At 41.3% G+C, this 128752-nt stretch overlaps 6 protein-coding genes, 3 long non-coding RNA genes and 2 other non-coding genes across 13 annotated transcripts; 7 read left to right on the top strand and 4 right to left on the bottom strand.

Moving 5' to 3' along the window:
* The first annotated feature begins 26607 nt into the window (after positions 1 to 26607).
* On the top strand, positions 26608 to 59141 carry LOC143522590 (uncharacterized). Its single transcript, XR_013133065.1, has 4 exons — positions 26608 to 26789; positions 45261 to 45380; positions 57568 to 58209; positions 58986 to 59141. It is a non-coding gene; the product is annotated as an uncharacterized LOC143522590 (long non-coding RNA).
* Positions 59142 to 63425: 4284 nt separating this feature from the next.
* On the top strand, positions 63426 to 66818 carry LOC143522589 (uncharacterized). 2 transcript variants are annotated; one of them, XM_077016302.1, is made up of 4 exons: positions 63426 to 63531; positions 64886 to 64948; positions 65113 to 66545; positions 66808 to 66818. In XM_077016302.1, the coding sequence occupies exons 1-3, from the start codon at positions 63498 to 63500 to the stop codon at positions 66510 to 66512; spliced, it is 1497 nt and encodes a 498-aa protein (XP_076872417.1). In that variant the 5' UTR covers positions 63426 to 63497; the 3' UTR covers positions 66513 to 66545; positions 66808 to 66818. The 2 variants fall into 2 exon arrangements, with proteins under 2 accessions (XP_076872417.1, XP_076872416.1); XM_077016301.1 differs by lacking the exon at positions 66808 to 66818 and having other exon boundaries at positions 65113 to 66666.
* Positions 66819 to 75515: 8697 nt separating this feature from the next.
* On the top strand, positions 75516 to 77828 carry LOC143523517 (uncharacterized). 2 transcript variants are annotated; one of them, XM_077018011.1, is made up of 3 exons: positions 75516 to 76614; positions 76731 to 76860; positions 77372 to 77828. In XM_077018011.1, the coding sequence occupies exons 1-3, from the start codon at positions 76394 to 76396 to the stop codon at positions 77396 to 77398; spliced, it is 378 nt and encodes a 125-aa protein (XP_076874126.1). In that variant the 5' UTR covers positions 75516 to 76393; the 3' UTR covers positions 77399 to 77828. The 2 variants fall into 2 exon arrangements, with proteins under 2 accessions (XP_076874126.1, XP_076874125.1); XM_077018010.1 differs by having other exon boundaries at positions 75517 to 76614; positions 76987 to 77814.
* A 485-nt stretch (positions 77829 to 78313) lies between these two features.
* Positions 78314 to 81442, bottom strand: LOC143522588 (uncharacterized). The gene is made up of 5 exons (XR_013133064.1): positions 81288 to 81442; positions 80998 to 81156; positions 80075 to 80270; positions 79922 to 79998; positions 78314 to 78930 (listed from the first exon to the last, which is right to left on the bottom strand). It is a non-coding gene; the product is annotated as an uncharacterized LOC143522588 (long non-coding RNA).
* A 2905-nt stretch (positions 81443 to 84347) lies between these two features.
* Positions 84348 to 88937, top strand: LOC143522586 (uncharacterized). The gene is made up of 3 exons (XR_013133063.1): positions 84348 to 84461; positions 88360 to 88389; positions 88612 to 88937. It is a non-coding gene; the product is annotated as an uncharacterized LOC143522586 (long non-coding RNA).
* On the top strand, positions 88430 to 88520 carry LOC143523709 (small nucleolar RNA SNORD88). Its single transcript, XR_013133454.1, has one exon. It is a non-coding gene; the product is annotated as a small nucleolar RNA SNORD88 (small nucleolar RNA).
* Positions 88938 to 89536: 599 nt separating the features above from the next.
* LOC143522585 (TOG array regulator of axonemal microtubules protein 2-like) lies at positions 89537 to 117406 on the bottom strand. Its single transcript, XM_077016300.1, has 3 exons — positions 117241 to 117406; positions 116657 to 116862; positions 89537 to 89961 (listed from the first exon to the last, which is right to left on the bottom strand). The coding sequence occupies exons 2-3, from the start codon at positions 116853 to 116855 to the stop codon at positions 89702 to 89704; spliced, it is 459 nt and encodes a 152-aa protein (XP_076872415.1). The 5' UTR covers positions 116856 to 116862; positions 117241 to 117406; the 3' UTR covers positions 89537 to 89701.
* LOC143523604 (TOG array regulator of axonemal microtubules protein 1-like) lies at positions 94734 to 97877 on the bottom strand. Its single transcript, XM_077018162.1, has 6 exons — positions 97460 to 97877; positions 97158 to 97263; positions 96615 to 96850; positions 95642 to 95767; positions 95378 to 95504; positions 94734 to 94745 (listed from the first exon to the last, which is right to left on the bottom strand). Exons 2-6 carry the CDS (start codon positions 97239 to 97241, stop codon positions 94734 to 94736), a joined length of 585 nt encoding a protein of 194 aa, XP_076874277.1. The 5' UTR covers positions 97242 to 97263; positions 97460 to 97877.
* Positions 106097 to 107828, top strand: LOC143522584 (uncharacterized). The gene is made up of 3 exons (XM_077016299.1): positions 106097 to 106271; positions 106348 to 106424; positions 106636 to 107828. Exons 1-3 carry the CDS (start codon positions 106203 to 106205, stop codon positions 107279 to 107281), a joined length of 792 nt encoding a protein of 263 aa, XP_076872414.1. The 5' UTR covers positions 106097 to 106202; the 3' UTR covers positions 107282 to 107828.
* Positions 114412 to 114502, top strand: LOC143523708 (small nucleolar RNA SNORD88). Its single transcript, XR_013133453.1, has one exon. It is a non-coding gene; the product is annotated as a small nucleolar RNA SNORD88 (small nucleolar RNA).
* A 385-nt stretch (positions 117407 to 117791) lies between the features above and the next one.
* LOC143522603 (TOG array regulator of axonemal microtubules protein 1-like) lies at positions 117792 to 123218 on the bottom strand. Its single transcript, XM_077016315.1, has 4 exons — positions 122987 to 123218; positions 122013 to 122138; positions 121749 to 121875; positions 117792 to 117884 (listed from the first exon to the last, which is right to left on the bottom strand). Exons 1-4 carry the CDS (start codon positions 123190 to 123192, stop codon positions 117849 to 117851), a joined length of 495 nt encoding a protein of 164 aa, XP_076872430.1. The 5' UTR covers positions 123193 to 123218; the 3' UTR covers positions 117792 to 117848.
* Positions 123219 to 128752: the final 5534 nt, after the last annotated feature.

The following is a 128752-nucleotide window of genomic DNA, read 5'->3' as shown; positions in this document are numbered from 1 at the left end:
AGGGCTGGTGCGGATGCAGTTCCCCCAGTCGTTGCTAGGGGCACCAGACTCAGTCCCAGACTAAGTCTCAAACCGGCGTAACCATACACAGCCAGGTCCCTGCTTTCTCTGTGGTTGCTTATCATTTAATGGTCTCGCCACCTCTCTCTGTTATGCTTTCTCTTTACTTATTCGAGTATCTATCTCCTGCGTCGCTTCCTGACCCATCTCAAGTTTTCCCAATCCTGTATTTCTTCCTATCCGTTTTGCCTTTATTTTTGGGAAGGGTTTTATTTTGCTGCGGCGTTTTTTGCCAGTTACTTCTGCTGGCGTCCTTGGTTTCATTTTTGCGTTGCATTTATCCGCGCTGTTTTTTAGTTACTGTTGTTATTTTGTTTCTTCCTTCCGTCTCACTACGGTTGAGTGTTATTTTTCACGCGTTGTATTTTCCGCGTTGTTTTTTTGTTTCTATTTACTCCGTGCCCTCACGGTTTTGGTTTCTATTCTTTTGCGCGTCGAGTCTTCCGCGTTGTTTTGTTTGTTTGTTCTGGGTCGCTGTGCGCGTTTCCCTCTCGCTAATACATTTGACAAGTGTCAAACGTCTTGCTCTTGCGAGCCGGCACTTGGGTCCACCCTTCTCTATATTATTTCTCACCCTTCTCTATATTAATGTTCCCATGCTCACCGCGTACACACGCCTTGCACACGAGCTACATTGTGTCCAGTTCGGTCTTCCCCGGCATTCGGTAAAAACCAAAATGAACACATATTTTTTCCTTAAATGAAGACCGGACAGGTTGAATATCTCTTTCCTCCATCTGTTTTGAAACTTTTCCGCACATGAGTGTGTCCCAGAATCTGCTGCGTAAAGTCTCGTGTAATTTTGTAATTACGTAATGCGAGACTTCACCACGACTTAGAATCGATTTTGGGACAAATTTTTGATATATGAATCGATTTTTTGGCACACCTCTATTTAGAAGCGTGTTTGGTTTCTGAGCTCTCTGTGCACTCCAGCTATCGTGGATTTGTTCAGTTCCATCGTCAGTATTTGATTAACTTTAATGAAGGAATGACTAGAAAAGCTAAGGATTTGTTGGCAACTATCAATACTGGCATTCCCTCAGGAGAGCATATGATGGTTAAACTAACACTGACACATCAGTGTCATTATTATTTGTATTTATTTTTCATTATATGAACAATATTTAGCATTCTGATCAAAAAACATGATCAGATGCCTAAGATGTTTTGCACAGTAATGTTTTTTTATGTCAGTGATGATTTCCACATACAAGATTTCTGAATTTGTATTAGTGTGTTGATATTCTAACAAATACAAATAAAATGACAAATAATTACAGATCAATGTGTTTTACATAAGTGACAGAAGTATAAAAAAGAATGACCTTTTTACTGACTGGTCACTGGCAACAGGATCTTGACTGGGCCTAGGACTGTATTCTGGACTAGATTGTAAACCAATCAGCAAATACATAGCATTAACAGACATCCATAATAAGTCATTATAATCTAAAGAACTACTGTTCTTGCAATATAGGTTAAACACAAAAAGAGGAAGCTAATTAATTTTTTAATACACGTTCAAACTACTAAAATGTACAATATTTAAAAAAATCACAGTTCTTTGGGTATTTAAAATCCAATGCATGTCATTTTAAATAAACCATGCTAACTAATAGAGGTGTATTCAACTAAGGATTTTCATAGTCGAATCTGATTCGTCAGATTTTCCCTTTAGTCGACTACTAGTCGAATCAGGGGTTTTTTGAAGAGCACCTTAAATGGTATCTCGTTCTCATTCAGGACTTTTTTCCACTTCAAAGTAAAAACCTAAAACACTCAGATAAATGAATAAACATGCAGGGTTGCCAACTCTCACGCATTGAGCGTGAGACACACGCATTTGACCGTTTTCACACGCTGTCACGCCACTTACGATATCTCATGACGAAAAAAATATCCAGTTTATTTACCTCTGATCCACATCTAGGATTCAATGAGTTACTGGTTTGCTCTGGCGCCAACCACCGGCAATCGATAGATCGCGATATATCACTTAATACCCCCGCTCAACAATTTACACCTCCTCCAGGTTTAAATCTCACTCCAAGCGAACGTCAAAAGTTGGCAACACTGAAACATGGTGTAACGTAGCATAAGCTGCGGAGCGAGGGGACGGACACAAACGCTGAGAAGAGCGAGATTTATTAAAGGATATTCCATCATCGTCGTCAGAAAACCAGTCCGGGTCCATAACGGGAGGGCAGTCAGAGAAACAGGCATAGACGGGCATAATGAACACGAGGAGAAACAACCAGGTAGGGAGACACAGAGAACAAGAAATAAACGGGCGAAACACAGAAAAACGAAAGCACGGGATCAGGTACACAAACTAACAGCATGAACCAACATCCAAACATCCAAAACAACCGACACTCAGGGACTATATATACAGGACTTTAAACAGGGAACAGGTGAGGGCAATGACACGGGGGTGTGGTAACAAACGAGGAATCACGGAGACAAACGAGCGGGGCGGGATAAACAGGCACGGAACACCGACACAAGGGAATCCGGAGTGACAGCTAAGGGAGGGGCCGTGGCCATACGTGACACATGGTAGGTTGGCTTTTTTCAGCTTTTATTTATTTTTTTATGAAACCTTAGAGAACATTAACCGTCGGTGTGCATATCTAACTGGTACTGTGCAAAATGTCAATTTTGTCAATGTCAAAATATGCCTGCCTGAAAATATTTTAAAAAACTGCCACACAACAGCAAACAAATTATAAGGAAAGGTTCAAGTAACGGGGTCTAAAAAGCAAACAACAAAAAATGTTTATAGTCCTACTTACCGAGACGCACCGCAACGAGACGACACACCGAAACTACAAACGACTAACTGTTTTTTTCGCGTTTTAAATGGTATGCCATGTTGGTTGTTGTCGTGCGAAATGAAAGACGTTGATGACATAACTTGCACTTTACTTTGTTTGATTCATCTTTTTTTTATTAGCCGTTATAATCTGTAGCGTGTTCAGCTCCGCTCATTTGGATTGTGCAACTGCAGGGTGTGATTTATTAATGTGTAGTATGGAAGATGCCTATTGTTAATGCGCACACATAATTTAAAAATATTTATTAACAGAAATTTGGATGATTTTATTTGACAAAAGGCCTTATATAATGAAAACAAAGACATTTAATGTAACAACTAATGCTTAGCAGCGTGCTTGGGCACCACCATGCAGTTAGAATGGTACATTCGACTATGACATTCATAGTCAACTAGGCACTGTTGCCAACTCCTCAGTAAGGAAAGTTGCTATTGGTTGTCCTAAAAGTCGCTAGAAGTCGCTAAATGACGTCATCACCTAATTTGCATGATACATGTTTTTGAAGCTGTAAAGGAATAACGTTGGGAGAGATAAAAAATGAGTAAAAACACCCTAAATATGTTAGAACTACAAATGAACAACATCTGTTGCCTTTGAAATAGGCAGTCACTTCTCAAAAGAACTACATGACTTTAATGCTTTGTATAAATATTTTTTACGTAAATTACATAAATAGTTTTTTTGCTGTGTTGTTAAATGTTAGTATATGAGTAGCAGTTAGCAGGAACTAGTTGGCATTGAAATCAACCTTACAATACAGGCAGTATGTATGCCCATGTATTATCTCCAACACATTGCTTCAGCCAGCCTTTAAATTCAGGATTTGATTCTCACTTTTTCCTGTATTTTTGAGAATAGAGTTTAGAGCAGGGGTCACCAACGTGGGACGTCACGAGTCGCCCGCGGGCTTGTTTTAAAAATAGCTCACTATAGTGCCATGCACCAAAGCGCTGCATCATTTATGTTTTTGCTACTATTATAGCAGGGGTCTCCAACACGTCGCTCGCGAGCTACCAGTAGCTCGCCACCCCTTTCCGAGTAGCTCGCCAAAGGGCCAATGAATTACATATAAATTTGTAATCCTAATTGGTCCCATCGAGAAATCTACTTAAATTGATGTCCAATCAAAATTCACAGTTGTCCCTCCCCTTCTAACACTAAATGATTATTCGCCAATTATACAACAGTTAGTTCACAATCCGACTGGTTGAGAAGTGTTCTAACCCTGTAGATATGTGTGATAACAGCACGGTATTCTCATTCTCTGTATCACTCCGCGGACGCGTTGTCAAGTAACGGCATGTACATATATTCACGATAACACACTCCCTCTCGTGTTCTATCGCTCAATTAACTGTCAATCAAAAAGTTAGGCTGCCGTCAATATTGAATAAACCAGGGGTTACCCATGTCATGAATCACCCGCGGGCTTGTTTTAAAAATAGCTCACTATAGTGCAATGCACCAAAGCGCTGCATCGTTTATGTTTTTGCTACTATTATAGATTGTCCGCGGTTGCTAGCGGTCTTCCCGCTTAGCAATTGACACTCGCACACGCAACTTTCATTCGCCGTCACCCCCCCGGTAGCCCTCCACAATAACTGGTATCCAAGAAGTAGCTCCCAGTTCCAAAAAGGTTGGAGACCCCTGGTTTAGAGTGAGACATGATGAGCAGGTTAGCTAGATGTTAAGCTTTCACAGAGACGCACTGTGGACGAGTCGAGTGACCGGCTACGTGGTGAATGAGGTGAAGAATGACTGAGACTGTGTGAGTTAAATTCAGTGATTTCTTTTCGTGTCTCACATATTTACATCCCCCGTCGGCGGCAGCTTTGGGCATGCACAGTTCATTTGCAGTGTGCATGTGGAGCGGTGAGGGTCTGCTCTGAGTGTGAGACTGCACTGAGTGTTGTGGGGCTCACGGCAGCACCCGCCGGGGCTCACGGCCCAGAGGACAGTAACTGAAGAGCGTGTTTGTTCAGAGTCGCCAAAAGTCTCCAATAACACCACAAAAAGTCACTAGAGGGTCTGAAAAGTCGCTAAGTTGGCAACACTGCAACTAGGGGGTATAGTCGACTATAGTCGAATCAGTGACTATTGCAGGTCACCCCTACTAACTAATTTATACTGCAATAATAATAAATGCTTATATTAAAAGAATTAGATATCACCTCTGTTTTTACATTGCCCGGCAATGTTCTGACTATCTGCACTTTCTGTTGATATAGTCATAAATACATTTGGTCATGTAACTTTAATAGTCTACAATTTCTCTACATGTACTTGTTAGTTATGGCATAATTTAATATTATTTTATTTAAATAATATTACTCTTATCTCCTCTTCATCAGAGCACTCTTTGGAATTTCTTTTGTCTTCTTCAGATGAGGTCTGACTACAATCCCTCACATGAAGAATAGGGGTGTTTAAAAAATCGATTTTTTAATTCAAATCGATCTTCATTTGAATGATTCGATATCGATTTATTAAACCCGAGATTGATCTTTAGAATTGGCCAATTTTCCCTGCATATGCGTACCGTTTTAACGTCTAGCATTTTATCTCGCATGACGTGCTTGAATTCCACCTTGTTTAGGTGTATGAACCCTGCAAACATGACTTTGTTCATTGCGCTGAAACACGGCGCGCGCGAAGTTTCAAAATTCGAGAGGTGCATGAGCTCGTGAAGCGACATATCTTAATAAAGATATGTCTTAACTTTATATCTTAATAAAGTTTGAGTGTTCCTTGTATCATTACAACATTTCACATTCAAACCACACTTTTTATTGTAACTGAAATTTCCCTACAAGAATCGATATTGAATCGGATCGAATCGAAGCGAAAATCAAATTGAATCGGGACCTTGTGAATCGGAATCGAATCGAACTGGGAAATCAGTAGTGATACCCACCCCTAATGAAGAATAAGAATGTATGGGCATCATCTTATTACATGTCTTACACTTCTCCTTGGGCATGAGTGCAAATTCCTTTGCGTCATTAGGTAGTGGGGTGACATCTAACTCTTCCTGTAAAGGCACTATTTATAAAGTTGTATTTCCTCCTCCTGTAGTACTTCTTATAGTAGACCCAGTGTAACCTTCAGAATCTGGAGGAATTACTATTAATCGTCTCCTACCATTTCCACCTGTAAACAAACAAACAAAGACCAACAGAGTACTGGTGAAATGCGTTCTAACCCTACCTTGGGTATCAAACCCAGGAGCACACAGTACCTGTGGATCTGTAAAGCAACCATCCTCCAGAAAGACTGTCCATTTTGGGGAACTGTTTCTTTACTAAAATTGAGAACTATAGAAATAAAACAGAACACACAGTTAATAATAATAATAATAATAATAATAATAATAATAACTTGCAAGCAGAAATTAAGTGCTTCAACTCTGAATGTGTCCTATCCTCAGACATTGTGAATGTCTGTTTGCCAAGCCCAGCTTGCATATACTGCAGCTCTTCAGCTGGTGATGGTGTCAAATCTGTCTGCTTTGGATGTAGGATTAAGGTTTCCAGACTTTGCTACTTTAATGGTCTGAGAAATCCGCCGTTTGATCCCAGTTGACCGCTGAAAGATTCCAGGGAAAGCCCTTAAATTAAGACATTTCAGATTCAAGAATAACAAAAGATCTCCAGCATTTTTTACCCATTTCAGAAATGGCCAGGATCTCCACAGGACCACCAGTGTGTAGGTATTATTTGAGCAGTGGATCACTTACAACTCAGTAGTGACAGTGACATCGTAGTGACATGTTAGTATGCAGAGTTTTTAAACATTTAATCTGCTGTGCTGAGATTTGTCCACTAAATATATTACACCAAAAATATCCATACAGCAGTGTCCTGTGGTCAGATAGTGACCACTGATGAAGTATTAGAGGAAGACTAACACAAATCTGCAGCAACCGTTAGCTACCATCAATAATTAGATGGTTAGCTACCATCAATAATTATATATGTAATAAATATACATGTACATGATGGACCAGCAAGCTAGGCGAGGTAATACAATGACAATGACTCGGGACAGTGAGTGTACATAGATTTTTGAACTTTCAGCAGCACTGTTTTATAATTCTGTAGCAGCACAACACACACTAAAATTCCATGTCAGTGTCACTGCTGTGCACTGTTAATAATCCACCACTTAAATCATATTTGATCACTGTAATTATTAAGTACAAAGTGCTCTTCTATGATAAGTAAAGCAGATACAATGGAAAATGTGTTTATACACAAGTGTAGCTAATTAAGTGGATTTTCGGTAATATAAACATCTAGTGCTCTGATCTTATATGTACACTGCTCCTTAAAAGAATAAGGTGCATACCTGCCCATGTCCTGGTTTACTGTGGGGGCTGCTGTCCTATGCTGCTGTGGTTGAAGGTGGTGCCCATCTTATCCCTGAGCCAGGGTTTGGGTAATATAAGTCCTTGTGCTGCTGCAATAACATCCCACATAGCAAAAGAACGACGAATCAACGTTGATTCACCGTTGTCTTGCTCAACGTAGAAATGTTGAATCAACGTTGAAATGTGACGTTGATTCCAACGCTAAAGTGCACATACGGTTCTACGTTGAAAACCGGTTGACACTGGATGGTTGATCAACTTTGGTTCAACCATTATGAAATTATCATAAACCCCATGTGGCATGCAATCTTTAAGCACTATAGGACCAGTATAAATCATAAACTGACGTAGTTCTGTTGCCTTCCAACGATCAATTTTCGTTAATTCCCTTGGTTTACGAGAGAATTCAGAGGTGGATTAACAGTTTATTAGATATTAATGCCACGGTTTGAGAAGGAAGCCTGGTAGCCAAGTTCTTGCCCCTTAACCAAAAAAACAGCAGCTTTCTCATAACTCCAAGACAACACAGGTGCATATAATCAATTGGAAACTGGGAGACCATTTTTACAATGCCTGTCAAAGGGCTGAGTTTCTGCTCCAAATGGTGTTCTTCATCAACCATAGCACAAAAATCCATGTCTGGCTTTAGTTTCAGGGAATGTCATTTTGTTGTGCCATTCACCTACTTGCACACATTTGTCACAGCCAGAATAACCATTATGCTTAACAAATGCTCTGGCTGGTGCATCACACACAAATGCGGACACCAACACCTGTAGCTGCTTGCCATTATAAACAATGCCATGGTCAGAATCAGAATAGCTTCTGTTTACCTTTTTTTTAATTCACTTACAGTCTAAAAGTTCAAAGCCTGGTGAAAAAACTATCCGTCAGTATTCAAAGTACCTGCAGAAACAAAAGAAAGTGGAGTTTGTAAATGTCAAATTAGTACATTAGCAGTTCTTTTAACACACCTAACTGCCATGTTTTGAGTTTATACCAGTCTGACACTGAGCTATCCAAAGCAATTGTTGATATAAAGGCATTCTATAAAAATAAAAGCTGATTATAAGTATTTTTATTTTCATAAAATCACATTTCATGCACCTGATAAATACCTAATACATACTATAGGGGAAATAAAAAGGGGGCAGGATGCAAATTAATTTTAGAGAAGGATGGGCTAATAGCGGGATTGACAGTTGGAGTTACGCTGCCTACGTATTCCAGTTCTGAGCTAGTTTAGGTCAAGTGCAGCAAATCCGAGAGCAAGATTGTGAGGTTTGGCGAGGGTAAGCTTTTACCGTGTTTATTTATTAACAACTATACCATATGCTATACCAGGTAATATGATTGAGCTATACGAATTACAACAAAATTCATTTGTAGAGTGTGTATTGTCAAATAAGGAGCCAATTAGCTAACTGGGTAGCAAGCATTGATCATAAACATGACTAGTTACTGAGCTAGCTGTGAGTATTTTTTATAGGTGTCTTTACGAACCTGAAATTAGACTTTACTGAGGTTGTGAGATTAAACTAACCTTTATTTTCCCTTTCAGGCTAAGTCTAACCCTATGCTTCATGTATTTTTGGATTTCAAGGTATGTCCTAACTGAGTTATCTAGTTAGCTAATGAGCTAACCATATAATTAACCGAGAGACCTGTTGTCGTTATAGCTACTTGTTGTGGTTTTCATCTTAATCCCTTCATAGTTTGTTTACATTACAGTATTGAATCAACAGCTTATCATAATTTATATATTTTGACTAGTCATAAAGTATTAATCAAATCTCTAATATTAATTATTATATGTTTTGCTTTCATTATATTAAGGATTAAGTTGCTTGTTAGTAAGAATGACTGTGTACGTGCTTGTGTGCCACTTCCAATACTCCATGCGTTTGCAGTAGGCTAAAATGGGATGTGTGAGAGGAGGCTCACTGTGACCTTATGTGGTAAGGCCAGGTAGTAAGACCTCGCTTCCAGAATAGAGACAGCTGTAGGTTGAACTATGGAATGTGCAGTTCCTATGTTTAGGAAGGAAAGCATATATAATGGTGAAGAGAGCAGACAGCTTCAGAGCTGCACATGGGGTGACATGATTAGGTAATGTGAGCTCTCCAGAGATCTCTGTATTAATTAATTAATAGGCCTATGTGTATTTTTTAATAAAAGGCTAAAGACAAGACTGGTAATGTTTTCTTTTGCAATCAACGAACACGCTGCGCTAAGGTAAGGAAAGGTTAAGCGCGACATTTTGGTGAGCCCCGACGTGATTGCAAAATAATTTGGAACTTTTTTCTTTTCATCTAATGACTGACAGTTTGACCGTGCCGGCACAACAATAGTGGTAAAGCAGAACCTGTTAAAACAAATCTGCAAAATTTGAATTGCAACTAAATTGTGGTGAACTGACAGTACTTGGATGATTCTAAATTAAATCCAGTCTTGTCTGAAAAGGTAAAAGTATAAGTATACTATGGAAAATGGGTTTGAGTCCCATAAAGGTGATTTTAGGGTTCGAGTCCCTACCGGCAAAATGAAAGCTAACAAGTTTTTGTGTAATAATGAAAACTAACAAGTTTTTATTTAAGGTTTATTCCGTGGTGTGGCGGCCGATCCGTTCTTTTGACGAGAGGAACGAGACCTACGCAAGTTCGAGTCTTGCTAGCTAGGTATTGATATTAACCTTTGGATCTTGAGGAGTCCATAAATTAATATTATTTCGATAAAGCAAAAAGCCGGATAATGCACCTGAATTGATTGAGGATGGTAAAACCTCACGGTGTCAGAACGGAACTCTCGTTCTATATTTAGAACTTCTGGGTGAGTATCTGTTTTTATCAACGTATGTAACTGGTGAGGAAAATGCAAGTTTTATAAATGGTTTTAAGTAGAATATAATGTTAGTTTTAAGGGTATGGAGTACCTTAGTGGAACAGATGAGTGTGACTAGTAAAGTGATTCATACTATTGAAGAATATCATAAGCAGTGTGATATTTGAAGGGCTGGCTGTTATGTGACAGTATGGGTGACCAACACAGAATCGTGTGTCCTCAGATGTAATTAATTGATCAAAATAAAACATTAGAGTCTCGTATGTAATATGTGACTCCTCCCTCATTTGTATTTAATTTATTCAGGTTTCCCCTTTGGTTTGGTCCTGCATATATTTAGTATCAGCTGTACCTTGTGTCTTTGGCGATTACGTTGAGTATTCATTTGCATAGTAAGTAAGGCGTGCTGTGGGTCATGTTGTATAATTAAGTCTATTGCATCTGTTTCTGTTCCATGCATTGTTTGCATATTGTATATAAGTTCTCCTTGTGTCTGGTCGGTAAAGCTTAGTGATCGTGCGTGGATATTTTCTCGTCCTGAGATTACTTGTGTTTTACTTCTGAGTTAAATTTCTCAATTTCGCACCCTCCCCTAGTCTCAGACTATACTTTGTGGGTTCATATATTGTCATTGTTTGAGTGTTGAATATGTTTCAGGCCAACCCATAGTCTAAAACTATACTTTAGGGATCATAAAACAAGTCCGGTTGTTAATAAGTTCGTGTGTCGTTTATTGTGTTGAATAAGTTGGGTTCGCTATGCTGACGGTCTTTGTTATACTTTAAATGATTGCTGGGTTTGTCCTGTTAATGACAGTTGTTTCTCTGTATCCCATATATATATTGGCTATAAGTCATCGGATAAATTTCTTCCTTCGTTGTTTAACAAATAGCATAGTATGTGCTTTGTCTGAGGTGTTCTAGTTTTGATTGTAAGTGGGTGTATTTAATTTCCTCATAATTTCTTATATCTTAACGCTAGGTTAGGTCATTTAGTATTGAATTCAGTATTGTTTGTACACAGTATGGGTTTTGTCCCTCCTCTGTATTTAGTAACTAAGTAATCAATCTTAGTTGAACGTCTAGAGAAATGCCTCAGCGCGCGCACCTGTTGCGTAGGGACAGTGTGCCTAGACAAGCAGACAAGCGAGCAAAAAGTAAAATTTAATTCGTGTATTTGCCTCCGCCTCTTAACCGAGAATTGTTACATCATCGCAAAATAGACCAACTGGCTAAAGTGCACACGTTTAACTCGCAAAATTATCAAACGCGGAGAAGATTTAGCTCTGAGACGCATGTACAAATACTGTTTGCTGGGGGTTGTTCATAATCAACTAGAAGGAGTGGGGTCTACACAGCAGATATTCAGGAAGATACACCACAGCCACCGTATGACTTAAACTCGGTAATGCCCACTAACTAAGTTATCCAGGAATTAATGTAAAAACAGGAATCGTACAAATAGATAAAATCGACGACGTGGAGTTTAAAACGCGCGAGTTACCCTTGACACTGAATATTAGTATTTAAGGCTAAAAAAGGGAACGCAAGCCGTGGGGTGAAGTGTAAACTGCGTTTTAAAAGAGACTTGGATGGAGTAGTTATAAATAGCACACACACACCGGAGTAAGTAAAGCGAGTGTGTGAGGTGGAAATGTCAGTGAAACGGTGAGGTATTTGGATAGCTAAAACTGGACAAGCTGACAGCAGCTAGAGAGCTTGGTTCTGGCAGACTTGTGGTGTTAAGTATTATAATAATAAAGATAAATACTTGAAATCGTTTACACTGAGGGCCTTAAAAAGATAATCTAGGAGAGTAGCTTTTTGAATTATAATCAATGTTTCTATGTTTTTCTAATTTTGGAATAGGTCTGTATGTTGTCAGTTTAATATGAGAAACCGGATGCCAGTTAAAGTGACTAGGAAATGTTTAATAATAATAATAATAATAATACTCTGTATTGGTATAGCACCTTTCAAACATACATGCAACTCAAAGTGTTTTATAGAATAGACAAAAAAGAAAAATGTTAAAAGAAATCAAACATAATAAAAGAATGTAATAGAGTAACAAATTATAAGATAATATTGCAATAAAGAAAGTAAGATGGCAATTAGAATAAAGTTGGAGTTTCTTAATTAAAAGCAGATCTAAACAGGAAGGTGTTGAGACTCTTCTTGAAGTTGGGCAGAGATAAAATGTCTCTGAGCAAGCTGTTGCAATCTAAAAGATCTCAGAGCACAGGGGATCCGCCCCAGAGACCTCAATATGTCCCCTAAGTGTATTATTTTATGCAGTAGTGTTAACAGTATGGGTTTAACCTAAATTTTAGAAGAAGGGGTTTTGGGAAGGGGCAAGGAAGGTCACAGTGATCCTGGCAACTTCGTTGTGGCAGGTGGGGTGGATGCTTTCTCTTTGTGTTAAGGAGAGTCATTGGGCGAAAGAGAGTCCCCACAGAACCGTAGGATGAGGGCCAGAGGTCAGAGGTCCAGCACCAAACCCTTCTGCAGTACCAGGGCAATGGCGGGGCCCTGATGAGAACTTGGACAGCAAAGCTACGGCAAACCCTATGTTGTCCCTCACTGGCGGTACTCAAAGACTATCATTTCTGGCTGGAGAATATCAAAGTCTGCACAGAACTGTTCAAATGACTGTACAATGTGGCCAGCAGGCCACTAAACACAGGTTCCTGAGATCAAAGACTGCACCTGTTAACCTGTGGAAGAGACATTACAAATGCACTGTTTACAGACAGCAAACACCTGATGCACCTGATGTCCACAGACTGGCCTCCACGGTTGCTACAGGGGTTTCCTGAAGCCTCACTCATGAGCCGCGAGGGGCGTCCACTCCCAGTTCATTTCTTGGTAGCCAGATCACTTTGATTGAACCTTTGTCCTGCCACCCGACCCAGTTTGTTATATTGTTGTATGACATAGGAGGGGATCCAATTCATGGGAGGAATTTGAAGAACAGCTACAGGATCAGGTAACCTAGGTTACTGGGGCCTGAGGGGCGGCAACCCTGCAAAGCTGAGACATGCGCAGCAGTGCTGGTAGATAATGGGAAATTCAGCCACTCCACAAATCTAATTATCTTCACACCATGGTCACATGGGTAAGGAGTAGGTGAGCATGATAAGGAAACCAGTACAACAAGGCATCGGGTAACAACTAACTTTCTGAATGTGAGCTAATTTAAATCTTGTAATAACTAGTGTATTAAAATAACTTAATTTGACTAGTATTTTCTATCACAAAGAAAGACTTATTTTATTTTAAATTTAATGTATTAAAGTTTAATTTAACTTATTAAACTAAAACAGAACTTGGCACAGGCAGTGGACTTAGCAAATTACTGATTAAAACTTATTACTCTTTTTAGAAGTTTCTGAAATACATTCCTGAATGATATTTCAGTAAAGGGGGAGATACACCTGTTAGACAACACCATGCACACAGCATAGGTTGTACGTACAGAGTGACAAGATAACAAAAGGGGGTAAGCTTAGAGACAGAGGCAAATAGGAGCACATTAGATGGTTTGCAAGGCAGACCACAGGACTAAGAGCTATGTAAAGTACAGGAGAATTGACCCCAGAGAAAAAATTTAAGAAATAGAGTACTTAAATAAAATTTTATTATTAAAATAAAATAGCATTGCTGAGTAAATATGGTAAGAAATAAGGAAGTCTGGAAAGGACAAAATGGGAAACGAATTTTATAGAATCAATTGATCAAACCAGTGTTAACTGAGGCACACAGGGTAGCACGTGGGTAGAAATAAATGAAGAAAAATTTTGGTTAACTGATGGCACCTATACTGACGTAATAGCAGTCTGGACAGAGTAATGTGATATTTGAGACATGCATAACAGCTGTCATGCTTTAAGCAAAGGTCTAAGCAGGCTCCCTGGACCAAAGGAGCTAAGATAGGATGTGATCATTCTTTGTTAATCACTCAGTGGGGAAATTTGCATTGTTACAGCAGCAGAGAATTGTGTAAGGAAATACACATATCTAAGACTATGTACAAATGCAATGAATATAGGAGATGAAGTTCAGATTGACTACATGGGTATAGAAATACCAATACGGGGATTAAAGTATTTGTTAGTGACTGAGGATAAATTCTCAGGTTGGGTAGAAGCATTTCCACCAGGGCAGATGACTCGAGGTCAGTCTGCAGAATGTTGATAAAAATTACTGGATACTGCACCATTGTTTACTAAATTAAGTATGCTCAGATAATGGGATGCACTTCACTAGCTGGGAGCTAAAATTTGTGGAACAAAATTTGGGTTTGAGACACAAATGTGGGTTGGTTTATCATTCTCAATCTCAGGCTAAAATGGAGATTATAAATGGTAAGTATAATGGTAAAGGTAAAGGAAAAGGTATGTGCACAAAGGTATTTATATGGTTGGCCAGAAGATCTTCAGTGAATTTTGTTGCAGGATTCACTTCGTTTGAGCTCATGACAGTGAGAAGTTTTCGGGGGTCCCCCAATGCGCTTGCGAAACCTGACAGGTACACTCGGGGTCGTACAAGGAAGGTTACAGTGAACTAAAAAAGTAATTTGTGAAGCTTATTCTGTCCAGGTACCAGGAGAGGAGTTAGAACCAACGGACCTGCCGGTAACCAAATGGGTCCTGCTTAAGGTCATCAAAAGAAAGTGGTCAGAGCCCAGGTGGACCAGTTCATTCAAGGTCACTAAAGAGAACATCACACTCTGTCCGATTGAAGGGCAAAGGAGAAACGTGGTACCACCTCAGCCGGTGCTGAGCATCAGAACCAGCGCGCCGAGATACGGAGCTCTCAAACGACAGGTCAAAATAACACCTGAGAGCGGAGGTACATCCAGGTAGTCCACCCTGACCTCCTTCGCGGGATAAGAAGATAATCTTGCCTCCAACAGGGCGGAAGAATAGATGATGCTGCAGTAAAAGTTTTGTGATGTATTTGGATGTTTAGTAATATTGTCTAATGTTGTTTTACAGGCCTTGTGTAACATTGTTTTTTGTCTATATGTTTTTATATTATCATTGAAAGTAGTAGCATTGTGATTGTTAGTATTTAACAACATGTTAAAGGACCTTACAGGGGACTGCCCCCTGTGCATATGGATCCATGGTGGGTCAAGGCCAATATTGTTGTAATAGTAGCTGCATAAATGAGATCCCTTGGAGAGTTTCACATAAAGCTTTAGGAGTTGATAATCATACTACTGGCCGGCTGGGACGGCCATTTAGCAATAATAAAGTTCAAAGGTAAGCATTATTTTTCAGCGAGACGCACATCGTACCAAGAACCTAGTTATTCTGTCAATAGAATTGGGATGTTTTCATCTGGAGTACTGGCACATCTCTAGTACAGGTCATGTACCGTATATCTAGTAATAGGAGTGGGCCAATCGGGTTAAGACCCTTTAGGCCTAATTAGGATAAACATAGTATGGTTTAGACCTGCCCCAACACTGGGACCATCACTGGAAAATACGTCAGAAATTAAGATATAAGGCATTCGTGGATCAGATTATACTAAATGGACACGACAGCAGATAATTGAATGATGGTCATATTATGTCTGTGTTAACTTATGTGAGAATGTTTTTGACTTATGATTACAGGTAAATGTTGTATTCCAATGTAGAAGAAGCTTAGTGGGAAGCTTAATCAGCAGTAAGATTGAGAAGCAGGAACCACAAAGGTGTTTGGGTATGATGTCAGAGCTGTAGGAGAAGATGAAAAGGTAGTTTTGGATTAACTTAAAGTTTGATCTATTTAGAGATCAAAAAGGGGGAATTGTTGTGGTTTTCATCTTAATCCCTTCATAGTTTGTTTACATTACAGTATTGAATCAACAGCTTATCATAATTTATATATTTTGACTAGTCATAAAGTATTAATCAAATCTCTAATATTAATTATTATATGTTTTGCTTTCATTATATTAAGGATTAAGTTGCTTGTTAGTAAGAATGACTGTGTACGTGCTTGTGTGCCACTTCCAATACTCCATGCGTTTGCAGTAGGCTAAAATGGGATGTGTGAGAGGAGGCTCACTGTGGCCTTATGTGGTAAGGCCAGGTAGTAAGACCTCGCTTCCAGAATAGAGACAGCTGTAGGTTGAACTATGGAATGTGCAGTTCCTATGTTTAGAAAGGAAAGCATATATAATGGTGAAGAGAGCAGACAGCTTCAGAGCTGCACATGGGGTGACATGATTAGGTAATGTGAGCTCTCCAGAGATCTCTGTATTAATTAATTAATAGGCCTATGTGTATTTTTTAATAAAAGGCTAAAGACAAGACTGGTAATGTTTTCTTTTGCAATCAACGAACACGCTGCGCTAAGGTAAGGAAAGGTTAAGCGCGACATACTGTAGCTAGTTAACTAGCTACCATTAATTTTCGTATAGCTTTGTCGTGTGTGCTTTTATATATTTATGTATAACGTTTCTCTGTGGTAAACTGCTAAAACCCATTGGTTAGCGCTTCTCGTTTCTACAGCCCATTGGTTAGGCTGAAGCAGAGCCGTTCTAGCTGCCGTTCTGCACTACACTAGCTAGCTAACTGGCTCTGTTTCTACAGCACAGCTGCTTGTATCTAATTAGCTAGAATTAGCTAGTTAGCTATCTTAGTTGAATTATTCAAAATATTTAACTGAGTTTTGGTTAAGATATTCGTCGTGAATTATTCATTCATTATCCAAACCGCTTAATCCCACTAGTCGGGGTCATGGGGGGGCTGGAGCCAATCCCAGCATCTCCGGGCGAAGGCAGGGTACACCATGGGCAGGTCGCCAGTCCACCGCATGGCCAACACACACGCACGCACTCACACCTACGGGCAATTTAGAGTGATCAATCAACCTAACACGCATGTCTTCGGACCGTGGGAGGAAACCGGAGTACCCGGAGAAAACCCGCACAGGGAGAACATGAAAACTCCACACAGAGCAGCCCAGACCAAGAATCGAACCCAGACAGCCTTGCTGTGAGGCGACAGCGCTAACCACCACACCACCATGCCGCCTAGTGTCGTGAATTAATCGTAGAAATTAAGTTGATAGCTTCCATAGCAATAACTAGCTAACATTATCGTTTGACGTTGGTTGTAACTTTTAGCTTGCAGATTAATTAACATGTCAACTCAAATTATTATTCTTATTATATTATATTATATTTTCTTATACACTTAAATTAACGTTTTCAAATTAATTTGTTTGTAGACATACTGTTCAACCCACCTTGAAATTAGAAGTAATAAACCAAAAAGAATAATGATTATTTTATATAACGCTGATTTACTGCACGAGAAGAGGCTGCTCGTGCGTTCTTTCCCACTCCTTCCCCAGATCCACTGACTGGGCAAACAGACATCACACCTTTTAACTGCTTTTACCACTCACTATTAAGTGATAGTAAAGATGAGGAGCAGGACTGCAGCAAGTGTGTATGTGGCTGGGCTAAAGTTGCCTAAGTAACAGCTCATTTGCAATCTTTGGCCGAGCTGCCCTTCTGAAGGGGAAAAATTACTTGTATCGACACTTGTTTTTTCTTTTTCAGTCCTTATTGACGATGTTTGCAGTTCCTGATCTGCTGCGTGCACATCCTATAACCACTGTGGATACTTTTTTTTTTTTTTTTTTTATTTTATTTAACCTTTATTTAACCAGAAAAACCTCATTGAGATTAAAAGTCTCTTTTTCAAGAGTGTCCTGGCCAAGACAGGCAGCAGTACATTCACAATTTACAATAAAAACAAACAATCATACATAAAGACAATAAGTTTTCAATACATCAGAACATAGAATCAAGACAATAAGTCAAATCAATTAATCAGTCAAAACATTTGCAACTAGAAGCATCCGCCTCCAAGTTGCTCAACATCCTCTTAAAAGAGCCCAAAGAAACCAGATCTTTAAGTTTCAAGTCTTTTTGTAGCTCATTCCAAGTAAATGGAGCTGCAAACCTAAATGCCTTTTTTCCCAGTTCAGTTCTAACTTTAGGAACAGACAATAAAAAAAGATTCTGGGAGCGTAGATTGTAAGAATCAATAGCTTTGACTGATATAGGTCAGAAGGTAGGATGGGAGTAGACCTAAAATAGACTTATAAACTAAAATAGACCAATGATATTTTCTACGAGCATACAACGAAGACCATCCAACACGCGCATACAGCATACAATGATGTGTAAGAGATTTAAAATTGGTGATGAATCTCAGAGCTCCGTGATAGACAGTATCCAGAGACTAAGCTTTGAGAAGAGGCGTGCATATACAAAACATCACCGTAATCTAATACAGATATAAATGTAGCAGAAACCAGTCTCTTTCTAGATTCAAAAGAGAGACATGATTTTATTCGAAAGAAAAAACCTAACTTCAGTTTTAATTTTTTAACAAGTTGCTGAATCTGAGCAGTAAAAGAAAGAGAACTATCAATTAAAATGCCTAGATATTTATACGTAGGAACAAGTTCTATCTGAGTTCCTTGAGCAGTAATAATTGAAGGCAGGTTTGAAAGTTTGGAAATTTGAAGTTTGAATTAGAAAACATCATAACTTTTGTTTTATCAGCATTTAAAACCAGCTTTAAATCATAAAAATTTTGTTGTATGTTAAAATCAAGTTGTAACTGACTGAGAGCTTGGATAGGTGTGGATGCAGAAGTATACATAACTGTGTCATCAGCATAAAAATGAAATTTTGCATTACAAATATTGTAATTAATGTTATTAATATAAAGTATGAACAAAAGCGGCCCCAGGACTGACCCTTGTGGAACACCCTTTTGCACAGTGAGTAAGCTGGAAGTGCAGCCATCTACTTGTACACACTGTGTTCTGCCTATTAGGTAATTTTTAAACCAGCCAACTGCATGGTCTGACAATCCTGCTTTAGATAATCTGTGTGCAAGGATGGAATGGTCTACAGTATCAAAAGCTTTAGACAAGTCAATAAAAAGGGCCGCACAATGCTGTTTGTTATCAATAGTATCTATAAAATCATTAAAAACATTAAGTGCTGCTGTAATTGTGCTGTGTTTTTTCCTAAAACCAGATTGAAAATCAGACAAAATACTATTCTCATTTAAAAAATCCTTTAGCTGATCACTAATAAGAGACTCAAGAACTTTAGCCAGAACAGACAACTTGGAAATAGGTCTGTAATTATTTAAGATCGTGGGGTCACCTCCTTTAAGCAAAGGAGTAACCTGGGCAGATTTCCAAATAGGTGGTATGGTATTAGAGACTAAGGACAAGTTAAATATATGAGTCAAAGGTGGGGCAATAAAATCAGTTGCTAATTTTAAAAAGTAAGGCTCAAGTTTGTCCGGGCCTGCAGCTTTTGTTAAGTCTAAGAGACTGAGGGTTTTGTGAACCTCAGTAACTTTAATAAGATTAAAAGTAAAAGAATCATTTAAACGAGTCTGGTTATCAGACTTAGCAGGAAAGGAGTTATATGAAGAGTTAGATTTTGTGAGGTTAAGAGACTCAAATAAGAATCCTGAAGCAACAAAATGCTCATTAAAACAAGCAAGCATTTTGGCCTTATCCGAGATTTTTTGAGAGTCTTTAATAATGCATGGAGGCAACTCAGAACCTTTACTATTTTCTGTAATAGATTTGATGATTTTCCAGAATTTTAAAGGGTTATTTAAATTTTAAGTAGTTTGTGAAAGAAAATAATTAGCTTTAGCTTTCCTGATCTTGACAGTACATGTATTACGTAATTGCCTAAAAACTAACCAGTCAGAGTTTTGATCTGTTTTTCTGGCTTTCGTCCAGGCCAGTTAATTGATGGAGAAGATCTGAAAGGTCTGGAGTGAACCATGCATTGTTTCTACCTTTGACTCTATACCTCCGAAATGGAGCATGTTTATTGATAATGTTAATGAAACCATAAAAAAAATTCCCAAGCAATATCAATATCTGCAATGAGATTAATTTTTTCCCAGTCACCACCTGTGTGGACATTACTCCATAATCTACAGGGATGTTTGACTTCTCTTTTGATGTTTTTTGGTTTAGATGGTCCCATATCTAAAATGCTGTTTGTGGAAAATGTGCTCTGTGTAGCTTTGCTTAGCTGTAAATGAAATGTTAACTGTATCTTCTTCTTTTTAACTTATTGTTTATTGGGGATCAAGTAGTATTCATAATTTTACAGCCAGGGCTTAAAGTTTATGAATGAATGAATGAATGAATGTTCGATTTATATAGCGCCTTTCCAGATTCCCAAGGCGCTTTACAATATAAATTATATAAATGATTATGATTATGATTATAAATGATTAAACACTTTCCAAAAAAATTTTCTTTAAAAAACATGCATACACATATCTCAAAGCATTATCAGCATTGCTCCTTCTGTAGTCTCAGGCTGTATGTGTTAGAGCAGAGAGGGTAGTAGGGAGACTGTACCTACACTCAATGACTCATCAGAAACTCCTGTTTGTGCTATAAAATCATTTACCCTCTCTTGATTTTATTTCTTTTTTATTATTTATAATAAAATAAATTATAATGTGATGTTGGGCAAAGTGAACATTTTCAAACATTAAATAAATTTTTGTTATTTGCTTATGAACTTAGGAATCATGTGTGTAAAATTAACTGGTTCTTAAAATTATAAATCACTTACAATATATTTAGCAGTAATTACTAGCTAACATTATTTTAATTTGATGAAAATTAATTTATGAAACCCCAATGCCCTTTTAAAATAGTTTAAACTATTTGACCCTAGGGAGAATTTGTCATTGCTGTTCTCTATGACTCAAGCACACACTAATCACTGGCGTGCGACACTGCGTTTATACTTGGCAATCGATCGCGATATAATACTTAATTTGTGTCCATTTACACCTCTCCTCCGCTAACAATTTACACTCACCACACCCCCCCCCCCCCCCCTCAACAATTTAAAATTGAAAAATTGGCCAACTATATTCTGTGTGCAAAACAAATCCATGATTGGTCCAGAAAAAGGCTTTTCACAGCAGTGAGGGTAGTTATAAGGACTGCAAAGATCTGCGTTTGCGAATCAAAACTTGTTTGAATTGCTTGAAAAGACTCTACACTTTCTTGAAAGTGTAGAATTTCTCTCTACACATCAAGCGATCACTTCAGCAATAGCGTTCCTGGAAAATACCGTAACTGTACTGAGACATGGTGCAGGTCAAAGAAATGGTTGATATCCACAACCTCCCACACACACATATTTTTTCAGTAGCATAACTAACCAAATGCAACGTTGATTCAACATCTTTTTTTCAACGTTAACAATCATTTAGGAATTCAACCTTTTAGAACGTTGATTATAGTTGGATTTAGGTTGTCAACCATAAATGACGAAAACGATGTCATTTCAACGTTGATTCAACATTCATTTGCTATCTGGGATTATTTGCACTCTCTCTTTGGGGGAAAAAAATCAGAACACCGCCTCAAAAAGTATAAATGTTAAAAGTTAAAGTACTTTAGTTGTTATTAAAGAGGATACTCAACTAACTAATCAACTAACGCTAACCATACGGTTGGCAACTTTTAGGGTACCCACGGGTCCTTAAAAAGTCTTAAATTTAGTTTTTCATATTCAAGGCCTAAAAATGTCTTAAAATGTCTGGAATTTTATGAGGGGAGGCATTAAATTATTTCAGTTGTTCTGGCGACCATTCAGAAAATAACCGCTCCAGGGTCCTAGTGCTACATTCCTAGCGTTGGAGTATATGGCCTCAACAACGTCAACAATTTTAGTTCGCCAACCCCCCCGGTCAACAATTCTCGTTCGACCCCCCCACACCCCCCCCAGTCAATGATGTGGAACACACCTGCGTCCCCAGTAATAGTATTATTATTTTTATTTTAGGGGGGGGGGGGGGGGGGGGGGGGTCAGATGGACACATTAATTACGATATGTTATTAGCGGGGGTGGTGTCAAATTATTATATGTTTATACGTTTCCCTTCTGCTGCGCCTAAAGCGATCGATCACCAGTGGTTGGCGCCAGAGCGAACTAGTAACTCATTGAATCATAGATGTAGATCGGAGATAAATAAACAAGATTTTTTTCAGCGTGAGAAATCGTATGTATGACGTGTGAAGACAGTCAAATGCGTGTGTCTCATGCCCATTGCATGATAGTTGGCAACCCTGTAACCAATATCTATGTGGTTATTCCATAGATGGTTTATGCATAGACGGTTAATATTTAGCACACTTCACCAGCGTGAGGTTTTTAAAATGTTAGTGAACTGGATGGAGAGGAAATACTGATTTGTGGAAGAAATACAGTTGTGATCAAATTTATTCAACCCCCACTGAAATAAAGTGTTTTGGCCAGTTTGACATTGATTTTGATCATTTCAGTCATCTTATTTACAATTATATCAAAGAGGCACTTATAAATTAGACAAACATAACATAATATTTATGATGGAATAACCACAAATGTCTTTACTGTGCTCACATCATTATCAGTTTTATTCAACCCCCTAGTGACATTATTTTTTAGTACTTAGTACAACATCCTTTTCCAGTTATGACAGCTTTCAAGCGTGAAGCATAGCTTGACACAAGTGTCTTGCAGCGACCTATGGGTATCTTAGCCCATTCTTCATGGGCAAAAGCCTCCAGTTCAGTCACATTCTTAGGCTTGCGCACTGCAACTGCCTTCTTTAGGTCCCACCAGAGGTTCTCAATTGGATTTAAGTCTGGTGATTGCGATGGCCACTCTAGAATGTTCCAGCCTTTCATGTTCAACCATGCTCTAGTGGACTTGGATGTGTGCTTCGGATCATTGTCCTGTTGGAAGGTCCAACGTCTCCCAAGCCGCAGGTTTGTGACTGACTCCATCACATTTTCCTCCAAGATCTCCTGGTACTGAAGGGAATTCATGGTACCCTGCACACGTTGAAGCTTTCCTGTACCATTAGAAGCAAAACAGCCCCAAAGCATAATTGACCCCCCGCCATGCTTCACAGTAGGCAAGGTGTTCTTTTGTTCATAAGCCTGGTTCTTCCTTCTCCAAACATAGCACTGGTCCATTGTCCCAAACTGTTCTAATTTAGTTTCATGTGACCACAGTACACTGTCCCAAAACCTTTGTGGCTTGTCCACATGACTTTTGGCATACTGCAGTCGACTTGTCGACAGCTCAAATAAATACATTTTTAATAACACTAAACCCCGAATTGGATCGAATCGATTAAATCTGATTAAATCGAAATAAATCGATTCTTAATCTTCAGAATCGGAATCGGATTGATTCTTGGAATTTGAATCGATACCCAGCCCTACTTCAGGTAGCGCACAGCAGTCGCGGTCAGGATCTTCTTTCTGCCACGACCAGGTAACGTTTCCACTGTGCCCTTTAACTTGAACTTGCGAATGATACTTCCGATAGTGTCTCTTGGAATATTTAACAACTTCGCAATCTTTTTATATCCATTGCCATTCTTGTGAAGAGCAATAACCTCTTCTCTTGTCTTCTGGGACCATTCTCTTGCCTTCACCATGCTTGGAAACACACCAGTAGATGTCTAGAAGGAGCTGAGTATCACAGTCCTTTTAAATCTGCCTAATTGGTGCTTATCATGCTTGATTGCTGCTCGTTGACATCCACAGATGTTTTCAATACCTGATGGAAAACACTGGAATGAACCTCTGTTCTTAGGAGTGGTAGTCATAAAGGGGTTGAATAATTGTGTCAATGAAGAAATCACAAAAAGGCCATTTAATACTTTATGACAAAAAAAATTGATGCTATCTTAGTTGCATTTAGTTCTTTAACAAGTCCTTGTAAGATTTCATTATGAACACAATTACAAATGTGCACTGAATTCCATAAAACCCTTCGCAGCATTGGGGGTTGAATAAATTTGATCACAACTGTATGAGTATTTGCAATATCTACAGACCATTTAGCAATAATTATAACCTTTGTATAAACTTTAATGGTAAAACTCAGTATACCTGCTGCTGTGAAACAGAACCCCGCATTCCGCCATGTTTGAAAACGCTGGGAAGATGGTGGGGTGGGTGTGGCTTGGTCCCAGAGGTGTTACTGGCAAAATCCAAAAAAACAAAAACAATAGAACCAAAAACTGTCAAAATACAAACGAAAATAAGTTTCAAGTAACCAATTATATTTTTAAAATATACTTTTGATATATTTTTTCTGTCACAACATATACTTTCTGCTGTTGATGCTAAGAATTTTGCCTGCAGATTAACTTCTTCTGCTTCTGTGGAACCATTGACACAAAAATCACTCCATATGGACGCATGAGACAGCTGTGTTATAAAGAGGCCCAGTCCAAGACTCTAGCCAATACATCTGTTTTGAGGCCGAAATATGATCCTTATGATCCTTACGAGGTTCCCAGGTACGATTTTTCGTGGTTACTACACATCTCCCATTTACTGTATAAAGCCTCGTTTGGACCTTAATGGTTCTGCTTCGTAAACGGAACTTGGTGTTTGGTGTGCGCGGTGTCAGGATTAGTTAAACGCAGCTATGGATAAAGGTATTTGCCAAAAGGTTAGCTTTAGTATAGGATAACTGCGTATAGTACGTTATTTACGTACAGTATGTACATACATGGACGTAATTTTGATTTCAAAAGTGGGGGGGACATGGATTCGTCGCTATTTAAATATTTGGTTTTAACCGTAAAAACTGGGGGGGACCAAAGCCGGCTTTTGAAAAAGTGGGGGGGACATGTCCCCCCCGTCCCCCCCCCCAAAATTATGTCCGTGTGTACATATGTTCCGATTTACGTCGTAACCCGGGGACTGCCTGTATTTCAGACATCGGAAGAGCTTCAGAGGTAGATACAAGATAAATTCAGTATTTTATCTTTATTCTGATTAAGTTAAATTTTTTATCAGAAATATAAGAGTGTTTTTTTTGAGCCGGTACAGGTGGTCAGACAATTTGGTTCATCCTGGCCGCCTTACGGCGTAAGGTGTAATACATGAACAAAAATTTATTAACATTTATATATAAAAACTAACTTGTAATTCTTTTAAACTTTATTTGCATAATTTCTTTTAGTTGTCTGGTATCCTATAATTTACTAACAGCAATGAATAAATAATTAATCATGCCTGTTTTTAACATATTGTGTCTAATCTAAATCTTTAGGTTACAGCATTTTCTCAGAATATTAATAGAAATTAGTTTTTTATTTCACTATAATGATTACCTGACTTATTTATTATTAATTAATTTAAAGATTAATTATTAAATATTCTAAATATGGTACACTAACCCCCCCCCCACCCCGCTCAGAAAAAGTTCAGGCTCAGGAGTTTTTCCCACTATCACCCCTGGGAGCAAAAGATGCTAGTTGCTGCATCGTCTCGGCTGGACGGCGAACAGCTGCCTGTATGGCCTTGGGTCGCTGCTTTGCTTTGTCCAGGGGACACAGCCTTGCAGGAAGTCTAGGCTGAAGAACAAGGGGACTGTTGTGCATTTTCAGAGTCTCAAGGTAGGACACAGAGCCCTGAGGAGTATGATGCTTCCCAACGATTCCAGTAGGAATATAAGAGCATTTTTCTGTCTCTCTATGTGTCGTCCCAATGTATGGTGATCTTACTGGCACGGGAGCTGCGCGCACGGGAGCTGCAGCCTGGGACAATCTGGAGTTTCTGAACTGTATGGGAATACCGTTGGTGATCTTGGGCCTGCACAGATTATCCACCTTGTCCTTGATCTGGCTTCCCAGGCAAGTTGAGGCAGGAGGCTCTCCAGTCACAGCACTGTCTGAAACCTTGTGGTTCCACAACACGTCTACTCTTGCTCTCTGTCCTGGGTGTTGTTTGGCACAAAGAGGTGGGTGAGGTGTCCGGAGATCCATAGAGTTCTTAAGTTGTGGAAATTTAGTGTGAGCATGGAGCTTTGGATGTATTAAAGGTTTCTTTTCACCGTGTTGATTCTTTTGAATCTCTGGAAGAACACAATCATTGATTTTTCGACCAGGAAATCTGGTCACAATCGATTCCTTTTCATAACTTCCTGAAACTGTTTTAAAATATTTTAACAGAAAAATGTTTCATCTCAAAGGAGAAAGTGCGAGCAAAAAATAGCCGGCGCGACTACGAACATGACAGTAGACAGTCGTTTTAAATATTGCCACTTTTTGATTATTATTTGAATATACATAGTACATATAGAAGCAAAATTACGCTGTCATGTCCAGAGAATATAATGTGGTTGTGACGACAGTCGTAGGCAGTAATTGTTTGAACAGTTTCTAAAACATCTTTAAATACAAACAATTTTCTGATTTTTGTCATCAATTCCTAGAAATTAATGCTGATGCACAATTAACTGGCTTGGAGGTGGGACAATCATAGTAGCTGATATGAATATTTCTGTTCATAAATTATAGTGAATAAAATGAGTCACGACTCAAATGAAAGTTTTTTGTTTTTATTGATGGCTAAATAATTATAATTATAAATAATGATGAGGTTGTTTTTTATTTGGGAAAAAACAATTGCCAGCTAAAATTTGACTAAGTAACTTGGCCTGTAAGCAGGGATCTAAAACAAGTCATTCAATGCGCCCTTATAGTAGGCCGATGGCTCTTATCGATCGAAAGTCTATTAACGTTTATCTTTTTCAGATCAAGAAAAGCCATGGAGCAAAGAGGATATGGGCAAGGTCTGTGAATCTCCACCAGCTGCAGTACATTTACATTTACAGTACATTTAAGTCCAGAGCGATTTACAAAATACTTTGCATCTAATCACAGAATTCATCCTAGATAATAGTACAGATAGGCCAGAATTCAAGATACTCTTGAGTCAGACTACTACTAAACTACAGAAAATAATGTCTTTACCTAGTTTAGATTCAAACAGGCTCATTTTGTCCACAAATACGGACTTGTGCTAACGGGCCACCCAAAGGAGGAGGGTTCCCTTTTGAGTCTTGGTCCTCCCAAGGTTTCTTCCTAATCCCCACCATCATGGGGAGTTTTTCCTTGCCACTGTCGACTTTGGCTTGCTCATTAGGCATCTGGACCTATACGATTGTAAAGCTGCTTTGTGACAATATGTGTTGTAAAAAGTGCTATATAAATAAATTTTACTTTGACTTTGACATTTAAACAGTAGTTAAACTTTTAAAAAGAAGCACAAATATCCATAGTCAGACATACAATTTAGGAACAACAAGTGTTATCTGCTGAGTTAGTGCTCTGTTAAGAACTTAACAAAAAGGTGAGTCTTCAGTCTATGCTTTAAGACAGCAATAGACTGCAGACTGCTAATGGAAGATCGTTCCACCATCTTGGAGCCAGGACAGAGAATAATCTGGAGCTTTGTCTTCTGTGAAACTTTAAGCGTGGAGCTTCGAGTCGAGCCAAGCTTGAGATTCTGAGTGCTCGCTGTACGGATTAGCTTTTGACCATGGACATCATGTAGAAGGGACTAGTCCATTTTTGGCTTTGTAAGCAAACATCAAGGTTTTATATCTGATGCGTGCCGCTACTGGAAACCAGTGAAGAGAGCGTAGCAGAGGAGTCACATATGAGAACTTTGGGAGATTGAAGACCAAGCGTTACACAAAGATGTTGTCAGATGGGGACAGTGCAGCATTTAGGGAGGTGGTGGCACTGAATCCATACCCTGGGCATTGTAAAACTGGAGTGTATCAGTCATGCCCACAAGCGAATGGGTACAGCATTAAGGAAATTGATTGCTCAGTATCACTGCATGTCAAGTGACAGTCTGCTACAAAGAATGCAACATGGAGGCACTCAAAATACCATTGAGTTATATGGGCACGGTGTCCAAAAACGGTCTTTGTAGGCAAAGGGTTGAAGCAGCAGCAAATATGGCCCTCTCCACCTTTAATGAAAGTTCCTCTGCCATGCTGACTGTTATGGAGAGATTGTGGCTGCAGTGTACAATTATAATGGTCAATGTAATGAAAGCTGATATGCTCAGAATTTCAAAAGCAGAGGCTGTTACATCTGTCAGTGCAAAACGTAGGCGCAAGACTGAGCACAGTTAAAAGCAGGAAAGGGGTGATGTTAGGACTAGCTCCAGAGTCGTCCTGCCTGCCGCCACAGGAGGGAACTCACGAGCCAGTTCTTGCCATGGCAAACGCAATCAGTGGTGATTACTTGCAGCTGTCTTTCTCCCTACTTTAAGAAGACACCAGTCTCACTATTGGGTTGTTTTGTCACGCTTGCGCCTTGCACAAGCAGTCAGTCTTCTCTTGTAGGTAACGTTTGGCTTGGTGTGGTGTCTCGTCACCACGTTTCCTCTTTCGCTATCATTTGAGTGTCTTTCACTCCTGCGCCGCTCCGGCCCATCTCAAGTTTTCTCCTCCTGTTATTTTCCTATCCATTCCTGTTACTCAGCGTTGTGGTTGGAGACCCAGCGACTTCCCCTGGCATCCTTGGTTTGTTTGTTACTTTTTCCCCATGTTGAGTATTCCGCAATCTTTTTTTCCCCTGTTTTTTCTGTGCCTCGTTTCATGGTGGTTTATTGGTTCTGTGCTTTTGGCGGAAGTCTTAGTTATTTTCTTTTGTTTGGGTTCAATAGTTATAAAACCTCACAGTGAATTCGGCTAGTGTAAATTGTTAGCGGAGGGGAGGTGTAAATGGACACAAATTAAGTATTATATCGTGATCGATCGCCAAGTATAAACGCATCCGCAGAGCGTTGAGGAGCGATTTCGATTGGAAGATCGTGCTCCATTTTTTATTATTATTTTTTTTGCTGATGCTGGTCCAGCGTGTCGCGTGCCAGTGATTATGCCTCAGCGTGCCAACGGTTGCCGACCCCTGCTCTAGAATTAACTGTAGCTGAATCTAATGGTCTGTTTGAGGTTTTTCAGTCCAGCTTTAGGAGAAATCATAGCACTGAACCTGCATTAGTGAGGGTGGTAAATGATCTTATAGCAGCTGACCAGGGGTTTGTAAATTTACTTATACTATTAGACCTTAGCTGCATTTGATAGTCAAAGGTAAATCCTTGCCTTAAAAGAGCTAGAGTTGATGCTATGATCAGAACTAGTGATGGGAAGATGATACCTCAAGGAGTGTATCGACACACTACACAAACTGTGTTGACACTGTAGTGTTGGTCACTTAATAGTGACCCCTGCAGTAGTTATAATATCATTACAAGTAAACAAAATGAAAAGTTGAAAAAGCATCCTGAAAACACATCAACTCGTGAAATATTTATCAACATTCGTTTACTTAAAATATGATCTCATCATTTTTATAATTTCATTTGCTCAATTTGTTGTGTCCAGAAGAGTCCAAAATTTGCTTAAAACCTTGTGTAAATGTTAAACCAACTCTGCAAAATATAGCAAATTTGTCTAATAAAATTCAGCTAAAATGTGCAACTTATGTAAGGATTTTCATTAATGAAAAAGAAAAATAATATAAAACACATAAAATGACAAGAAATTCATTCATTTATGTATTTTTATTGAGGAACAAAAGTTTTTGAAGTGTGTTGGCTCCAAGTGTCACGGTACGGCGGCCCCCTACTGGTCGCCCCATCTACAGCAGCAGCTTGTCCTGTGGGTGTGGCGTTGTGTTCGTCCCTCAGGTGGGCGGAGCCCGCGATCCGTCTCACCTGAGGGTCGTTTGTTCGTCTATATATGTCTTGTCTTTGTACCAGTTGACTGCTGGTTATTATATCCTTAATTCGGATCAATTCATGGGTTTTGGTTTGCGCACTTTACATATTAAACCATCCTATTTCCCTGAGACTTGGCATGATCACTTCCATTTATTTTCGCTCACCCTACCTGTCACAGAATAACCAGCCTCCCTTTGGAAGCCGCCAGTCTCCTTTGCTTTCTCCTTCGTTCGTGGTCATGTCTCGTGGTAAGTGTTTGTCTGCGTGGTGTTTTGTGTGAAGAGCTTCGCCGTGCTTATGTGTTTTGTTTATGTGTGTAGCACGGCGAGGACCAGGGCAGTCTGCCCTGGGAAAGCTCTTCCTGTACATTGTTTGTCTGTCTGAAGAGTTTCGCCGTGCATTAGCGTCTTCCCCGGGAAACTCTTCATGTTGTGTGAGTGTAAAGTGTGTACGTGTGAACGGGCGTCTGGATCAGTGTGCGTGCTCGTGGTGTTGAATGTTCACTGTTTTGTGTAAAGCGTGGAAGCCGCTCCTCACTGTCGCCTCGCTCCCCGTTGTGTTGTGTTTCATGTGGGGAGAGACTGCGAACATGAGCGGCGCGTCGCTGTTATGTGTTTAAACCAAGCGCGCATGTGTGGGTCTCGTCCGTTCGTCGTCTGTACACCGTTTTTGTCTAGTCTTTGCGTGTGTGTTGTTCTTGCGTGCCCGTGATTATGTTGAATTCCACACATGCTCCTCCCCCTTGAGTGTGTGTTGGGGGTGGACCAGTGATGGTCCCGTGCCACGGGGAGTGGCACGGAGGGCGTCGCTCCTGAGGGAGGCCCTGACCAGGAACGTGGGGGGTTCTCCTGAGCAGGTGGAGGTCCCCTGCTAAGATGGAGACCCCTCCCCCATTGTAAGGGGGATCAGGGCAGTGCGCGTCTATGTTTTGTGTTGGTGTGTGTGGGTGTGTGTGCATTTTGTGTTTTATGTGCAGGTACTTCTCCCTGGCGGTGGATCGTGGCAGTCCTGGACTTTGTGGGGGTCTCCAGCCGGCAGGACCCCCCTTATGTTGTGGGGTGACCGGAGCCCGGTCGGAAAGAGCCCCTCCCTAGAGGGCTGGGGCCCCCGGATGTTTGGGGACGATAGGGCTCTGGTCCGAAGAGCTCCTGCTGAAGATGGAGATCCTCCCTCCTGCTCGGGGTGACCAGGAGGCCCTTGGGGGCTGTTCCCCAGCCCGCGATAAGGGTGCTCTGGGCCTCGGTCTCTGGCGCTCCTGGGTTTGGTGGAGGAGTCCACCTCGTAAAGTCAGGCCCCGGCTGGGGCTGACTCCCCAGAAGGCAGGGGCCAGCTCCGGGAGGAGGTAGGTCCAGGAGGTGACTTAGCCACGCCCCAGGGAGGTAACCTGCACACATACACCCCGGACGGACACGGAGCCATGGCCCGCCGGCCTCGCACCTGTGGGGCTATGCGGCTTAAGGCCGGTTAGGGCGTGAGGGCCCTGTGACCGACCGGGGCGTGGTTTTGTCTTGTTGACGGCCCAGTCGGTCCAGGGTCCCGCCCAGGTAGGCGAGCTAACCTGTGTTTGTGTTTTGTGTTTCAGCTCCGGGACTACAGGGGGTGTGTCCCTTGTCCCTGCCTGCCTCTTTGTTTTGTGTGCTGCTGCTGTAGGCCGCACAGCCGGTGGAGGGGAGTGCGGCTTGGAGGGGGGATCTGTCACGGTACAGCGGCCCCCTACTGGTCGCCCCCGTCTACAGCAGCAGCTTGTCCTGTGGGTGTGGCGTTGTGTTCGTCCCTCAGGTGGGCGGAGCCCGCGATCCGTCTCACCTGAGGGTCGTTTGTTCGTCTATATATGTCTTGTCTTTGTACCAGTTGACTGCTGGTTATTATATCCTTAATTCGGATCAGTTCACGGGTTTTGGTTTGCGCACTTTACATATTAAACCATCCTATTTCCCTGAGACTTGGCGTGATCGCTTCCATTTATTTTCGCTCACCCTACCCGTCACACCAAGGCGATTTCTCCTCTTAGATACAAGTTCTCCTGCCTTAGAAAAAACTCTTTCACAGGGTACAGACGAAGATGGTGTGCATAAATATCTAAGTGCGATGGAGAGGGGCTGACAGTCTTTGATGATCTTGTTGATCACAGCCTCATCCACAGCTTGCTTGTTAGGAACTGTAAGGAAATATATTTTTTGCCTTATTAAAGTACTGACAAGTTTACAAACAATATTACATAGTTACACAAAGCATTTTGTGTGTAATAAACAATTTTAAATTAAAACATTTAAATTTTATTTGAGAATTTTAACACTCCTGGGGTACTCTCACCAGTATGTGCTGATTCTTCATTGCCATGCCGAGCTCTATAATGCCTCAGCATTGATGAAGTGCTCTTGTTGTAAGAAAGCTCCGTGGAGCAGAGTCGACACTTCACCTACAATAAAATAAAACGTTAATTTATCTGAATACAATTAAAACCCCTTACCAGAAAAGAGTACAAACATATTTAATAAAAAAATAATGTCCAAAGGAGAAACAATACCTTATTTGGCGTCAAGATCAAAATGATTCCAGACAGTGGAAAGTTTCCTGGTTCGATCCTGGTCCTGCACCATTAAGACATTTATAAACCAGTAATATTACCTTAAAGTCTATCCTGTAACATACGGGTATCCAGTGTAAGGATTTAAGGATGGGAGTGATGTGCTCCCTTCTTTTACTCCTAGTGAGAACTCTGGCAGCTGCGATTTGAATCAGCTGAAGCTGTTTACTTGTTTTTTTTTTTGGGAGTCCAGTTAGGAGCCCATTACAATAATCAATCCTACTAGAAACAAAGGCGTGGATGAGTTTCTCCAGGTCTGCTTTAGCCAGAAAATCTCTGATTTGAGGTTTTTGAGGTGATAGAAAGCTGATTTGGTGACGGGTTTGACATGGCTGCTAAAGGTGAGGTCAGAGTCCATTAGTACACCAAGGTTACGTACTAGTTCTTTAGATTTTAGGGCTCTTGAATCTAGATAGGCAGCTAGTCTGTGTCTTTGCTGTTCCCAAATAAATAATAATAATAGATTTTATTTGTAATGCACTTTTCATTTTATAAAATCTCAAAGTGCCACAACAAGGGCAAACCTCAAACACAAAAAATAAAACATCAGTCATGAACTATTATGTATATAAAAATAATAAAATATAAAATATCAAAATGTCAAGAGCTATATGCCTTTTTAAAAAGATAAGTCTTAAAAAGAGCTTTAAAAGTGTCCTGGCTCTGCGCAGACCTAAGTTGGACTGGGAGACAGTTCCAGAGTCGCGGTGCTGCTGAGCAAAAGGCTCGGTCCCCCATAGTTCGAAGCTTAGTGGGGGGCACCTGGAGGAGCATGCTGCCTGATGATCTGAGGGTACGGATTGATGTTTGGGGGGTGAGAATTTCTTGTAGGTATGATGGGGCTTGACCAGTAATACATTTGTATGTAAGCAGAAGGATTTTGTAGTTTATCCGGGATGAGACAGGAAGCCAGTGCAGTGATTTTAGAATGGGAGAGAGAGAGAAAGAGAGAAGGAGAGATGGAGAAGGGAGAGGACCCAGGCGCTGTTTTGTTCGCCGCTTCTCCACCTCCGATTTGATCTAGTGATTTAATTTCAGTGATCAATTTTAAGTAATTAATAATCTTTGAGTTTTAGTACTACTAAAGTATGTAGCTTTTAAGTAATATTTTTAATTAGTTTGTTTTAAGTTACACGATCTGCCAGTTTTGCACATCGCCTGCTAGCCTGGCTTTTGCTCCTGCTGCCTGGTGAATCAGCATTTCGGATTTCATATGTTTGACTCAGAGTTTGGTGCTGGATATTGTTGGTTATTGCTTCTACACGTCTGTCAACTTGACCGAGGAGAAAGAACGCTGGCTGGTTAGCTACGCTTAGTAGCGGACTAACTCCAAACGGCGCCCGGCAAAATGCTTAAGTACTCAGTCTCTCAGCTGCTGAATTTAAACTGGCGGATTCCACCACCTTGTCTCTCACTTATAAGACAGCTTGGACTTCAGCGTCGACCACGGTATATTCACAGAAGTTTATTCGTAAAAAGTTTGTTTACCTTCATCATGGTGTAGCTACAATACTCTCCATCTGGTCTCCCGCTCCACATTCGGACTCGCAAAGATGTCATTAGGACACTGACGCACCTGGATTATCTGACAGCCTTCCGCCCCGTTTTATCTTTATTTAACTGCAGAAAGTTGTTTCATCCATTTATTTGTGCTCAAGGCATTTACACAGTGAGTCTAGAGGACTAGTCATTTGGGCAGAGAGCCATGTAGATCTGAGTGTCATCTGCATAGCTGTGGTAAGATATCCCATAAGACAACTGGACAACTGCTGCTGCTGCTGCTGGACCCTGGACAACTGCTGCTACTACTGCTGGACCCTGGACAACTGCTGCTACTACTGCTGGACCTTGGACAACTGCTGCTACTACTGCTGGACCCTGGACAACTGCTGCTGCAACTGGACCCTGGACAACAGCTGCTGCTGCTACTGGACCCTGGACAACAGCTGCTGCTGCTGCTGGACCCTGGACAACAGCTGCTGCTACTACTGGACCCTGGACAACAGCTGCTGCTGCTGCTGGACCCTGGACAACTGCTGCTGCTGCTGCTGGACCCTGGAAAACTGCTGCTATTACTGCTGGACCCTGGACAACTGCTGCTACTACTGCTGGACCCTGGACAACAGCTGCTGCTGCTGCTGGACCCTGGACAACAGCTGCTGCTGCTGCTGGACCCTGGACAACTGCTGCTGCTGCTGGACCCTGGACAACTGCTGCTGCTACTGGACCCTGGACAACAGCTGCTGCTGCTGCTGGACCCTGGACAACAGCTGCTGCTGCTGCTGGACCCTGGACAACAGCTGCTGCTGCTGGACCCTGGACAACAGCTGCTGCTGCTGCTGCTGGACCCTGGACAACTGCTGCTGCTGCTGCTGGACCCTGGACAACTGCTGCTGCTGCTGGACCCTGGACAACTGCTGCTGCTGCTGCTGGACCCTGGACAACTGCTGCTGCTGCTGCTGGACCCTGGACAACTGCTGCTGCTGCTGCTGGACCCTGGACAACTGCTGCTGCTGCTGCTGGACCCTGGACAACTGCTGCTACTGCTGGACCCTGGACAACTGCTGCTACTACTGGACCCTGGACAACTGCTGCTGCTACTGGACCCTGGACAACTGCTGCTACTACTGGACCCTGGACAACTGCTGCTGCTACTGGACCCTGGACAACTGCTGCTGCTACTGGACCCTGGACAACTGCTGCTACTACTGGACCCTGGACAACTGCTGCTGCTGCTGGACCCTGGACAACTGCTGCTCCAATATTAATCTATCTGATATTTAAGGAAAATCTAATCACATTTATATGGAAGTGATATATTATGCAATATTAGGCCAATATCTGCATTATCTGTGCTTGCTCCCCAGCACATTATTTTAGTGTAGATCTCAGGCATTGACTGTATATAAAATGGACGGTACGTCACCGTTGACTCCCATTGTGAGTTTTTGAAGCCACCTAGATGGCCACACGGACGCTGCCATCTTGAAAATTGGAGCCAGAGCATGCGCATTAGAACCGGTAGGCAGGACAGTATCTCCGCCAGGGACCGTATCTCCGCCCCAACATTCGTTAGGATACGCCCACCAGTATAGAAACTTTTGACGTTTTACAAAATAAACAAACGTAAAAGGTTTTAATACTACTGTCGAGATTTTTGCTGTCGAGAGCTTTGATGTTGAGCGCGCTCACATTTGAGCGTCTGGTATTAGATGTCAACCAACGCAGCTATTAACTGTCAATCACCTTATCGCCACACCCCTTTAAATAACACTTAATAACTTCTATAAAATCTGTTTATCATAGAGAAAAACACTGGGAGAGATACTAACTGTGATGGAAATTTGGTGATTTCCATTTAGATCAGGCTTTCTTACTATACGTTAAACACATTAGAAATAAGGTTTTTACATATGTGTGTTAATCATGCCACTGAAGCCATTCTGGTGGCTTCAGTAGGCCTCAGAGATGTGTTTGTGTGCCTGTCTGGGACATTTAATCTGATGTTCCTCTGATGTTCCTAAACTGACCTCGCTGGAGACGCATAATCTCAGCTTGGAAAGGACTACGGCGACACTCAGTCTGCCATGCCATCACGAGGATGCTGAGCAGGGAGGGGGCACGCATCATATGCATCTGTCAAATCAGAGTTAATCACTCCTTACTTTGTCCAATCATATTTAGTTAATAACCGCGTGTTCACCTCGTGGACACCGTGTGTATTGATGATCAAGGGTATAAAGGATGAGAGTTCGGAATGGGGAATTAGCTCTCTCTGTGACAGACACTTGGGTGTTTGTAACGGAGATCTCAAGGGTTTAATCTATGTCTATGTTTTAATAAATCATTGTACTTATAATCTAACCCAACTGCTTCTGACTTATTTTGTACTCACCATTGAAGGGTTTCAGAATTTCTAACACATTTTGGCACCCCAGATGGGACTCCACGACTGAGGACGGCACACCTGAGGTGGAGACTAAGCCTGAAGGCCTTACTTGAGTCAGTCAACGACAAATTCCGTTGAGCGGGACTCGCAGGTGTGTGTGCCTCCTCGGCGTCGGAGTTTTCCCAGGAACAGACGAACATTTAAGTTAACTAAACCCTGGTGAGTACAAAGTGTTGATATAAACTTATTGCAGAGGTTGGGACTTCTCTCCTGGTGCGTGTATACACGGTTATGGTTATCGGGCGGGGTAACTGAATGATTAAGTGTTTCACCCTCGGCTAGGAGTCGAGGAGCAGAGTATCAGGGAGAGTGAGAGTCAGGCTCTGCGTGAGTGTGTGCGTTGTGTGAGGGAGTGTTGTTATTTTTTTTCTCCCCAGAAGCAGCAAAATGGGCGGATGTGGTAGTAGTCATACTGACAGGGAGGTCAGTGAGATACTGCACGCACATCCTAGAATAAGGTACATGAAAGAACGCTATGGGTCCGAAAGTTTAAAACAATTTCACATGTGGGTTACTAAATGTGATTTCCCAGAGGAAGGGAGTTTTAACATGAACCGAATTGCAGCATTAAAACGAAGTCTGATAAAAGAACAATATGATGGGTTCAAGGTAAACTGGGAAGCTTTTGACTTGTGGGAGAGGGAGGCGAAACGGCGGGATTATAGATTGCAAACACAAACTAAATATGAAGTTCAACGGGAACTTAAGAATCTCCAGTCTGTTAAGTGTGTTGCAGATCCAGACCTGGACGGATGTCCCAGGCGACCCCCAACCGCCCTGACGGCCCCACCCAACCCCACCGACGTCGAGCCCCAGGAACCAGTCAGACGAAACAAGCCTCCTCCAGCACGTCCAATCAGCCCAGTGGCTATGCACACAAGATCGCGAGACGGGCAAGACACAACTGCCGGACCAAGCCAAGGACGGATGGTCCATGTCAGCGAGTCGCCCCTGTCTCCTCCTCCGGAAACAACCAAGGATCAGGTGATGTGCCCAATGGTAGAGGTGGCTGGTCAGGATGGGCCTATGCTTGTTATGAGAACATGGACTGTTGCAGATTTACAGGAAGTGATGAAGCAGTTCAAGCTCCCTGGTGACATTGGGGGGCGTAAGTTTGCACATGAACTGGACATGTTTTGCCGTGAGTTCAGGCCGACGTCACATGAGCTGCGACGACTCCTGGGCCTGAAACTGGGAGTAGAGGTTACAAAGATCCAGATGGACTGGTCAGTCAAGAACATTCAGTTGGTCAACAGTGAGTGGTCACATGAAGGTAACGAACCGTATCGGACAATGTTACATGAACTATGTGCAGCAATACGGGATGCCTTTCCCCTTGTTATGGATTTAACCAAAATAGCTAATTGTAAACAAAATGACTCAGAGACTGTGCAGGAGTACCTGTATCGACTCACCCAGGTGCATGATGCTCACTGCGGCATGGACTACCCCGACAGGATGGACAACGGGCCAATCACACCCTATGAAGCTCATTTGCGGAATGCTTTCATTAATGGACTGAAGCCGGAGATTTCCGAGAAGCTCAAGGACACTTGCATCACGTGGGAGACAGCCAAGATGGAGGTGATTGTGCAACATGCTATCCACGCGGAAAAGCGATGGAAGACGGTGAGTGCCTGGAAGCAAGACAAAGAACCGCGGCAAACACAACTTTCCATGGTTCGAGTGGTGAGGGGCGATGAAAAAGGTAACTATGCAGGAGGCAAAAGCTGGAAGGGGCAGAAGAGGACTAAAAAGGTGAAGAACCGCAGGAGAGATGATGACGACAACGCTTGTTACATCTGTGGAGAAGACGGACACTGGTCAAAGGAGTGTCCACAAAGACAGGATAAGCGGGAAAAGCAAGGTCGGCAAAGTCATGGTGGGGACTGATGGTCGGAGGGGTCCACTGGTGATGTTCCGGAAGGGTCAGGTAAGACACAAATTTTTCCCACGCTTTGCAATGAAGAAATGCTTCCGCTAACTCATACTGATGCTATTTGTAGTGATATCATTGATAGTGATAAAATGCCTTGCAATGAAGAAATGCTTATGCCTTTAAATGTTAATGAGATAAGTAATGTGCTTCAGTCTGATACTGAGTTGTTACAAATTGATGTTGATGACAGTGATAAAATAACTGATTCTGCTACTGGATTTATGCAAAATAATTGTGAACTGTCATGTGGGGGGACATATGCTGTTTATGAGACAAATGCTGCTGCTGATTTGCCTACGATAAATGTTATGGTGGGGGGCACCGAGATGACATTTTTGGTAGATTCTGGCGCTGGCCATTCTGTTATTAAAGCTTCTGAGTTTAGCAGGCAGCCACGCATGAGTGGCAGGTATCTCCAGTCGGTTGGTGCGTCAGGTGTTATGACAGCTGAACAGTTTTCTGCACCCCTCTCCTGCACATTGCAGGAGACAGGGACTAAATTTAGGTTTAGTTTCCTGATATCTAAGGTGTGTCCGATAAATCTGCTTGGTAGAGATTTAATGTGTCAGCTAGGTATTCAGATAAAAAGCAGGCCGGACGGCCTGATAGTTGAATTACCTGATTCGGTGCAAGCTGTACAGCTTGCTTTAGGGCCGCTCTGTTATGGTTACGAGTGGCAGCTGAGCACCTGTCCTACTGGGGATATTAAGTCAGAACTGATAACATTTGCGCAGAATGCTATTAACCCCACGGGCACTGTGTTTATGGACCCGTGTAATTTGCATTGCACAGCTCACACACATGAGGGAGGACCAGATGTGGCTTATGAGAAAAAATGGTTCAGAAAGCGTGAGCAGGGTGAAATGCTGGTGTTAAAACGGATGTTTTGGGGTCAACACATAGGCGCAGTGGAGGTTGATTTGAGCAGAGCAGAGCAGGCTATGTTTCAAATGGTAAACAGTGTGGCACATGTTTCTTTGGCCAAACCCACTGATTGGCAGTGGGAGGATGTGGGGGTGTGGCTTGAGCGAGTGTTATGTGCGCATGACTGGGAGAGTGGGTGTGATGGTGTGCGGTACAGTCCGTCAATGGACGTTTTTTCAAAATCACTGAATTGGGTTGTCCGAGTGAGCAGGGGAGTGCAGCTGCATCTGGGCGAGCTGCCAACATTCCATTGTCCAAAGATAGAGGGTGTGTGTGTGGGACTAGAGCAGGTCCCTCAATCTCTGTGGTCTCAGGGCAAGTGTGACGTAGGCTTGATCAGGGGATGTGAGCCTGTGAGAATCACACCTAAATCGGATTTTAGGCCTTGTAAACCACAGTACCCCTTGAAGCGGGAAGCGGTCAAGGGGATACGACCAGTCTTTGAGGCATTGTTGAAGGCGGGGGTAATTGTTCCATGTGCTAATTCACCAGTGAGATCTCCAATTTTCCCTGTGAAAAAATCTAGGGGGCCTGGTGAACCGGAGGAGTGGAGATTTGTACAAGATCTCCAGGCGGTAAATTTAGCTGTGGTAGCGAGAGCCCCGCTGGTACCGAACCCCTATACAATTCTGTCACAAGTCCCACCTGACAGTAAGTGGTTTTCAGTTGTTGATTTGGCTAATGCCTTCTTTTCTGTACCAGTACATGCAGACTCACAATTTTGGTTTGCTTTTGAGTTCGATGGTCGGCCATACACTTTCACTCGCCTGTGCCAGGGCTACTGTGAGTCGCCAACGATTTACAATGAAGCGCTGCGGCACAGCCTGGAGTCATTAGAACTGTCTCCAGGTACGGTTTTACTCCAATACGTGGATGACTGTGCCCTCTGTTGTCCAACAGAGGAACAGTGCACACGTGACACCATTAAGCTACTACAACACCTCGCAGCCGAAGGGCATCGAGTTAACAGGTCCAAATTACAGTTTGTACAATCAGAGATCAAATTCCTGGGTCACCTGATATCTAGCACTGGTAAGAGGTTGGAGAGCAGCAGGACTGCTGCTATTCAGAATATTCCAAAACCCAGGACCAAGAAACAGCTAATGTCATTTTTGGGGATGTGTTCTTACTGCAGAACATTTATTCGGGATTACGCGTGTCTCGAGGCCCCATTGAGTGCCATAGCTCATGGGCAGGGCCTACAGGCTCACGGTGCACTTAGCTGGACACCGGCTGCTGAACAGGCCTTCAATGCATTAAAACAAGCGCTGCAATCACCCCCAACATTGGGCTTGCCTAACTCTGAACTTCCATTTGTCCAAACAGCAGATGAGAAGCAGGGGTGTATGACCTCGGTGCTGCTGCAGCCGCACGGGGGGAAACTGCGTCCAGTAGCCTACTACTCCGCGAAATTGGACCCTGTAGCGGCAGGGCTTCCCCTCTGCCTCAGGGCAGTGGCAGCTGCTGAGAAAGCAGTGAACGCCTCGCGTGACATCGTAGGTTACAATAATCTTACGTTGCTGGTTCCACACAGCGTGGCACAGTTATTGTTGGAACACAAAACAGCACACATGACAGCAGCTCGTTGGCTGAGGTATCACACCATTTTGTTGGGAATGCCAAATGTTACTGTGAAACGGTGTACAACTCTTAACCCTGCGACTCTTTTACCGACAGAGGAGGACGGTGAACCACACTGTTGTGTGTCCGCAGTGGCTGAAATTTGTTCTCCAAGGCCGGACCTGAGGGAGGTCCCGTTAGACAATCCAGACTTGGAGCTATTTGTGGACGGATCGGCATCACGTGACAAAGCAACAGGGAAAAATTGTGTGGGTTATGCAGTGGTTTCACAACACAACACTGTCAAGTCTGGACCACTGCCAGAGCACTATTCAGCACAGGCAGCTGAACTGGTGGCTCTGACTGAGGCATGTAAAGTGGCCCAAGGTAGGACAGTGACGATTCACACTGACAGCAGGTATGCCTTTGGAGTAGTGCACGACTTCGGGGCTATCTGGAAACACAGGGGGTTTCTCACTTCCTCGGGGAAGTTGGTCACACATCATAAACTGATTGCCGAACTTCTTGATGCCATCCTCCTCCCGAAGCAAATAGCTGTGTGTAAATGCGATGCGCATACAAGCAATACTGATCCTGTTTCTTTGGGTAATGAACGGGCAGATTTGGCTGCAAAGCAAGCAGCTGGGCAGTCATTTAAGCAGGATTTGGATACCATGTACACTCTGTGTGCTGATAACACCGTTGTTTCCACAACAGCTGAGATAAGCGAGCTCCAGAAGACAGCAACCGCCTCGGAGCTGTCTGCGTGGCAGCGGGCGGGTGCGGTGAAGCGGGGGGGCCTTTGGGTTGGGCCCAACGACAAACCATGTCTTCCTAGGAGCATGTTTCCTGTGTATGCACAATTGACACACGGTAAAGATCATGTGTCAAAAGGAGGGATGTATGATAGCATTGCACAACACTGGTTTACAAAGGGTTTTACAAATTATTCCCAGAAGTACTGTGAGAGATGTATGATATGTGCTAATAACAACATAGGGAGGGGGGTGAAGGCGCTTCAGAGCGCTCACCCAGCATCTGATCTCCCTTTCCAGCACTTACAGATGGACTTTATTGAATTAAGCCCAGCTGAGGGGAAGAAGTATTGTCTGGTAATAGTGGACATGTTCTCCAAGTGGGTTGAAGCCTTCCCCACGTCAAAACAGGATGCGTCAGCTGTGGCAAAGGCACTCCTCACGGAGATTATCCCCAGGTGGGGAATCCCCGAGAGGATAGGTAGTGACAACGGCACCCCTTTTGTAAATAAAGCTCTAACACAAGTAAGCGAACATCTGGGTTTTGATTTGAAACAACACTGCGCCTATCACCCGGCGAGTGGTGGGGCAGTAGAAAGAGAGAATGGAACGTTAAAAAATAAACTGGTAAAATGTTGTGCTGACACTGGTCTGTCGTGGGTAAAAGCATTGCCTTTGGTGTTATTCTACATGAGGACGAGGACGAGGGGGAGAACGGGCCTGAGTCCGTTTGAGATCTTATTTGGCAGGCCGCCAAATACAGGCATCGGGAGAGGACAACCCTCTGCACTCACCACAAGCGAGTGCAATGATGTCATGTTGAATTATTGTACAAACCTGTCCTCTGTCTTGTCACAAGTTCACAGGGCAGTGAAAGAGGCGTTGCCTAAGCCACGGGAAGGTCTACAACACAACCTGAAACCCGGAGACTGGGTGGTTGTGAAAGACTTTAGGAGGAAGAACTGGAGGGCACAGAGGTGGAGAGGCCCATTCCAGATCCTCCTGACGACCCCAACAGCAGTGAAGGTGGCTGAGAGGGCAACGTGGATTCACGCCAGCCATTGCAAGAAGGTTCCAGTACCTGAGCAGACGAAGAGCAGCCCTGAAGCATCCCAGCTTCTGTGGGGTGAAAGGAGGGTGTTCGGGCGCCTCAGTCGAGTGGGTGGAAGTGCAGTAAGGGCGTGACCCGCACTCCAAGCACAACGGCTGTCAAGAAGGGTCAACGATCACCCACCATGAACCCTGTGCTCTTGCTCATCCGGTGATGGAGCTCAATGGCGATGGTTGTTGATGGTTTTCTGTGTGCCTTGTTTTCTGTCACTTCTGAGGAGTTGTGTCTTGCAGGCTGCAGACACGACGCTAAACCCAAGGACCTCACGATGAGGACGGATCAAGGCCACCAATCTACTACCTGATGTTGATTCATTTAATGATGATTATGTTTAGTTTAATTACTTCGTTGAACAATGTTGTATTCTGTTTGTAATCAAATGTAATTTGATTTGACCACGCATGTACTTCCTGTAAGTGACACTACGATCGAAAGCCTATACTGGAATGATCTGTAGTTGATGTAATTTGTCCATAAAGGACAAAAAGGAGGGAAATGTGATGGAAATTTGGTGATTTCCATTTAGATCAGGCTTTCTTACTATACGTTAAACACATTAGAAATAAGGTTTTTACATATGTGTGTTAATCATGCCACTGAAGCCATTCTGGTGGCTTCAGTAGGCCTCAGAGATGTGTTTATGTGTGCCTGTCTGGGACATTTAATCTGATGTTCCTCTGATGTTCCTAAACTGACCTCGCTGGAGACGCATAATCTCAGCTTGGAAAGGACTACGGCGACACTCAGTCTGCCATGCCATCACGAGGATGCTGAGCAGGGAGGGGGCACGCATCATATGCATCTGTCAAATCAGAGTTAATCACTCCTTACTTTGTCCAATCATATTTAGTTAATAACCGCGTGTTCACCTCGTGGACACCGTGTGTATTGATGATCAAGGGTATAAAGGATGAGAGTTCGGAATGGGGAATTAGCTCTCTCTGTGACAGACACTTGGGTGTTTGTAACGGAGATCTCAAGGGTTTAATCTATGTCTATGTTTTAATAAATCATTGTACTTATAATCTAACCCAACTGCTTCTGACTTATTTTGTACTCACCATTGAAGGGTTTCAGAATTTCTAACACATAACGCAGTGGGGTATTATAGAATTGACAACATATAATTGCTCAAAAAACTTATTTTACGTGTAATAAAAATTCAAAGTTTCTCGTCTGGCCCGTTCACTTACATGGGAATGGGCGGGGTTAAAAGTTGTACTGCAGCCAGCCACTAGAGGGCAGCTGACTAAAGGAGGCTTCACTTTTCACTCGCGTCGTCCAGTCCACTTATATATACAGTCAATGATCTCAGGATATACATCATCAGAATATTCTTACCTTGGATTACCAGGTCAAATAGGGACTGCATTCTTTTTAAACAGGCAGACGATGTCTCTGTAAATTGACACCTGAGGGACAGAGTCTCTAACACCCAGGAGCCAATCTTACTGCCAGGCTCTGATAAAAATGTTACTGCTCTTATTCCCAGAGCCTCTAATTTCTCAAGCTAAAACAATCACCTCCAGAAGGTAAATAATTTGCACTAAAATGCTAATTTATAAATTTCCATATTATTTCAAATCTGTAGAATGAAAATCAATCACATACCAGTAGTGAAGCTTCATCTTTTATGTGTGATGCTGTGTGATATCTTTTATGGGCCTGAACCCATTCTGTACGTTTCTGGTCAAATTTCTTTAGTCTTAATTTAGATGGTTGTTTTGCTGTACATGATGCTGTACAAACCTTGCAGGCAATATTAATTACATTGTGGCAAGACAGACACATCTTGAAGGTGGTTCCACATCCTGGCATTTCTAAAGACACACAGACAGACAATTAGTTCATTAGTTCAATTAGTTCATGCAAATAAAACAATTTCGAAAGATTCATTTTTAGTACCCATGCAAATTGTGACAATTTGTGCAACTGTACCTTAACCCAGTTAATAATAATAATAATAATCTTTATTTCTATAGCACTTTTCATACATACATGCAACTCAAAGTGCTTTACAGAATAAATAAAAAGAAACATTAAAAGGAAGCAAAGATAAGACAAAAAGAAAATGTTAAAATAAATTAAAGATAAAAAGGAAACAAACATAATAAAGTAATGACAAATTATAAAATAATAATAATGTAATAAAATAAATATTAAAATGACATAAAATGTAACTAAATAAAATAATGTAAAAAAGTTAAGTAAATAAGATAATAATAATTGGGAAAACTATTAAAATAATTAGAACAGAGTTAGCTACTCACACTCACACAGAGCGCGGCCTTCACTCTCATTGGTTTTCTGCAAACTGTGTGCTGTGATTTGTCCACAGTGGACTCGTTTGCACCCAGGAAAAACCACATGAAAAGCAGGAGGATAAACTAGGGAAACTCTCTTCCAGAACAAAGTAAACACCAATTAAACTTTGTAGTTGCTACATGTCTACCTGTATACGTACCTGCCATAATGATGTAGTTCTTTTAACCCATTAGTAGTAAATGAGAGAAGAGAAGGATAGGGAGAGAAAGGACAGCACATCAGCTCACTGGTGAGGAAAGAGATAGAGAGATGCTGAGAAACTGAGAAAGACAGGCTGAGAGAGATAGAGAGATATGAGAGAGACTCGTATCAACAATCTATGATGCATTTGTACTTTGTCATATGAAAAAACAGATGTGCTTGTTGTTTGCAGTAACGTGAGCCCATGGAGGGTGGACCAGGGGAAGGCAGCAGTATCCCCCTAAATCCAACTCCATGCCAGGTCCAAGTGAGGATACACATGTGAGGATGTACATCCACACTTCAAGACGGGGTACACATCTACTCAGATCAGTTCAGGTCTACTCTTGCCTGTTCCTGTCGTCCAATCGTAGGAGACATTTAATTAAGAATGGCTTCTGCCTTTCATATTTGGGAACATAGGTACCATGGTCCGTGAGGACTCTAACAGATACACATTCCACAAGTTTATATCTTCTTTTTCTTCTTTCGGCAATTCTCGTTTAGGGGTCGCCAAAGCGGATCAAACTCCTTCATCTGGCCCTGTCCTGAGTGTCCTCCACTGACACACCAGCCACTCTCATATCCTCTACCACTGCATCCATAAACCTCCTCTTAGGTCTACCAATATACCTCTCCTCCCTCCTCTGTACATGTCCAAAGCATCTCAATCTCGCTTCTCTAACTTTATCCCCAAAACATGCCACATGTGCTGATCCTCTAATAAACTCGTTTCTGATCCTATCCTTCCTCGTCACTCCAAATGAGAATCTCAACATCTTCATCTGAGACACCTCCATCTTCCTCACCTGTCTCTTTGTCAGTGCCACTGTCTCCAGTCCAGGGGTCACCAACCTTTTTGAAGTTGGGAGCTACTTCTTGGATACCAATTATTGCGGAGGGCTGTTGAGCGGGGGGGGTTCATGTGCGCGTGTCAATTGCTAAGCGGGAAGACCGCTAGCAACCGCAGACAATCGCTAATAGCAGCAAAAACATAAACGATGCAGCGCTTTGGTGCATGGCAATATAGTGAGCTGTTTTTAAAACAAGCCCACGGGCGACTCATAACGTCCTCGCGGGCGACATGGTGCCCGCGGGCACCACGTTGGTGACCCCTGCTGCAGTCCATACAACATAGCAGGTCTCACTACTGTCCTATAGATCTTTCCTTTCATTCTAGCCGACACCCTTCTATCACAGATCACTTTATGCCATCCACACCACCCTGCCTGCACTCTCTTCTTTACCTCTCTTTCACTTCCTCCATTACTCTGTACCCTCGACCCTAAGTAGGTAAACTCGTCAACCTTCACCAAATCAACTCCTTGTAACTGGACCTGTCCACCATCTGCCCTCTCATTCACACACATGTACTCTGTTTTACTCCTGCTCACTTTCATTCCCCTGCTCTCCAAAGCATATCTCCATCTTTCCAAGCTCACCTCCACCTGCTCCCTACTCTCACTACAGATCACAATGTCATCAGCAAAAATCATAGTCCAAGGGGACTCCTGCCTAACCTTGTCTGTCAGTCTGTCCATGACAATTGCAAACAGGAAGGGACTCAGGGCTGATCCCTGATGTAGTCCTACCCCAACTTTAAACCCATCTGTCATTCCTACCGCACATCTCACTGCTGTCACACTGTTCTCATACATATCCTGCACTACCCTCACTTACTTTTCAGCTACTCCTGACTTCCTCATACAATACCACAGCTCCTGTCTCGGTACTCTATCATAAGCTTTCTCTAAGTCAACAAACACACAAACCTCCTCTAAGCCTAGCTTCCACTACTCTTTCCCAGATTTTCAGGCTGTGACTGATCAACTTTATTTGCCTGTAATTACAACAGCTCTGAACGTCAGCCTTATTCTTGAAATTCGGCACCATTATGCCGTCTCCACTCCTCAGGCATCTTCTGACCTTCCAAGATTCTGTTAAATAACCCAGTCAAAAATTCCACTGCTGTCTCTCCCAAACATTTCCATGCCTCCACTGGAATATCATCCGGTCTTTCTGCCTTACCACACTTCATTTTTCGAATTGCAGCCCTTACTTCCTCCTTGCTGTAAGGAATGCCGTCTGATATGTCCCTCCCAGCTACACCTGCTACTAATTACCACGCCCCCTTTTCAGTCACATATATACACCTTCCCACCACTTCCTCGTCGCGAAGTATTGCCGTTCCCATGCGAGGAGGGTCTGTGCGCAGATCTCATTGCTGAGACCTACCTCTCCTGTGGTACCTACATGAGGCACCAGAGAGGAGGTGGTACTGTTTCCATTATCGCCATCTAGTGGTGTGGGGAGGTATTGAGATTGAAAGTCAGTGTTATTTATGCACGAGTATTCCGGTGCTTGTGTTGTTGTTGTTTTAAACCAGCTATCAACATCTCATCGAACAGAGCTGCATTTTAACACTAGAAGTCCCTGAAATTTCAACCACCCCCCTGAAGTCCCAAAAGAGGGTCCAAAGAACCTTAGTCCAAACTGACACCTCTGGTGGCTCCAATTAACATCCATTCATTTGCAAAAGTGCCCATTGCCTGAGGAATCAGCAGGGGGGAGAAGAGCTGAACTTGCCTCCAGTGTTATGTAAATGAGGCGTGTGTCAGGTATGGGTGGTTGCTGCTGAAAGCTTGCACCTCCTTGGCTGCCATATGAGACTGTGCAAGATCTCTTGCAAGAAGTCTCCTCATCTACAGAACCATATGTTTGAGATTTGATTTGTGAAAGGTTGAAATAATGTGAAATTGACACAAACATAATATTTGAATTATAATGGCATATAAGTGGCATATTGATTAGTCAAAATGGCTCTGATATTTTTAACCTTATTTTAAGTAGTTTTGTCTTTTGAAAAACTGCTAATAGGTAAAAATGTTTTTACATAAATGTATACAAAAAACCCTCAGCTACTTGAAATAGAATAATATTATTGAGCAATTTTATCTTCAAGATCAAGATTTCGCATGTGTGTCTTCCAAATACAGCCATAACCAGCAAACAAAAAAAGGAAATTTAGGAAATCTTACCAAAAGAGATATCACTACTACAGATTTTCACTACTCTCTGAAAACTAACAATGTGTTGTGTGTGACGTTTGTGACCCTAGGCTTGAAAATTGCTTCATATGGGCTTTTCAAACTTTTTTTTTTGGCCCACCTCCACCCTTTCACCTTTGGAGGACAACTTTGTTTTCATGTAAGGATCAAAAGAAAACAATTCTGTATAATACAGTACAATAGTGATAAAAACAATTGGGGTTAGGTGAACCATACAGGACAGGAGAGAAAAGAGGGGGAGAGAAACTAAAAAGGGAAAAGACAGAAGAGCAGAAAAAACAGCTCAAATGATTCACCAACTGCTGCTACTAAATGAAGAGCAGAAAGTAAGACATACAGCACAAATGACTGATGTATGTGTGTGTGAGTGTGTGTGTTTATGTAAGTGCAACATAGGATAAATGTACAGAATGTACTTATTAGCAAGGCCCCAGAGGCAGGCAAAGAAAGACCAGGGAACCCCACCCGCCCACGGCCCCTCCAGGATCATGTCCAAAGCCTGCTGTGTACTGGAAACCTTTGCTATCCTTGCTTCTCAGTCAACAGAGTAAGTGAAATGTGTGGTGACATGAATTTTCATCCACATGTAGGTGGCTACAGTCATCTTTCTCTTTATTATAAAACTGACACATTATTTGAACTATAATTCCAAAACATCTCAAGTCTGCCTCCTTTGTACTAATTTTGGATTTTTTTCTCACTGCAAAAGGTGACATGATTATTGGTCAAAATAGCTAAAGTTCAGATTTCTCTGAAAGGGTCTTTTCTTCTCCGTCTAAGTCAATGGATCAACATAGCTCACACTATCACCCATCCCCCCGTCTACCTAGAAGTGGCTGCATGACAAAGGATGGCCTCATGGCCTCATGATCCAAAATACCTCAGCACTGGCTTTTGGCAGGCTCAGGTAGAAATGTAGTAATGTTAGTAATGTTTTTCTTCTAAAAAAGATAAGTGGGTTCAAAATAACAATTTTGAAAAAAATTACCAAATTAATTGTGTTGATCCACCTCAAAAAAGGTCATGCAAAAGTCTGTAAGCTGGTCCTGAGTGTGTCTGCCCATCCCCCAGCTGCATTGTTGTGCAGGGGACATGCATAAGGTGAGAGAGGCAGTCAGAGGGCCTGGCTGAGAGCAGAAGCTACAGAGGACATGATGTAAGTTTAGAAATATATACAATAAAGTTGAAATGTTCTCAACAGAGCACTCACATACAATTATCCACTCAGTCTGCCACTCCCTCATTTGGGGAGAAACCTACACTATTGTGGCTATTCCCAACTTTAGACAATTTAGACAATTTTTAATCATGGAGGGGTCTGAAATTTTCGTCTTAGGTGCATGTCCTCACTGTATTGGAATATTTTATTGTCTGAGTGAAAGAGAAACAAAATGGGGTCACTAAAGTGGGAATAGCCACAATACTGTAGCTTTCTCCCCAAATGAGGGACTGGCAGACTGGGTAGATAGTTGTATGTGAATGCTCTGATGAGAACACTCATGAACAATTGTGCAAATGTGAGATGTGTGGACTGCTACAGATACACGTGTGGCAAATGTACCAGGGAGATACCCTGGCAGTGCCAGGCATGTTCTGACAGACTGCTGAGTGACTGCTAAAGTGCTAGTCACACAAGAAGGACATGCCACTCACACACACACACACACACACACACACACACACACAGCCCTGCACTGCAGCCTATTGTAAATATGTGTGGAATTGTTTTATTCCTTGTATTTTTTGTATAATTTTATGGCAATAATAAAAAGCATGGAACATAAAAAAGCATGGAAACATAACAGTTGTTCTTTTGTATGTTTCTCATGCTGAAATTTCAGTCCTCCTGACTTAGACACAAATGCTTCTGGTCATTACTCACATGTACCTGGCTATAAAATTTCTAATTTTCTATTTAAAATATAAAAAAATAATGTATTGTTTGTGCTTTGTTGCTCAGATAAAACTAAACTAAATACAATATATATAACCTTTATATTATAAAATACAATAAACTGAATAGAACTAACTAGAAACTAAATGGCCAAACTCAATGAAAAACAACAATTAGTTGTGAGCTTAGGCATGCCCCCTCCTGTGGTGCGCCAGTAATGGCCTTATTTACAGAACAAAAGTGCCTGCTTACAGCTGATAATAGGGTGTTAGCTAAAATCCTTCAGTTCTCTCGACCCTTCTCTGGGTTCCGATAGTAGAAGTGTTGAAAGACCCTTCTCTGGGACTTCTAGTGTTAATTGACGGTACGTTACAAACTGTACGAAATTTGTAGACTTAAATTCGAATCGTTATCAGCTAACGTTATCTTGGTAAATTCAAATTTAGGTATAATCCAAAGCAACGACGCTAGACGCTGTTTAGCAAGTTTCAGCTAGGGAGCTATTATATATTTTATAACATTTATATTTGTACAGTAAACACTGTAGGATAGGTCTGGCGTAAGGTAAAGTATAAGGTAACCAGCTGGCTGTCTTTGATATAGCTTGGGTAAGTAGTATATTTTTACTCCAGCAAATTATACTTTTGCCAGTTTAGCATTAAAGTTAGCTGTTTTAAGACATAGCTATCCAGCGTACTGTACAAACATAAGTTCTCTCTCTCTCTCTCTCTTTCTCTCTCTCTTTCTCTCTCTCCCTGTGTATATATATATATATATATATATATATATATATATATATATATATATATATATATATATATATATATTATGCGTGTGTGTCTGTGTGTATATGTATGTTTATTTATCAATGTATCTACATGCATATCAATATAATTATCTACATAACAATTATTAATGCATTTATTAATGGGGGGCTTTTATTCTTTTTACAGAGATGCACTCAATTGTAATTTGAAATTTATTTTTGATTTGCTGTTAACATTGCATTGTCCAATCTGATCTGTGATTCATCTCATTTTAAGACCACCATCCTTCTGCTGAGGAAGCTGGAGGGGTTCAACAGATATGAAGCTGAAAGTGTTTTTTCCCAACATGTAACATTTGAATAATTCCAAGAACTGATTAAAACAGTTAAAACTGAATGCTTGCTTGTATTGCCTATTTTGTTTACATTATTTTCATTGTTTTGAGTATTTTTTTGAATTGTGTAGGTTTTTATGAATATTTAAATTTCATACTTGCTTTTATTACATTGTTTTCCCTCTGTTTAGATTTTTTTTTACATAATTTATTATTTTATTAATTTTTATTTCTCGGTATTTTGTTTTATTACATTGTTTTCAATTTTTGATTTGGTGTTCCTTCTAGATTTTATAACCAACTACACAAGAATGCTTGCTTTTATTATTTGTAATTGTCCTCTGTTCCGATTATTCATTGTTTTTAAATAAAATTAAATTCTTGCTTGAATTATTTTTCCCTTTGTTTATTGTGCATACTTTATTGTGTTGTTATTACAGCATATAGCCTAGCATGTTATGAGAAAATATAAACCCACGTTGCTAGCAGTAAAACAACTAAGTTAGCCGGTTGTAACGATTGTGAATCAGGAGACGGACACAATTGCTGGAGAGAGGCTGATTTATTGACGGAACTAGCTCGCAGTTTCACTGCGCCAATGCGAACGGTGCGAGACCGGCGAGGCATAACGACTCACATTACTTTAACACACAACGATGAGATAATGAATACAACAACTCGTAGCGTTTGCACTGAAGTAACAACTCGTAGCGTTTGCACTGAAGTAACAACTCGTAGCGTTTGCACTGAAGTAACAACTCGTAGCGTTTGCACTGAAGTAACAACTCGTAGCGTTTACATACAGCAATCATACGCAGAATGGAAGCCGTGAAGGCTATTTTACATAACGTCAATACAATGACAATTAAACAAACATCACACACACGCTTTGAATATTCAAATACCCAGACACAAAATGTCGATAAAACATTAAAGAACACGAGCAACCAATCCCAGAGAACACTCGACTAAAGAAACACCAAATGTAGAAAAGAATCAACAAACGAGAACTAGACACTACAATCGACGATGACACATACTAAACTAGAAAGATACAAATCACGCTAACCAAGGAACAACTAACTGTTCCGACACATACACCGAGGAGATTAAATCAGTTAGAGACCGGGACATAAACAAACGATACCGCTGATATCCATACATAAATGACCAAACGCTGACCATGTAGATACTCAGTTAACATGACTAGGAAAAACAGATACTTAAGCAGCCGCGGAGAACTCCGACCTAACAGGGTTACGTGGCATGAAACAAGAGCCTGATGGTTACACAAAAAACGACCTCCAACGAAGGAATGAGAACACAGGGAATAAAACCCCAACTCATTACACAACAAACACGAAACAGCTGATGAGACTAACACTAGGCGGGGGAAACAAAACAGGGCGTAACCACGGATGATTAAACAAAACAAAATAACTAACAGCACGATCTAGGAGGAGGGCCGAGTCAGACATTACATAAGCCCCTCCCAAAGCGTGCCACTCCGGGGCACGCAAAATATCACAAAACATAAAATTACACATACACATTACATACCCAAAAACCAAAACACCACCTACCAGGTCAACCAAAATCCAAATGGGTAGGCCTACAACCTTAAAGCATGGACACAAGGGTTTCAATCAAGCTCAACCCCGAATGGGAACATCCGGCAACGAACCAGACAACAGGTGCAACGGGGCACACCGTATTACAGGACCAGAAACTGGCACCGGATCAAAAAAACCCCCAGGCAAAGCAGAACATGCAGAACCGGATACAGAGGGCAAAATAAAGGGGACAGACGGTTTAACCAACTCAACAACCGATCGGGTCGGTACAATAGAAGGCCGAAAACACCAGGTTTCAGGGCACCGGGCAGGACCCTCGCCAGCAGACACAGAGGCCGCAGAACTCTGAACAGTCAAATCAGGGACAGGCGCGGACCTAGGAAAAGGATCAGAAGAAACAGAACCAGTACTACACGAACCCAAGGAGATAACAGAGGTCAAAATACACAAAACCACAGACATATGCACAGGAACCAAGTAGGTGAGAGAACACGGCAAAGACAACCTAACAGGAACAGAACCAACAGACGAACACATCTCCAAAGGCACAAACATATTCACAGATAAAGGGACCACAACAGACACAGGAACCAAAACATAATTAGGTACAGGAGCAAGAAACAAAGGCATAGATTTAGGATCAAAAACACGCAACAAGTCAAAAACCGTAGGACTATTCACAGAGCTACTGCCAGCACCAGAGTGCACATAGGAAGCACCCCTAGACAGTTCTGGAACCTCCTCACCATCCTCACAACCCAGACTTGGCTTGGTATCTCCTACATCCGACCAACCAACCCCAGGATTAAACCCAGCGGTCGCAGGAACAGGCCCAATGGCCTCAGGCAACTGTCTGTGACCTCCAAGCCCCTGGCAAGGAGCTTTGGGTGAGAGTTGTACCATTTCATGGGTCCTCAGCCAGGGTGCCAGTTCAGTCTCAGAAAAAGCGGGAGAACTCCTTCGACGGGGTACGAGAGCCTGAGGAACTGGTGGATGGAACGCAAGAGGCAGAACAGAAGGCAACGAGCAGGCCCTGGAGAGCGACGGAGTCGACGAGCAGGCCCTGGGGAGCGACGGAGTCGACGAGCAGGCCCTGGGGAGCGACGGAGTCGACGAGCAGGCCCTGGGGAGCGACGGAGTCGACGAGCAGGCCCTGGGGAGCGACGGAGTCGACGAGGAGACGCCCAAAGCTGACACCAGGGCGCCGGAAAACGTAGAGGCCTGAGGGACGTCAGGAAGCATGGAGGCAGACAAACCAACAGAGAATGTTGCATCTGATGAGGCGGTGATGTACATAGAAGGCGACAGGGCAGATGAGACAGACTCTAAATCAGACTGGACGATAGGCAGAACAGCCTCCACGTTCAGGTTGGAGGATTCTACTTGCGTTGATGTAGGGCCAAGAGGTGTTACAACCAGTTCATCAGCAACCTGAGACATGTTCGTGACTGGTAGGGCCTCTAGGGTAGCTTTGGCACCTTTGCCCAAACACTTCAGATTCCCCACATAACCAATAGGATAGGCGTTGTGGGTCTGAAAGCGTTGACTTTTAAGTTCACTGTTCCTTACTTGGTCCTTTTCCCTCATAGACGTTGCAAGGCAAGGGACTCGAGTAATAGAAGTTTTCTCCAGGTTAAAAGCTGACCGTACAGAAGCGTCAAAAAACCGTAACTTAAGATAACGAAAAAAACCCTCAACGGTCCACGCCTCCTCAGATCTATGAGCCAGGACAAGGTCAGCCCAGTCTAATGCCTCCCCTCTCAACAAGGACCTCATGAACAATACCAGAACATTGTCTGGAGGTTTTGGACAAGTTAAGTGCTGGAAGTACAATGTACATTGCAAAACAAAAAGACCCACATTGTCCTTCTTGCCACCAAATACACAGGGACAGGGCATCAAAGAAGGCAACACAACTGGTTTGTCAATTCCATCCAACAACAACTCCTTTTGTAACATATTCAAACGGGTTCCAAAGTCTACTCCAGTATCCGAGGTGCACACATCGTTAGTGGAATGTAATACCGGTTGCACATCTTCGTGCTTATCGACGCCTAATTGGGGGTCATTCTGACCCATACCCGGACGATTCAAGTCCAACTCTCCTGCTGTGTCCTGATAAATGGGGAGGTCGTTCTGTAACGATTGTGAATCAGGAGACGGACACAATTGCTGGAGAGAGGCTGATTTATTGACGGAACTAGCTCGCAGTTTCACTGCGCCAATGCGAACGGTGCGAGACCGGCGAGGCATAACGACTCACATTACTTTAACACACAACGATGAGATAATGAATACAACAACTCGTAGCGTTTGCACTGAAGTAACAACTCGTAGCGTTTGCACTGAAGTAACAACTCGTAGCGTTTGCACTGAAGTAACAACTCGTAGCGTTTGCACTGAAGTAACAACTCGTAGCGTTTGCACTGAAGTAACAACTCGTAGCGTTTACATACAGCAATCATACGCAGAATGGAAGCCGTGAAGGCTATTTTACATAACATGTCAATACAATGACAATTAAACAAACATCACACACACGCTTTGAATATTCAAATACCCAGACACAAAATGTCGATAAAACATTAAAGAACACGAGCAACCAATCCCAGAGAACACTCGACTAAAGAAACACCAAATGTAGAAAAGAATCAACAAACGAGAACTAGACACTACAATCGACGATGACACATACTAAACTAGAAAGATACAAATCACGCTAACCAAGGAACAACTAACTGTTCCGACACATACACCGAGGAGATTAAATCAGTTAGAGACCGGGACATAAACAAACGATACCGCTGATATCCATACATAAATGACCAAACGCTGACCATGTAGATACTCAGTTAACATGACTAGGAAAAACAGATACTTAAGCAGCCGCGGAGAACTCCGACCTAACAGGGTTACGTGGCGTGAAACAAGAGCCTGATGGTTACACAAAAAACGACCTCCAACGAAGGAATGAGAACACAGGGAATAAAACCCCAACTCATTACACAACAAACACGAAACAGCTGATGAGACTAACACTAGGCGGGGGAAACAAAACAGGGCGTAACCACGGATGATTAAACAAAACAAAATAACTAACAGCACGATCTAGGAGGAGGGCCGAGTCAGACATTACACCGGTTTTCATCCTGAATTAATGTTTTATATTACCCTAACCATATATATTCAAATTCATATATATATATATATATATATATATATATATATATATATATATATATATATATATATATATATATATATATATATATGTATATATATTGTGTATGTGTGTGTGACTTGCGTTTGGGATATGCCATAACATACTACAGAATCGTAACTATCAGAAAACACAAAAAAAATACACAAAGAGTTTAATTAATGTACTGTATTTAATGTAATGAACTATTCTTGCTTGTTATAGCCGTGGTTTGGTACACTGAGCGGTCGGCCATGTTGACTTTTATTTTGAAGCATGTGACAAAGGTGACGTCATTTCCCGGACTCGGGGATGAGATAGGTGTCGGAGGCGAGGTGGACTGACAAATGAGATCTGCAGCCTGACGCTATTGTCCCATGCAGCATACCAAGCGTTTCCATTGCCTGTTCGATCTCCTGTGCTCTGACCCTTGCTTTCTCTCCAGACCTCGCCTCCTGTCTAGGCCTCCTGTACCTCCCGGATTCTGCCCCCCCGTTATGACCCTGGACCGTCCTGACCATCCCAAGAAAACGCTATTGTTGTTACTACACCTAGCGCTAGTGATACTCGTGCCGTTTCTTGTAAACGTGACTCATTTGAATAAAAGCGGTATACTTCCGCAGTTGGATCCCTCTCTGTCTGGTCAATATGTTACACTTGCTCACCTGAGGCACTTCCTGATTCACAACCTCTACCTCTTCTAACCTTCTTTCCATTTCATTCTCTTGATTCATCAGTTCCTCAAAATACTCCTTCCAAATTCCCAAGACACTCTCCTCACCAGACAACACATTTCCATCTTTATCCTTTATCATCCTAACCTGCTGCACATCCTGCCCATCACGGTTTCTCTGTCTGGTCAATCTGTACAGATCCTTTTCCCCTTCCTTAGTGTCCAACTTCTCATACAGCTTGCTATATGCCTTCTCTTTAGCTTCTGCCACTGCTCTCTTTGCCTTGCGACACATCTCCTTGTACCTCTGTCTACTTTCTTCATCTCGCTAAAAATCCCAATTCTTTTTAGCCAACCGCTTTCCTCTCAAACTTTCCTGAACTTCCTCATTCCACCACCACAACTCCTTGTCTATCTTACTCTGTCCTGAGGTCACACCAAGTACCTTCCTAGCCACATCCCTTACTGCATTTGAAGTCTCATCCCAGGTATCCAGAACACTACCACCATTACCCAGTACCTGCCTCACCTCATCCCTGAATTTTACACCACAGTCCTCATCCTTTAACTTCCACCACCTGACCTTAGGTTCCACTCTCACTCTCTTCCTCTTCTTCACCTCCAAAACCATCCTACATATCACCATCCTATGCTGTTTAGCTACACTCTCCCCTGGTAACACCTTGCAATCACTAACCTCTTTCAGATTTTGTCTCCTACAGAGGCTATAGTCGACCTGTGTGCATCTTCGCCCACTCTTATATGTTACCCTGTGCTTTCTTTTTCTTAGTAAGACCACCTTAGTAACAGTTAACACCTTAGTAAGTATTAACTATAGCCATCTTTATCCTTTTAGCAAAATCTACCACCATTTGTCCTTCCGTATTCATTCCTTTAACACCATATCTACCCAACACCTCCTCATCACCACTGTTCCCTCCACCAACATGTCCATTTAAATCTGCTCCAATAACCACTCTCTCTTCTTTAGGAACCTGCAAAACAACTTCATCTAAGTCTCCAGAATTCTTCTTTCTCCTCCACATCACAACCTACCTGAGGAGCATAAGCACTGATGACATTCATCATCACCCCATCAATCTCTAACTTTACACAGATCACCCTGTCACTTACACGCATAAGTTTATATCTGTAGTTAGAAAATTAGCCTTTACCCTGCCGAAAGGCCTTACATTCAAAATAATCAATTTTTTTCATGTTACTAGGCAGAATTAGAAAGTTCCTTCATAAATGACCACTCATTCTTGCGAGTGCATTAGATCTTTTATGAATGAACCGTACCCCCATTTACAGGAAAACAGGAAGTGCTTCAGTCCATTTTGAGAAATGACCAACGTGTATTCTTATTTCAGGAGTGATCCTGAAGCTCTGACGTGATGTTGCTGAGATAATGGTGTAGGACCAGATGCAACAGATGACAATCCCTGTGTTCTTCACCGTTCTTTAACATCAGCAAATCATTAAAGACCTGTTAACGTTCCCCTGCTACTTCAGGAGGTTTATAGATGAGCTTCCTCCTACGTGCAACATGTCACACAAAGAATCCAACCCTCTTTGTCAGCAACCTATCCTAGTTCTGTACACTGAGGGATGCTGTTGAGACCAATAATGGGTAACAGTACACTGTACAGTTTAGCAATACATTTGTACACATTTCAAGTGTAAAAACGGCCTAATTCATGAATAAGTAATATAGTTCAAGTAAAGTGTGCACACTTGAAAACCTTACATAATAGAAATATTCTGGAAAGCTTCAAATTCAGTGTAAAATGCATTATAAGGTTCAACTGGGGCAGTCATGGTCCTGTGGTAGGGAACTGGTCTTGTGACCGGAGGGTCGTGGGTTTGATTCCCAGGCCTAAGGCCATGACTGAGGTGCCCTTGAGCAAGGCACCTAATCCCAAATGCTCCCCAGGTGCCGGGCTAGGGCTGGCCGCCGCTCTGGGCACGTGTGATCCACAGCCCCCTAGTAATCACTAGTGTGTGTGTGTGTGTGTGTGTGTGTGTGTGTGTGTGTGTGTGTGTGTGTGTGTGTGTGTTCTAACTGCACAGATGGATAAAAGCGGAGGACAAATTTTGATTGCGGTGAAAAAAATGGACAAATATGACACACTTACTTACAACTATTTGGAAAACAAAGTATAAAGACACCAGTGCAGTAGCATGTTGGACCTCTGACCAGCCAACAGCAAAGCAGTTCTTCTGTTTAGCTCGTAGCTTTGACAAAATGTTACTGTGTCTCACGCAAGAAAAAAATGGTGCATCCACTGCTCCCCACTACCCATTGTAGTGCTTGTGAATGTACCTCTTTAGACAACAAACTTCATAAAATGATGAGGCAGGTCTCATGAGATGTAAGATGAAGACCTGCTACTTAATATGCCTCAGGGAAATATTGCTGTGTGACGAGGGACCTGATGAACCTGTGGGGTTCTCAGTAGAGAAGGTCTGCACCTTCAAGTTCCTTGACATAAAGAGAACCTTACATGGACCATTCACGCTGGTCACGTGGTGCAACATCATCTCTTCTATATCAAATGCCATCAAGGTAACTAAGAGTCTGGACTATAAATGGTTTTAACTAGCTTGTCTCATTAATCAGACTCATCATCATGTCCTCTGGTAATTCAGCACAGCGTCATCAGTACAGAATATTTTTGCTTCCTCTTAATATTATATTAGTGCTTATTATTATATATTAGTGCTTCCTCCTGCCTGATTGCATTTAGACTTATTCGTGAGTTTTTTTGGAAAATTAAATCTAAAGGCATTTTTACTCTGTGTGTGTTTTGCAGCAAACAGGGGTAAGCAGAGAGTTTAAGGGTACTTCCATCAATACGGATGGCGTTTTCAGGTCATCTGATGTTTCATCTTTTGAGATTTGTGTAACCCTAACACATCACTCATTTCTCAGAAAAACACTGAACCGTGTTTGGTCTTTATTTTGCTTTTCTGCCTCTTTCTTACTCTCCATCATGTAGGTCTCCAGTGCTTCTCCCTGGAGTAGAGACCACAGACAGCTGGACAGAATAAGGAGCCTTAACAAGAAGTGAATCAGGAACATAATTTTGTTTTTTAATTGCAAGAGAGTCATATTGTCTTCTGGTTTACTTTCAGTGTTACTCATGTAACCATTATTAGTGAGTTACAGGTTAACATGTCTTAGGTTGAATGTATCCAGTATATAATTTGAGGGATTCACTATTTTCCTTGTAAACAATTATTCATGGGCCAACCAGTCAGTCATGTAATGTGCATAAGCAAAGGTTTTTGAAAATAATCTACATGAATAACTTTTGAAGGATGATTTTGTCACAAATTGTGACAATATCCCGTATTTGATACATCGCCCTCCAGAAATATTGGCACCCCTGGGTAAAATATGTTAAAAGCCTTTAAATTATTATTTTATTAATTGCAAAAGCATAACCTCACTCTGAAAAAATTAGAAAAAAAGCAACCTTCAACTCAAGTAAAAAAAATAACCTGGCAACTCACATCTCTATTATCCACTATTATTTACGTTATATATGCTACCATTGGGCATAGTTATAAGCAAACATGGTGTCAATTTTCACTGCTTATCAGATGACACCCAACTTTGCATTTCAGCCAAACATGAGGACAAATCCACATTAGGAAAAATTGAGGCCTGCGTAAGAGATGTTAACTGCTGGATGTCGCTAAACTCCCTCCAACTTAATAGTGACAAAACTGAGGTTCTCCTTCTGAGCCCAAAGGCCGCAAGACAGAAAATACCAGATCTAATGCTAAATCTGGCAGACTACCCCATTACACCTGGCTCAGTAGCCCAAAATCTTGGCATCCTACTGGACTATGAACCCCCACATCTACTATGATCACATGCTGGCTTCTTATTAGTTCCAATAATTAATAAGGTAACAGCAAGTAGAAGAGCCTTTTCTAATAAGATCCCCCAACTAACTGGACTGTGACACAGTCTCAATCTTTAAGTCTAGGTTTAACATTTACTTATTTAGTTTAGCAGTTGGTTGACAGTGTAGTGGATGGATGCCAATGTCTCAGGATGCTCCCACGTCTGTGTTAATTTCTGGTTCTGCCCTTTTAGCTGGGCTGTAATAATTTAATGCTGGAGTTGCTGTCACACTCCAGAAATGTTTAAATGTCCTCTGTCCCACATATAGTCCCATGCACAGCGAATCGCCCCTGTTTCTTTTCCAATTGGCTGCCCTCCTACCCGAGAAATATTGAGACGCGGAGAGACAAGCCTTTCCTGCTATCCCCCCTAAGCCAGCCACCTCCTGCCTACCCAGTTATGAGGAAGGATCAACCCACTGCCCTGGCTCCTCTCACCACCCCGAATTCCCCCCTGCTATGGCTGTATTTCCACAGTCCTGGACTACTATTATTGACCATCAAGAAGTGTAGGGCTCTTAAGAATAAGATTAGAATTATTTATCATTCACATCACTTCTTCTTTTATGTATGTCTCTAATTCTCTAATATTGTTGTCAGAGTGTTGTCATGTTAACATCTGTTGAATGAGCTAAACCCATATATGAGTTGAACCCCTCCCTGATTGGGTCTGGAGTGGTGGTGGTGTGATTTGTTCTGTTTTCAAGCACCAGGAAAATGCACACATGCATCAGTCCACTACAACCACAGTTTGCTGCATGAATTCCTGAACAGATGACGAACCACATGCAGAAGGAAAACCACATTCCAAAACAAGGGACACCAGCCTTGAATTACTTCCTGCAGCACACCAATATTCCAGAGTTCAGAGCTATAATGAAGAAAAAAATATTTTCATAACAACCACATCCTAGGCCCCATACACTACCCAATTAAGCCAGCCTTAGATCAGCTGACTGATTCAACTTAAAACATAAATGTTTTTATATTCATAATTTGGAGAAGAGGTTGATCATGACAAGATCTCTGGGTATGTATGTCTTTGATCTGATGCAATCGTTTAGCCTACGTGTTCATATAACAAGAATAAAATGATTCTACACATTGTACATTCAGCAATTGCTACATTTTGTGATGTTTTGACAACATTGATCAGTAAGACTAACTGCTGAGGTCCCTCTCGAAGATAAAAATTTGTTGGTATATAGGCCCTCAACAGAGAGTCAACCTAAAGGTGATCATGGAAATGCTGTTAATTACATCTGTGATGTGATGTAAAATGTAGTTTTCCAATGTCTGTGAGCCTTGGGCATTAAAGGCAGAATGCAAAGACTCAAGAACACCTGAGGATGTGAGAAGTCCTGAGAGGGATTGTGTTATTGTCATACTGTGATATGGACAAAAGCAAGCTGTATTGAGAGAAGAATCTCAGGGAGAAGTGCAATGTGTGGTGATGACTGTAAGATGTAAGATGACTGACTAGAGCCAGATTGTTTGTGGAGGTTGAGGTTTCAGCACCATGGACAGCAGGGACATGTGGCGTGAAGTGCTGCCAGAATAAACGTAACTCCTAGTTACAGATGGAATGATGAAGTCACAACAGAAGTTAATGGTAGTCTCTCCAGTCTAATACACTAACACACTGAAACAAAGCATTGCAATTTCTGGTTGTAAGTCGTTGTCGAAAGCATAGTGAAACATGAAAATACAATTGAGGGGATATTTTTGTTAAACGGGGTGCTAAAAAAATTGTATTATGCTAAGCAATGTTTTAATATATTGTCTAAGAACAATTTACAAACATTTTTCAGTTTGAGCTGACAATGTTGGTAACTTTGAAATTATTTTTGCTAGTTAGCTAGCTATCAAAATATTGATGCTACAAGCTAACAGAAATGACACAGCCATGTCTACTAAAATCACCAGCTACATGGGCAAATATTAAACTATTTACAATTCACTCGTGCACTTACTCACTGTTCCTCTTATAGAATAATTTATTTAGTTCGTTTAATAGGGAATTGGCCAGTGAAACGCCCCCTCAGAATAAGGTTCCCAGTGTCAAGCACCACTGGCGTACCAGCAAAGAAGAGCGTCACACCGGTTGAGCACCAGAGTCTCTAAATCACGCGCAGTAGAAATGTTAATTGTTTACTCTTTAAATGTCGTGAGATGGAAACCATAACCAAACTACCCTAACTACTTCACAGAAGAACTATAAGAATTATTTACTGCACACACAAATCAACTTCATATCATTAAACATTGGAGCATTTTGTTATATTGTATTTTGTATTTTATAAAAAGAATAATCCACTCGAGGCCGTGCGCTATAGGGATTTTATACAAATTAGTTCCGACCTCACAATCTGATTGGTTTAGAAGTGTTCTAAGTGTTCTAGCGTTTGTGAGAACAACTGAACGCACTGGAACTGGCTCGAAATGAACAAAATAGAATTTGACAAAGTGGGCTACAAAGTGTTTCATGGACTGGCTCTTACAAAACGACTTTAAGGTCAATTTGGGAACATTTGAAAAGGCTGAGCTAAACTTAATACTTAGGCAGTTATATGGCTCTATCTGCACTACAAAGGGTGAGCTTTACAGTATCAGCAGCTGTCTTGTAGTTAATCATTATTTTATTTTTTAGGTAGGCCAGGGAACTGTTCAGTTCACTTGTTGTGGAACTACTTTTTGGCGGAAGACACAATCCGTATTAAAGCATATTCATTATGAATGTCTTGAATTTTCTTCATTTATTTTGTAAAAAAAAATGATTTCGAACTAAATGTAGGCTTACTGTTGCCATGGTAATTAATCAATAGAACACTTGAGCACTGTTCTGTTGATAAATTACTATGACAACAGTAAGCCTACATTTAGTTCGAAATCAATTGTTGCGTCAAAAACGCGCCATATAAATGTTATTCACACGTGTATATCTACAAACAGAACTTTCTCACCTCAAAAGTTTGTACTTTTGATTAAGATTGTGTTTTCGATATGAGTTTTGATGACAACCACCTTTTGTACACAGGTATAGTGAGACTCCATTTCACGTATTCTTCTTTTGTAAAATGACAAATACAGGGTTGCCAACTTCTGAACTTCACTTGGAGTGAGATTTGAACTTGGAGGGGGGGTCGAGTGTAAATTATTGACGGGGTTGCGAACGTAAGTTGTTGACGGGTGGCGGGTTAAATTGTCACCGGGCGGGGTGTAAAACGGATACAAATTAAGTATTATATCGCGATCGATCGATCGCCAGTGGTTGGCGCCAGAGCGAACTAGTAACTCATTGAATCATATGGATCAGAGGTAGAGTCCTGCACCGGGTCGGGTAATATGCTGAAACGGGTGGGTTTTACACATACCGCAATTTTACGGGTGGGTATGCGGGCGGGTAAGTTAAATACGGGTGGGTAGCACATGAATATGTGGTCATTTTTAGTAGGCTTTTATTTGCTACGTAATGAACATAGTGTTACCTTTTGCCTGATTAGCGCCTCCCGATGGTGGTGGCGAAGCTCAGGGGAGCTTACTTATGCCGTAGCTCCGTTGGCCAGAGCGGGCTGAACTTTACTCTTCACCCGTTCTGGGGTAATACCCAAACTTCGGTTCTTTTCCAGCGGAAACATGAGCAGAGGCTGGTTATAACGCAGTACCGGGCATTTATTGTAGCTTGCTTGGTGGTTTCAAAGCTAAATGGGTGGCCGTGCTAGAACAAAGAAAAATGAGGAGAGAGAACTTAGCGTGCTGCTCCCAGCAGATAAGAAACTACTACCACTGTGAACCTATGCGATTTTATTTAGTTGTTATACTGGCATTTGTTCCCTCTCGTTTTGCATTGTGTTATGGCACCGGTTGGCTACATACATTTTCTTGCGTTTTACCAGTTGCTACTTTTAGATAGGAATAGCCTACTGTTCCTGCACCGCAACATTAGATTTTATTTTGTGTTGTACTGACGTTTTTTCAGAGGCGCATTGTAAAATAAAGTGCTCTATAGCAATACTTTCGATTTGTGTGATTTTTCACGGGTACGGGTGGGTAATGGGTAAAATATTAACGGGTCCGGGCGGGTACAGATTTAACTTTGAACCACGGGTTCGCGGGTGGGTGGGTGCTGTACTCTGCGGATATGGGTGGGTGCGGGTCTCAAAAAACGGATCCGTGCAGGACTGTTCAGAGGTAAATAAACTAGATTTTTTTTCAGCGTGAGAAATCGGATGTGTGGCGTGAGAGCGTGTGAAGACGGTGTCTCACGCTCAATGCGTGAGAGTTGGCAACCCTGCAAATAGTAATTCTTATCTATTAAAAAAAATAAGTGTCCTGAGAACTGTTGTAAGATGACTGGATATAATTTAAGAATCAATATAATTTGTGAACAGGAAATGGACTATTCATGGGTAACCCTGTCCAGAACATTCCAGTCCATCCTGTCAGAGCTGCTGGTAGGTTAACATTTCTTACAAAGCCTTAATAATAACATTACAAAGATCAAAACTGACTAAGAAACACATATCCTAAGATGCTAACTTTCAATTGTATTCAACAATGCATCCACCTTAAATTTGTGAAAACACAATATTACAATGCCAGTATTTCTGTTGGATAGGACACATCCCAACATTTGGAGGTGTGGTTCCCCCACTGGTGTCTCCGTGGACGTATTATGGGAATTACCCACAACCAAACCTGATGGTTCTAGGAGGACTCCCCCACTCAGCCTTTGGCCAGAGTCAGCAGCTCCAGACCATGCCCAGCCCACAGAGCACTTTTGTCCCACTCAGGAAACAGGAGGAGAGCAGGACAGACCAGGCAAAGCGTAAAATAAGTTTTGATGTGTATGATCCTGGGAACTTTGAAGCCAGACTCAGAAAGATGATAGAGGAAGAAGGGTCCTGCAATTCACCTCAACATAAGAGATTAGGTCATAAAGACAATGACTGGACCACAGGAAAGGACGTCTCAGAACTCGGAGTCCCTAAGACGTCAGTGATGGTGGGAGACCCTGAATCATCACATGCACACAGCAAGAGGAAGAGGAAGGCCAGCAGCCAAGAGAACAACAGAGAAGATTTGAGATGTGAGAGTAAGAGTCCAGTAGAACATGAGAGGAAAGATGCAGGGAAGAGGCAGATTAGTAAGAGAAAGAAAGAGAAAGGTGCCAATAATAAGAATGAGAGTAAAAAAAAGAGGGCAGATGCTGAACAGGCTGTTGCCAGGACCATCCAGGGAAAGGGAAAAAACAGGAAACAGGTCACCTCAGGAACATCCGCTGCCACAAACGCTGGGCCCACTGAGGTGAGCCAGACAAGTAGAAAGAAACTTGTTCAACAATTGGCGCAGTCCATCCAGGTTTTCCATGAGCTTGGACCCAAACCAAGTAAAGGTGACTCAGGTGACAAAAAAGGCAAGAACCTGCAGACACCAACATCATGGAGAACTTGTGCGGTAAAGGACTCACCTGGACTGGGAGGCATGCATGAGGAGAGCACTCAAAAAAACACAGCACAGGAGAGAGCTACACCCTCTCCGGCAGGAGAGCTTCCAATATGCTCGAAGCAACTGCATCTCTCAAACCGAGCTGTTCGGGGTAGGCCAAATATTTCCAAGATCGTGGCCTTCACAAGAAAATTGAAGAACAGACTGAGAAAAAATCTCCAGAATCAGTTGGTCCGACGCATCAGGACGCGGCCCTTTCCAAAGTCACACAGCAAGACCACTTCAGCCACTGACTGCTCCATCATTGTTGTTCCCAATCAGGGAGAAGAGAAAGACACCACAAAGTCCACCACACTGCAGCAGAAGGTGGAGGAGAAAGAGACCACAATGTCCATCACACTGCAGCAGAAGGTGGAGGAGACAGAGACCACGAGGTTGACCACATTGCAGCAGAATGAAGCCAACGGGGTCCCCCTTAAGAGCCTGCAGCACAACACCTCCCCTACCAGAGATGACTGGTCTTTAATGGGCTTCATGAACCGCATGGGCCTAAAGACCAGGAATCAGTAACTCCAGGAGTGACTTCACCTTCTATACGCAAGAGTAAGTGGAAAAAAATGGGGGCAGACAGCTGCTTTGTTATGACCAATGTAGTTCTTACAACTAACATTTCTCTCATCCTACACATACTAAGACTTTCTCATACTTTGTATTAGCGGCATAATTCAAGGATGTCTTTTCAACACTGGAAGGTGCTATTTATATGGCTGTATTATTAGCAGCGTAACAGTCAAAGGCTGCTTATATAAAAACTCCCCCCTTCCAGTATCTTACTTTTTGATTCGTTGTCACCCTGTGACCACAGCAATGGCAGAGAGGGCAGTTACGCAGCTGACCTCGGAGGACAAGACCAAGCAGAAGATCCAGTTACGGCGACCCAAGATCGAGAGGCTGAAGCTTCGTGGCCAAGGCCTTTCTCCGCCCCTCCCGGCCCTGTCGCCTAGCACCAAACTGCCCGCCCTCAAACTGCCCGCTCTCAAGCCGTGAGCACCGTCCACATCAATTCCACAGCTTCAGATGTGGACGCCAGAATTGTCTTTTTATTATTGTTCTTTTTTTATTGTATAATAAAAACAGTGCTTGCAATGGTATGATTTTGGTACAGTTTATTTCTAGATTGCAGATTGCAAACTGGATTTCTAGACATTCTTATACTGAAATATGTAAATATACAGAATTTATAAATAAAGGCAAGTCTAATTTATATATAATATATAAAAATATAATATCTAATATATAAAAATGTATAATTAATATTAATTCTAACAATAAAGGAATGTTCTAAATAATAAAATAGTACGAATTTCAGTAAATAGTGCATATTTACTCTCGGAAACGAGAACCAGCAGGCTTGCCTGAAACGCTACTCCCACATGACGACAAGCTCAATTTAGGAAAAATTGAGGCCTGTGTAAGAGATATTAAAAGCTGGATGTCTCTAAACTTCCTCCAACTTAATGAGAACAAGACAGAAGTTCTCCTCCTGGGCCCTAAGGCCTCAAGACAGAAAATTCCAGATCTAGTGCTTAATCTCGCAGACTACCCCATAAGGTATGAACCATTTTAGGACAGTTCCTGAGAGTCCAACCCAGTTCTCAAGTCTATCTATGAGAATTTTGTGGTCAATGGTGTCAAAGGCAGCGCTGAGATCGAGCAGTAGTAGAACAGACATGTTTCCTGAGTCTGTATTTACCCGAATGTCATTGATAACCCTAATGAGTGCAGTCTCAGTACTATGATTAGGTCGGAAGCCAGACTGAAATTGGTCTAAACAGCTATTTGTGGACAGAAAGTGCATAATTACCTTGAAGGGTAGATTAAAAATTGGTCTATAATTATTCAACAAGTTTGCATCTAGAGTTTTCTTTTTCAAGATAGGCTTCACAACTGCAGTTTTTAATGCACTCGGAAATACACCTGACATGAGTGAAGAATTTACTATTGTCGTAGAAATTTTCTGGAAATGGATGAGGACTCAGACGTGGTTAAATGATTAATTTATTACAAAAATATAAATATATATAAATAGGACAAAGACAGACACAGACACGAGAGTCTCATTCAAGCATGACAACTCTGAAGGCAGGGGGGCAGTCCCCCTGCTTATATACAATCTTAAACACAATTCAGCAGTTCTAACAGCAGGTTATCTTTAGCACAGCATGTTCCAAAACATAAGCGTCCAGCAGGCTACTTTGTCTCACATGTGTGTATCTCCTAATATGGACTTCCCTAGAGTTAGCGGAAGCAACTGATGTATCAGTTGAACACAGAGAAAGCTAAATGACCCAAGACTAGTAGCCTAGTGACTACCAGTTAACAGAGTGCTCTTACGCTCAGCACTCTCCCTGACCTGGGTCACAGTATAGCACACATGCATAATATGAACTGAACATAAGTACATGATTACACTGAAACACACTACTTCATTATTGTAGTCCTTCTGCTTAGTCAGAATGGACATGTCCTAAATCATAAAGTTCATAATGATCTCTTATAATAACTAAACATGATCTAATCAATGATGATTAGTCAATAATCAATAATTTCTGTCACACTATTTGAAGAATGTTCATTGATATTGCGGAAAAGACATTCTTTAAAAACTTGGTTGGTCATTACCATTATCAAGGCTGCAAGTGGATGATTTGAGATGACTCACTGTATCAATTAAACCTTCTTCGTTAATAGTACTAAACTGGGACATGTTGAACATTTTGCGTGGTTTTGGACAGAGTTGTATAATCCAGGTTCAGAAAGTAAAAATCCTCACCAGGATTTTGCTCAAGCTTGATAGATTTTTTTAATTAGTGCACTCCATGTAAAATTAGTGGAATCAACACAATCCAGGAAGCCTGAGCAAAATCCTGGTGAGGACTTTTACTTTCTGAACCTGGATTATACAACTCCGGTTTTGGAGAGAAAATTGGCTCATTGGTGGATGTAGGCGTACAGATGGCTTGTCTGATATTATGGATTTTAGTATTAAAGAATTTTGCAAACTCATTACATCTCTCAATTGAAACTAGCTCAGGGGTCATATATGTAGGTGGGTTTGTTAGTCTGTCAACCATAGTGAAAAGCACTTTGCTATTGTTAATAATGCTAGAGAAGAAGGATTGTCGAGCTTTGCACATTATTTTATTGTAATCACGCAGCCTATCTTTGAAAATCTTTGTACGTGAAGGTTGGTTTTACGCCATCTGAGCTCAGCCTTTCTGCATTCTCTTTTTTGGTGCTGAACTGCAGGATCATTTCTCCATGGAGCTTTCTGCTTACATTGCATGGTTTTAACTCTAACTGGTGCAATCTGATCCAAAATACTGGCAGTTTTTGAGTTGAAACTATCCAGCAGAGTATCAACAGAGCCTGATAGTTGGCAAGGTGCAGAGCACACTTTGGTAACAAAAAGTGCAGCTGTCCTTTCATTTATCTGTCTTTTCTTTAACCTAACCTACCTGGCATTGCTATGGATTGAAATCCACATTTCAAAAAATACACAGTAGTGATCAGACAATGCAACATCCTTAATACAGCCTGAAATGTTAAGACCCTTTGAGATAACCACATCCAAAGTGTGACCATGGCAGTGCGTGCTTCCAGACACATGCTGAGAAAGTTCAAAAGATTCAAGTACATCATAGAATTCTTTGGCATAACTATTATTGGGATTATCAATATGAATGTTAAAATCACCAGCAATAACAAAATGATCAAATTCAGTAGAAATAAAAGATAACATATCTGTGAAATCATCAATAAAATTAGCATTGTACCCAGGAGGCCTGTAGACAGTTACTAGTAATATTCTTTGTACCCCTTTTAAAATTGCACTCAAATATTCAAAAGATGTGAAATCGCCAAGTGGTAACTGCTTGCATTGGAAAGTATCATTAAACAGCATTGCTACACCTCCCCCTTTCTTGCCATTGTGAGAAACATTTAAAAAGTTAAAGTTTGGTGGAGCCGACTCAGTTAGCACAATATCAGCACTATATGAATTTAACCATGTCTCTGTTAAAAGCATGAAATCAAGCCCATAAGATGTAGTTAAATCATTAATTAGATAAGACTTGTTTGTAATAGATCTGATATTTAGTAGAGCTAACTTAATAACCTGTGCATTTTGGTTCAGAGACTGAGATACTTCCAACATACTGTAGGTTGGATGTATTCACAGTATCTGACCTAAACTCCTTGTTCTTTCTGCTTCTGATCAGAACTGGAATGGGAGAGATAATTGGGACACAGGGTCCATGCTTGTTTTGAAAATATGTACCGCTGATATCAACACTGTAGCAGCACGGACCCAAAAGATGTTAATTTTCCTTTACGGTGGTGGAGGGTGGGTGGAGCTCCTGCTGGTGATGAGCTCGCGAGCGGAGCTGTCTATTTGGTGGATTATGAGCTTGTTTTTTTACTTTGAGGTTGTGGGGGAGATTTGTTTATTAAGGACTGTGGGGGAGAAGTTGAGGTGATTTGCCGCTGTACCTGAGGACTCGCTGACAGTGAAAGTGTCAGTCTTGTCCCTACAGATACAAGCTTCTCCATGGTTTCTGGGAAGTTCAGGTGAGGTGATGATGAGGTGGAGGATGGTGTGGATTGTCTATTCGGTTGTGGTGTTTCTGGCAGCTGATACAGCACATGGCTCCCATCTAATTACTCCGCATCCTCTGTGGGGGGAGGATGTTGTGTCTCTGTAGTGGCGACGGTGTCCTTGGGTGTTAACGCTGACGTTTCTTCACCAGTTGAAACAGAGAAGTTACACAGAGATAAAATAAAGTTTTCTGACAGGAGATTGACACCCCTCTTGTTAGTTTGCAGTCCGATTGAAGAATTCTCTCTTCCCAAAAAACAGATTGAAGTTGTCAATGAAGTTCAGTCCATTTGACCTGCAGGTTTTCTGCAGCCAAACATTTAATGCCAGTAGCCTTGAGAACGTATTGCAGCCCCCTGCAGGCACAGGGCCACTGATGAATACCTGATTTAATGCCGGAGTTGCTGCCACACTCCAGAAATGTTTATAATCTCATCTGTCCTGTGTATGTCCTTATACAGAGCTAATTTTCCCTGTTTTATTTTCTCGAGGAACACAGATGAGGAGAGACAAGCCTTTTCCAGAGATCCATCCTGGGCCAGCCACCTCCTGCCTAACCGGATATGCCTACACCAAAATGGACATTATCCCTTACAGGTCTAAATTGTTCTTCTGTGTAAATTGTTGTCATTGGCATGGTGACCGGCGTCGGCCCAGAGGAGTATTTTCAAGTGTCCAATACTCATCTCTGTCACACACACATCACCAATAAATGTAACAATTCAGCATGAAATAAAAAAACAGGAAATACTAAGGCCAGCAAAATGGTGGTGGATCCTCTTAGGACCCCCGGCCTGCTACGGACCTGCTGGCGCTGCCATCACCGTTTCCTAGCAACAGACGTCACGCCACACACCCGTCCCACAAAAAAATGTCTTCTGCTCCACACTCCACCACGTCCCCAGAAACGAAAGCTTATGTAGAGATGCAAATGTGAGTGGGAAGAGGCACATTGATGACTGAATAGCATCATTTAAGGTAAATTAAGATGAATTTAAGGCAAATTGAAAGGTTTGTAAAATATTGACAATGATATGGTACAGAACATTGTTATTACTGATTCAGTTTCCTATTGAAACTACTATTGAAAGAACAAATCATGTCAATAGATTAAATCTAAACCTCTGTTTAACTGTTTGAATGGTCTGATTCAATTTAATTAAGAATTTGTCATCTCACTCATTCTCTCCAGGTTACCGCAGCACCACACAGTCACAACCTCAGTTACAACAGTGCTGACTGTGCACATAAACTGCATCAAAATATTCTTTCAAAATATTCTTTCAGATTCAAAATTTAGGGAGAACAAAGGCAGAGGCAGTGGTTAAAGATGTCCTTGCTCCAAAGGCAGTGAGTGACGTTGTGAAGGCCCTAACATCAGATAAATCCTGACCATTCTCATTACACACAGATGCATCAAATAAAAGCAACAGGAAGATGTTTCCCCTCGCTGTTCAATATTTCAGTCCAGAATGTGGGATCACCAACAAAATGTTTGATTTCATGGAGAATCCAGATGAGTCTGCTGCCGGGATTGTAGCTCTGATAGACTGTGCATCAGACTCTGGAACAGCTGAGCTGATTTCTACCTCACAAACTATCTCTGGACTCGTTCTCGCCCCCTACTGTGCAATTTTCCTTTGCACATTTATTTGAGACACCTACAGCTATATACATATTTACAACGCGCGTTCATGGAAAGAAATAAAACAGTCTTAAATTGAGTCCTCTTAATCAGAGTTTAAAGATCGGTGACTGCAAAGTCACATAGATCCCGTCATCACATACATTACGAGCCTGCTCTCCCAGGCTCGTCCCCCCTCTGCCTAGTTACACCCCATTATATTCTATAAGCCCCTCCCCAAGAACATTCCATTCATCATACATTATTTGAAAAAATAACTGTTTTTGCACAATTTCTTGCATGTGCTGGCACTCATTATCTCCAGGGTAGTTAATTTTGCGATGTGGTGCAGCCTTAAATTGTGAAATACAGAGACAACAAATGACAGGAACATGTTTCTGCAATGTGCTCCCCGAGTAAAAACACATCTTCAGAACCAATCTCAGCCCGAACGAACTGGTTGACAAAGGACACACTGACACCTGTTGATTTTTGGCGTATCACACGCTCTGCTGCTCTGACCACCTTCACTGTTCCATCTGAGGGGATCATCAGACCACCATTGTTTTTAAGTTGAGGCAGGTGGTAGCTCTGGTCAAAGGATGAGGGTACAGCAGCTTTGACAAAGCTTGCACGGCACACCTCACAGGACAGTTTTTTCAGAATTTTTCAGACAACAAACCCTGAAATGTAGACCAGGGCATTGTCCACAAGACCACCAAAGCAGGTGGGCAGGTAACTGTGGTCACATATGACTGCAGAAATGTTTGCAGATGGGGACGGGAGCTCTTCTTCTACCATTAAAGCAGAGTGCATGTCTGCAGCCGATAGTGATACAGTCTCATCTTGTGCTGCCACGTTGCCCGACGTACTTGGTGAGACACCACAGTGCACCATCAGATGATGGAAAATGCCCTGGAACTGCCCTGCAGTGGGACTGTTATTCCAGCCTCCTAAAAAAATCTAAAACATTTGCACACTTAGATGACAGAGATATTTAATGAGGACACTCATAGTCATCAAAGACACATCTTCTGAGGGTAAGTATGGAAAATGTATAACCATGTTTCCTCACAGGCTATGAAATGTAAGTATGGTAATAACTGTATAACCATGTTTCTTCCACAGGTAGGCTATAAAAACAAATGCATAGGTGTCTGAAGAGGTCTATAATATTGTAAACAAGTGATGTATATTCTCTACTAGAATGCCCACCCAGATGGTACCAATATCCGCTCTGGCTCACGGACTGAAAAGACTAATTATAATGTGAAATTTCTACCTGATGCCCTGACAGAATGGAACAAAAGTTCCAAGTGATCCTGACTGAAGCGGTATGTGCAGACATAATGCTGGACTTGGAATTTTTTGTGTTCCTTGTTGCTACAGGCTAAAATATAAGAAACTTAAAACAACTTCCATAAAACATTTGAATTAGTATACCACATTGTATTGTAATACAGAATACATCACTAACCCCTAAACATGCAGAAAGAACAAAAAGTAAAAACATGTTTTTACCTTTTAGCAAAGTATGATATTAACTTTTGTTTCACATATGTATCATAAATACATCTAAGTGCATTACAAATACGTGCTTTCATGATGTGTGTGTGTGCGCGCGCGCGCGTGTGTGTGTGTGTGTGTGTGTGTGTGTGTGTGTGTATATATATATATATATATATATATATATATATATATATATATATATACACAGTCATACCCCTGTCAAATTTTGACTTAAATTTACTTTTATTTAACCAGAAATTATATTTTTGACTGGAAATCTCCCAGGAGATAATACGATGATGTACAAGAGGCATCATTGTGGGGAAAAAAAATTCTCAGCTTTTATTCACATTTGCACAAAAAGTAGCATGTCCAAAATTATTCAGACCCTTCTCAATAATTAATAGAAAAGCCTTTATTTACAGCAATCAAACGCTTCCTGTAATTGCTGACCAGCTTTTTGCATGTCTCCACTGGTATTTTTGTCCATTCATCTTTAGTGATGAGCTCCAACTCTTTGGAGGTTGGAGGGTCTCCTTGCCATCACCCTGATCTTTAGCTCCCTCCACAGATTTGTTGGTATGGGAGGAGTGAGTAGTTACAGGCTGCAGTGTGCCTGTAATCAGGCATGTGATAAGGGCACCATGGGGTCCTTGCAGCAATAGCGTGGCTAAGCTAAGCAGCACAACGGGACGACAGGGTTGGAGCGTGAGCTCGACTTTACGGAGTGTTCGCTGTTGTAAGGTACGGTGCATTTTTACTCATGTATTCTGCTTTTAAATGTGAGACTAGTGTCCAGTACTAAGTGTTTAGTCCTGCTCTCAGGCCCGTCGACAGGGGGGGACAACCGGGTCTGTTGTCCCGGGCCCTAGGGCCAGGGGGGCCCATCAAAGAGCCCAGCAATTTATTTTTTATTTAAAGTCTATAATTTTTAAATAATCTTGAAATCTTTCATTAATATAAAGTTATGTACTCATAATAAGCTCAATGGCTCAAATATATATGTTTTTTACCTATCTGCATATTTTCCATTAAGTGCATACACCCCCGCCTCCCACTGGAAAATGGTTTGATCCAGCACCGACTGTAGCCGGCCGGTATCCGCCCAACAGCGGGAAATACAGTGGTGGATAGTTAAAGTAAATACAGAAATCTGGAGCGCAGAAAAGAAAGGAAAAACATTTACCTGACGAATTTTAAAGTTGCATTGTGTTCCAGGTTTGAAAAGTGCTGGAATTTAGGGTAAAGTACTTGAAAATGCTTGAAATTGTAACTACTTCGTTTCACAACAAATAGCTGTCTGACTGAACAGTTCTCGTGAAGACGTTAAGATTGGGCGTTTTGAAAATAAACAACCATTAAATAATGTGATAAAAAGCGAATTATTTCGAATCATTTCGAGTATATGTATAAATATTTAACTTAATGAAGTTTAACGTGCTGGAAAATATTGAAATGGACCTTTAAAGTGACGTACACGTGCTTTAATTCCACCTTATAAAGGTGTATGAACCCTACAAACATGACTTTGTTCATTGCGCTGAAGCGCGGCACGCGCGAAGTTACAAAATTCGAGAGGTGCACGACCTTGCGAACCGACAGCGCGCGAGGCCCTCGCGCATGGGCGGAGCCACTGCGATTACGTCATTTTCGCGCGAACCCTCGTGCCGCTGGCGCTGGGGGGGGGGGGTCACATGAATCTTTCCTGTCCCGGGCCCCAGCAAGACTGTCAACGGGCCTGCCTGCTCTTATATCGAGGGAGAGGCCCAGACGAGGCGCCTCCTGGTGCAGTACTATTGTGGGAGCAGAACTGAGCCATTAGTAGTTTTGACGGGGTTAAAGCAGGTATGTTTCACTTGTATACGGAGTTTTATGGGTTGGGGATTTAGTTAAGCTACATAACTGGAGTGCAACCTTTAGCTTTGCTCTCTAACCACCTGTGCCTTTTAGTTTGCTTAGCTAGCCCCTGTAGCTTCTTGGCCTTAGGCGCTAACCACCTACAGCTTCTATCTTTGGCTGGTATATAATGCTTAGTTATTGCTGCTGCTCCTTTATAAGTTTAGTTTAGACTTGATAAAGACGAGGTTTGGTTCAGAGCGCCGATTTTGGATTAAGAAAATGTTAATGTTGTGGATATTACAACTTGTGTTTGTTTCCCATCATTTTTGTCCCATGAGCCTGATATCATGTTAACCCTTTGAGTTGGTATGTTTTGATAGCTTGCCAACCTTGATGATGATGTTTGCTTCATCTCCTGTCCGTTTATGTGTCCTAAACATGACGGGTAAACAAAAAAAAGTATCGTTTCAACAACGTACAGACAGCAGGTCCAACCACCACTGCTGTGTGCCATTCTGCACAGCATCGACAAGGTGTAATTCCTACCTGAGCTTCCACACCTTTCCAAAGGACTCAGAACTGCAGAAACAATGGGTGGTTAAGATCAGGAGAGATCATTTTATCGTCACGAGTACTTCCCGAGTGTGTTTGCGACATTTTATCGCTGCTGATCTGCTCGAACCTCCCACTCCTGCTGGACGACGACGACTGCGACCTGGAGCTTTTCCTGTGCTATTTCAATGGAATAACTATACTATTCCAACTCCATGATCTGGAGTATGGGAAAGAACAGAGCGTCCACCCAACACTGATCTAACAGAGATGCAGACTGACCATGATGATGATGACCCCTTACCGTGTCATGAACATGACTACTGCGTCAGTAATGAGCCTGCTGCGCTTGATCTCTCCCTCAATGAAAATGAAGAGCTACGCGAGGAGATATCAAGGCTCCGAAAACAAATCGAAGACTTAACTGTCCGCAGCAAGTTCTGTTTGGAGCGGTTTTCTGCCTCTGATGACGACATACGATTCTTTACCAGGTAAATACAAAATATGGCAGGACACAGTATACGGATGGGCCTTCTCTGGTGTCTGAAATACATTGTGAATGAAATAGCGATTATATAACTTTATATATAACTTTTATATTCCACAGATTTGCAAACCATGCCCACCTGATGGGCTTTTGGAAGCAAATAGAGCCAGCCACCCACATCATCATACGGGTTACAAGCGCACGGACTGTTGAGAAGACTGATCAGGTCCCTCACTCTGCCAGTACAACGGTAAATGTTTTCCTGTTGTCCATACAAAGCATGTTATGTCATCATTTTCAAATTAATCTTTACATCAAAAGAAGTTTTGATAGTCATAATGTAATATGACAATAGGATAATGTATTTTTTCCCCAGGTTCTTCAAGCAATTGATGAGATTTTTCTCTTCATGTACTACCCGTCATTGGGACTGATGCAAAAGGATTTGGCCCATAGATTTAGAATCCATCGGTCAACTGTTAGTCGTATTAACACCTGGGCCAACTTCCTTTATACTGTATTGGGAGCTGTTTATGTTTGGTTAGATGTGGACACTGTGAAAACTCACCTCCCAGATGTGTTTCAGGACTACGCTGACACTCAAATAATTTTAGATTCCACAGAACTGAGATGTCAAACTCCAAATTCCCTTCTCCTTCAGAGTGAAGTGTTTTCCACTTATAAATCACACTGTACATTCAAATGGTTGCTTGGGATAGCCCCTCATGGCGCAGTGACCTTTGTGTCTTCTCTTTATCAAGGTGCTATCAGTGATAAAGAGATCTTAAAGCAGTCTGGCATTGTGGCCCTCCTTGACCCATCTATGGCCATCATGGTGGACAAGGGTTTCCTTGTTGAAGACTGCGTTCCATGCAAAGTCCACATACCCACGTTTCTGTCAAAGAGAGCTCAACTGTCTAGGTCAGAGATCAGAACGTCACAGTCCATTGCAAGACTGAGAGTCCATGTTGAGCGTGTGATTCGCAGAGTCAAAGAACATAAAATATTCAGCACAGTGATCCCCCTTTCAATCACAGGGAGCATAAACCAAATTTTTACTGTTGCCTGTCTTTTGGTGAATTATCAAAATGGCCCCTTGGTAAAAGCCTGGGCAAACAATGGCTAATCTCAATCCAGAATTAGACAGATGATGTAATGTGAATTACGGCGATTTATTTATTTATTTTTTTCTCTAACCTTAAAATGATCCCTTTAAGGTCAGGGGTCGGCAACCCGCGGCTCCGGAGCCGCATGCAGCTCTTTATCCCTCTGATGCGGCTCAGCTTTTGAAGAGAATTAATGAGTATTTAATTACCGTATATTATTTTTGAGACTTAAAAAAATGTTCGGGTGGAATTTCACAAATGTCCGGTATTTAGTTTTGGTTCGCTTGAGTGACATGTCATCGTCACTGAAATAAATTTCCAATTATTTTTGCTTTTGTGGCTCCGAGTCAAAAAGGTTGCCGACCCCTGTTTTAGGTCATGCTAGTCTGTAAATATTGGCTGCAATGTTAAGGTACAGTGCAATATGATTAATTGTATAAAATGCTTTCACTTTTATATGTAAAATTGACAACACAATACATTATGTATTTCTTAACTTTTACTGTATTTGTAAAAAATGAAACGAATACAATAGTAATACAATTGACAGAATAAATTGAAATTGTTTTAATTGTTCATGTCTTCATTATGATTTTCTATTGCTTGGGCATAGAGAGGTATTTTGGCATGTAAGTGTTAAAGAAAAACATGTCACACCTCCTTTTCACCTCTTCTAATACACTGCTATCTCTGTAAACTCGCTGCATAAAGATATCATCATGGGCACAGATAACTAAATCACACCACTGCATACCAGTAATCAATAACTGGAACTGGATTTGCCAATAATAACAATGGCTCTCCTTCAATTTGTGTAGGCCTTGTGCCACTTTGAGGAATTTGCAGTCTACATAGCTTTGTGCATTTGGGCACTTAATTTCAACAAGCCCAAATGATGGACGCTCAAGTGTGTCATATACAAGTCCATCAGGTGATGCACCCAGCCAAGATGCATCTGGATGAATCACTAGCCCACACTTGGTCAAGTTCAAGTTTTTCAGAACTGCACAGTCCTTTAAGGCCTCTGTTTCCATTTCAAGTCCCCTCTTCACATGTGCTGTTTGTCGTGTCCCTCGGATTATCCTTTCTGCAGCACCTGGACCTCTAACGTGGCTCACCTCTCTGAAATGTGAGGCAGTCACTCTTTCTCTCCTAAGTGAATGCCACTCAGGTGTAGCACTTTGGGATCTTGGTGCCTCCTCAATAAGGTGTGACTGTGACAAGGCCACAAAAGGTGTTAGAAAATGCTTGAAATTGTAACTTCATTTCACAACAAATATCTGTCTGACTGAACAGTTATTTTGTGTTAACAAATACGAGCATCTTGCAATTCCAGGATGAAACATGAGAGAACGTGAAGACGTTACGATTGGGCGTTTTGAAAATAAACAACCATTAAATAATGTGATAAAAAAGCGAATAATTTCGAGTACATGTATAAATATTTAACTTATCCCAACAAACATGCGACGTCAGAAAGACGTTAAAATCAAGTCTGTATCACGTCGGTCAGTCCAGACCCTTTTTTGCATGTCTGGTGGACGTTCAAAACTGGTTCAAAATCTGACAGTGTGACTAGGACCTTAACCTTTTAACTTAACATGAACGTCTATGACGAGTTTTCTATCTGAACGTTTGACTAGGACCTTTATTGGATGTCAGGACGTGCAAAAACTGCAACTGAACGGCAGTAATAGACGTTTAAAAAAGACATCGCTAAAACTTTCATTCTGGCTTTTCAGTGGACGTCTTTTGAACATCTGACAAAGTGTCTTTGCTCGTGCTGGGAAATATTGAAATGGACCTTGAAAGTGACATACAAGTGTTTGAATTCCACAAGGTGTATGAACCCTGCAAACATGACTTTGTTCATTGCGCTGAAGCGCGGCGCACGCGAGGTCGTGCACCTCTCGAATTTTGTAACTTCGCACGCGCCGCGCTGAAGCGCAATGAACAAAGTCATGTTTGCAGGGTTCAATTCAAGCGCTTGTACCAATATTTCCCAGCACGTTAAACTTATGTTTCAGAATGTTCAGTATCGATACGTATCGATATATCAATTTTTTTGACAACACTAATCTGAAGTACAACAAGGCTAAATTAAATTTTGAAGAGAACAGATCAGATCGTCTTATCAGATGATCAAAAGCATATATTTTTTTAACCACACACTGTAATCTGCCTATTAAATTTGGTACTACATACCTAACTCCACTGGCTGTAGTAGCACCTGGTTTTGGCTTTAGGACAACCATGGCATCCACGGGTCCAGGCTTCACCCCCTATTAATTTAAAAGATGGTGTTAGTAAAGTGACTGTGATACATTAACTAACATTAAATAATGAAATAAGACAAACCATTGTTGGTGGTTTATGCCACTTCTGTTCTGTCTGTGTGCATGAAAGGACAGGAGGGATCGACAGACATGCCAGATTCAGAATAATGAGCAGTCTGGAAAAGCAATGCAACCAAGTGTTTGCAGATTCCGCAACTAGCAACACAAGAGCAGTTGCTCTTAATGAGCACAACTGGCATTGAATCACGTAATGTCATCTGAAATACACAAGAGGCAATATTTAATATCTTGAAAAGAAGACTTCAGCAATGTCAATAGGCGCAATATCTGTCCCATCATGTTGTTAGTGGTGAATGTCACTTGTTTATTGTCTCATGTAACGTTTGTGCTGTTTTGCATCACTCTTAAAACACTTGGCTATACTGTCTTTCTATTCTACAGTGTTGTGCATGGTTCAATCTACTAGTTCAGTGAGCAACTATAAACTAAATATATTTTAGATTTAAACTTCATTTTCACTCCAGATGAAATGCTTACACATAGGAGTGAAACAGGCCTACTTATATTTATATTATTTTGTTGTTTCCACCACCAACAACAGAACAGTGCAGGTTTTACTTCAACTGCTTCTTGAAGAGTGTTATCAGAATATGTTAATAGGTGTAAGTGTTGCAGCCATATGTTAATAAAGAAGTTAAGATGAAAGATTTGAAAGACAGATTGACAGATTTTAGAAAATGCAGTTTGAAGAATAGCTGAGGTGGACTATATTCTGCTTTTGAGTCATAGAGGTAGATAACAATAGCTCGAACTGTAAAATAAACTCCCATTTGTTTACTATAGGCAAAATAGACTGCTAATGATTCCCACTCAGCTACTCTGCATTTGGCTACCATTGTAAGCTTTGAAAACCAATGCCTATGGTTATCACAGCTTACGTGAAGTAAGAGCAAGGATAAAAGATTGAACTTGTGTTGAACTCACTTTTGAACTTGTTCAACAGAACTTTGAACGTGACACTGAACAGAACTCGTGTCATTTTAACCAGTCCTACTCTCAGCTGGTGTGGCGTATCTGTTTTCTTCATAGATCTGTAGCAGTGAGCCCTCACTGTTATCTCGTTAGCCTTACTTTTGCCTGATACTTCCATCAGAAATACAAACATGTTTTTAAAAGGCATTTCTAGTACTAGGACAGGTTGGTTCGTTACTAAAAACATCACTTCATTAGACTGCCACCTCAGGCTAGCTAGCTAACTAGCGTCAGCCACTTACCTTCAAAATTGCAGAGGTAGGATGAAACGTAGAACTTGAAACCCTTTTCAAGTTGACTCTGTGTCGTTGTACTTGATGCTCTGACAATACGACGCACATCGTTGACGGTAAAATTTCGGGAACTCCAACAGGCACCTTGTGAATTTAGACTCGGCCATGACATCGACACTTCCGCATACCAACCGGAAATAAGGTACCATCCCTACACCAACGAGGAAGTGTGCACCTAGGCCATTGTACCGGAAAAAGGTTCACTTCATGAAGCAGTGGACATTATCGCCATCTGGTGGACAGTGAAAGCAGCGTCTTTTATTTATTCATTTTTAGCCTTTAACTCCATATTGTTTCATTAAAGTTTTTCACGTTTTGTCAATAAGTCAATAAAGGAAATCTGTTTGGTTTGTTGTGATTTGTTGTTTCTTATATATCTAGCTGGTTTGGGTTCTTATTTTTACACTTTTTAAAATTAATCACATTTTTTAATATGTATACGTATATCGTGAATGTTTATGTATGGATGTAAAAATAACAAAAGTGCTTGTGGAAAAACAAGTTTGATTTATTAGTGATTTTAGTGATTGTGGACATTAGCATCTTTGTTTTCAGTTTTTATTCAAAAAGAGGATTTGTTCCACTGTGCTGGGACACAATTTTTCAAGCCTCACACAGCACTGAGGAGGCTGGTGTACATAAAAATTCCAGTGCAAGCTGATAGAGGTGGAGATAAACCGTGGAACTATTGGGTCAGTCAGGTATCTTTGAACCTCAACAGTAAATCCCACATTCCCTCACCAGAAAAAATAAACACACATGATGGTCAAAGAACAGGTTAAGGGGTTTTGTAAAGCATATTAACTTTTACCTCCCATTAGAATGGAAACAATACTTCCCCTTGGCCCACCGGGGAAATCCCCGGTAGTAATGTATGCCAGTCCGCCCCCGATACCTACAGTTGCATACATTTTACATACATTTATTATGCATAAAGCAGTTTTACCCTGCTGACTGTCAAAACCTATAGAGTTTTCTGTTGCCATCTGCACAAACGGCAGTCATGTTCGGGGTACAAGCAGAGTGAAGCATGTGAAGTTTTGTCACACTGAAACTTGCACAATGAGTACTCCATGGAGCTTCTCTGGAACATGTCTCCATGTATCTTCCCAATTAGCAAGGTTACAATTTAATAAGTTAAAATTAAAAGTCCTAAAGAACACCTAAATATGTATTAATCCACACTGGACTTACCCTTCCAAACTGCCGAGTCCTCCCATCCAACATCTGCAAAAACTTTGCCTTGCCTTGTATATATGTATATAATATATATTATATAGTATATATCATTTGTATATGTATATATTATATGTATATAATATATACTTATTTTATTTAAATCACTTGTATGATGCATGTAATATTTAATTACAAATGTCTACATGCCATTTATTCAGGCCCTTACTTGCAGAAGTCCCTACAAGGTAAGATATACAAACACTCTGAAAACAGTGATCACACTACAACACATAAAACATGCAACAGAAGCAAAAACAAACAAACTTTAAGTTCAATCAGTGCCTACAATTGAATTATAAGCAAACATCTGAAGTGCCTATGGATGGCAACGATGTTTGAAATTAATGAAGAAGATCGCTTTCACTGCGAACCAAAAAACTAATAATAACAACCATACAAACTACCCCACTCTGAAAAAAAATTCACACACGAAGACGTGACAGTGAACTCTTATTTTGATACACACGTTGATGTTTTGAATAGGCGCCTCATCAGGATACCTAAGGGTCCTCGAGAACTCACAATATAAAACCACCATCTTGGCCTGTCTTGGCCACATTTCAATCTTTCTTCTGAGCAGGAAAGGGGCTCCTTGCAAGTAGCTGTTGAAGCGCTGCAGCAATTGGTAAGCATTTGTTTAGACGTTACCGGTTTTTCTATTCTATTCCGTAGTTGATGTTTGCCGTTGCTAAAAGCCGTATTGTCAGAGCCTTTTCGACGTGTGACACCTCTGGTACGTTGACAAATGCACAACAATTCTGTTAATTTGTCGTAGTAGTGACTGTTAAAGGTACTGTAATCTTTTAACACTGCAACTACCAGCATTTTCATACGACTCCTTCTAGCAGAGAGTGCCAAATGGCAGTGCTGGGGTCATTTGCATCCCATTAGGCCAGGCAGAGTTGAGCTCATGCTCCTTATGCAGGCCATATTCAATAGTATTTTCAGAATTTGCTGCAGGCTAATGAAAACTGCACTAATGGACATGATGGCCTAATGCAGAGGTGTCCAAACTCCGGCCCGCAGGCCAAATGTTTAGGCCATCCTTTATGTACATGCAGCCACTACTTGGTAATGCTAAACGGGGGGATGGGTGATTGTGTGAACTGTGTTGATACATTGACTCAGATGGAGAAGAAAAAAAACCCTTTAAGAAAAAATAAGAACTTTAGCTATTTTTGACCAATCAGCATGTCTCCTTTTGCAGTGAGAACAATCCAAAATTAGTACAAAGGAGGCAGACTTGAGATGTTTTAGAATTATAGTTCAAATAATGTCGTTGTCAGTTTTATAATGGAGAGAGATGACCGCAGACATAGGAAACTTGTTAATAAAGTGCATAGACTTTAATAAACTGCACCAAAGTAAATGGCCTATCTGGCTACATGCTAAGTGAAATAAAATAGAATAAAGGTCTAATAAAAGCCATCCTTTATGTACATGCAGCCACTACTAGGTAATGCTAAACGGGGGGGATGGGTGATTGTGTGAACTGTGTTGATCCATTGACTCCGATGGAGAAGAAATAGTGAAATAAAATAGAATAAAGGTTTCTCACTATAGTACTATATTACAATATTACAATATATAAATATAATGTTGCAGCCATTAGATTGAAATATGCAGGTACCAGGTAACGGTGAACAGGGATGGGTGTGATGGGTGGTAGTGTGAACGATTATGACTATTATGTATGTATCCACCTACATGTGGATAAAAATCCATGTTGCTATATTTCACTTACTCTGTTGACTTAGAAGCAAAGATGGCAAAGGTTTGCAGAACACAGCAGGCTTTGGACGTGGTCCTCAACCATGTCGACCCTTGTGACTCTGATGGAGGAGAAATAACTCTTGATCCGAGTAGTGACTGAAATCTCTTCTGGTAAGATTTCCTATTTTTGTTTGTCAGTTATGGCTGTTGTGTTTTTGGAAGAGACACTGCAAAAAGTACCATCTGTAGAAGTTAAAATTACTCGAATATTATTCTATTTCAAGTAGTTGAGGGTTTATTGTATAAATTTATGTAGAAATATCTTTACCTATTAACATTTTTTCAAAAGATAAACTATAAAAAAAAAAATATATATATATGCCACGTATTGCTGTGTGAAAACAATCCTACATTACTTCCAAGGTGGCATACTTGAGATGTTTTGGAATTATAATTGGGGTTCACACACGTAGTGTGGGGAAACCTATTTTTGCAATTTAGGGTTCACACACATCTCAGGACTGTCACACTGTGCAGTTTTGAAACATTTGGCCACTAGGTGGCACTATTTGTGAATCATGCATAACTTTTCCAAATCTTTGCTTAGGAAAATGAAACTTGATTCTTTTGATTCCTTGCAGTCCACCTGACAACTTTGCAATTACAAGTCCTATTAAAAAAGGCGTAGTTTTGTCACATTCATCAATTGTTTGAAAATAGCACTTTTCGAACTAGTCCTAGGAATTTGATCCAATGATGGCAAGAGTGGCATGGGCATAATCTGTAGACACTGTAGGTAAACTATTTTTAAAAATTGTTGGATTTTTTTTTATTTTCAGGTGGGTCCATTTTCCCATTATATCATTGAGGCCATATATGACCTATATTGCTATAATTCATATAAACATGTTGATCAACTCCCAATTTCAAAGCCTTTTATAGACTGAGGTCCTTCAGGTATGCCAAGTTTGGTTCAAATTGGCCTGTCGCTACATTGTCCAAAAACCTAAGAAATCATAAAAACTCATGCTGCAATCCTGTTATGCAGAATACAGACAAATAAAGGGTTTTGTATGAGTCAGATCAATGAGATAAATAACTTTGCAATTAGATCTCATAACAAAAGGTGCACTGCTTGACCAGAAATGAACCTTTTATTTCACTAAAATGTCTTATTTCATTACTGTAATATCAGTATGGTATTACATGGGCTCCATTTACTGGCCAAATACTGGAACTGACTGAATAGTACATACATAAGACCCCATACACACACACACACACACACTGCTGATCTCAGCATGTGATTTAGTTCTTTGATCTGACTCAATTTCCCAATACACATTTTGATCGTTTTGGGCCTTTAGTGCCTCAATTGAATCTTTTTGTGCACACATTAATTTATTTATGGCCCCATTAAGGCCAGAATGCCTATTTGTGTGTGAACCCGCCAATCGCCGGCTATGTTTCAAATATTATGTTTGTCAATTTCACATTATTTCAACCTTTCACTAATCAAATCTCAAACATATGGTCCTGTAGATGAGGAGACTTCATCACCAGTAAAGAGGGGTCGCGTGGAGACACACGGGCGGCTGACAGAGACTGCAAAAGACGGCACAGTGTGGCATGAAGAACAGATCGGAAGACATGATGGAGTGCATCCAAGCCCAAGTAAATGCAATACCACAAATGGAGAGCCAACTGCGTTTGCCCTACGGAAAGAATCGAGTCGCTTACAGAGTTTCCTCTGTTTCGTTTCTATTGAAATGCTTCGGATCATACAGGGGTGGACTGTCCAGCATGCACGCCAGACACAGCAAGAAAACTGGTTCATGTCCCTCGCTGAGCTAAAGGCGTTCATTGCAATCCTCATCCTGCGAGGTGTTGTGCGCCTTCCAGCGGTGCATGACTCATGGTCTACAACACTGGGAGTGCCCTTAATCACCAAGATTATGTCGCGAAACCGCTTCCAGGACATCATGCAGCACCTTCACTTTGACGACAAGTACACACGCAGTGAACGAGCTGCAACTGACCGGTTTGCTGCAATCTCTAATGTTTGGGGGTCTTTCGCTGCCAATTGCATCACTTGTTACAACCCAGGAAGGCATATCACCATAGATGAGCAACTTTTTCCAACTAAGACCCGTTGCTCTTTTCTTCAGTACATTGCAACAAAACCCGACAAGTTTGGGATAAAGTTCTGGGTGGCATGTGACCTGAAATCCAAGTATGTATGCAACATCATCCCATATCTTGGCAAAGACTCCAGTCGTCCCGTGGGGGAAAGACTATCGGAAAATGTGGTGATGAAGCTTATGGAACCATTTATGGACCAAGGAAGAACTGTTACCACAGACAATTTTTTCACCTCACTGTCACTAGCAAGGCAGTTGCTGGGCCGGAAGACCACCCTCCTTGGCACAGTAAACAAGATTCGTCGTGAGCTTCCAGACTCTGTCAAAAAGAATTTGGGCCGTGAGGAATTTAGTACACAGGTGTTTTCAACCTCTGGTGCCACGCTGACCGTTTACGCGCCCAGACGGAAAAAGACTGTCTGCATCCTCAGTAGCATGCACAGTACGGTGGAGATTGGAGACACCCGAAAAAAAAAGCCAAACACAATCACAGACTACAACAGCCTAAAATGTGGTGTGGATGTCATGGACCAGATGGTGCGAAAGTACAGTGTACGTTCAGGAACACGGCGTTGGCCAGTCGCTGTGTTTTATAACATGATTGACATTTCATGCCTGAATGCACATGTGCTTTTTCAAGCATGCACTGGGGTAAAAGAGAGACGGTCCGAGTTCTTGGTGAAGCTTGCAACAGAACTTGCACAGTCTCATATGGAAGCCAAGGAGGTGTCCAAGGTAGAGTTTCAGCAGCAACAACCCACACCTGACACAGGGAAAAGGGCATTGTGCCAGGTTAAGTGTGGCTGCAAGAGTAACCGTGCCACTAAGCGTTGTGGTTTTTGTAAAAGGTTCACATGTGGCAAATGCAGAAAGGAGATTATGTGGCAGTGCCAAGTGTGTTTAGACAATTTGTAAGTGTGCTGAGTCTATTGGGTTTTCATACCAGTCTGACAACAAGCAATGTAGCTCGCTACTGCACAATGACTGTATGTACATAAACTTCTTAGCAGTTTATATTTCTGTTTAGTTTACATTTCCATTTATGAATACTTATCATAATGTTGCATGCTTATTTTATCCTTCATTACTTGCTTTATTACTATTTCGTTGTACAGAGCAACACGTTTCTTTACTGTGCATATACCAATAAAGTTTCTCGTGATGTTTTGCACTGGGCTCCAAAAGTACATTGTGACAAAAGTGCGTCTCTACTAATGACATGGCAGAGACTGAGGGGATTATTAATATTTCAGGGCGAACCCTTTCGGTATTCCGGCGAGGGCATCCTTAACCGGTGATGCACCGGTATCGGTGACCATCAACTTCTGTTCAAGAGACTCATAAATATTGGAGTTGGATAGTGCTGCTTCTCGTCAGAAAAGAAATGTTTATCAATCGTACGAACCACCCTAGGCATTTGTTAGTAGAAAATTAAGAAATGAATAAGCTGACGTTTAACCAAAAGCTTTAGAATCAACAGATTTTTTTCATGCAACGTAAAACATAATTGTCTGCATGCGTGAAAATGTCATTTAGGCCTACCTAATCTTTTCAAATTCAGAGTTTGCACAGAGGGAACAGGTTTCCTTAGATACAATGAAAAATTTACTTTGCTCCTCGCTAAGAATGCCAAATATGTCATTAACAAATATCTAAGTATATACAAGCACATATCTTAATCAAGAAATACACACTAAATAAATAATTCATTTTGAAATGAGCTTTAATTTCCTTATAAACTACAATCAACGATTGAGTACCCATGTGCAGTTAACAGGATTTGACCCTACCTTATTTCTTGACGACACATGCATGGTGGTCTCTGGTTACAGAATTCAGTGGTCACAGATGTCTAACACGGGAAACAAGCATAAGACCAATTCAGAATAAAAGGCCATGACTGTTAATCTAATTGTTTTCTCTTTCAGGGGACATCGTCCATGCATCCTGGGGATGAGGTACGTGATTGACTAAGTCTTGAATCTGGAGTCTGAAGGTTTCCTCCTGTGATGATTTTGCACTGGGCTCTGAATGTCTGTGGCGAGAAAAGTGCACCTCTACTCTTGACATGGTGGAGTCTGATGGGGGGGGGGGGTGTTAAAGAAACTGATTCAATAGCTTTATCACCGTACTTTGTAAATATACAGGCGGGACTAATTTTGTCTTGAATTTTGTTTCAGGTGGTGTGCTCTTGACTTCCATGGCTGAGGCTCTGTGAAGAAATTCTGTAGTGTCATTATCCTGGTCTACAGTCATGGCCAAAAGTTTTGAGAATGACACAAATATTATATTTTCACATGATCTGCTGCCCTCTGGTTTTTATGTGTTTGTCAATTGTTTTTATCACATACAGAAATATAATTGTAATCATATGAGTAACAAGCTTTTATTGACAGTTAGAATGAGTTAAGTTAATACTGTGCCATTACACTTATTAGCTATACACAGTGCTTAATTTGAAAATCAAACGATGCCAGAACGCAAACCGCGGCATGAGACAAGGGGTCAGAAGCCAACAATGTCACCGGATCACAAAACGCTTAGGCACACAAATGTTAAAATAACAAGCCAATTTGTATATATAAATTACTTTTAAATTATTTACATGTGTTTTATAAGTGTTTAAGTGCAGAAGTGCATACAGATTTCTTCATAACTTATAATTAGTAGGCTTGAAAGTTACTGGATCGAGGCAGACAGTTCCCGGAACGCACCCTTCAAAATGAGAGTTCCTGGATCCTGTTCCGGCAGGATCCGGCTCAAATTAAGCCCTGGCTATAGAATACAAAAGTAATTTTGTGAGTCGTAGCTTTTTCATTTTTTAAGACTCCTCATTGAAAAGTCACATTACACATACCAAACAACAAAAAGACTATAGATCCTTGTTCCTTGTGCATGTGATAAATTACATTCTGCACAGTTACCTCAGGATATGTCAACAGAAAATAACAATCATAGAACAATATATATCTATAGTCACCATGACAACAGTTATCATGATAAGTGTTAGTATTTCAAAGTGCAAAAAGAGCAGAGCTCCTAGGCATGGTAAACCTGATGTGATTCGCTAAAATCTGTGCTCCTTATTTAAAAGGCCTTCTGAGTTTAAGGATTTAGCTTTCTGCTAATTCAAAATGTTAAAAACGTTTGACTTTCTTCCTCTCTCTTTCATTTAAAGTGCAGGCACAGTAAGAAATACACAAACATCTCCATCTTCAAGTAGAATCCATGTTGGGCTTTATTTTGGTCTGGAGGTCTGGCTTGCAGCTCTCAGTTGATCGGGAGGTTCTTCACAAACTCTCTTAGGCTCTTGCGGATATTGGAAGGTTGGGAAGCAGCGCAGTCCAGCAGCGCCGGACCCATGTGGGCATGAAGGGCTTGGCATAGGTGGACAGTGGCCCCTCTCACGCTTCCACCCCTCCCGTGGACCGTACCACTGTTGCTGGAGGTCCCCAGGAGGTACCAGAGCAGAGGAAGCACCTTCTGCTCAACCAGTTGTGGCTTGCAGGGGTAGAGTTCCCTAACCAGCTCTATAAAAAGAATATTTAAAAGGAACAAAGATAAATAAATCAACCCTGGACAGCACTGGGTTATTACAGAAGCATTTTTTTAACCTAGAAAGATTTAATTCAACTAAAGTGACAGTATTTGGTAACTATGGTAACTCTGGAATGATTATTATCAATATTATAAATATTATTAATTAATATAGGAATTATAGTATTTCTGGTAAATCTTTTATCTTTTTTTAATCTCTGGCATCTCTTAGCATATCAGTGGAATTACTTTCTGAAAGAATTGTTTTTTGATAATGTATTTGAATTTGTAGAATATTTCTGTATACACAACCACAAAAGATTAGACACTGTATATTGAACAAAAGAGCCTAAGCACATCCACTGTAAACTCCATTATTTAACTATCTGCTGTCAGATAATGCAAGATCTCCTGTCAGTCTTACAGAAATATTTTTTTCTTTATATTGGACTGTGCCTTAATATGAAAGGAGATTTCCATTTGATCTGCACCACAAACATCTAGCCAAAGAGCAAGAACATTCTTTTACTGATTTGTGTGAACCTTTTCCCCAACCTAGCAACCTTTCATCAAAAGATACAAAGGTAAAACAGAACACAATCATTGTTGTTGTTGTTTTTCTAAAGCCCAGTGGCATGTGTCCTTCAAGATGTTTTGTAAAGAGAGAAAAGAACCCACCAAGGTTATTGATGAGAGCTTGAATGGCACCTATTGTTGCCATGTAGATGGCGTTATTCTTGGAGTTGAGGTGATTGTCCACTATAGCTGGGACTAAGATGTAGACCACTTGGACCAGGTTGTCTCTGAGCAGTGTGATTATCTTCTGTAAGGCCTCCAAGGCATAGAGGTTAACCTTGCAGTCGTGCTTTGAAAGCATCAAATACCTGTAGCAGAGGAAGAGAGGTATAGAGCAAGCCGCCCATGCATTCATCAGGCACTCACCATATCAGTGCCGTTAAGCCCTGGAGCTGATTTGATTTCAAGCCCTTTCATTTCAACCGACTGATTTTTCATAAGTCATTCACTTGGATTCTTTGGTTTAATGCAATTTCAAGGATACGCTTGGGTGAAATCTTCACATACATTGTAAAACAAGCTCACACTAACAATGGACACGACTGCCCTCCACTGTAATAGTTAAAACTGATTGTTGTAATATTTTCTACTCTGAAGCATCTGAGCTTTTGACATTTCTTCAGATGTGACAGCATTTAATGTTCTCCAACGTATGACCCCCCCCATACAGATCACTTCTGAAAGCTGCTGAAAACATTAAAAATCAATTCAGTTCAAATGTGTTACCAGGAACATGTTGCCCACGACCATATATGGGTTGTCCTCGCAGTGGGCCACCAGCTGATCAATGCCCTTGATGGGCTCGCTGAAGTCTTTTGAACCCAGCAGGGCCTTGAGCTGCTTGACGTACTCTGTCTTGTCTGCAATGCTGTGGATGTGTGCTCTGCTGCTGTCTTTGCTGAACACACACAAGAGAGAAAACACAAGGATTGGGTTATAGTGTCCAAACAGAAAATGAACAAGGCTGCAATCAAATTAAACCAACATCAACACCATCAAAAATTGCAAACATCAAAGCAGTTCCAATCAGGATGCACTTTTTTGTTGTTGTTGTTTTGATTAACTGTTTAAATATTCACCTGCTGGCAAACTGAGGAGGAGGTACGCATGACTCCACAGCTGGGATAGAGTTCACGGGTAAGCGGTAAGGTAAGGTTCTCAAGATACAGGAGGGGAGCGTTCGCCGAAGTCAGCCGTTACCTTTCAGAGGTGCCACGTCGTCTGGGCTCACGTCCCTCACCGTGTGTCTAAGGCTACGCTTCATTCGCTGCGTGTTCTGATGCTCCACCTGTGCGGCTGGAGCTTCTTGCTGCTCCAGACGAGGCTGACGCATCTTATATCTTCGCATTCCTAGACACCTTTGTCCTCTCCTGGGAATACACACGTACGAATCACCACAAAACATGGAGTGATGATATTGAAGTCCACATATTGCTTCATACTTTGATTCTATCCCAAAGGTTTCAAGCCGGTTCATTTTGAACCATGCTCTGTCCTTTAACTACTGGGTCTGGGACTACACTGTGCATGCCTTACTGTAAATACAATGTGTGGTGCCACGCACTGCCCTGTACTTTATTATTTGTTTACAATATATGTCTACCATCACAGTTTAGATGGTTTTTTTATTGCAGTCTGTTTCACCTAAAAGTTTTGTGAATAAGCTTTGTTTAGTGAGTAAACATGGGGCATAGTGGCTGAATGGGATAAAAAATCCTCATCATGTATCCAAACATGAATCGCTACCTTGGATTTCAGAGTGTGGACAGTGTCCCTGATGGTTGCCAGGTCTTTGGCAGGGATGCACTTTTCCACCATCTTATCAAAGTCATGGTGGGAGGACAGGAACAGCAGCATACGCCGGCCCAAGCGCCTGAGACGAAGAACAGACCCCAAAACAGGAGAGAACCGTGAGTGAGAGACCCGTAACTCACAGCACACCGACCATTTATCTTACCAGGGTACAATTTTACAAGGCCGTCTGTGTGTAGAAAACACGATAGTGCTTCTATTACTCTACAATTTAACAGCATTTGCTGACTTCAGAGTATCAGACTAGGAGACTAAAAGAATCAGCAAAAGATTACTATCTGGGAAACTGAATAAGCTTTGTAGAATCCTTGTTCTGATCCCAGTACTAACCTGGTTTCTTGGGAAGCGTCCTGTGCCAACTTGGAAACTGCAGGGATAATTCTCGCTATGACGTCTTTCGCCCCAGACAATAAGCGGCCAGCGCCAATCTTCTCTACCAAAGTAGCCAAGTGCAGAGCAGTACACTTTCTTACTGCAGCATTCAGATGACTTTTGAGGAAAACAGAAGGAAAAAAATTAGGGCATTCAAAAAAAGAAGGTAATAACTATTAATCCATCCAATCAATGTATACAGTAGGCCTACAACTTTTAGCTTCTATAAAGAAACTTAATACCCATATGTATGATCTAAGTGCACAATCAAATGATCATATTCTATTCGATGGCTTAGTTTGCACCAGTTAGTGTACATCTGTATTTTTTAAACAGAAAATGTTTGCATGTCCTCTGTAAGCTAGCTAACTAGCCTATTCTTTAAGCGGTGTGAAGGGCAGTTTGGATCAGAAGAGAGGAGGTGGAATGCAATAAAAATAATATTTAACAGGATAAATAACTAAAAATATTGATATAGGCCAGGGCACTATTTTGAAATAACAATGGAAAAGTAAAAACCGCAGCCAAAATCAGTGCTTTGTTAGCTTCTTGTGACTGTTGTTGCTATCTGAAAGCCTCAGTTTAAAGCTCACTGCAGGCTAACTGACCAGAGTCCTCCAGCGAGAAGGGCGTTCATGCTCCGAATGGGGGTGCAGTTCTGCACCATGCTGTCCAGAGCTGTGTCCACGTCCTGCCTGATGAAGGCATTGGACTCCGCTGCTTTGTGAAGGAGGACCTTAGCTGTAGCCTCCACTTCCTGGTCCATCCCTTTCTGCAGACTGGAGTACAACTCCCTCAAGGACACCACTGCCATGCGGGACACGGCAGAGCGCAGGTTCTGCACCTGCAGGAAAGACGACGTTCCAGCTCGTTTCAGCCACATCCAACACTGCCACCGCCATCGTAATAAGTATAATCCTCCACTGCAATGTGTTATGTAGGCGGAAATACCTTAATCACTAATTACAGTTAGCTATGCCATCTGAATTTCAATTAGATGAGAAATGTTTTTATAAAAAAGGAATTTCAAAGTACTTTGCTATCGCTGACTTGACTTTGTCAGCAACATCACCTGTAATATGTACATGCTCATGGTGTCTGCCAATTTTAGAATTCAGACCGATACACAGTCAGCAAATCTAGTGGCTTACCTCTTGAATAAGAACAATGCAGACATCATGACGCCTGCTGCCAAGCACATCAGAGTGATGCTGAGCCAATCTACGGATGAACATCAACCCTTCAATTTTCTTCTCCCTGTATGAAGATATTGAACATAGACACACACTGTAACCATCGGCTACTGAAAGAAAAAAATGCTACAAGAAAATGGACAAAGAGGAAAAAACTTCACTAAATACATGCATACTTACCATATTTGCAGAACACCATAAATGACTTGCTGTTTAACCTGCCCTAGTCAAATGCTTCAGAATTTTGCAGGCGTGACTTACCAGTCATCAGAGCTAAGCAGACTGAAGCTCTGAGCGAGAGCGAGGTCTGGATCGGAGAAGGTCCGTAAAGTCTGCTGCTCGTGGGGATCCTTCCTGGGAGTTCCTGGTTTGAGTTCATCTAGAGAGGAATACCAGAACCCAAACAAACTGACTAGGACTTTTAGGGCTACCAGCTCAACTTTGGTCAAATTAGCTTGAAGGCTGACAGCAAAACATTATTCAATGTGGTGAACTAGATTTAAAACATTGTTGTGTAATGCAGTGTTAACAGCAAAGCAATTTACATGCAAGTGCAGTGATCACACATGAAGTACTGAAGAGCAGGCAACACTCATCAGAACTGTTTGAAAGGGACGGACGTGCTCTGATCAGTCTGGTACCTCGTCTGCGTCGTGGCAGCATGTTTTTAGTAGGGACAGCTGTGGGGGGGCTGGGATGAAGCGGAGGACTCAAACTTTTGACGGGACTTCTGGGGGTGCGTGCGTTTCTGGAGCTTGAGGGCAAATCATCCAGGATGACACCGGTCTTAGTCTGTGCTGGAAGACTACTGTTCAGCTGCAGGTCTGATGGGAAAGAGGTTCACGGGTAAGCGGTAATGTAAGGTTCTCAGGAAACAGGAGGGGAGCGTTCGCCGAAGTCAGCCGTTACCTTTCAGAGGTGCCGCGTCGTCTGGGCTCACGTCCCTCACCGTGTGTCTAAGGCTGCGCTTCATTCGCTGCGTGTTCTGATGCTCCACCTGTGCGGCTGGAGCTTCTTGCTGCTCCAGACGAGGGAGACACATCTTGTATCTTGGAATCCTAGACAACTTTGTCCTCTCCTGGGAATACACACGTACAAATCACCACAAAACATGGAGTGATGATATTGAAGTCCACATATTGCTTCATACTTTGATTCTATCCCAAAGGTTTCAAGCCGGTTCATTTTGAACTATGCTCTGTCCTTTAACTACTGGGTCTGGGACTACACTGTGCATGCCTTACTGTAAATACAATGTGTGGTGCCACGCACTGCCCTGTACTTTATTATTTGTTTACAATATATGTCTACCATCACAGTTTAGATGGTTTTTTTTTATTGCAGTCTGTTTCACCTAAAAGTTTTGTGAATAAGCTTTGTTTAGTGAGTAAACATGGGGCATAGTGGCTGAATGGGATAAAAAATCCTCATCATGTTTCCAAACATGAATCGCTACCTTGGATTTCAGAGTGTGGACAGTGTCCCTGATGGTTGCCAGGTCTTTGGCAGGGATGTACTTTTCCACCATCTTATCAAAGTCATGGTGGGAGGACAGGAACAGCAGCATACGCCGGCCCAAGCGCCTGAGACGAAGAACAGACCCCAAAACAGGAGAGAACCGTGAGTGAGAGACCCGTAACTCACAGCACACCGACCATTTATTACTATCTGGGAAACTGAATAAGCCTTGTAGAATCCTCGTTCTGATCCCAGTACTAACCTGGTTTCTTGGGAAGAGTCCTGTGCCAACTTGGAGACTGCAGGAATAATTCGCTCTGCACCAATCTTCTCTACCAAAGTAGCCAAGTGCCGAGCAGTACACTTTCTTACTGCAGCATTCAGATGACTTTTGAGGAAAACAGAAGGAAAACAATTAGGGCATTCAAAAAAAGAAGGTAATAACTATTAATCCATCCAATTAATGTATACAGTACAACTTTTAGCTTCTATAAAGAAACTTAATACCCTTATGTATGATCTAAGTGCACAATCAAATTATCATATTCTATTTGATGGCTTAGTTTGCACCAGTTAGTGTACATCTGTAATTTTTAAACAGAAAATGTTTGCATGTCCTCTGTGAGCTAGCTAACTAGCCTATTCTTTAAGTGGTGTGAAGGGCAGTTTGGATCAGCAGAGCGGAGATGGAACGCAATAAAAAGAATATACAAGAGGATAAATAACTAAAAATATTGACAGGGTGTCTACAGGTTTGACCAAGTGAAAATTTAGACATTTTAAGACTTTTTAATACTGTTTTCCAAATAAAATTAAAACCAACTAGCAAGAACATACACGTTAAAATAAAGCACAAAAACTAACTGATTATTAGTTTTTGTGCTTTATTTTAACGTGTATGATCTTGCGAGTTGGCTTTAATTTTATTTGGAATTTTATTAAATTTTATTTGGAATCTACCGATATCCGCCCCCGAATTTCAACACATGGCTGACGGAATTATTCCTCCCTAAATTTAGCTCCGCAAATTTAGGATATTTTGGTTGAAAATTTAAGACAAAATAAGACTTTTCAAGGCCTTATTTGACAAAAATTTAACTTAATACCATTTAAGACTTTTTAAGGACCCGCGGCCACCCTGATTGATATAGGCCAGGGCAATATTTTGAAAGAACAATGGAGATGTAAAAATTATCTGAAAGCCTCAGTTTAAAGCTCACTGCAGGCTAACTGACCAGAGTCCTCCAGCGAGAAGGGCGTTCATGCTCCGAATGGGGGTGCAGTTCTGCACCATGCTGTCCAGAGCTGTGTCCACGTCCTGCCTGATGAAGGCATTGGACTCCGCTGCTTTGTGAAGGAGGACCTTAGCTGTAGCCTCCACTTCCTGGTCCATCCCTTTCTGCAGGCTGGAGTACAACTCCCTCAAGGACACCACCGCCATGCGGGACACGGCAGAGCGCAGGTTCTGCACCTGCAGGAAAGACGACGTTCCAGCTCGTTTCAGCCACATCCAACACTGCCACCGCCATCGTAATAAGTATAATCCTCCACTGCAATGTGTTATGTAGGCGGAAATACCTTAATCACTAATTACAGTTAGCTATGCCATCTGAATTTCAATTAGATGAGAAATGTTTTTATAAAAAAGGAATTTCAAAGTGCTATGCTAACTCTGACTTGACTTTGTCAGCAACATCACCTGTAATATGTACATGCTCATGGTGTCTGCCAATTTTAGAATTCAGACCGATACACAGTCGGCAAATCTAGTGGCTTACCTCTTGAATAAGAACAATGCAGACCTCATGAAGCCTGCTGTCAAGCACATCAGAGTGATGCTGAGTCAATCTACGGATTAACATCAACCCTTCAATTTTCTTCTCCCTGTATAAAGATATTGGACATAGACACACACTGTAACCATCGGCTACTGCAAGAAAAAATGCTACAAGAAACGGGACAAAGAGGAAAAAACTTCACTAAATACATGCATACTTACCATATATGCAGAACACCATAAATGACTTGCTGTTTAACCTGCCCTAGCCAAATGCTTCAGAATTTTGCAGGTGTGACTTACCAGTCATCAGAGCTAAGCAGACTGAAGCTCTGAGCGAGAGCGAGGTCTGGTTTGGAGAAGGGCCGTAAAGTCTGCTGCGAGTAGGGATCCTTCCTGGGAGTTCCTGGTTTGAGTTCATCTAGAGAGGAATACCAATCAATCAATCAATCAAAATGTATTTATATAGCGCTTTTTACAACAGTCGTTGTCACAAAGCAGCTTTACAAGTGTCCCAATAAGTGTTAACTGCTATAAATGCATGACAGGCACCATAAAACAAAAGACACTCACACTTTACCAGAACCCAAACAAACTGACTAGGACTTTTAGGGCTATCAGCTCAACTTTGGTCAAATCAGCCTGAAGACAGCAAAACATTATTCAACATGGAGAACTAGATTTAAAACATTGTGTTGTGTAATGCAGTGTTAAGAGCAAACCAATTCCAACCTCTGCCAATTACTCCTTCAGACATGTCGTCAGCAGGGGACGCCCTGGTGCTTTGCACTTGAGATCCTGAAAAGCACAATACATATTAACACATACTCTATCAAAAATCTCAAATATAACTTCTGGTTTCATAGTGGTTTCTTCATGGTGCAGAAAAACAATGTTAATGGGTGCAGGCATAGCAATGTACAAGAGGATCAGCAGGGGCTTTTTGTTTGTAGTATAGGGCTTTCAAAGCAGTTTTTACTTTTTAAATACTTTTTTCTTTTACTTTTTTTGTTGTTGTTGCTGCAACAAATGGTTTGGATGCCATTTCCAGGAGAGCAAAAGAGTGAGCTCACCTTTGGCAGGCCTGAAGGCACGGAGTGGCTCTCGGCCAGCAGGTTTGGTGAGTGGAGGCAACATTGCTTCTCTGCCACTCGCATTCACCTTAGCCCGCTTCTTAGCCACTCTTTTACGCAAGAGGCGCAGGGAGTTCATCATCTGAAAAATAAAGAGTCTGTCAGCCCAAGTGCAACTGCCCATACCCACTATATCCGTCAAGTACAAGTACATACAACAATACTATCCAGCCCCTAACCGAGAATCGTTACATCGCCGCGAAATGCACTGGCTAAAGTGCGCACATTTAGCTCGCAAAATTATCAAACGTGGAAAAGATTTAGCTCTGTGACTCATGTACAAACACTGTTTGCTGGGGGTTGTTCATAACCAAGCTAGGAGCGGGGTTATTATAATAATATTAATTTATATATTATATGAATTTGTGTTTTTATGTCCAATGGTCAAACTATTATATTAAGATGTATAATTTACAGTTATTTATTATTGTATTTTGCACATTTTCAGTCAAAAAAAATTTCTATTAATGACAAAGGATATATAAGACATTTTGAAAAAAACATGGCATGGATTTATTGCGTTTTGTGAAAAAATGAATTGTTTTTTAAAAATAAATCTTTAAATATTAAAATCTTGATTTAATTCGTTTGAGTTTTTTTAACCTTAGTATGGTATTTGATAGTTTGAAACAAAAAACTGTGGTTTTCAGCCTACCACTTAAAGAAAACACATTTTTACTCAAATTGATCAAAATGGATATAGCATTTTGGAACCAAACTCTTCATATCTTAACTAGGTTCATTTATTTATTCACAGCCACCATATACCCAAAGGGAGATGGATACTCTCAACCAGACAATGCTCCCTCTCATAGTGCTAGGACTATGTTGATATCCTTAACAACTGAGATAAACGCAAATGTAGCATCAGCAGAAGGAAACATCATCTCATCATATTTGGACACCTAAGCAAAGCATATCGCATGCATGGTCAGATTTAATACTGGGATGCTACAGGGCCTTTATTATGTAGACGTTAGGTTTGTCAGCTTATATTAGGACCAATGCTGTGTTTATGCATTAAAATCCAGAAAGTACAACACTTGAGTAACATTTGCAGGCAGCAACCAAAGAAATCTATCAGTTATGTTGTATCAGTTGGTGTAATCAGTTGGTGTATTTGTATGTATTTTAAATGTTTTATGCTATGTAAAATTCTACATGTTTTTTTTATGAGTTGGGCATATATTGTACTTTTTAGCCTCTATACAGCACTTTGGTTGACTCAGTCATAAAAAATGTGCTTTATAAATAAACTTACTTACTTACTAGTTAAACTAATGCATCTGAGACTGAGATACTCCAACTATGTACAACATGATATATGTTCCTACTGACCTCCTCCTTGTCCACTGGCTCCTCATCTGGGTCATGTATGAGGGCGAGGTCCAGGTGGAGGTTCCTGCCAGGCTTCTCCTCCTGCAGGGCTTCCACTGGGGAGGTGGGCGGAGAAGGTCTCATCAGTCCTGACGAGGTCCCTCTCGTGCGTGAAGTGAGCACAGGCAGTTTAGAACACCTGCTGGAGCCAACTTCACCTGCATGGGTGAATAAGGACATTAGCAGAAATTACCTCACCATAACATTTCTCAGTGCCTTAGTACTACGTTGCATATGTTTCTTTATCTGAAAGTACCACTGAAATATGATTCAAGCAAGATGGACCGAGAACGGCAACTTCTCATATGCATCTTGCTACAATTCATGTAATGGCAGCACAATGAAGTAGTACTGAATAACTGAAAGCAGGGCATCCGTGAGCCCAGAAGCAGGAAGACATTTATCAGAGCTTCAGTATATGTGTGACCCAGTTTTAGTTTAGCTTGTGATTCTTTTAGTTTATTGCATCATGAAATCTTACATTTCAATACAATTTGATTCAATTTAATTATTTTGGCACAATTCAGAATTATTTTAATTCTGATACTGGTAGATACATTAGCCTAGCTCTGCTAATGGCTAGCACATCTCGCCTCTGCTAGACACTGTTCCATTACTGAGTGAAACCATGTCAGATGAAGATCATCAAATTTGAATTTAAGTATTTTGTACATTTGACAAGTGGTGACTATAAATGATCTACGTATATGCACATTTGTTGGTTAAAATTAAATTCATATAGAATATATGACCACAAAATTAGATCTGCTCATCAATTTACCACTGACGTGGGAACAAGTGCAAGACAAGCTTAGTGCAAGACCAACTTAACTTAAGCGGGCACCCAAATAACCAGCCATGCCTCACTGTGTGTGCCTAGCACGTTCTTAGCAACGTAGCCATGCACTCACCAGTACTGTCCCTCCACGGGCCCGGGTCTCTGCGCCGAGGGCTTGTGTCTCGCTGCACTCCCGGAAGAGTGGCCAGAGGGTAGGAGGGCAGTAGGAAATACCCGGGGGGGTTCCCAGGTAGCAAGCGGCTGGATTTGGGCAAACCTGCGTGGGAAAGGGCATCCATGCTCATGAGTTTAGCTCTGCTCACTTGACACCTGAGTGAAGTTTCTGACTAACTGATCTCCTTGTTCCCAAATATCGTATTTAGCAATATTTTAACACAAAACAAATGATGCAACATTATAAATTCTACATTTTGTACAGGTATTTCAATGACATATAAAGTAAAGCCAACATCAATAAGTCACCTCTACCAGCATCACTGGGGTTAGCTGCTTCGAAGATGTCTGGGAGCAAGGGTTGAAGATGTCTGCCGCTCCGGTGAAGTCTCCCCACTCTCTCTCTCCTCCACCCTGGAGAGTGGAGCTGGGGAGGCTCCACTGAACCTGGACATGAAACACAGACAGAACTGTAGAGGACACGTTCAATCTTCAGACCAGCATATGAAATTAAGACCTGCAGATCATACTGCATTTTAAATAATAATAGATTATGATAATGGATATTTTGGCATGTGGGATTGGCATTCTGGGGAGTGGGGTGCTGGCACAATCAACTGACTGCAATAAAACATTCAAGTCTAGTCTTGCTTGTAAGCTCACACTGTCCTTGCCAACAGAAGTAGGTACAAAGCACAAACTCCTTATATCACACAGACTGCTGCTGCATACCACTGCTTAACGCTGGCCAGGTGATACCCAATACTTAAAGAAGCCATGTTACATAGATTACAAAGATTAATAGATATATGCTTTGGCAGCACGGTATTCTCGTTCTCTGTATCACTCCGCGGACGCGTTGTCAAGTAACGGCATGTACATATATTCACTATAACACACTCTCTCTCGTTTGCTATTGCTCAATTAGCTGTCAATCAAAAAGTTAGACTGCCGTCAATATTGAATAAACCAGGGGTCACCCACGTCATGTTTTTGCTACTATTATTATTACACTTTCGTTCGCCTCGCCACCCCCCCCCCCCCCCCCCCAAACCAACTTTTCGTTCGATTGATGCGTTCTAATCTGGTAACCCTCCGCAATAATTTGTATCCAAGAAGTAGCTCCCAGTCTCAAAAAGGTTGGAGACCCCTGCCTTAGACTAAACACAACCGCCTAGCAAATAACGAGTGTCACAGTACACCCACACTGTATGTGGGCTGTCAAGGTGCCCACTCTAAAGTGCTCTACTCTACACCAAACATATCACAGCTAAAGTAAAGAATGGAACATGAAATACATTCAGTTTTTTCTCGATGGAATCGGCATGTGCCTGTTTACAGCCTTGATATTCCATGTGGGATCAGGGAGGAATTGGGTAAATACTGAAATGATCATATGGCTCCTATCTTATCCGTGATCAGTGGAACTGATGGTGTTACAACTCTCCCCATGTTACAACCATACCCGGTCTCCCCTATAGGGCTTTCAAAGCAGTTTTTGCTTTTTTAATACTTTTTTTTTTTTTTTTTACTTTTTTTGTTGTAGTTGCTGCAACAAATGGTTTGGATGCCATTTCCAGGAGAGCAAAAGAGTGAGCTCACCTTTGGCAGGCCTGAAGGCACGGAGTGGCTCTCGGCCAGCAGGTTTGGGGAGTGGAGGCAACATTGTGATGGTGGGCGGAGAAGGCCTCATCAGTCCTGACCTGGTCACTCTCGTGCGTGAAGTGAGCACAGGCAGTTTAGAACACCTGCTGGAGCCAACTTCACCTGCATGGGCGAATAAGGACATTAGCAGAAATTACCTCACCATAACATTTCTCAGTGCCTTAGTACTACGTTGCATGTTTCTTTATCTGAAAGTGCCACTGAAATATGATTCAAGCAAGATGGACCGAGAACGGCAACTTCTCATATGCATCTTGCTACAATTCATGTAATGGCAGCACAATGAAGTAGTACTGAATATCTGAAAGCAGGGCATCCGTGAGCCCAGAAGCAGGAAGACATTTATCAGAGCTTCAGTAAATGTGTGACCCAGTTTTAGTTTAGCTTAGTTATGATTCTTTTAGTTCATTGCATCATGAAATCTTACATTTCAATACAATTTGATTCAATTTAATTTAGTGCTGTTAATTCCAGGTGCCGCGATTAAAAGTCCTCACCAGGATTTTGCTCAAGCTTGCTAGATTTTCTAATTAGCAATTCAGGTAAAATTAGTGGAATCAACACAATCCAGGAAGCCAGAGCAAAATCCTGGTGAGGACTTTTAATCGCGGCACCTGGAATTGACAGCACTAATTTAATTATTTTGGCACAATTCAGAATTATTTTAATTCTGATACTGGTAGATACTGAAGAGCCAAACTACAGTACCTCCTAGCTCTGCTCATGGCTAGCACATCTCGCCTCTGCTAGACACTGCTAGACAGTCCAGATGAGGTATCAGAAACCAGCAAAGCAGCATGACAATGTTTTGTTTAGATTGTTTGGGGGTGTACTAAAATAGTGAAAAATGACATCTGTAATCCATATACATGTATTATCAGTATTATACTATGCTGGTATAACAATGATTCGAAGCATTATCACCTTAGACTAAACACAACCGCCTAGCAGATAAAGAGTGTCACAGTACACCCACACTGTATGTGGGTCGTCAAGGTGCCCACTCTAAAGTGCTCTACTCTACACCAAACATATCACAGGGCTACAGTGCCATGTGAATTCATTACAATGTTGAAGAATATGTGATGTCATATTTTCTGATAAAACTGATGTTTTACTGGTCAGGTCATGTGCAGAAAGCTGATGGTTCTGCACCTCTGCCAGTCCTTACAAACAAATGTAATAAATGTTTTTTTCTACTTCATCATGCATGATTATTTGGTTTGTTGAATACGCATGTAATCTTCAGTGTTACACAGTACCAGTGTGGAGTGGTCCTTCTACAGGGATGTTAACATGGCCGACATCTGAGGGTCCCGCCGTCCTTCTGTGAGGGAAGGGTGCTGGTCCACAGGGATCCGTGTGGATCACTGTCGCTTGGGGGTTGTAGGGCACACCTGAAAATCCCACAGCAGGTAAAGTGAAACCCAGCACGCCTCCCAGTGAGGCTCAAATGCCTTGTAAGTGTTTCCCAATGAACAAGTGATTATAACAAGGGCTATGGTGCCATGTGATGCCATTAGAATGTGGGGAGAATGCTTAAGAATGTGATGTCATGTTAGAAATCTGTTTCTTTTTAAAAAAAAAATATTTTTATTTGCTTTTTCCATGGCCACATGGACAATGTTAATACATATATGTAACATGGTGGGATTTATGAAAATTGTGCTGAGTCAAAGAAATCAAAGAAATAACCCATGCTCCATTAATTACATTATCCTGTACACATGAAATAAAGAGCTTGACAGTCATCACTAGAATAAATAAACATGTTATTTTTCTGAACCTTAGAAACCTACTATATAAATGGGTATATTTAACTTTTTATTATTATGAATAAGCCTATGGAAATCCATACTCATAAGAATTAATATACTGTCTTACATAGAAGTATAAAATGATGTACAGTATATGAAAATGTATTTTTCTCACCATGAGTGGTAAAACCTGGTGTGTCTTTGAAGTGGTTCTGTTCCTGTCCAGGCCTTGGCTGGTCAGTTGTCCTGGGGTAAAAACTCATTCTCCACCTGAAAAATAGAAAGAATAGAAAGAGAGAAAGATCTAGAAAAAATAGAAAGATTTGTTAGATTATTTAGGTTTGTAATTCTCAGCAAAATGTCGTGCGACTTGTTTTGAGCTTTTCAGCATCAAAACTGAATCCAAACATTCCACCTTCCCAACCAAACATTCTAAACCAAACGTTCCAAAGTTGAGTATCACGTGATATCACAATTTCCTGTTATTCTAACCAAAACACCAACTCAGCCAGGCTGCTACAATAACCTTTTTTTTTTACCTTTATTTACAATAATCGCTTACAAACAAAAACAAGGCACAAGTGGTAATACAAGGAATCAGAGTTAAACAAGTTGAGTAGCATATGTACAAAAAAGTAAATAATAAATAAATAATAACGCTAACGACAGCTAGCGTCGCCACAGCGGGCAGAAATTATCATACAGTTAAGCCCGCCCACTAAGAGGGAAGATATGATTGGTCAATTTTGCTGTCATTTGAAACTGGTTTTGCGCTGATTGGCCTAGGTGCACGCACCACTTCCTCGTTGGTGTCAGGATGGTACCATATTTCCGGTTGGTATGCGGAAGTGTCGATGTCATGCCCGAGTCTAAATTCACAAGGTGCCTGTTGGAGTTCCCGAAATTTACCGTCAACGATGTGCGTCGTATTGTCAGAGCATCAAGTACAACGACACAGAGTCAACTTGAAAAGGGTTTCAAGTTCTACGTTTCATCCTACCTCTGCAATTTTGAAGGTAAGTGGCTGACGCTAGTTAGCTAGCTAGCCTGAGGTGGCAGTCTAATGAAGTGATGTTGTTTTTAGTAACGAACCAACCTGTCCTAGTACTAGAAATGCCTTTTAAAAACATGTTTGTATTTCTGATGGAAGTATCAGGCAAAAGTAAGGCTAACGAGATAACAGTGAGGGCTCACTGCTACAGATCTATGAAGAAAACAGATACGCCACACCAGCTGAGAGTAGGACTGGTTAAAATGACACGAGTTCTGTTCAGTGTCACGTTCAAAGTTCTGTTGAACAAGTTCAAAAGTGAGTTCAACACAAGTTCAATCTTTTATCCTTGCTCTTACTTCACGTAAGCTGTGATAACCATAGGCATTGGTTTTCAAAGCTTACAATGGTAGCCAAATGCAGAGTAGCTGAGTGGGAATCATTAGCAGTCTATTTTGCCTATAGTAAACAAATGGGAGTTTATTTTACAGTTCGAGCTATTGTTATCTACCTCTATGACTCAAAAGCAGAATATAGTCCACCTCAGCTATTCTTCAAACTGCATTTTCTAAAATCTGTCAATCTGTCTTTCAAATCTTTCATCTTAACTTCTTTATTAACATATGGCTGCAACACTTACACCTATTAACATATTCTGATAACACTCTTCAAGAAGCAGTTGAAGTAAAACCTGCACTGTTCTGTTGTTGGTGGTGGAAACAACAAAATAATGTAAATATAAGTAGGCCTGTTTCACTCCTATGTGTAAGCATTTCATCTGGAGTGAAAATGAAGTTTAAATCTAAAATATATTTAGTTTATAGTTGCTCAGTGAACTAGTAGATTGAACCATGCACAACACTGTAGAATAGAAAGACAGTATAGCCAAGTGTTTTAAGAGTGATGCAAAACAGCACAAACGTTACATGAGACAATAGACAAGTGACATTCACCACTACCAACATGATGGGACAGATATTGCGCCTATTGACATTGCTGAAGTCTTCTTTTCAAGATATTAAATATTGCCTCTTGTGTATTTCAGATGACATTACGTGATTCAATGCCAGTTGTGCTCATTAAGAGCAACTGCTCTTGTGTTGCTAGTTGCGGAATCTGCAAACACTTGGTTGCATTGCTTTTCCAGACTGCTCATTATTCTGAATCTGGCATGTCTGTCGTCCCTCCTGTCCTTTCATGCACACAGACAGAACAGAAGTGGCATAAACCACCAACAATGGTTTGTCTTATTTCATTATTTAATGTTAGTTAATGTATCACAGTCACTTTACTAACACCATCTTTTAAATTAATAGGGGGTGAAGCCTGGACCCGTGGATGCCATGGTTGTCCTAAAGCCAAAACCAGGTGCTACTACAGCCAGTGGAGTTAGGTATGTAGTACCAAATTTAATAGGCAGATTACAGTGTGTGGTAAAAAAAATGAATGCTTTTGATCATCTGATAAGACCCTGTTCTCTTCAAGATTTAATTTAGCCTCGTTGTACTTCAGATGACATGTGATATGTGATTCACAATCAGTTGTGCTGGTGAACAGATTACAATGTGTAAAAATAAATGTTATTCACTCTTCTTTTATTTCAGAAGTACACTTTTCAAGGGCTACAGCGGTGAGCTCCCACACCCGGCCACCCTCAATCCTGGACCAGTCTACGCTGGAATGAAAGCAGATTCTCTTCCACTCATCTGCACAATGAACATCTCGCCTGACAAGCCACTTGTGGACTCCATCTTTGGGAAGGTACAAGTTGGCAGTGTACTGTCCTATCAACAACCACCACCTCCATCTGACAGTGTTGTCATACATGAGGATGCACCCCCATTCCCGAGTCTGCCACTAGAATGTTACCATCTAAGCCCACCTGAATATTCATTTGTGCCAACACACCAAGAACAGCTACACCTAAGCTCACTTTCTGTGACCTTGTCACAGTCACACCTTATTGAGGAGGCAACAAGATCCCAAAGTGCTACACCTGAGTGGAATTCACTTAGGAGAGAAAGAGTGACTGCCTCACATTTCAGAGAGGTGAGCCACGTTAGAGGTCCAGGTGCTGCAGAAAGCCTGGCAGAAAGGATAATCCGAGGGACACGACAAACAGCACACATGAAGAGAGGACTTGAAATGGAAACGGGCCTTAAAGGACTATGCAGTTCTGAAAAACTTGAACTTGACCAAGTGTGGGCTAGTGATTCATCCAGATGCATCTTGGCTGGGTGCATCACCTGATGGACTTGTATATGACACACTTGAGCGTCCATCATTTGGGCTTGTTGAAATTAAGTGCCCAAATGCACAAAGCTATGTAGACTGCAAATTCCTCAAAGTGGCACAAGGCCTACACAAATTGAAGGAGAGCCATTGTTATTATTGGCAAATCCAATTCCAGTTATTGATTACTGGTATGCAGTGGTGTGATTTAGTTATCTGTGCCCATGATGATATCTTTGTGCAGCGAGTTTAGAGAGATAGCAGTGTATTAGAAGAGGTGAAAAGGAGGTGTGACATGTTTTTCTTTAACACTTACATGCCAAAATACCTCTCTATGACCAAGCAATAGAAAATCATAATGAAGACATGAACTCATGAACAATTAAAACAATTTCAATTTATTCTGTCAATTGTATTACTATTGTATTCATTAATTTTTTTTACAAATACAGTAAAAGTTAAGAAATACATAATGTTGTATTGTGTTGTGTCAATTTTACATATAAAAGTGAAAGCATTTTATACAATTAATCATATTGCACTGTACCTTAACATTGCAGCCAATATTTACAGACTAGCATGACCTAAAGCAGGGGTCGGCAACCTTTTTGACTCGGAGCCACAAAAGCAAAATAATTGGAAATTTATTTCAGTGACGATGACATGTCACTCAAGCAAACCGAAAGTAAATACCGGACATTTGTGAAATTCCACCCGAACATTTTTTTAAGTCTCAAAAATAATATACGTTAATTAAATACTCATTAATTCTATTCAAAAGCTGAGCCGCATCAGAGGGATAAAGAGCTGCATGCGGCTCCGGAGCCGCGGGTTGCCGACCCGTGACCTTAAAGGGATCATTTTAAGGTTAGAGAAAAAATAAATAAATAAATCACCATAATTCACATTACATCATCTGTCTAATTCTGGATTGACACGGGTGAATAATGTATTTGCTTATATTTTTCTAATTGTTTAGATGTCGATTGTCAAACTGTAAGTGGATTAAATAAAATTGGATAAATTATATTATATATATTTATGTTTTAAGAATATTTTTAGGCCCTCTGAGAGTATATGTATATATATATACATACGGTCTCTGGTCTCAACACAGCTCCCTGTCAAATACTGCCCACTAGTGGGACAGTGATGTAGTACAAGTGACAAACTATAAAAAAAAAAAAACATACATTGCATAAAATTATACACATAATCACCATTAATAGGTTAAAAGCAGGAATGCTTAGATGTATAATAATTTATAGCTATAGTAAATTATATATGCTCTTTCAGTGTGCCTAAAAATACACCAATCAAAGAAGTGTGTGGATTATAGTTCTACTGTAAATTAAACATAGAAGTTATTTTTGTTGTATAGTCAAAGTCAAATTTATTTATATAGCTTTCACAACACGTCACAAAGCAGCTTTACAATCGTATGGGTCCAGATCCCTAATGAGCAAGCCAAGGCGACAGTGGCAAGGAAAAACTCCCTATGGTGGTGGGGATTAGGAAGAAACCTTGGGAGGACCAAGACTCAAAAGGGAACCCATCCTCCATTGGGCGGCCCGTTAGCACAAGTCCGTGGTGCGCAGGCTGGTTCTACAGATAATGTTTAAAGAGAGGTTTAAGGAAATCTCTCTTATTATTTGAGTGTTTGGAGTTGATTTAAGTGCTTTAGCTAATATTACTGTCATTTAATTACCCTCGCATAAGACCCAAAAACAAACACAAAAAGCAAGAACAAATGTTCAGTTTAACCCACAAGCACTTAGTGTTGTGCTGAAGTCCTCCCTGAGGCCGGTCTGCAAAACCACACCCACTCAAAGGGGGCGTCAGTTCTGGCTGGGCTGGCTGGGACTGGAAGGCTCAGGTGGTAGTGCGTTGTGACCTGCTCTCGGGCAGGTAGAGGACCATCTCTAGAGACACCAGCACATTGAATTCAAAGGCGATCTGCTCCATCCTGCTAATGTGGAAGCTCTCCTCCAGCTCCTGCAAAGAGCAGAGACAGTGAGGGGCGGAGTTAGTGAAGGACCTGGAGCGCTCATTCTGATTGGCTGAGCTTCATGGGAACATGTGTTTGGAATTCAGTGAACAGAGCTCCAGAGCATGATTATACTTAGATATTATTGAAGCCATTTAATGAGAAACCTAACAATATCTCGCAGCAAACCGCTTCTTTGTGTATATTAAAATAATTCCAATATTAGCATTGTATACATCATAATAATAATAATACATTTTATTTAAAAGTGCCTTTCACAACACTCAAGGACACTTTACAAGAAATAAATAAAACAAAGACTGACTTTTAGTCATTACTTGGGTAGCACACATATTCTGAATGAGCAATTTTAATCTAGATTAATTTCAAGATTTCAGTGAGTTTAATCTAGATTTAAAAAAATTAATCTATGCCCACCCCTAATACTTATTAATTCTGCTGGTTTATCATTATGTAATTATATCTGGAAATATAAATATAATTTCTATTAACTGGTTTGCCACAACCACCTGAAATGACTTTCTGATCTCTGACCTTAACCAGAGTTCAGCAGGACTTCTTGGCAACACTGTCCATCACGTCAGCCATGGCAGTGCAGGAAATGACCTACCGCCCACTTCCTGGGGTCCAGCACTGATGATGAGTCTGAGCAAGAGCCAATCAGAGCTGGCCTCACAGGGGAGGGGATGAAGATGCGGATGACCAGCAGATAATCACCACGTCACCCCCCCTCCCCTCACACACACACACACACACCGCAACGTTGCCACCGCGCACACACACACCGCAACATACCTGTCAAGTTTTGTATTAAAAAATACGGGACATTTCACGTATATGACGTCATCGCCTAATTTGCATAATCGGTTATTTACATATAGCTGCAATCGAGGCTGTAGGAGAGACGAAAAACATCTTTGGAGTGGCAAAAAGTGAAGAATAAACACCCCAATTATGTTTTGAACTACAAATGAATAAAAAAATTCAATTTTCTAGTGGTATTTCTAGATACAAACGGGGACATCTCCTGGGCATATTTCTGTGCCTTTAGCCCGCGTTCGTGCTTGGCAGATTGTTCGTGCTGACGGACATCGTTCCTTCCCCCATGAGAGGCACTAAAATCACAGCTACATATCTTACAGAATGAGTAGCTATGCCCCTTCATGCTCCTCTTTAGGAAAGTAAATTCCCTGTCCCATTCGTCAAGGTACTTACACGTACGCTTAGCTTTTTTGGCAGGACTGCCTTCTCTCGTTAAATCCATGTCTGATTTGTTGTTCCAGGTTTGCTCCCACTGTCAACACTAAACCCGCGAGTTTTCAATTTTTTATTTTTTTTAAATAAAAAAAATATATATATATATATATGCCACGTATTGCTGTGTGAAAACAATCCTACATTACTTCCAAGGTGGCATACTTGAGATGTTTTGGAATTATAATTGGGGTTCACACACGTAGTGTGGGGAAACCTATTTTTGCAATTTAGGGTTCACACACATCTCAGGACTGTCACACTGTGCAGTTTTGAAACATTTGGCCACTAGGTGGCACTATTTGTGAATCATGCATAACTTTTCCAAATCTTTGCTTAGGAAAATGAAACTTGATTCTTTTGATTCCTTGCAGTCCACCTGACAACTTTGCAATTACAAGTCCTATTAAAAAAGGCGTAGTTTTGTCACATTCATCAATTGTTTGAAAATAGCACTTTTCGAACTAGTCCTAGGAATTTGATCCAATGATGGCAAGAGTGGCATGGGCATAATCTGTAGACACTGTAGGTAAACTATTTTTAAAAATTGTTGGATTTTTTTTTATTTTCAGGTGGGTCCATTTTCCCATTATATCATTGAGGCCATATATGACCTATATTGCTATAATTCATATAAACATGTTGATCAACTCCCAATTTCAAAGCCTTTTATAGACTGAGGTCCTTCAGGTATGCCAAGTTTGGTTCAAATTGGCCTGTCGCTACATTGTCCAAAAACCTAAGAAATCATAAAAACTCATGCTGCAATCCTGTTATGCAGAATACAGACAAATAAAGGGTCTTGTATGAGTCAGATCAATGAGATAAATAACTTTGCAATTAGATCTCATAACAAAAGGTGCACTGCTTGACCAGAAATGAACCTTTTATTTCACTAAAATGTCTTATTTCATTACTGTAATATCAGTATGGTATTACATGGGCTCCATTTACTGGCCAAATACTGGAACTGACTGAATAGTACATACATAAGACCCCATACACACACACACACACTGCTGATCTCAGCATGTGATTTAGTTCTTTGATCTGACTCAATTTCCCAATACACATTTTGATCGTTTTGGGCCTTTAGTGCCTCAATTGAATCTTTTTGTGCACACATTAATTTATTTATACACCCCCCCCCCATTAAGGCCAAAATGCCTATTTGTGTGTGAACCAGCCAATCGCTGGCTATATTTCAAATATTATGTTTGTCAATTTCACATTATTTCAACCTTTCACTAATCAAATCTCAAACATATGTTTCTGTAGATGAGGAGACTTCATCACCAGTAAAGAGGGGTCGCGTGGAGACACACGGGCGGCTGACAGAGACTGCAAAAGACGGCACAGTGTGGCATGAAGAACAGATCGGAAGACATGACGGAGTGCATCCAAGCCCAAGTAAATGCAATACCACGAATGGAGAGCCAACTGCTTTTGCCCTACGGAAAGTATTGAGTCGCTTACAGAGTTTCCTCTGTTTCGTTTCTATTGAAATGCTTCGGATCATACAGGGGTGGACTGTCCAGCATGCACGCCAGACACAGCAAGAAAACTGGTTCATGTCCCTCGCTGAGCTAAAGGCGTTCATTGCAATCCTCATCCTGCGAGGTGTTGTGCGCCTTCCAGCGGTGCATGACTCATGGTCTACAACACTGGGAGTGCCCTTAATCACCAAGATTATGTCTCGAAACCGCTTCCAGAACATCATGCAGCACCTTCACTTTGACGACAAGTACACACGCAGTGAACGAGCTGCAACTGACCGGTTTGCTGCAATCTCTAATGTTTGGGGGTCTTTCGCTGCCAATTGCATCACTTGTTACAACCCAGGAAGGCATATCACCATAGATGAGCAACTTTTTCCAACTAAGACCCGTTGCTCTTTTCTTCAGTACATTGCAACAAAACCCGACAAGTTTGGGATAAAGTTCTGGGTGGCATGTGACCTGAAATCCAAGTATGTATGCAACATCATCCCATATCTTGGCAAAGACTCCAGTCGTCCCGTGGGGGAAAGACTATCGGAAAATGTGGTGATGAAGCTTATGGAACCATTTATGGACCAAGGAAGAACTGTTACCACAGACAATTTTTTCACCTCACTGTCACTAGCAAGGCAGTTGCTGGGCCGGAAGACCACCCTCCTTGGCACAGTAAACAAGATTCGTCGTGAGCTTCCAGACTCTGTCAAAAAGAATTTGGGCCGTGAGGAATTTAGTACACAGGTGTTTTCAACCTCTGGTGCCACGCTGACCGTTTACGCACCCAGACGGAAAAAGACTGTCTGCATCCTCAGTAGCATGCACAGTACGGTGGAGATTGGAGACACCCGAAAAAAAAAGCCAAACACAATCACAGACTACAACAGCCTAAAATGTGGTGTGGATGTCATGGACCAGATGGTGCGAAAGTACAGTGTACGTTCAGGAACACGGCGTTGGCCAGTCGCTGTGTTTTATAACATGATTGACATTTCATGCCTGAATGCACATGTGCTTTTTCAAGCATGCACTGGGGTAAAAGAGAGACGGTCCGAGTTCTTGGTGAAGCTTGCAACAGAACTTGCACAGTCTCATATGGAAGCCAAGGAGGTGTCCAAGGTAGAGTTTCAGCAGCAACAACCCACACCTGACACAGGGAAAAGGGCATTGTGCCAGGTTAAGTGTGGCTGCAAGAGTAACCGTGCCACTAAGCGTTGTGGTTTTTGTAAAAGGTTCACATGTGGCAAATGCAGAAAGGAGATTATGTGGCAGTGCCAAGTGTGTTTAGACAATTTGTAAGTGTGCTGAGTCTATTGGGTTTTCATACCAGTCTGACAACAAGCAATGTAGCTCGCTACTGCACAATGACTGTATGTACATAAACTTCTTAGCAGTTTATATTTCTGTTTAGTTTACATTTCCATTTATGAATACTTATCATAATGTTGCATGCTTATTTTATCCTTCATTACTTGCTTTATTACTATTTTGTTGTACAGAGCAACACGTTTCTTTACTGTGCATATACCAATAAAGTTTCTCGTGATGTTTTGCACTGGGCTCCAAAAGTACATTGTGACAAAAGTGCGTCTCTACTAATGACATGGCAGAGACTGAGGGGATTATTAATATTTCAGGGCGAACCCTTTCGGTATTCCGGCGAGGGCATCCTAACCGGTGATGCACCGGTATCGGTGACCATCAACTTCTGTTCAAGAGACTCATAAATATTGGAGTTGGATAGTGCTGTTTCTCGTCAGAAAAGAAATGTTTATCAATCGTACGAACCACCCTAGGCATTTGTTAGTAGAAAATTAAGAAATGAATAAGCTGACGTTTAACCAAAAGCTTTAGAATCAACAGATTTTTTTCATGCAACGTAAAACATAATTGTCTGCATGCGTGAAAATGTCATTTAGGCCTACCTAATCTTTTCAAATTCAGAGTTTGTCATATGCACAGAGGGAACAGGTTTCCTTAGATACAATGAAAATTTTACTTTGCTCCTCGCTAAGAATGCCAAATATGTCATTAACAAATATCTAAGTATATACAAGCACATATCTTAATCAAGAAATACACACTAAATAAATAATTCATTTTGAAATGAGCTTTAATTTCCTTATAAACTACAATCAACGATTGAGTACCCATGTGCAGTTAACAGGATTTGACCCTACCTTATTTCTTGACGACACATGCATGGTGGTCTCTGGTTACAGAATTCAGTGGTCACAGATGTCTAACACGGGAAACAAGCATAAGACGAATTCAGAATAAAAGGCCATGACTGTTAATCTAAGACAATTGTTTTCTCTTTCAGGGGACATCGTCCATGCATCCTGGGGATGAGGTACGTGATTGACTAAGTCTTGAATCTGGAGTCTGAAGGTTTCCTCCTGTGATGATTTTGCACTGGGCTCTGAATGTCTGTGGCGAGAAAAGTGCACCTCTACTCTTGACATGGTGGAGTCTGATGGGGGGGGGGGGGTGGGGGGTGTTAAAGAAACTGATTCAATAGCTTTATCACCGTACTTTGTAAATATACAGGCGGGACTAATTTTGTCTTGAATTTTGTTTCAGGTGGTGTGCTCTTGACTCCCATGGCTGAGGCTCTGTGAAGAAATTCTGTAGTGTCATTATCCTGGTCTACAGTCATGGCCAAAACTTTTGAGCATGACACAATTATTATATTTTCACATGATCTGCCCTCTGGTTTTTATAGGTGTTTGTCAATTGTTTTTAGCACATACAGAAATATAATTGCAATCATATGAGTAACAAGCTTTTATTGACAGTTAGAATGAGTTAAGTTAATACTGTGCCATTACACTTATTAGCTATACACAGTGCTTAATTTGAAAATCAAACGATGCCAGAACGCAAACAGCGGCATGAGACAAGGGGTCAGAGGCCAACAATGTCACCGGATCGCAAAACAAAATCACAATGTCACCGGATCACAAAACGCTTAGGCACACAAATGTTAAAATAACAAGCCAATTTGTATATATAAATTACTTTTAAATTATTTACATGTGTTTTATAAGTGTTTGAAGTGCATACAGATTTCTTCATAACTTATAATTAGTAGGCTTGAAAGTTACTGGATCGAGGCAGACAGTTCCCGGAACGCACCCTTCAAAATGAGAGTTCCTGGATCCTGTTCCGGCAGGATCCGGCTCAAATTAAGCCCTGGCTATAGAATACAAAAGTAATTTTGTGAGTCGTAGCTTTTTCATTTTTTAAGACTCCTCATTGAAAAGTCACATTACACATACCAAACAACAAAAAGACTATAGATCCTTGTTCCTTGTGCATGTGATAAATTACATTCTGCACAGTTACCTCAGGATATGTCAACAGAAAATAACAATCATAGAACAATATATATCTATAGTCACCATGACAACAGTTATCATGATAAGTGTATTTCAAAGTGCAAAAAGAGCAGAGCTCCTAGGCATGTTAAACCTGATGTGATTCGCTAAAATCTGTGCTCCTTATTTAAAAGGACTTCTGAGTTTAAGGATTTAGCTTTCTGCTAATTCAAAATGTTAAAAACGTTTGACTTTCTTCCTCTCTCTTTCATTTAAAGTGCAGGCACAGTAAGAAATACACAAACATCTCCATCTTCAAGTAGAATCCATGTTGGGCTTTATTTTGGTCTGGAGGTCTGGCTTGCAGCTCTCAGTTGATCGGGAGGTTCTTCACAAACTCTCTTAGGCTCTTGCGGATATTGGAAGGTTGGGAAGCAGCGCAGTCCAGCAGCGCCGGACCCATGTGGGCATGAAGGGCTTGGCATAGGTGGACAGTGGCCCCTCTCACGCTTCCACCCCTCCCGTGGACCGTACCACTGTTGCTGGAGGTCCCCAGGAGGTATCAGAGCAGAGGAAGCACCTTCTGCTCAACCAGTTGTGGCTTGCAGGGGTAGAGTTCCCTAACCAGCTCTATAAAAAGAATATTTAAAAGGAACAAAGATAAATAAATCAACCCTGGACAGCACTGGGTTATTACAGAAGCATTTTTTTAACCTAGAAAGATTTAATTCAACTAAAGTGACAGTATTTGGTAACTATGGTAACTCTCTGGAATGATTATTATCAATATTATAAATATTATTAATTAATATAGGAATTATAGTATTTCTGGTAAATATCTTTTATCTTTTTTTTATCTCTGGCATCTCTTAGCATATCAGTAGAATGACTTTCTGAAAGAATTGTTTTTTGATAAATGTATTTGAATTTGTAGAATATTTCTGTATACACAACCACAAAAGATTAGACACTGTATATTGAACAAAAGAGCCTAAGCACATCCACTGTAAACTCCATTATTTAACTATCTGCTGTCAGATAATGCAAGATCTCCTGTCAGTCTTACAGAAATCTTTTTTTCTTTATATTGGACTGTGCCTTAATATGAAAGGAGATTTTCATTTGATCTGCACCACAAACATCTAGCCAAAGAGCAAGAACATTGTTTTACTGATTTGTGAACCTTTTCCCCAACCTAGCAACCTTTCATCAAAAGATACAAAGGTAAAACAGAACACAATCATTGTTGTTGTTGTTTTTCTAAAGCCCAGTGGCATGTGTCCTTCAAGATGTTTTGTAAAGAGAGAAAATAACCCACCAAGGTTATTGATGAGAGCTTGAATGGCAACTATTGTTGCCATGTAGATGGCGTTATTCTTGGAGTTGAGGTGATTGTCCACTATAGCTGGGACTAAGATGTAGACCACTTGGACCAGGTTGTCTCTGAGCAGTGTGATTATCTTCTGTAAGGCCTCCAAGGCATAGAGGTTAACCTTGCAGTCGTGCTTTGAAAGCATCAAATACCTGTAGCAGAGGAAGAGAGGTATAGAGCAAGCCGCCCATGCATTCATCAGGCACTCACCATATCAGTGCCGTTAAGCCCTGGAGCTGATTTGATTTCAAGCCCTTTCATTTCAACCGACTGATTTTTCATAAGTCGTTCACTTGGATTCTTTGGTTTAATGCAATTTCAAGGATACGCTTGGGTGAAATATTACAGTGCCCTCCACTGTAATAGTTAAAACTGATTGTTGTAATATTTTCTACTCTGAAGCATCTGAGCTTTTGACATTTCTTCAGATGTGCCAGCATTTAATGTTCTCCAACGTATGACCCCCCCATACAGATCACTTCTGAAAGCTGCTGAAAACATTAAAAATAAATTCAGTTCAAATGTGTTACCAGGAACATGTTGCCCACGACCATATATGGGTTGTCCTCGCAGTGGGCCACCAGCTGATCAATGCCCTTGATGGGCTCGCTGAAGTCTTTTGAACCCAGCAGGGCCTTGAGCTGCTTGACGTACTCTGTCTTGTCTGCAATGCTGTGGATGTGTGCTCTGCTGCTGTCTTTGCTGAACACACACAAGAGAGAAAACACAAGGATTGGGTTATAGTGTCCAAACAGAAAATGAACAAGGCTGCAATCAAATCAAACCAACATCAACACCATCAAAAATTGCAAACATCAAAGCAGTTCCAATCAGGATGCACTTTTTTGTTGTTGTTGTTTTGATTAACTGTTTAAATATTCACCTGCTGGAAAACTGAGGAGGAGGTACGCATGACTCCACAGCTGGGATAGAGTTCACGGGTGAGCGGTACGGTAAGGTTCTCAAGATACAAGAGGGGAGCGTTCGCCGAAGTCAGCCGTTACCTTTCAGAGGTGCCGCGTCGTCTGGGCTCACGTCCCTCACCGTGTGTCTAAGGCTGCGCTTCATTCGCTGCGTGTTCTGACGCTCCACCTGTGCGGCTGGAGCTTCTTGCTGCTCCAGACGAGGCTGACGCATCTTATATCTTCGCATTCCTAGACACCTTTGTCCTCTCCTGGGAATACACACGTACGAATCACCACAAAACATGGAGTGATGATATTGAAGTCCACATATTGCTTCATACTTTGATTCTATCCCAAAGGTTTCAAGCCGGTTCATTTTGAACTATGCTCTGTCCTTTAACTACTGGGTCTGGGACTACACTGTGCATGCCTTACTGTAAATACAATGTGTGGTGCCACGCACTGCCCTGTACTTTATTATTTGTTTACAATATATGTCTACCATGACAGTTTAGATGTTTTTTATTGCAGTCTGTTTCACCTAAAAGTTTTGTGAATAAGCTTTGTTTAGTGAGTAAACATGGGTCATAGTGGCTGAATGGGATAAAAAATCCTCATCATGTATCCAAACATGAATCGCTACCTTGGATTTCAGAGTGAGGACAGTGTTCCTGATGGTTGCCAGGTCTTTGGCAGGGATGCACTTTTCCACCATCTTATCAAAGTCATGGTGGGAGGACAGGAACAGCAGCATACGCCGGCCCAAGCGCCTGAGACGAAGAACAGACCCCAAAACAGGAGAGAACCGTGAGTGAGAGACCCGTAACTCACAGCACACCGACCATTTATCTTACCAGGTCACAATTTTACAAGGCCATCTGTGTGTAGAAAACACGATAGTGCTTCTATTACTCTACAATTTAGCAGCATTTGCTGACTTCAGCGTATCAGACTAGGAGACTAAAAGAATCAGCAAAAGATTAGTATCTGGGAAACTGAATAAGCTTTGTAGAATTCTCGTTCTGATCCCAGTACTAACCTGGTTTCTTGGGAAGCGTCCTGTGCCAACTTGGAGACTGCAGGGATAATTCTCGCTATGACGTCTTTCGCCCCAGACAATAAGCGGCCAGCGCCAATTTTCTCTACCAAAGTAGCCAAGTGCAGAGCAGTACACTTTCTTACTGCAGCATTCAGATGACTTTTGAGGAAAACAGAAGGAAAAAAATTAGGGCATTCAAAAAAAGAAGGTAATAACTATTAATCCATCCAATCAATGTATACAGTAGGCCTACAACTTTTAGCTTCTATAAAGAAACTTAATACCCATATGTATGATCTAAGTGCACAATCAAATTATCATATTCTATTCGATGGCTTAGTTTGCACCAGTTAGTGTACATCTGTATTTTTTAAACAGAAAATGTTTGCATGTCCTCTGTAAGCTAGCTAACTAGCCTATTCTTTAAGCGGTGTGAAGGGCAGTTTGGATCAGAAGAGAGGAGGTGGAATGCAATAAAAATAATATTTAACAGGATAAATAACTAAAAATATTGATATAGGCCAGGGCAATATTTTGAAATAACAATGGAAAAGTAAAAACAGCAGCCAAAATCAGTGCTTTGTTAGCTTCTTGTGACTGTTGTTGCTATCTGAAAGCCACAGTTTAAAGCTCACTGCAGGCTAACTGACCAGAGTCCTCCAGCGAGAAGGGCGTTCATGCTCCGAATGGGGGTGCAGTTCTGCACCATGCTGTCCAGAGCTGTGTCCACGTCCTGCCTGATGAAGGCATTGGACTCCGCTGCTTTGTGGAGGAGGACCTTAGCTGTAGCCTCCACTTCCTGGTCCATCCCTTTCTGCAGGCTGGAGTACAACTCCCTCAAGGACACCACCGCCATGCGAGACACGGCAGAGCGCAGGTTCTGCACCTGCAGGAAAGACGACGTTCCAGCTCGTTTCAGTCACATCCAACACTGCCACCGCCATCGTAATAAGTATAATCCTCCACTGCAATGTGTTATGTAGGCGGAAATACCTTAATCACTAATTACAGTTAGATATGCCATCTGAATTTCAATTAGATGAGAAATGTTTTTATAAAAAATGAATTTCAAAGTACTTTGCTAACGCTGACTTGACTTTGTCAGCAACATCACCTGTAATATGTACATGCTGATGGTGTCCTCCAATTTTAGAATTCAGACCGATACACAGTCAGCAAATCTAGTGGCTTACCTCTTGAATAAGAACAATGCAGACATCATGACGCCTGCTGCCAAGCACATCAGAGTGATGCTGAGCCAATCTACGGATGAACATCAACCCTTCAATTTTCTTCTCCCTGTATGAAGATATTGAACATAGACACACACTGTAACCATCGGCTACTGAAAGAAAAAAATGCTACAAGAAAATGGACAAAGAGGAAAAAACTTCACTAAATACATGCATACTTACCATATATGCAGAACACCATAAATGACTTGCTGTTTAACCTGCCCTAGCCAAATGCTTCAGAATTTTGCAGGTGTGACTTACAGGCTATCTGCACATTTTTAAATCTCAAATTCAATGACTTTTAAGACCTTTTTAATACCTCTCACAAGAAAAAATAATACTATTACTGGGGATGCAGGTGTGTTTCACATCGTTGACGGGGGGTGGAACGAGAATTGTTGACCGGGGGTGGGGGGGGTGGCGAACTCCAACGCTAGGAATCTAGCACTAGGACCCTGGAGCGGTTATTTTCTGCATGGTCCTAGCGCTAGATTCGGCAAAGTTCACATCGCGCCAGAACAACTGAACAACACACACTTATAATAATTTAATGCCTCCCCTCATAATATTCCAGACATTTTAAGACATTTTTAGGCCTTGAATATGGAAAACTAAATTTAAGACATTTTAAGACTTTTTAAGGACCCGCGGGTACCCTGGACTTACCAGTCATCAGAGCTAAGCAGACTGAAGCTCTGAGCGAGAGCGAGGTCTGGATTGGAGAAGGTCCGTAAAGTCTGCTGCTCGTGGGGATCCTTCCTGGGAGGTCCTGGTTTGAGTTCATCTAGAGAAGAATACCAGAACCCAAACAAACTGACTAGGACTTTTAGGGCTACCAGCTCAACTTTGGTCAAATCAGCTTGAAGGCTGACAGCAAAACATTATTCAATGTGGTGAACTAGATTTAAAACATTGTTGTGTAATGCAGTGTTAACAGCAAAGCAATTTACATGCAAGTGCAGTGATCACACATGAAGTGCTGAAGAGCAGGCAACACTCATCAGAACTGTTTGAAAGGGACGGACGTGCTCTGATCAGTCTGGTACCTCGTCTGCGTCGTGGCAGCATATTTTTAGTAGGGACAGCCGTGGGGGGGCTGGGATGAAGCGGAGGACTCAAACTTTTGACGGGACTTCTGGGGGTGCGTGCGTTTCTGGAGCTTGAGGGCAAATCATCCAGGATGACACCGGTCTTAGTCTGTGCTGGAAGACTACTGTTCAGCTGCAGGTCTGATGGGAAAGAGGTTCACGGGTAAGCGGTAATGTAAGGTTCTCAAGAAACAGGAGGGGAGCGTTCGCCGAAGTCAGCCATTACCTTTCAGAGGTGCCACGTCGTCTGGGCTCACGTCCCTCACCGTGTGCCTAAGGCTGCGCTTCATTCGTTGCGTGTTCTGATGCTCCACCTGTGCGGCTGGAGCTTCTTGCTGCTCCAGACGAGGGAGACACATCTTGTATCTTGGAATCCTAGACAACTTTGTCCTCTCCTGGGAATACACACGTACAAATCACCACAAAACATGGAGTGATGATATTGAAGTCCACATATTGCTTCATACTTTGATTCTATCCCAAAGGTTTCAAGCCGGTTCATTTTGAACTATGCTCTGTCCTTTAACTACTGGGTCTGGGACTACACTGTGCATGCCTTACTGTAAATACAATGTGTGGTGCCACACACTGCCCTGTACTTTATTATTTGTTTACAATATATGTCTACCATCACAGTTTAGATGGTTTTTTTATTGGAGTTTGTTTCACCTAAAAGTTTTGTGAATAAGCTTTGTTTAGTGAGTAAACATGGGGCATAGTGGCTGAATGGGATAAAAAATCCTCATCATGTATCCAAACATGAATCGCTACCTTGGATTTCAGAGTGAGGACAGTGTCCCTGATGGTTGCCAGGTCTTTGGCAGGGATGCACTTTTCCACCATCTTATCAAAGTCATGGTGGGAGGACAGGAACAGCAGCATACGCCGGCCCAAGCGCCTGAGACGAAGAACAGACCCCAAAACAGGAGAGAACCGTGAGTGAGGGACCCGTAACTCACAGCACACCGACCATTTATTACTATCTGGGAAACTGAATAAGCCTTGTAGAATCCTCGTTCTGATCCCAGTACTAACCTGGTTTCTTGGGAAGAGTCCTGTGCCAACTTGGAGACTGCAGGAATAATTCGCTCTGCACCAATCTTCTCTACCAAAGTAGCCAAGTGCCGAGCAGTACACTTTCTTACTGCAGCATTCAGATGACTTTTGAGGAAAACAGAAGGAAAACAATTAGGGCATTCAAAAAAAAGAAGGTAATAACTATTAATCCATCCAATCAATGTATACAGTGCAACTTTTAGCTTCTAAAAAGAAACTTAATACCCTTATGTATGATCTAAGTGCACAACCAAATGATCATATTCTATTTGATGGCTTAGTTTGCACCAGTTATTGTACATCTGTAATTTTTAAACAGAAAATGTTTGCATGTCCTCTGTGAGCTAGCTAACTAGCCTATTCTTTAAGTGGTGTGAAGGGCAGTTTGGATCAGCAGAGCGGAGATGGAACACAATAAAAAGAATATACAAGAGGATAAATAACTACAAATATTGACAGGGTGTCTACAGGTTTGACCAAGTGAAAATTTAGACATTTTAAGACTTTTTAATACTGTTTTCCAAATAAAATTAAAACCAACTCGCAAGAACATACACGTTAAAATAAAGCACAAAAACTAACTGATTATTAGTTTTTGTGCTTTATTTTAACGTGTATGATCTTGCGAGTTGGCTTTAATTTTATTTGGAATTTTATTTAATTTTATTTGGAATCTACCGATATCCGCCCCCGAATTTCAACACATGGCTGACGGAATTATTCCTCCCTAAATTTAGCTCCGCAAATTTAAGATATTTTGGTTGAAAATTTAAGACAAAATAAGACTTTTCAAGGCCTTATTTGACAAAAATTAAACTTAATACCATTTAAGACTTTTTAAGGACCCGCGGCCACCCTGATTGATATAGGCCAGGGCAATATTTTGAAAGAACAATGGAGAAGTAAAAATTATCTGAAAGCCTCAGTTTAAAGCTCACTGCAGGCTAACTGACCAGAGTCCTCCAGCGAGAAGGGCGTTCATGCTCCGAATGGGGGTGCAGTTCTGCACCATGCTGTCCAGAGCTGTGTCCACGTCCTGCCTGATGAAGGCATTGGACTCCGCTGCTTTGTGGAGGAGGACCTTAGCTGTAGCCTCCACTTCCTGGTCCATCCCTTTCTGCAGGCTGGAGTACAACTCCCTCAAGGACACCACCGCCATGCGGGACACGGCAGAGCGCAGGTGCAGCACCTGCAGGAAAGACGACGTTCCAGCTCGTTTCAGCCACATCCAACACTGCCACCGCCATCGTAATAAGTATAATCCACCACTGCAATGTGTTATGTAGGCGGAAATACCTTAATCACTAATTACAGTTAGCTATGCCATCTGAATTTCAATTAGATGAGAAATGTTTTTATAAAAAAGGAATTTCAAAGTGCTATGCTAACTCTGACTTGACTTTGTCAGCAACATCACCTGTAATATGTACATGCTCATGGTGTCTGCCAATTTTAGAATTCAGACCGATACACAGTCAGCAAATCTAGTGGCTTACCTCTTGAATAAGAACAATGCAGACCTCATGAAGCCTGCTGCCAAGCACATCAGAGTGATGCTGAGCCAATCTACGGATTAACATCAACCCTTCAATTTTCTTCTCCCTGTATGAAGATATTGAACATAGACACACACTGTAACCATCGGCTACTGCAAGAAAAAATGCTACAAGAAAAGGGACAAAGAGGAAAAAACTTCACTAAATACATGCATACTTACCATATATGCAGAACACCATAAATGACTTGCTGTTTAACCTGCCCTAGCCAAATGCTTCAGAATTTTGCAGGTGTGACTTACCAGTCATCAGAGCTAAGCAGACTGAAGCTCTGAGCGAGAGCGAGGTCTGGTTTGGAGAAGGGCCGTAAAGTCTGCTGCGAGTAGGGATCCTTCCGGGGAGTTCCTGGTTTGAGTTCATCTAGAGAGGAATACCAATCAATCAATCAATCAAAATGTATTTATATAGCGCTTTTTACAACAGTTGTTGTCACAAAGCAGCTTTACAAGTGTCCCAATAAGTGTTAACTGCTATAAATGCATGACAGGCACTCAACTACCAGACACCATAAAACAAAAGACACTCACACTTTACCAGAAGTACCCAAACAAACTGACTAGGACTTTTAGGGCTATCAGCTCAACTTTGGTTCAAATCAGCCTGAAGACAGCAAAACATTATTCAACATGGAGAACTAGATTTAAAACATTGTGTTGTGTAATGCAGTGTTAACAGCAAACCAATTCCAACCTCTGCCAATTACTCCTTCAGACATGTCGTCAGCAGGGGACGCCCTGGTGCTTTGCACTTGAGATCCTGAAAAGCACAATACATATTAACACATACTCTATCAAAAATCTCAAATATAACTTCTGGTTTCATAGTGGTTTCTTCATGGTGCAGAAAAACAATGTTAATGGGTGCAGGTATAGCAATGTACAAGAGGATCAGCAGGGGCTTTTTGTTTGTAGTATAGGGCTTTCAAAGCAGTTTTTACTTTTTAAATACTTTTTTCTTTTACTTTTTTTGTTGTTGTTGCTGCAACAAATGGTTTGGATGCCATTTCCAGGAGAGCAAAAGAGTGAGCTCACCTTTGGCAGGCCTGAAGGCACGGAGTGGCTCTCGGCCAGCAGGTTTGGTGAGTGGAGGCAACATTGCTTCTCTGCCACTCGCATTCACCTTAGCCCGCTTCTTAGCCACTCTTTTACGCAAGAGGCGCAGGGAGTTCATCATCTGAAAAATAAAGAGTCTGTCAGCCCAAGTGCAACTGCCCATACCCACTATATCCGTCAAGTACAAGTACATACAACAATACTATACAAGTATTGAATGACCAAAGAAACACAAAAATTTTGCCCAGTTTAAAGCTGGATCCTCCCTGTATGTTAGGTAAATGACATTTACTGGGTCTATTATTATTAACTACATATCAATGCCTTGATGCCAGAATATATGAAGAGTTTGGTTCCGAAACGCGATAAATGCAGTTTAAAAAAAAAATGAGTTAGAATCAGAATGGTATGTGACCACTCTTGAAAAGCCAATATTCAATTTTTATCAAAACGCCACATCCGCCGTGTAATACTGCCCTGCTTTCTCTCTTTCCTTCCAAAATGCAACAATCGCCAATCCTGATTTCCCACAGTACGCCACATCTCCACTCATCCAATCACAGTGCACCACCAGATACGGAATGTAAACATCATAGCACGCGACCTGTTGAGCCGCCCGGCATTTCTTGTAGCTTACTTTGTTAAAATATGTCTCGTTTTTCACTCTCAAAGTCCGCAAAAATGAACGGTTTTGATGATATGGAGGAGCCTGTTCGTATAGCAGTTATTGGAAAAAGAGATATATTTATTTTATTTTATCAATGCCCAGATTCTGACCAGTCCCACTGTCGGCTGGATATCAATCAGCAGCAGACTATCCAGCCCCTAACCGAGAATCGTTACATCGCCGCGAAATGCACTGGCTAAAGTGCGTACGTTTAGCTCGCAAAATTATCAAACGTGGAAAAGATTTAGCTCTGTGACTCATGTACAAACACTGTTTGCTGGGGGTTGTTCATAACCAAGCTAGGAGCGGGGTTATTATAATAATATAAATTTATATATTATATGAATTTGTGTTTTTAGGCCCAATGGTCAAACTATTATATTAAGATGTATAATTTACAGTTATTTATTATTGTATTTTGCACATTTTCAGTCAAAAAAAATTTCTATTAATGACAAAGGATATATAAGACATTTTGAAAAAAACATGGCATGGATTTATTGCGTTTTGTGAAAAAATGAATTGTTTTTTAAAAATAAATCTTTAAATATTAAAATCTTGATTTAATTCGTTTGTGTTTTTTTAACCTTAGTATGGTATTTGATAGTTTGAAACAAAAAACTGTGGTTTTCAGCCTACCACTTAAAGAAAACACATTTTTACTCAAATTGATCAAAATGGATATAGCATTTTGGAACCAAACTCTTCATATCTTAACTAGGTTAATTTATTAATTCACAGCCACCATATACCCATAGGGAGATGGATACTCTCAACCAGACAATGCTCCCTCTCATAGTGCTAGGACTATCTTGATATCCTTAACAACTGAGATAAACGCAAATGTAGCATCAGCAGAAGGAAACATCATCTCATCATATTTGGACACCTAAGCAAAGCATATCGCATGCATGGTCAGATTTAATACTGGGATGCTACAGGGCCTTTATTATGTAGACACAGACGTTAGGTTTGTCAGCTTATATTAGGACCAATGCTGTGTTTATGCATTAAAATCCAGAAAGTACAACACTTGAGTAACATTTGCAGGCAGCAACCAAAGAAATCTATCAGTTATGTTGTATCAGTTGGTGTAATCAGTTGGTGTATTTGTATGTATTTTAAATGTTTTATGCTATGTAAAATTCTACATGTTTTTTTTATGAGTTGGGCATATATTGTACTTTTTAGCCTTTATACAGCACTCTGGTTGACTCCGTCATATAAAATGTGCTTTATAAATAAACTTACTTACTTACTTACTTACTAGTTAAACTAATGCATCTGAGACTGAGATACTCCAACTATGTACAACATGATATATGTTCCTACTGACCTCCTCCTTGTCCACTGGCTCCTCATCTGGGTCATGTATGAGGGCGAGGTCCAGGTGGAGGTTCCTGCCAGGCTTCTCCTCCTGCAGGGCTTCCACTGGGGAGGTGGGCGGAGAAGGTCTCATCAGTCCTGACGAGGTCCCTCTCGTGCGTGAAGTGAGCACAGGCAGTTTGGAACACCTGCTGGAGCCAACTTCACCTGCATGGGTGAATAAGGACATTAGCAGAAATTACCTCACCATAACATTTCTCAGTGCCTTAGTACTACGTTGCATATGTTTCTTTATCTGAAAGTGCCACTGAAATATGATTCAAGCAAGATGGACCGAGAACGGCAACTTCTCATATGCATCTTGCTACAATTCATGTAATGGCAGCACAATGAAGTAGTACTGAATATCTGAAAGCAGGGCATCCGTGAGCCCAGAAGCAGGAAAACATTTATCAGAGCTTCAGTATATGTGTGACCCAGTTTTAGTTTAGCTTAGTTGTGATTCTTTTAGTTTACTGCATCATGAAATCTTACATTTCAATACAATTTGATTCAATTTAATTATTTTGGCACAATTCAGAATTATTTTAATTCTGATACTGGTAGATACATTAGCCTAGCTCTGCTAATGGCTAGCACATCTCGCCTCTGCTAGACACTGTTCCATTACTGAGTGAAACCATGTCAGATGAAGATCATCAAATTTGAATTTAAGTATTTTGTACATTTGACAAGTGGTGACTATAAATGATCTACGTATATGCACATTTGTTGGTTAAAATTAAATTCATATAGAATATATGACCACAAAATTAGATCTGCTCATCAATTTACCACTGACGTGGGAACAAGTGCAAGACAAGCTTAGTGCAAGACCAACTTAACTTAAGCGGGCACCCAAATAACCAGCCATGCCTCACTGTGTGTGCCTAGCACGTTCTTAGCAACGTAGCCATGCACTCACCAGTACTGTCCCTCCACGGGCCCGGGTCTCTGCGCCGAGGGCTTGTATCTCGCTGCACTCCCGGAAGAGTGGCCAGAGGGTAGGAGGGCAGTAGGAAATACCCGGGGGGGTTCCCAGGCAGCAAGCGGCTGGATTTGGGCAAACCTGCGTGGGAAAGGGCATCCATGCTCATGAGTTTAGCTCCGCTCACTTGACACCTGAGTGAAGTTTCTGACTAACTGATCTCCTTGTTCCCAAATATCGTATTTAGCAATATTTTAACACAAAACAAATGATGCAACATTATAAATTCTACATTTTGTACAGGTATTTCAATGACATATAAAGTAAAGCCAACATCAATAAGTCACCTCTACCAGCATCACTGGGGTTAGCTGCTTCGAAGATGTCTGGGAGCAAGGGTTGAAGATGTCTGCCGCTCCGGTGAAGTCTCCCCACTCTCTCTCTCCTCCACCCTGGAGAGTGGAGCTGGGGAGGCTCCACTGAACCTGGACATGAAACACAGACAGAACTGTAGAGGACACGTTCAATCTTCAGACCAGCATATGAAATTAAGACCTGCAGATCATACTGCATTTTAAATAATAATAGATTATGATAATGGATATTTTGGCATGTGGGATTGGCATTCTGGGGAGTGGGGTGCTGGCACAATCAATTGACTGCAATAAAACATTCAAGTCTAGTCTTGCTTGTAAGCTCACATTGTTCTTGCCAACAGAAGTAGGTACAAAGCACAAACTCCTTATATCACAAAGATTGCTGCTGCATGCCACTGCTTAATGCTGGCCAGGTGATACACAATACTTAAAGAAGCCATGTTACATAGATTACAAAGATTAATAGATATATGCTTTGGCAGCAGTCCAGATGAGGTATCAGAAGCCAGCAAAGCAGCATGACAATGTTTTGTTTAGATTGTTTGGGGGTGTACTAAAATAGTGATAAATGACATCTGTAATCCATATACATGTATTATCAGTATTATACTATGCTGGTATAACAATGATTCGAAGCATTATAACCTTAGACCAGGGATGGGCAACTTCCATGACAAAGAGGGCCAAAATTTTTTCAGCACTATTATTGGAGGGCCACATGACCACGCACTTCAAATAATTGGATATGAAAGACACTACAAATTATTGTCAATA

This window comes from Brachyhypopomus gauderio, chromosome 9, assembly GCF_052324685.1.
Source record: "Brachyhypopomus gauderio isolate BG-103 chromosome 9, BGAUD_0.2, whole genome shotgun sequence".
Classification (NCBI taxonomy): domain Eukaryota; kingdom Metazoa; phylum Chordata; class Actinopteri; order Gymnotiformes; family Hypopomidae; genus Brachyhypopomus; species Brachyhypopomus gauderio.
The sequence above is the reverse complement of the archived record's forward strand: the minus strand, read 5'-3'. Positions and strand labels throughout refer to the sequence as shown.

What these genes read in the sequence shown, in the direction of transcription:
- LOC143522585 (XM_077016300.1), bottom strand. Translation starts at nt 116,855, where the DNA reads ATGCTTTCAAAGCACGACTGCAAGGTTAACCTCTATGCCTTGGAGGCC. An exon ending in AGCTCTCATCAATAACCTTG is followed by an intron (nt 89,962 to 116,656) that starts GTGGGTTATTTT and finishes TTCTTTTTATAG; the next exon opens with AGCTGGTTAGGGAACTCTAC.
- LOC143522589 (XM_077016302.1), top strand. Translation starts at nt 63,498, where the DNA reads ATGAGTTTTGATGACAACCACCTTTTGTACACAG. An exon ending in CAACCACCTTTTGTACACAG is followed by an intron (nt 63,532 to 64,885) that starts GTATAGTGAGAC and finishes ATTTGTGAACAG; the next exon opens with GAAATGGACTATTCATGGGT. An exon ending in CCATCCTGTCAGAGCTGCTG is followed by an intron (nt 64,949 to 65,112) that starts GTAGGTTAACAT and finishes TCTGTTGGATAG; the next exon opens with GACACATCCCAACATTTGGA.
- LOC143523517 (XM_077018010.1), top strand. Translation starts at nt 76,394, where the DNA reads ATGCAGACTGACCATGATGATGATGACCCCTTACCGTGTCATGAACAT. An exon ending in GACATACGATTCTTTACCAG is followed by an intron (nt 76,615 to 76,730) that starts GTAAATACAAAA and finishes TATATTCCACAG; the next exon opens with ATTTGCAAACCATGCCCACC. An exon ending in CTCACTCTGCCAGTACAACG is followed by an intron (nt 76,861 to 76,986) that starts GTAAATGTTTTC and finishes TTTTTTCCCCAG; the next exon opens with GTTCTTCAAGCAATTGATGA.
- LOC143523604 (XM_077018162.1), bottom strand. Translation starts at nt 97,241, where the DNA reads ATGTTAATCCGTAGATTGACTCAGCATCACTCTGATGTGCTTGACAGC. An exon ending in GCATTGTTCTTATTCAAGAG is followed by an intron (nt 96,851 to 97,157) that starts GTAAGCCACTAG and finishes TCTTTCCTGCAG; the next exon opens with GTGCAGAACCTGCGCTCTGC. An exon ending in GACTCTTCCCAAGAAACCAG is followed by an intron (nt 95,505 to 95,641) that starts GTTAGTACTGGG and finishes TCTTCGTCTCAG; the next exon opens with GCGCTTGGGCCGGCGTATGC.
- LOC143522584 (XM_077016299.1), top strand. Translation starts at nt 106,203, where the DNA reads ATGTCTGTCGTCCCTCCTGTCCTTTCATGCACACAGACAGAACAGAAG. An exon ending in GGCATAAACCACCAACAATG is followed by an intron (nt 106,272 to 106,347) that starts GTTTGTCTTATT and finishes TTAAATTAATAG; the next exon opens with GGGGTGAAGCCTGGACCCGT. An exon ending in ACTACAGCCAGTGGAGTTAG is followed by an intron (nt 106,425 to 106,635) that starts GTATGTAGTACC and finishes CTTTTATTTCAG; the next exon opens with AAGTACACTTTTCAAGGGCT.
- LOC143522603 (XM_077016315.1), bottom strand. Translation starts at nt 123,192, where the DNA reads ATGGCGGTGGTGTCCTTGAGGGAGTTGTACTCCAGCCTGCAGAAAGGG. An exon ending in CTTCTCGCTGGAGGACTCTG is followed by an intron (nt 122,139 to 122,986) that starts GTCAGTTAGCCT and finishes TTTCCTCAAAAG; the next exon opens with TCATCTGAATGCTGCAGTAA. An exon ending in TCCTCACTCTGAAATCCAAG is followed by an intron (nt 117,885 to 121,748) that starts GTAGCGATTCAT and finishes GTGTATTCCCAG; the next exon opens with GAGAGGACAAAGGTGTCTAG.